At 38.9% G+C, this 144179-nt stretch overlaps 3 protein-coding genes across 3 annotated transcripts; 2 read left to right on the forward strand and 1 right to left on the reverse strand.

Annotated features, from left to right (window-relative positions):
* Positions 1–288: 288 nt before the first annotated feature.
* On the reverse strand, positions 289–14617 carry Dusp11 (dual specificity phosphatase 11). The gene is made up of 9 exons (XM_042699763.1): positions 14416–14617; positions 12580–12655; positions 11695–11826; positions 7972–8095; positions 6617–6677; positions 4895–4941; positions 4385–4460; positions 3967–4164; positions 289–583 (listed from the first exon to the last, which is right to left on the reverse strand). The coding sequence occupies exons 1-9, from the start codon at positions 14514–14516 to the stop codon at positions 388–390; spliced, it is 1011 nt and encodes a 336-aa protein (XP_042555697.1). The 5' UTR covers positions 14517–14617; the 3' UTR covers positions 289–387.
* LOC122125154 (uncharacterized protein C2orf78-like) lies at positions 14515–58093 on the forward strand. The gene is given in 9 exon segments (XM_042699721.1): positions 14515–14684; positions 36516–37423; positions 40626–40724; positions 49387–49413; positions 49416–49469; positions 54212–54961; positions 56215–56306; positions 56487–56574; positions 56721–58093. Coding segments are annotated over 9 exon segments (3561 nt in total).
* An 11218-nt stretch (positions 58094–69311) lies between these two features.
* On the forward strand, positions 69312–94901 carry LOC122125155 (uncharacterized protein C2orf78-like). Its single transcript, XM_042699722.1, is given in 11 exon segments — positions 69312–69386; positions 69660–69708; positions 70899–70964; positions 72305–72391; positions 85904–85960; positions 85963–86016; positions 90806–91552; positions 93026–93104; positions 93106–93213; positions 93215–93272; positions 93492–94901. Coding segments are annotated over 11 exon segments (2790 nt in total).
* The last annotated feature ends 49278 nt before the right edge of the window (positions 94902–144179 follow it).

Genomic DNA, 144179 nt, shown 5'->3' on the forward strand with positions numbered 1-144179 from the left:
GGAGATACCCTTAATGACTATGTCAGTAATAGAACATGACAAACATTAAACATTTCTGTATTTATATCACAAGTCTAGAAGAAAATACGGGGGGGGGGGGGGGTGGGAACAATTAAAAAAATGATTTGCAAAAGAAATGTTAAATTATTCAGCTCAAAAATATTTCTTTTAGAAAAATTTAAAGTTAGAATGACAAAATTTGTTTAAACTGCTGTTTTTGTATCTATCAGAAAAGAGGTAAATACTAATATTTGAGCACAGAAGAGTAATAGATTTTTAAAAGTTGGCGGGAGGGAAATCTCATTTGACCTGGTTTTATTAAAAGCTGCTCTCTAGCCATCTTCATCCAGCGCGGGTGTCCAAGTAGATTGCCAGCACAGCTTAGTATCATTCGGTCCATCCCCAATAGGTTGGGCAGGATAGTCTCTGGTAATTGCTGGAAAACCACTTCTTATTCTGGGCTGGTTGACTGCTATTTGGCTTTACATTCCAAAAGTATCTTCGTTGTGAACAATCTTCTCCAGCAGGCCCAGGAGGAGGCATACGGACTTTCTGGTAAATGTTTTGATTTTGTGAAAATTTTCTTAAACAAAAAATAACAAACCATTATTAAAATTAGCAAAATATATAATCACCTTTACAAAATACATTGCTATTCTGGTTCTACTGTTTCCTATGCTTATGACCATCACAGATAAGTTACTTAAGCTTTCCATCTCTTCTTTATAAAAAGACAGCTAACCATATCTTCTTTCTTTAAAGGCGCTTAACCAAGCCAATGCATAGTAAATCTACAATGCCTTGACACAAAAAGAAAGATCAGTAAATATATATAACCATACAAAAATTTGGAAATTTGATAAAAATAAAACTTAAAAACCCCTCAATCCCATTTAGTCTAATAAAAAAACTGTTGAATCAGTATTAATCTTTTGATTATCATAGTGATCTATCACTTTCAATGGCTGATAAAATATATGTATATGATTACTTAGCTATATTCTCTATTGTTAAAAATACAACCTATTACCAGTTTCTCCCTTACCACAAATACTTTTGGGATTAACATGTCAGAATATACACAATTATCAGCAGAGCATCTTGCTCACTTACTGAGTGGGACACAATAGGGAGTTTGAGAAATGTACTGAATATAATGAATGAGTACAACATTTTCTGTATTTCAAAGGGTTTCCTTAGCCTCAGCAAGAAAGTATCAAGTATTTTTCCTTTTGCTAGTCCTGGGACTTGAACTCAGGGACTGGGTGCTGTCCCTGAGCCTCTTTGTGCCCAAGACTAATACTCTACCATTTGAGCTACAGTGCCACTTATGGCTTTTTCACTTTCCTGCCGGGGCTGGCTTCTAACCGTGATCCTCGATCTCAGCCTGCTGAGTAGCTAGAATTACAGGTGTGAGCCACTGGTGCCTGGCTAAAGTACAAGTATTTTTATGGCTAGTAAAATTGTGTTTCAAAAGGGTTATTCAAATTTTCAGTATCACTAGTAACAGCATTTTTTTGAAATGTTCATGTCTTTTGAAAATGTTATTATTACTATTTTTGCCAGTCAGCCTGAGTGCTGTCCCTGAGCTCCTTTTTTTTTTTTTGGGGGGGGGGGGGGGGGTTCCAGTCGTGGGGCCTGAACTCTGGGCCTGGGAGCTGTTCCTCAGCTCTTCATCTCAAGGCTAGCACTCTACCACTTGAGCCACAGCGCCACTTCTGTTTTTTTTCTTTTTGCTTATGTGGTGCTGAGGAATCGAACCCAGGGCTTCATGCATGCAAGGCAAGCGCTCCACCACTGAGCCACCTTCCCAGCCCTTGAGCAACTTCTGCTCAAGGCTAGTGCTCTATCACAGCACTACTTCTGGCTTTCTGGTGGTTAATTGGAGATAAGAGTCTTACAGACTTTCTTGCCTGGGCTGGCCTCAAACCATAATCCTCGAATCTTAGTTCCTGAGTAAATGGGATTACAGGCATGAGCCACTGGTGCCTAGCTATTAACAAATTTTTAAGTGTTCTATGCAGTAATCAGCAAGAACCCCTATCCAACTGACCTATGGGGAAATGGAAATTTAGAGAGATGAAGAATCTCACTGAAGATCACATATTGGGTGAATGACAGTATCAGGATCCAAATCTAGGTCTAGCCTGATAACTCACTGAACTAAGAACCAAGAACTGCTACTACATTGGACTAAGGCCAGGTGCGGTGGCTCATGCCTGAAATCTTAGCTACTCAGCAGAAACACAGTTTGAAGCTAGCCCAGACAAAAAGTTCATGAGATCTCATCTCAACCAACAAAAAGCTGGGCATAGGGGCACACACTTGTCATCTCAGCTATACAGGAAGCATAAACAGGAGGATAAGGTCCAAGCCAGACAGCAAAAATGTCAGATCTTTGAAAAATAACTAAAGCAAATAATAGAGTGACTGCCTGGAAAATCTAAATTTAGAGTCAAAGAACTCTATTTTGGTATTGTGATGGTTCATTTTAGAATTTCTATCTTGGTATTTGTAATGGTTCATTGTAGGTATAACTTGACTGGAGTAAAAAGAGCTACTAAAGCATTATTTCTAGGTATGTCTGTTGAGTGTGTTGCTAAAAAAAACAATAGTGTGTTAAACTGGTGGATTGAGTGGGGAAGATATACCCTCAATGTGGGTAGGTACCAATCAGTTGGCCAGCATTCCAACAGAACAAAAAAATAAGAAAAGGATAATTTGCTCTCATTCATCTGGGATACCTTTTTCCTGTTCTTGTCCATTAGAACTCCAGGTCTTTGGACTCAAACTTGTACCAACAGTGCCCCCTTTAACTCTTGTCCCTCATCCTAAGGTCTTCGACTTTTGATCTCTGAACTGAGATTACCAGGTTTTCTAGGCCTGAAGTTTTCTCCTGTGGACTGAACTGCACAACAGGCACCTTTGGGTCTCTAACTGGCCTGCTGTAGTACTTCTCAGTATTTGTAATTACATAAGCCAATACTACCAATAACACCTAACCAGCTTCCTCCTGTTGGTCTGTCTCTCTGAAAAATTCCGTAAAATTATTTGAATCAAACCAAGATTTTTCCCATTTCCTAAGTGAAACACTTCTGCGATTGATCTATTCAAATCCTTTGCAAACTGAGCAACAGTGGCTGAGGCTGAGATCTGAAGATCTCAGTTTGAAGTCAGGCAGACAAATCTGAGGTTTTAATTTCTAATTAATCACAAAAATTCCAGAGTAGAACTGTGGCTCAATTGGTACAATGCCAGTCTTGACCAAAAAAGTGAAAGTGCAAAGCCCTGGTACTGACACCAAAAACAAACATTTTTTGCAAAAGTTACTTTGGAGATTTTATTATTTCAGTTAATTTTCATCAGATCTTTAAATAACTACCTAATTTAATCCAAAAAACTATACTACAATTAGTGGAGCCTAGGAATGTAATGTTCTTTTTCTTTGTGTGGTGGGGAGAGCAGTACTAAGGATCAAACTCAGGGCTTTGTTTGCTAGGCAAGAACTCTACTACTTGGACTTAAGCTATACCAGACTTTTTTTTGCTATTAGTTTCTTTTTCATATAGGGTCTTGTGCTTTTGCCTAGACCAGCCTCACACTGCAATCATCCTATCTCTGCCTCTTGAGTAGTTGTTAAGGCCTGCGGGGGCACAGATCAGCAGTTGTGTTTGCCTACTGCTGTTTCCCCAGCACAGAAAGAAAGACAAAGAACAATTCTTTCTAGTATCCACATCAAATCCTCTGCTTCAACTAAGCTTAAGATTACTGAACATTTCTAAGTCCTTTCTGAATTGACTCTGAAAAGTCATATTCTCCATCCTCTATTTCACTTTCTAAAATAAAGCAGGATGGTTCTTCCTGGTACCATCACAGTATCAGTTGGATCATCATCATAATGTATTTTCACTAATGTACCGGGGTAAATTTTACTTCAGTTAATAGAAAAAGGGAAAGCAGAGGTACCGGAATGACTGCTGCACATTTGGGGTCTGGACATGAAAACGCCGAGGAGGTGCTGGAGGTGCTGCTGGGTAGCCATGGGTCCGATGAAAGTTGTACCTAGGTCCTTGGTTAACAGGCTTGTTAATGGTGTGGACTGGTTCCATGATATGCGCTGACTCTTCAACACCAACTGACCTACATGCACCAGAATTCCAATTCCTCGAAGAGAATAATTCTATATAGTATTACTGGTTTCCAAATTCACTAGGCAATTTAGTGACTATATATATTTGGCCTATGAAGATATCAAGCACTACCCCATCCCCCAATTCCTATGTATTTAGGTTTCTCCACAAGTGAACAAGCAAGTGAAATATGCAATTTAAATCATATAAAATCTCATTAAACACAAACTCCACACATAAAAGATGAGACTTACTTCCTGATAGGCCCATTTTGAAGATCTTCAATGTAGTTTTGTCTTTCTATGCAATGTCCTCTGCACCTATTGAATACTGAGGAGTTGGGAGTAAATGAACTGTTAGAAATAATCACACAAAAATTAACCTTTCCCAGAGAAAGCAAATCAAACTTGAAACTCATTGACTATTTAAGCTGTTAGACATCACTTTTTCAAGGTACATTCCTTTATAAAGGTTTGGCAAAGGACTACCTAACATTGTTTTATTTCTTTTCTTTTGGTGGTGGGGATCAAATCCAGAAGCTTTACCACTGAGTTACATCCCCAGCCCCAAGTTTCTTTTCTTGTCATTTCCTTGTGTGTGTGTGTGTGTGTGTGTATGTATATATGTTGTATATGTGTGTGTTTATGTGGATATGTGTGTCATATTTTCAAACCAATCATATACTTATCAAAATGAGAAATTCCTCTACATTTTCACCACTAGGTTTATAAAAAGGGAAAAATAGTGACAACCCTCATACTTACATTCAATTGCATCATCTGGCCTCATGCCTTCTACATCAATCAAATATCTACCAAAACAACATAATTTGGGTCACTTATTATACAAAAAGAAAAAAAAGATTTTTCAAAAAAGGTCCAACTTCACTTACAAATGGAGACATAAAAATCCTAAGAAAATATCAACATATCTAATCCAACAATTATTTAAAAATGATATGCCATGACCACAAAAAAGCCTGAATCCCAAGAATAAAAAGATGATTCAACGTTAGAAAAAAATATATTAAAAGTCTTACATTAATATAATAATTTAACTAATTAAGAAAATAGATGACCAGACTGGCAGAGGTTTAAAAGGTATCTGAAAAAATTCAAAATCAGAATACTTTGCACACTAAAGACAGAAGACTTCCTTACTATGACAGAGATTTAGAAGTAACCAACAACACACAAAACACAAACTGAGAAAAACATCAACAAATGTAAAAAATACTGTGTAATCAACTGTCTGGGCCAGAAAAAGGAGTCACCATCACCATCAGCCATTTTTCCTTACTTGCATCTTCAGCCTACCACCAACTCTTAACAATGATATTACTTAAATCTCTCTATAATATGATGACATCTTTCCACGAAAATGACCACCACATCTTGGTCTAAGCTATCACTATTACCAACTCCTACAAAAACTTCCTAATTTGATCCCTTACTTCTACCCCTGCAATGTGTTTTCCGCTATATAGTAAAATGATAGGATGAACATGCAATATGGCTATGTTCCACACAATCAACCCTAACGCAAAATATTGTTCTTAAAATCAAGAAAGAAGAGAGAGAAAACTAGAGAGAGAAACTTAAACTTATCTCTGCCTGGTTTAGGTCCCCAAACTTCCAGTCCATTTTAATGGCATACTTCCCCATGGCCCACTTCCTCCAACACCATACATGCTATTCTATTATGGGGTCTGTGCTGTTCTTATGTTCACAATTCTTTCCTGTGTCCCTACCCGCTTAGTACCAATACAATCTCCAACTTTATTTGTTCAAATTTCTTTATAGAAACCTCTAGCTTCTTTGATAAGGTTAAATTGGTCCCATGATAGGCTCTCATGGTGCCCTATCTCTCTCCTCCTTAGCACTGATCAGCTATAACCCTGTATGTATTTTATGATTCTTTCCTATCTGTCCTTCAGAAATATAGGTTGTGTCTCTTTACTAGTATTTAGTACAGTGCCTACATTGCTAGGTGCCCAATAAATATTTTCTGAATGAATAAACAGGTACCGTGTAGCAATAGCCATAAAATTTGTAAGAATGTATACTATTTGGTTCAGTTTGAATAAAATTATCTCTAGGACAATAGCATATGGTATTCAAAGCTGTTCATACAGGAAAGCTCACTACTTTAATGTTTTATATGTCAAAAACTTCTGATTCTATGTTCATTTGTAGGCAAAGGAATACACATCCTTTCATAGTAAAGTAATGCTTGCCACATTGTTATAAATAAACTGAATGCCTAGTATACTACCAACTACATATTATATATATTATAAACATTATATATATGCTTTTTGAAGTTAAAAAAGATAAATACAAACTTATTAATTTCTGGTCAGAGACCAGACTTTTCAACATTATATATTTCTATACTGAATACATGTTTTTCAACACTCTTATATTACCATTGCAATCAGACAAAAACAACTTACAGGCAATCTGCCTTTGGGGTTGAAAACTTACCTGCAGATCAGATAGCCAGTTCTGTTTAAGCCATGGGTGCAGTGGACACCAACAAGTTTGCCTATTAAACAAGAAAGTGAAGTAACTGAAATAGACACATCAAAAATAAGTGATACAATCTTCTGAGGAATTACATTTTACAAGTTACAACAATATCACTATGCTGAAGAAGAATGGGTTTTTTAGGAAACATGATTATGAAACACCACCACCAGAAAGCTAATACTTGATGTGTCTAGGTTATTCTGTATATCTTCAATCACACTTAATGACGTAAAACTACAGAAGGTCTTGTCAGGTATTAACAACTAAAACTCATTTGTCTTAATAAAGAATGTCCCTATCAACAATTAATTTAATCATAGAAAAATATGTGAAAAAATTGTGAGAAAAAAAATTTGCTTCTGAATGAAACAAAGCCAACTTCAATTTTTTTTCTTTCTTCTTTTTGCAATGTTAGGGACTGAAATGGGGCATCATGCATGCTAGGCAAGTATTCTTCCAATGAGCTATAAGATAGTCAGGTATTCACTTTCAATAACAATCAACTGTGTCCAAACTAGAAAGACAGCAGGGATATCTTAAATATAATAACAAAGCAGAAAGATCTTACATATAATGACAAAGATGCAATTCCACTGGCCCACAAACATTGTATTTTTTTCCTAGGAGATTGCTTCACACCTTACTTTTTCTTGTCTCTTTTAACGCTGAGATCTGAATTTTTTCTGCGTTGTTTGTGTGTGTGTGTGTGTGTGTGTGTGTGTGTGTGTGTGTGTGTGAGAGAGAGAGAGAGAGAGAGAGAGAGAGAGAGAGAGAGAGAGAGAGAGAGGGGGAGAGAGAGAGAGAGAGTGTGAGTGTACTGAGGCTTCAACTCAGAGCCTGGGTGCTTTCCCTGAACTCTTTTGATCAAGGCTAAGCACTCTACCACTTGAGCTACAGCTCCACTTCTGGCTTTGTTTTATTTTTGGTGGTTTGTTGATGATTTCAGCCAACCGTGTAGCTAGGATTACAGGTGTGAGCTACTGGCATCCAGCAATCCTGAAGTATTTAATCACTTCTCAACTGTTAATGAATATGAGACAAACATTTTAATTTTATTACATCTTCCATTCATACTTTTAAGCAATGAATGAGCTAATTCAGGCCATTATTTCTCACTAAAATTACTTTTCTAAGGAAGTTGTTTGTATGTGGTCAACAAAAGGAAAAGCACCTTACTTTATTACCACTATCTGATATTTATATCTTAATAACATTGAAGGTAATTGGCCTAATGTCAGAACTATTAAAAAAAACCAAAATGTTCCAACACCATAAAATGGACACCAAAGTTCAGATAAAGAAAAACTTACCATTGTCTTTATTTTCTTTCAAAAAACCATTAACAGCACATTTAAATTTAAAAATAGTGTTATCATCAGGTATCTGATGCCCAACTGTAAAGATTTTAAAATATGAAACAGATTCTGGCAAATCCTATAAAACAAAACAAAACAAAAAAAGTATTATTTGATTTGTGGTTAGAGGAGCTAGAATATACACCAATAAATTAAACTTAGTATGTCAGCAATTCCTATAAAAGAGCCAATTTTTTCCAAAGCCCCTTCAAATGGAAGTACCATTTAGTTTTCATTAATACTACAGGATAGTCAATAAGTACATGAAACACACACACACAGCAATTTATCTATGTGAATGAGTGCATGTACAGATTTATTCTTAACATTTTGTGTTTCAAGGGTTAGTATCTACACAAAGCAGCTATGATTTAATCTGAAGAACTCATGGGGTGGACAAAAGTAGATGTGAGTAAGATACAAAGGTGTTAAGTAAAAATTCTGTAACATGAGCTAAAATGGAAAATATTAACATGAATTTATAATGTTATTTTACATTACAAAAAAATACATAGTTTCTAGCTCTGTCCCCAAGAAAAAAATCTAGAAATCATGTCAGCTCAGTAGCCTCTACTGCTTGAATAGTAATCTCTAAGTGTCTCACTAACACCAATCAAAGCACCTTGTTAAAATCACCGATTCTATTTGGAGGAGGAAATGTTCAAGATGACCCTGCAATTTTTTCCATACAAATAGCTAGAAGAGTGACCAAAACAGTACGATTGTGTCATAAGCTAAAATAAGAAAGTTCCAACTATCTAGAAAGGCTCTTGAATTGTGCCTTACTGAGAAAAACTGAAATGGAATTCATACTGCTGAAAAGAAAAATCAGTTAATTAAATAAAATCAAAATAACTATTAAAAGATATTAGGGAACCAATTATTATTTTGAAGACTTAAGAATCATGCCTGTATTCCTGGACAACCTAATGGGGTGAAACTTCTTTAATAAATGAAATAAAAATGATAAAATTCACCTTTTTAAATCTGGCATGGTGATGCACACCTGTAATCTCAGTACTTGGGAGGCCAAGGCAGGAGGAACTTGAATTCAAGGCCAGTCTGAGCTACACATCAAGACCCTGTCACAAAATAGGAAAAAAAAAAAAAAAGAAAAAAAGAAAAATAAAAAGAAAGAAAAAAGAAGAAAAATAAAGAAAAAAATCACTTTTTGGAAGTCATGAATGACTGCTAATATCACAGGAAGAGATATTATAAGCCCTCTGATGAACACATCATCACTTTTGAAATTGTATTGATTGCATGTATCAGCATACAGCCTCAGGATGCTAAGTCAGGAGAAACACATGGGCTTAGCAGTTTAAGACCAGCCTAACCAGCACTGAGAGAACACATCTCAAAATGTAAATATGCTAGGCATCTTGGTGCAAGGCTGCAATCCTAACTACTTGGGAGGCAGATAGGAAGATTTGGGTTTGAAGCTAGCTGGGGAAAAAAAAGTCCCTACTTTAAAAAATAAGCTGGGTTTGGGGATACATGCCTATAACCCTAGCTACTCAGGAGGCAGAGGTAGGAGGATCTCAGTCTGAGGTAAAATAAAAAAACTCCCACAAAAACATACAAAAAGTGGTAGAGCACTTGTTTAGCTACTTGAGTGTATCAAGTATGGAGACCTGAGTTCAAACCCCATTACTGACAAACATATGTATGCACACATACACATCCTGTAAGAAACGATAATTGAGCCTGAATCTAATCAAGCTAGCCCAACTACCAATCTGCAGAAGTAAAAGGACTGAAAAAATATATTCACACATGAAGATGCATTATTAAAATCTAGATAGTACAAACAGTACATGATTTCTTAAAAACATGAAATTTAAGGGAAGAAGAGACACAAAGGGGAACCTACAGATTAAAAGAGACTTAAAATTGACATTTTTTTGAGATATTTAAAAGACAAACTTTAAACTATTTTGTATTCTTATTATAAAGGTGATGTATAGGGGGTTACGGTTACCTAAGCCAGGTAAAGAGTCCATTTGTTTTTGGACAAGGTCAGTCCTTTCCTTGCTCTCTCCGTTTTTCCCTCTCATCCCCACTCACAAGTTGTGTAATTCATTTTCAACATATTGTCTAGTGAGTACCACTGAATTTTTGTGATATTTAAAAGACAATTGCAAATTGAGTACTGACTGGATACCTGATATTTAAAAAACTGGGGAAAAAAAAGGGGAATAAGTACTATATCTTAAATATACATAGCAAAGATGTAGAGATGAAATTATATGGTATCTGAGGTCTGCTTTAAAATAATACAGAATTAGTTGAAATAGGGATACAGACGAAACACAATAGCCATTAGGTGATATTAAAACTAAATGAATTAGTGTGCAGAAAGCACCTATAACATCATGTCAATTTCTGTATATATATATATATATATATATATATATATATATATATATATATATATAAGATTTATGATAATAACCTAAAAACAAGATGATAGAAATAGGAGTGTGTTATTTCTTGTAAGATTAAACAAAACATGGTAATATGGACACTGGAATATTGAGTCATAAGAAAGAGTAAGATTCTGATCATGCTACACAATGAACCTTGAGAAAACATGATTAATGAAATAAGCCAGGCAGAGAAGGAAAATATTACATGATCTACTTGTATAAGGCATCTAAAACAGGCATATTCAGTTAGAAAGTATAGTAGGAAGTTTCTATGAGTTAGGGGGTAGAGGAGGGAGTGAGTTATTGTTGATGGTTAGTTTTTGTTGAAGATGATGAGTACAGACAGTGGTAATGGTGACTAAACATCAAATATAGTTCAATTTTTGTCTTTAATCTCTGCTGTTTTTTATTCTTTTTCTTTTCTTTTTTTGAGGAGCTGAGGACCAAACTCAGGGCCTTGCACTTCACTGAGCTAAATCCCCAACCCCTAATTTTTTAAATGTGAAATATGACCTTACTAGACCAAACTGGCCTAAAAGTCATAATCTTCCTTTTCGGCCTTACTGAGTGCTAAGATTACAGGCATTCATCTTCATACACAGCCTCCAACAGTATCTGGGGACAATTACAACACATGCAACTGCTGGGTACCAGTGGCTCATGCTTGTAATTCTAGCTACTCAGGAGGCTGAGCTCTGAGGATCATGGTCCAAAGCCAGCCTAGGCAGGAAAGGCTGTGACACTTATTTCCAACTAACCAGCAAAAAGGTAGAAGTGCAGCTGTGGTTCAAATGGTAGAGTGCCAGCCTTGAGCAAAAAAGCTCAGGGGGGTCTGGGAAGATGGCTCAGTGGTAGAGCGCTTGCCTTGCATGCCTGAGGCCTTGGGTTAGATTCCTCAGCACCACATAAGCATAAAGAAAAGCCGGAAGTGGTGCTGTGGCTCAAGTGGTAGAGCGCTAGCCTTGAGTTGAAGAGCTGAGGGACAGCGCTCAGGCCCAGAGTTCAGGCCCCACGACCGGACCGCCCCCCCAAATAAAAAGCACAGGGACAGCATATAGGCCCCAAGCTCAAGCCCCAGGACCATCACAAAAACAAAACAACAAAAATACGTATATTTGTTTTCAAATTATCAATACCCATGAAAGAAGGTCAGGCTTTATTTACATCAGCACAAGATAAAAATGACTTAGTTACTGTGAATTATTTTAGTATCAAAATGAAGAAAATTCTTCATTAAAGGTTCTTTTACCTCTGGTTTATAATATCGCCGAGTATATGTTAAATCAATAATCAAGCCAAGCTCTTCATTTTGTTCCTGGATTTTGTTAAACAGATCCAAAGGGGAAAAGTATTCTTCTGGAGCAAGATTCACTTCAAACTTCTATCAGAAAATGAAATAAGAGAAGGTAAATGTGTGTTTAACATCCCCTATGATATTATGTATTTCTTTAAACCCAAGGCTGCTAACTGACTGAGATACAATGAGATTCAAAGTTAACTTCTCATTCTTCTGGAAGCTGTATTTCAAATTTCTTTGCCAGTAATCAAAATGAAGAGGAAAAGCTCACTTGATATATTCATTTCTGTGTCTGTGTCCCCCCCTCCCCCTCCTGATTTGGAAATGTCTTGGTCAACATTAATTTAGGGAAAAAAGTGTCCTATTTATCTAAACTTCAGAACCTACCTCTATTTCACAAATACAAACATAAAAGGGATTTGTTTTTGTTTTTATCTTTATTGAAAAGGTGATGGGGGTATGGTGTTACAGTTATATAAGTAATGAGCACATTTGTTTTTAAACACTGTCCCCCATCTGGGCTTTGTTTTTTTATGTATAATAACTTTTCCAGACAATAATCACTTTATAAACAAAGTGGAGAACATATTTCTTTGTCTTATAGCGTAGTCATAATCACACATTTCCATACTAAAATACTACTTTATTATATATTTATACTATATTGACTTTTCTTCTTTAAAATTATGTTCTGTTTATTTGTGAATTTCACTTTAGGAAGGCTGAGACATTACTAAGTATTTGGCACATAGAGGGAAATGGAGTAAGACAGGGTCAAGAATCAGTGTTCTACATGATGAATTCACATTTTTGAAACAATACTGAATTTTTTCTTACCTTTTGCAAAGGTACTTTGAAAGCAATAAAACGAGTCCCAGGCATCCGACATCCAACTGGTAAATAGTCTTTCCACCTATTATATACCATCATATTAGCCAAATAGCATGTTAATCATGACTCCTTCCACAGAACATAGACTCCTTGAAACTGTGAAACAACCCACACAATCCACCTTTGCATTTTTTCCACTCAGTCAACTCCTCCTAGTAATAACCTATTCTTTCTTTGTTCTTGTTTCCCTATTTGGAATACAAATATAATTCAACAAAACAGTGAAAAGGGCCTTACAAATCAGGGTATCTAAAATCAGGGGTTTTGAATGAAAACTTCTGTATCCCTGATTAAACCTAGCCCAGTATCTGATGTTAACGTGTAATCAATGCAGTATATTAAAATAGTTTAAACTCGTTCTCCCCTTTCCCCAGGTTTTTAGTCTTCATACAACTGATACTATCCGACTCAATCAGTAGAAAGCTTGAAGTTCATATATAAAGAGAGTTGAAATCTGACAGAAAGGGACTGTGGACTTCTCTAGATAATGCTAGGAGTTAAGGCGAAGAGTAGTTAGACTTTACTAAGGCCATTCCATGTATTTAAAGCATAGAAACTGTGGGCAACAGCCACAAAAGTTGAGGCTGGGGAAGAAGAGAGACTCCCAGACTATGGACACAGGCCATGAGAAGAAGCTTCTTTTCATTCTCAAAGCAATGTTTCACGGTAAAGTTCATAAGTCATCTTTTAATTCCAACCCAATTTTAATTTTAAATAATTACCAATATAAAAAAATTCTTGTGGGCTGGGAAGGTGGCTCAGTGGTAGAGCGCTTGCCTTGCATGCTCGAGGCTCTGGGTTCGATTCCTCAGCACCACATAAGCAAAAAGAAAAAAGCCGGAAGTGGCGCTGTGGCTCAAGTGGTAGAGCGCTAGCCTTGAGCTGAAGAGCTGAGGGACAGCATCTAGGCCCAGAGTTCAGGCCCCATGACCGGACCCCCCACCCCCCAAAAAAAACTTCTTGTGAGAAATGGATTCGAAAGGCAGAATATACATACATGACCACTGTTAGTATACAACTGCAACAGATCTGCATTAGGATGCTGCAGGAGAACCGAAAGAAGACTCAAAAGCGACTTAGAAGATAAAATGAAGAGGACTGAAGTATGAGAAGGGGGAGAGGATCGCTTCAGAAGTACAAGGATTCACTGTAAAGTCTCAAAAGCAAAGTCTCTTAAGTGACTCCTGGAAACAATGCCAAACCAACTTTCCATGGACTATCCCAGGCCGGAACTGGGAACTCATTTCAAACTTAAGACCGATGGCTCGCATTATCTGTGCCAAAATAACGTAAACTTGGAGAAAGGGGGCTGGGGGAGAGGGGCCACTTTGGTAATTAAGTAGTGTCCCTGTGCTAACAGTTCCGCCTCCAAGCAGTCCTTCTGCATTTTACCCACAGGACCAAGGGAAGAGCCTATCTTCCTTTAAGAGACGGAGACAGAGATCGCCTAACACCAAGGGCACTCTTGATCCCAGCTGCTGCGACAGGGCCGGCCGGAAAGCGGGGCGGCCGGGAGGGGCGCGCGGGGCCGGGAGGGGCGCGCGGGGCCGGGAGGGGCGCGCGGGGCCGGGAGGGGCGCGCGGGGCCGGGAGGGGCGCGCGGGGCCGGGAGGGGCGCGGGGCCGGGAGGGGGGCGCGGGGCCGGGAGGGGCGCGCGGGGCCGGCAGCGCCGCGGGGCCGGGAGGGGCGCGCGGGGCCGGCAGCGCCGTGGGGCCGGGCCGGGCCGGGCCCGGCCGGGGCGCAGACGCCGCTCCCAGCGCGGCCCGGCAGGAAAGCGCGTTACCTTTCCGGGACTTGGTTTCCGCCCTTCTTCTGGGCTGGGGGACGACCTGAAAAGTCGCGTCCCCGACCCCAGCCACCGCGGGCGTGATGACACGTGTTCATGTGGCCACCAAGCTGCCTCCCGCCCAGTGCCAAGCGGACCAAAGCCGTGCTGGCGGCGACCTCCGCGACACAACGAGAAGCTGGAGGTCGAGAAGCTGAATACAAAGAACCCGGAAAGCCGCTCCCGCTAGTGCGCATGCGCCGTCGCCCGGCGTATGACGACAGCAGGTCGGCTTCCGGAGACCCTAAATTTATAGGAAACTGGACTTTGGGAACTACTGCGCCCTCTTTAGCTAGAGGCCGGAAGTGCATGTCTAGGGCGTTTCGTTTTTGTTTTTGTTTTTGTATCTAGGAGTTTGTGCATGCACCTTTCACAACTCAGATTGCATGACAACGAACAAGTGCCACTGATCCCCGGCTCCTTGTTTTTCATTGCTCCCAAAATGTATATATCTAACATGTTACATATTATAATATATGCTATGTTATAGAAATAATATAGAAAACATTGGGCTGGGAAGGTGGCTCAGTGGTAGAGCGCTTGCCTTGCATGCATGAGGCCCTGGGGTTCGATTCCTCAGCACCACATAAGCAGAAGAAAAAAAAGCCGGAAGTGGCACTGGCTCAAGTGGTAGAGTGCTAGCCTTGAGCTGAAGAGCTGAGGGACAGCACCCAGGCCCAGAGTTCAGGTTCCACGACTGGACCCCCTCCCCCCCCCCAAGAAATAATATATAAAACATATACATGCTATATGATTGTATTTTTATATAATGTATATGTAATATATTGTATATGTAAATACATATATTTAATATTTACTTTTTTTGGTCTGGGGAGGGAAACGTTACTGGGCTTGAACTTAGAGTCTGAGGATGTCCCTCAGCTTCCCCCTTTAGCCCTGAGCTTTGGCTCAAGGCTGGTGCTCTATCACTTAAGCCACATATAGCTCCACTTATGGCCTTTTGCTGGCTAAATATTATCTCAGTAGTCCTGTCTGAGCTGTCCTGGATGCACGATCCTCAGGTCTCAACCTCCTGAACTAGGATTTACAGATATGAGCCACTGGCATCCGACTAAATATTTTCAATATATGTTTATCCAGTTTTAACACTAAAGCATCATATTCATACACTATTCTAGAATAATGATGTTTCTCAGTATAAATATATACTTATTTATATGAAGAGATGTAGATAAGGAGATAACATTCTATATAATGGCCACAGGGCATTCATTGATTATAAGTGACACAAGGAAAGTACCACAATTTATTCAACTAGTGCTATACTGTTTATCTAGCTGTTTTCAAGGTTCTTTTTTTTTTGCTTTGGTTTTGGTCTTTTCTAACATGCAGCGCTGGGTGTAAATATCTGTATGAATATATACAATAGTATCTAAGTTCCTGGAAGTGGAATTGGAGGAATGATATATGGGCTTAAAGTTTTTGAAAAAATACGAATTACTCCTTAAAAATGTATCATATCCACTCACATTTATAGTCCAAATCTTAGCAGGCTCCTATCATGTGACAGGTGATAGGGAAACGTGGACAACATGCATTTTTTGCATTAAAAATACTCCCCCAAATGAGAGAAATAAAAATGGAGCCCAAGCCCAAGATTTCCACAAGGTATTAGGTATAGTTTTCCATATATTAGGGAAACTGAATTCTGTTACAAGTGAAAGAGTAAAGGCTATCATGTCTGGAGATAGAAGAGTACATTAAATTAGAGCTAAAACTTGAGATAATGATGATAGTAAAATTCTTAAAGTAATTTTTGTTAGTTTTTAATTCTGTGTGTGTGCATGTGTGAGTAGGTGCACATACGTGTATGCGTGTGCTGGTTCTGGGGTTTGAGCTCAGAACCTCTTACTCTTGCTTGGCTTTATCACTCAAGGCTGGCTGGCACGCTACCATTTGAGCCACACCACCATTTGAGCCACACCCCCACTTCCGGATTTTTGCTGATTGATTAGAGGTCTCACAGACTTTTAGGCCTGGGTTGGCTTCAAACCACAATCCTCAGATCTCATGGTCCTGTGGCTAGATTCTATCTTCTGATTCTATCTTCTATCATGCTCATTGTGAGTAATCTTCACAAAAATTTTACAACTAGATAAACATAGAAAAATCAGAATTATTAAAGAAATTAATGAACAAATAGATAAAAAAAGACCAGTACCTTTAACATTTTAAAGACAATTATATTTCAACCAATCTTAAATCTATAGATATTTACAATTCTGAAAATTTTTCCTATAATTGAAAATAGGTCAATATTAGTAGATTGGTAATTAGAAAAAAAGATAAAGATAAAAAAAGATAACAGTTTCACAACTTACAATTAGGGACATTCAAAGCTTCACATTAAATTATTTCAAGAAATAATCTTTTGCAACTTGTGAAAGTATTTGGGTCTGGAATGTCCTTAAATGCGCCCATGTGTTAAAGGCTCAGTTTCTGGCTTGGTGTTATTGGGAGTGGTGGAATCTTCAGGAGGTGGAGCCTAGTTGGAGGTCTTCTGGTCATTGGTTGCATTTCCTTGTTAGGAACAAGGGAACCTAGCCCTTGCTCTTCCCTCTCTCTTCCTCTCTCTTTTGTGCAGCCCATGAGGTAAGTTGCTTGCTTCACCACACATTCCTTAACATGATGTACTTCCTTGTCACAGGCTCAAAGAAATGGATCCAACTAAATATGGACTGAAATTTCCAATACTATCAGCCAAAATAATTTTTTTTCTAATCCATACTGGTGGCTGCTGATATAGGATTTTGCTTCAAAGCCAGCCTGAGCAGACCAATCCCTAACACTGTTATCACCAATCAATCAGTCCAAAAGCCAGATGTGGAAATTTGGTTGGTGTTGTAGAGCTCTAGTCCTGATCAAAAAAGCTTATCAAGAGCAAGAGATCCTGAGTTCAAGCCTTAGTATTTGTTAAATAAATAATAAACATTTTCAATTATAAGTTGACTGTCTCTAGGGTTTGTACAGTAACAGATAGCTGACTCACAGCCTACACATCTTTGAATCTTACATTCTTTCCTTTAGTGATAGACTTCCATAGAACAACTAGGAATTCATCTGGTATTATTAACTTTGAATTACATATTATTATTATGTATGTACTCTCCCTGAAGTATGAAACTGAGCTAAAATGGAAATGGATGCTTGAAAAATTTGTGCATTTTAAGGCACATTTCTACATTGTTAAATTCTGTACAAACAAGCTTCTCAAACAAGCTTCACTCAGCCCAGAGTTATTTAAAGAATTCATATCTCAAAGTAATTGGAAGCAGTATTGGAAAAGACAAAGAATTTTATCTTTGAAAGGCATCCCTATGTTTTCTGTTGGTATTGTGTATGGTGAGTGAGTACACTAGCACTAAAACAGTTCTTAGCTAGATTTCTTACAGCAAGCCAGCCAAATACTCATTTAAGACATTAACAACTCAGCCTCTCTCACTTTTCTACATCCCCAAAGAAGTTACTGAGAACCAAGAAAAGAAGTCACAAAAGACTAACTGGAGGATGGAAAGAAAAGACAAACCAGATTGAGCTGGCTGGCTGGCTACAAAATGTGTTCCTTACCCTTGGGTGCACAGAATAACTTGCCTTTGTTTTCAACAAAACCTAAGTTTGATCACTGTGCTACAAAAAAACCACTCTAAGAAAAACATGCAATTGGAACCAGAGATGTTGCTCAAGTGGCAGAAGCCAACTCTGAGCAGAAAAGGCAAGGCAACAGCAAGAGGATCTGAGTTCAAGTCTCAATATTGAACCTCTCTCTAAATAGATTTGCCAGGTGCTGATGGCTCAGACTTATAATTCTAGCTAAGCAGAAGGCTAAGATCTCAGGATTGAAGTTCAAAGCCAGTCCAGCAGGAAAGTCTATGTCACTCCTATCTCCAATTAACAATCCCCCCGCCAAAAAAAAATTGGACAGGAAGCTTAGCCTTGAGCAAAAAAGCTAAGGAACAAGCCTTAATATTGGAAAACTTTGTAAAACATCTTAACTGGGTTGAAATTCTTGAAAATATGACAAGGAAAGCTGGGTAGATGAAAGAGAAACTTTGAAAGCAGTCTATAGTCTATAATTAATCAATAACATACATGAGACATTTGACATAAAACAAAATGAAAAATCATACTTATTTATTCTTAATTATCTTTAAGTTGTTGTACAAAGGAGTTACCATTCAATACTTCAGTTTATGAATACAATGCATCTTGATGTTACCCCTTTCAGCAGTCTTCCCCATCACTCCCAGCCTTACCCCTTCCCTTAATTTTCTAAATTTCATAGAATATGCATTAACTTATATTACTGTATTCTCCCCCACTACCTCTCTTCATTTGTCTATGCCCTCTTCTTTTTTCTTCTTTTGGACCATTTTAATTTATTAAGAAAAATGATTAATGAACAATAATTAAATGTCACTAAAATGAATCAGAGATGATTTTTCCGCAATCTTGGCAATATCAATTATACATATTTGAGGAAACTGAAATTCAAAAGCATTGTGGTTTGTCCAGGTAAACACAGTAGATAACAGAATTCTTTTCTTCTGGAGTGATCAAAAATACCCAATTTCTTGCTGTGCTAATAGTCATTAGTCCAAATATCTGACACCAATTCTGTTAGTGGTTCATTTCAATTCTGACACATGGAGTGCATAATTCCAAGTTAGCCTAGACCCCATAAATTAAGTGGTTTATCTTACAAGAATTCCATCATTGTATTACTAGTTTATGCCCTCTTCTTAACTCCACCCTCCACTTTTTGAGTACCTGACTCTTGGTATTCATTTTGTTGGACTCTGAGTTATCCTTTCTAAGGAATGGCACCATTTGAATTCTTGTCTGAAAATACCATATTTTGGTTAATATATTTGTATACAGTCCAAAGTGTATCTTAGTACATTTATAAATTTGTTCTAGCTTATGAGAGAAAACATTTGTCTCTTTGGGGCTGACTTCACTTACTATGATATTTTCCAACTCCATCCATTTCTTTGCAAATGATGTGATATCCTTCTTTCTAATGGATGAGTAAAGTTTCATTGTGTATATATACCACACTTTATAAATCCATTTGGTGTACAGTGCTATAATGAACATGGTTGTAGAGGTGGCTTTATTATATCTTAGTTTGGAATCTTTCGAGTAAATGCCCAAGATTGTTATTACTGGATTGTAGGATAGTTACATGTTTAGTTTCTTGAGGAATCTCCTACTGCTTTCCAGAGGGGTTGAGCAAGTTTCCAGTCCTACTAACAGTATAGTAGGTTATCTTTCCCCCATATCCATGACAGGATCTGTTATTATTTGTATTCTTGAAGATGACCATTCTAACTGGTATGAGATGTAACCTCAGTGTTGTTTTGATTTACATTTCCTTCACAGCCAGAGATGTTGAGCATTTCTTCATGGATCTATTAAGCATCTTTACTTCTTCTTCAGAGATGCCTTTACTTAGCTTATTTGCCCACTTATTAATTAGGTTGAGGTCAATGCAATACCCATAAGAATCCCAGTATTCTTCACTGAGATAGAGTACACAATACAAAAATTCATATGAAACCACTAAAAGCACCAAATTGCAAATGTAATCCTGAGCAGAAAAAGTAGTGCTGGAGGTATAACAATTCCAGATTTCAAACCTACAGTAATATAAACAACTTAGTATTGGCACAAAACAGGCCCAAAGACCAACGGAACAGAATAGAAGACATGGAAAGCCTAAAGCCAGGGAATATTTGATAAAGGGAGCCAAACCAGCCTCTTTAACAAATGGTGTAGGGAAACTGGATATCCACATGCTGAAAACTGAAACCGATTCCTATTTGATATATTGATGTCAAGTCCAAATGAAGAGCTCATCGTAAGACCTAAAATTATGAAACTATATAGGAAGGAATGGGAGGACTTCTCAACATAGGACAGGCAAAAACTTTCTGAGTAATGCTCCAGGGGCTCAACAAACAAAGAGAGAACTAGTAATGGGATCCCAGAAAACTAAGAGGTTTCTGAATATAAAAGGACATAGTTAACAAGTTAAAAAAGCCTACAAAATGAGAGAAGATATTTGCCAGATATATATCAGACAGTGGCTTAACAGACAGGACTTAAGAAAATACTTCGTTTTTAAGATTTTTTCCCTTTAGTATGCAGGGTTCATAGAAGTTTATTAACAAAAATATTGAATTATATGTGTTAATACAAAATAAGGCTAAACTATGTTGACTTCTTTTTTAAAAAAAAACAAAACACAAAAACAACACTTTCTGCATGAATCTTATCCCTATTTCCTCACTTTCCCTGTACTCCAAAAGTATGTACTTTCTCTATTTTGCTCTCCATTTTGCCTGACCTAGCACACAAGCATGGCAGACAGAGAACACAAGAGGCCCCAAATTCCATAACGGCTGTTTGAAAGGGGAAGGAAGCTATAGTAACTGCCACACTGATTTCATTTATAGAAGAGTGACAATATCCTCCATGTTTCTGGCACATGAAATAACCAGACAGTGGCCCAAGAAGCCAGGTGTAGCAAAAAATGGGCAAAAGAACTGTGTCCAAAGTCAGTAGGAAGTAGTCTGCAGCCAACTGGGCCTTCCAGCTCTCTGGTATTTGCTTTCAATGGGCAGAAAATATTTTCAAAGCATCACAGCAATGAAAAGAAGACCCATGCCTCTAGGAGTTGACATCCGGAATATAAGAATGCAAAATCTAGTTGGGTATCAGTGGCTCATGCCTGTAATCCTAGCTACTCAGGAGGCTGAGATCTGAGGATTGTGGTTCAAAGCCATCCCAGGAAGGAAAGTGGGTCACCTTCTTATCTTCAATTAACCACCAAAGAGTCAGAATTGGAGACAACAAAGTCAGTAGTAGAGATAACACCCAGGCCCTAAGTTCAAGGCCCAGGGCCAAAACAATAACAAAAACATTTTTCTTAATTCAAAATCATCTTCTACCTTTGTGCTGATTTTTTTGGCTAAAATGAAGTAGATAAAATTCATTTTTATAATATTGTGTGTATGATAACATAACTTCATTTATTAGTAAATATATTTGAGTGCATGACAGGTATCCCACTTTTTTAGTATCTTTACATTTTAGTTCTATATGTCTTATTTTAAATTTTGTCTAACTTTTCAGAACTTACTGTATCTTCCTCCATATCAGTCATCTATAATATGCCACTTTTTAGTCATTATCACAGTTATCAGTATTACTATTATTGTTTTTACTATATTAATGATGAGTAACTAGAAGCTCATAAGTTTTACAATTTTCTTGCAAAAAGAATTTCTTGAGAAACACTCAACCATTTTGACTTTGGATCAGAGGATAAATATTGTCCCTTTATTTAGCAACTGATCTGTTTTAAGTGAACTCTACAAAATGATGTATGAATGGAACAAGGTAAGATATCAACAATAACAATGAAAACAGCAGCATAGTTTTGTAACGAACAATAGGCCCACCTATATAAAGGTTCTATTGGTTTGGGTTTCTGTTCTTTGCTCAGAGCACAGAGTCTTGGAAAGGGAGTTAGGCTCTATAACCTGGTGCTAATACCAACATGAAGGAAGTACTTAAACTTATCAGGCTGAGCTTGGATTCTCAGTTTCCTCACTCCTGAAATGGTGATCTTATAAGTTCTCTAAGAATATTCTAGCCTAAAATGTTCCCATGCTAAGGCATAGTTATGAGTTAATACAATTACAAACTCAGGGAAAGAGAGAGTAGGAGGAACTAGACCATGTTGGTCTTTTGTTGCCCACGCTGAAAAAAAGCAGTTCATCCAGAAAACACAATGGTACTCCTGCTCGTACAATCATTCTAAACTGATTATTGTTATGCCTGTGACTATTGGTGTTAAACAATTCCTGATCATAGCAACCTTAAAACCATATTGTTTTACAAATAAAGTGAGTTTGTCAATCTCATCCATTTTTCTACCACCCTCTTGCTTCTTGCAGACAATTTCCAACATCCATCTTTACTTGGAGCTAGAAACTCACTGCAGCTCTCTCTTCCTGTGGTGAGTGATGCCACTTCTCTAATAGGAAATGTCTACAACTTTTCCAGAGCCTCAACTCCAGCTGACACTTTAGCATGGTCAGCCATCAATCTCTGGCACCTTTTTCCAGACACTCATGGGGAATAACTACATTTATCAACCTTCTAGCACACCCATGCTATCAGGGATTACTGGCCAGAACCACATGTCCACTTCCACTTCCTCCTGTCCCAGTGCTTTTGTATGGGATTATTTGGGGAAAAAAAAGAAAAGAAGTCATCTGGACCTGGAGATTTTACAGCGACTCTCATTGACCAGGGCATAGCAGTACCTTCAATGGCTGTGACATCTCGTTATGTGGATGCCAATGCCATAGTCACTCTGTATCTATCACTGTCTGCTGGTCTGGTTCAGGGGACACTATCTCAGATTTCAAATCAAGGACATAGCCTGTTACTTTCCTACTGTGAAAGAAACCAAGTCTATTACTATAGTTTAAGCACAGGAGCATTTGTTTTCTGGAGACCTTGGTCCCTGCTTGCTATCATATGTCTCTGTGTCATACACAAGGAGTAGTGCATCTCTGTGTCCCTCAGCCAGAAATAGTAATGATGTTCAAATGTTTTGCCACTGGTCTCTACCTCTGGAATCTACTACTCTACTACTCTGCTCAATCCATCACAGAAACTCATTTTCAAGGTAAATACAGAGTCGAAAAAAGAATGAGATTAACATCCCAAAGAAAGGTTAAATCATAGCCGAGTAGTGATGAGTTTATAGATAGGTAGAGTTTAAGTCCTGAATCTTAGTATGACCCTCCCTTTTCAGACTCTATATGAGGCAGACAGGGCTGAAGACATGGCTGAAGTGGTAGAGCACTGACATACTTTGACCTGAGTTCCAACCTCAGTACTGCTATAAATTAATTAAGGAAATATGAAACCATGTGATGGTCATCTGTTTTATACTTAAGTGACCTCCAAAGCACACTCATTGAGGCCATGCTTTTCAATGGTTCCAAATCCATCACACTGTAATTAACTCCTTTTTTATATGGTTTTGGTTTCTTTTTTGTGTGAATAATGGTTAAATTTGTGTGGGATTAATAGTACATTTTCCCCTAATTTTCTTGCATTGAGAGATACTGTTCAAAGGTAGCAGCCTTTGAGAGTGTTGATGGAGTTCATAAGGCCTAAAGTCCAGCGCCAGAAACAGAGTACCTTTGGAGGAAGAAATGAACACAGCCAAGCATTCTACCAGCAAACCTCCAAATGCTGCAACCAGCAGTCAGTAAAATCAAGGGCCATAGGCAGGAAAAAAATCAAAAAGATAAAAAAAACACCCCCAAGAAAGGTAAAGAAAAGAAGCTATCAGGGAACAAAGTCAATACAGAGAAGACAATCATTCCCAAAATGAAGCACAAGAGAAGTCAACCAGATCTCAGCGAAGACACCTTCAAAAGGCCTCAAACCAACCTTCGCATGCAGATGTTGGGAGTCAGTATAGCTTTTTCATGCGCTAGGAAGAAACACAAGATACCAACTTTTCCCCAGCTATGAAATCACATCTGGGTGGTATTCTATATGAGGGCAAAGGTTCTAAAAACATTCAAATCAAGGAAAGGGATAGGAGTGAAAACCAGTATATATCCCCATCCCAGGATGAGCTGCCTCCACCTGGGAAGGTCAAGTTGATTCCTTCACCTTTTCTAACCCCTGAGAAGCCTCACACTCGACTTGTTTCTCACAGGTCACAGTCTCTGACCTCCTGGAGGCCCACTATACCTTACCCTGGTTGACCTTATTCTAATGCAACTCAACCTGCTGCAGTCTGCCCACCTCAACCAGCTACTGCCAACACATTTCATGAGTTCTACTAAAACTTCTCAGCCAACTGCAGCCAATACAACCACACAGGGGTTGACCAAACCTCTTCAGCCTAGTGTGTCCCAGTCTGCTATTGCTAGTCCTGAACCCTACAAAACATCATATGTCACTCTTTCCAGCACAAGCCTGTGCCAACTGCTGGGACCAAGCTCCAGTTACTATCTAAGCTTTAGTATCTACTCCAAGATTTCAGCCACCAACCAATTCCATGGAGAAACCCCAATATTCCTGGGGCAGTAGTATAAAATCACATCACCTTGGAACAGAGGCCAAAGCATGAAGCCATGAAAAAGAGTTGTTTTGGGGTAGAGGTGGGGATCAAAGGCTATATTGGAAAGAAGATACTGAAAGCTGGGTGAGAGAACAGGGTAACAGGAGAAAATTAAGGACTTAGACAAGAATATGGCTCAGGAAGAAAAAGGACAAAAAGGAGAATTTATATAAGTTCATATGGGCTAAAAGGAGAAGTAAGATATGAAGTCTGAGTTTTGAGTTCAAAGAATAAAACTTTTAAAAATGTTAAAAAGAGCAGACTTGAATGACCTGAGAAATGTGAAAACATATCTCATAGAGAATAGAAACATGTCTCATAACCCACCTGATAAATAAATTTAGCAGTGGCTAATGTTTGTGATCCTAGCTACTAAGAGGCTGAGATATGAGGATCACAGTTCCATTGTAGGTTGAAAATAGCAAAAAATGATGCTATGGCTCAATTGTTAAGAGCACCAGCCTTGAGCAAAAAAGCTAACAGAGATCTTCCTGGCCATGAGCTCAAGCCCAAATACACACGCACGTGCACACACAGACATACACAGACACACAGACACACACAGACACACACACAAAACACACGCCTAGGAAGTAAGACTCAGTATACAATGCCAACATGTTTCAGTTATCTAAGATTAGAAACGGGAAGCAAAGCTGGGTGCTGGTGGCTCACACCTGTAATCCTAGCTACTCAGGAAGCTGAGACCTGAGGATCATGGTTCAAAGCCAGCCTGGGCAGGAAAGTCCATGAAACTCTTATCTCCAATAAACCACCAGAAAACCGGAAGTGGCGCTGTGGCTCAAGTGGTAGAGCGTTAGCCTTGAGCCTTGAGCTGAGGGACAGCACCCAGGCCCAGAGTTCAAGCCCCTCAACTGACCAAAAAAAAAAAAGAAGTGGGAAGTGAACATAATATGGGGGAACTCTACCACTGAAGAGACAGGGTGAGCATCACTCCAGGAACAGAAGTTAACCTGGGGCTTAGCCAAGTTAACTACAGCAGCATGAAGTCTTCCCACAACATGGCCTGACCATAAATGACCATTTATTCACCACACAATGCACAGACTGCAAGAAGTACTTCCTCAAACACACAAGGCCAGTATCATTGTTCAACTTGATTAGTGAGGTTCAGGTGGGTTCACATGCCAAAGGTTCAAGACCTCCATTGGAGGCCTGAGTATCTGAAGTGTGCAGAGACCACAAGTGCCCCTAGCTGTCCACTCTGGTTTCCTACCAGAGTAACCAGCGCTTCCAGGGCATGAGATCAAATATCTGAAGGACTAAATGAGCTATGTTCTTCCCCCTCATCCTGGTGCATGTTGCCTTCTTCAACCATCCCTAGCAAAGGAACTGCATGAGAAAAATCTGGTCCTCGTGACCATTCTTGGCCAGGAGAGTGGTATTCACACAAGTACAGTCACAGTGTAATCACCTTCCAAGCTTCAAGGGCCTGTGGCCAACTGCAGAGATGACTCAAGGCATAGCTGGAGGAAGAGTGGGTGGTAGGGACTTCGAGAGGACAGGAAAGAAGTATACAGTAGGAGAAGGAGATAGGATGGAGGATCATCAAGGGAAAATTCCTAAATTGCATTGAAAAATTATTTCTTGAGATCTAATTCATAAAATTCAACATTTCCAAGTGTACAACTGAGTGGCATAACAGTTCATTATCAAAAAGGAAACACTCCTACTCTATTTTTTTTTTTTTGTGCTTGTACTGGGGTTTGAACTCAGGACCTTGGTGCTGTACCTTAGCTTTTTTTACTCAATGCTAGCATACTTCCACTTAAACTACACCTCCACTCTTGACGTTTTGCCAGTTAATTGGAGATAAGAATCTCACAGGTTTGTCTGTGCAACCTAGCATGGAATGTTGATCCTCAGATCTCAGCCTTCTAAGGAGCTTGGATTACTGGCAAGAGCCACCAGCACTTGGCTAGTTTCTACCTCACATTCACTGTTAGCAATCGTCACAAAGATTTTACAACTGGATACAGTGATAAGGTCACAATTATTAAAGAAATGAAGAAAAGAATAAACGAATTGACAAAAAGGCACTAACTTTAACAATTTCAGAAAAGACATAATCCAACCAATCTTAAACCCACAAACATTTACACTTCTGAAAAATTTCCCCTAATAAAAAGGCCAATATTAGCAAATTGCTAAATAGAAAAAGAAAAAAACCAGTGTTAGCGTAATATATAAGTTTGATAACTTATCATTAGACATATTCAAAGCTTGACTTTACATTACAAATTAACATTTTGGAATATATGAAATATTTGATAGTCACATAACATTCCTAAAGGACAAAGGGTCTGAATGTTCATAGACATGATTGAAGCATAGGAAATGTGACATAAATCTATCAAAAATTAGAAAAGCTTTATTGGTCTTGCACTTAAAATTTGCTAAGAAGCCACAAACTTAGAGTGAGAACAAACTCATTTATGGTTGACATAAGGAAATCTAGTCCTAAGCAGAATCAAGTTTCTAAAAGGTATGGTAAAATGTAGGCCTTTGTATAGGAGCAACTCCAAAGAGAGGTAAAAGAATGCCTTCACTGTACATTGTACTGTACTGAATAGAAAATACAGGAGCAAGGGATGTTTGGAGCAACAAACATTTAACAAGTTTATACAAACAAAATATTTCCATCACTGGTAGAATACCCCATACCCTACAGGGATATAAGGACTTCCAGTCTTGAATTAAAACCACAAGGAATAAGGAAGGGCCTCTGGAGTAGATGATCTGTGTGTGGCTGAAAGTGGTAACGCACTATGCTTGAGCAGTGAAACTCAAGTACAGCGCTCATGCCCAGAGCTCCATCTCTGGCATCTGTGAATACACAATACACACACACACACACACACACACACACACACACACACACACACACACACAGAGTAATGTTAGTGGTTAAGATGATACTGAGACTGCAAGTTTGAATGAAGTGGCTGCAGCAACTATAGAGAGAAAAGACTTAACTTGGTGGTAGACCTTTATACTACAGAACAATTAGGTTCAAGCTATAGATTCAGATTCAAAATGCTGCTACAATATACCCTATAACCATTAAAGCCAAGCTAAGAGACAATTGGGTTGGGGTTAAGTAGCTTGTCACTCTGTGGTGGGGCCAGCTCTTCCTTGCTATGTTGGGAGACTCTGGACTTCTTAACTTTGTCAATTTGTATTCTGTTGCACTGTGCTCATGGCTTGTGGGCCAGGCAAGCTAAAGAAAATACCTTCAGATACTAGGGTTTGTCTAGCATGCCCCTTTGCCATCAGTTTTAGAAATCGCTCAAGGACCCTCATCCTGTTAGCCAACATCTATGGGATGCTTCAAGTCATCAGTTATTGCTGCCATGGCATCCAACAGAAAAGATGTCTTCAGTGCAGTCTTGCTCAATGGTGTAGACTGACTTTGACAAAGCCCTACTGGTCATTTATTTTCCTTTCAGTGCCGGTATCATTTCACTGCATTTCCCCCCATGGAACATTTGCTACTTTCAAGATAAAATGTTGCATGTACTTCTATTCTGTCATTCACCTCAAGTCACACATGAACATCTTAACTAAGTCAGGTTTGGTCCCTTGGATTCCTGGGGGCAGGAGAAGATGGTTGTTACTACAATTGTATGATTTTTCTCTGACCCTTTGTGCACGTGCCTTTACTGCTGCTATGGACTTGGCTTACAACTTGAACATATATAGCCTCCTTACTCAATATTAACCCCCTCAACAGCTTATCACAGAAGTCCAGGTGGAGGAGTAGACTCTGGTAAGTTTCAGCCTCATTGCATTGAGCCTTTTTTGTTTTAAACAGTCAAATCTATAGATTTAGCTAGACAGGAATAAAGTCATTTTAAAATATAACAACCATGACTGTTTAAAGGTAATGCTAATTGGTTTTCTCTGCATAGTTTGCCAGCAACTATAAATGTACAATACATTGGTTTGTGGAACTTAACAATAAGATCCTTGCTCCAGAAATGCTTGTCCTTTGATATTAAGATAAACCAGTTCCATTCAAGTAGAATGATGTCTTTTTCTATTCCAGTCTTCATATTTAATCCTCTCTTTTTGACACAAATTGTGGGAACTTAACTGGCCTTGTTGCCACAAGAACAATCTTCTGTCTGTATGTTCTCCAATAAATTTGCCCCTGATTAATCCTGAAAAACAAATAGAAAGAAAAGTTATAGAAACTGGGGACGGGGATAAGCTAAACAGCATATGCCTAACTAGAAGTGAATGTTGGAAGTGAACCCTTTAACATGTAAAAATTACAAAATTGTAAAAAGTCATCTGACCACATGCTATATTTGGATCTTGAATGTTCTCAAAGGCCCATGTGTCAAAGGTGTAATTCCTAGCTTGGTGTTATGCAGAGTTTGTGGCACCCCAGGAGGTGGAGTTTAGTGAGACATCTTCTGGTCATGGGTTGCATGTTATTGTTACTAATAATGGAACCCAGTCCCTTTTCCCTCTTTATCATTCTGCCCTTTATACAGGCCATTAGGGTAAGCAGCTTGCTCCACCACACATTTCCTTTCCATGATGTACTCCCTTGTCATAGCCCCAAAAGAAATAGAATCAAACAATATGGATTAAAATCTCTAAAAGGTCTTCAGCCCAGGTTGGTGGCTCATACCTGTAATACTAGCTACTCACAGGATCCTGAGCTACGTGGATTTCAGCTCAAAGTGAGCCTGAGCAGACAAATCCCTGAGAAGTTTATCTCCAATTAATCAGCAAAAAACCAGAAGTGGAGGTATGACTCAAGTTATAGAGCTCCAGTCATATATACATTTAAATATAATTAAATATAATATAGAGTAAACTAAAATATATTATTATCTTTAAGTAGCTGTACAAAGGAGTTGCCACTCAACAAAGCAGTTTATAAATACAATGGGTCTTGATCAATGTCAGCCCTTTCAACATTCTCACCACCCATCCCTCCCAACCCACCCCTTCTCTCACTTTTCTTAATTTTGTAGAATATTAGTTTTAATTGAAAAATCTTAGCAAGACCAAAAGGCTCTTATGTTGGGAACATCATCTCCCTATCTTTTACAAAAGTTCATTAATACATTTATTTATAATTTTCATATTCTAAAAGGTAGTATCATAATGACATAATTATATACTGTTAATATCTCTGGGGAAGAATATAAAGGATGTTAAGGTTTAATCAGAACAGTTGTTCTGAAACCATTTTAGTTGAACCAATTAGTGAACTCACTGGAACTTTCAAACTCCAAAAGAATTAAAGAGCTTTTGGTTATTTGGCTGAAGAGTAAAGTAAGGTGAAGCTCTTTTTTTGTAGAACGATGTAATCCAAGGCACATCTCTTCTAGTTTCTTCTCCTTGAATTCTTTAGACTGCAAGCCCTTACCTCTCCATAGCTCAACCATTCAGGAGCAGTAAGAGATTTCCATTCTGTACTGAATCCTGTTTTCTGGTTCAGAACCTGATCTTGCAATTGGCTTCTTCACACAGTTAAGCTGTCCTAATGTATGACACCATTTTTCCATCAAACCTATGACCACGTAGTAGAATCTTGGGGTTTCTATGGAGTTGTCCATAAATAAACTTGGATTATCACAAGTGACTAGTGACTAGTGGCAGCATCCAATGGGCTTCTATTAGACACATCCGACTCTGTAGCTTCCATTACTCATACATCGTCTAATGTCATCTCCTCATCTCTTGTTTTTCCAATGGATGTTACCTCTTCTCTCAGCATCTAAGAAGAGAAATGTCTTAAGATTTTTGCATTAGATTCCCCTGTTCCTAAATTTAGCAGTAGAATCAAAACAGTTTCAAGCAATGGGGACAAATATTGGATTAGAAATCTTGAGACTTAAAGTTCAGTTTTGGAGCTAGGTGCTAGTGGCTCAGCCCTGTAATCCTAGCTACTGAGGAGACTGAGATCCGAGGATCATGGTTTGAAGCTGGCCCAAGCAAGAAAGTCTATGAGACTCTTATCTTGAATTAATCACCAAAAAGTGAAGTGGAGCTGTGGTTCAAATGGTAGAGCAGTAGCCTTGAGCACAAAAGCTCAGGGAGAGTTCCCAGGCCCTGGATTCAAGCCCTACAACTGGTATACATGCATAGAAAAAGTATAGTTTTGGTTGTGATATTTACTAGGTATGTGACTTAGTCAGATGGTTAACTCTCTCACACAATCTGTTAATTCATCTGCTACATGAAGAAAACAGACAGTCCATCCTCCAATCTCTGTCTTTTCGAATACCTAGTCTTACAGGGTATGTGTATATGGAGAATGAAGCCACAGACTTCTTCTATGTGGATAGTAAACTATATACCAACCCAAATTCAATTCCAGCATTGGTAATCTACTGAAAAGCTGTCTCAAAAAGTTCTTAGCCTGTTGCTGGTGGCTCATACCTTTAATTCTAGATACTCAGGAGACTGAGATCTAAAGATCATGAAACAAAATGAGCAGGAAAGTTTGTGAGACCTTTGCCTACAGTTAACCACTAAAAAACCAGAAGTAGAGCTGTGGCTCAAGTGGTAGAGTGCTATCCTCAAGCGAAATGTTCAGGGACATAGATCAGGCCTTAAGTTCATGCAAGAACATGCAAGCACGCTCGCGTATACACACACACACACACACACACACACACACACACACACACACACACATTTTTACTTCAAAATCATCTTCATTTTTGTGCTTTTGTTTTTTTTGCTAAAATGAAGTAGATAATATTTTCATAATTTTGCATATGAGAACATAAGTACATTTATTAGTAAATATACATATGGATGCTTGACATGCACCCAAATATTCATTGTTACCTTTATATTTTTAGTTCTATATATCATACTTTTCATTTTTATCAATATTTTCAGAACTTACTATATCTTTTCCCATGTCATGTATAATATGCTACATTTATTCATTATGATTATGATTATTATCATCATTATTACTATTGTTATATATGCTATATTACTGATGAGTAGCTAGAGGTGCAGAAAGTTTAACATTCTTCTTCCAAAAAGCATTTCTTGAGAAATTAACATTTAGGTAGTCACCATTATTTTGGTGGTTTGATTTTACTTAACATTTGTGTGTGTTTTAAATGAACTCTAAAAACGGCCTGCGACTTGTACAAGACGAGACGACAAGCGTAACAATAAAAACATCATCACTCTTGTCTAGTGAACAACATCCACTGACAACAGAAAGTTCTCTTGCTCCCTGCTTCTGGTCATTGCTTAGCACATAGTCCTGAAGAAGGAGTCTAATATGAAGAAAGTACATGTACAAATCAGGCTGACCTCTGGACCTCAGTTTCATCACTCCTGAAATGGTATGTTACAAATTCTCCAAGGATATCTGAGTTCTAAAATGTTTCATGCTAGAACATAGTTATGCGTTTGTACAGGTACAGACTCAGGGAAAGATAGAGCAGGAAAGGAGCAGCCTGCTTCTACTCAAGGCAACAATGTTTGGTTTGGTTTGGTTTTGCCAGTCCTGGGGTTTAAACTGGGCTTGAGCACTGTTCCTAAGCTGCATTTGCTCAAGGATAGCACTTGAGCCACAGCTCCACTTCTGGCTTTTCTGTATATGTGGTACTGAGGAATCGAACCCAGGGCCTCATGCATTCTACGCAAGGACTCTACCACTTGAGCCACATTCCTAGTCCCCAAGGCAACAATGTAAGAACCAGACTGGTTGGAGCTCTCAGTTGCCCAACTTGGGAAGGTTCATCAGAATACTAAATGGCTCCAGCACTTATAACCCTTCTTATCTGCTTCTTGGTATGTTGGTAGTTATTGGTATTAAAGAGTTCCTGATCACAGCCATGTTAAAATATACTGTTATTCAAATAAAGTGAGAGTTTCTTAGTCACATTCATTTTTTCCATCACCTCTTGCTTCTTAGAGGTAATTACCATGGTTCATCTTTTCTTGGAGCTGCAAACTCACTACAGCTCTCTCTTCCTGTGGTGAGTGATGCCACTTCTCTAATAAGAAATGTCTACAGCTTCCCTAGTCTTGGCTCCAGCTGTCACTTCAGCATAGCCATTACCGTCTATCTCCGGTACCTCTTTCCAGTCATTTATGACTAGTGCCTATCTTTACCAATATTCTAGCACACTAAGGGTTTACTAGCTAGAGCGACATTTCCAGTTCAGCTTCTTTCTGTCCCAGTACTTTTGAACGAGAGTACACAGGAAATGACAAAAAAGAAGCCATCTACACTTAAAGACTTCACTGAGACTCTCATTGACCAGGGCACATCAGCGTCTTCAATGACAATGACATCCCAGTATTCTAAAACTGCAGATGCCAATGCCATGGTCCCTCTGTATTCATTGCTGTATGCCAGCCTGGTTCAGGGGATAACCATCTTAGATTCCAAATCAAGGACATAGACAATTACTAGCATACCAAGAAGGAAAACCAATTGGTTCTTTTCTTCAGTCTTATGTTTCTGTGTCCTACACAGGAAGTAGGGCCTCTGTCCTCAATCAGAAATAATGATAATGTCAAAAGAGGTTCAGCCTACAAATGTTCTACTATTGGACTCCACATCTGGAACCTGCTACTTTGTGTCTGCTCAACACATCACAGAAACTAATTTTCAAGGTAAGTACAAAAGGCAAAATGGAGTAGGATTAGTAGCATCCAAAAGGAGAGATGAGAGTGGTAAGTTCACATATAGGTACAGTTTAAGCCCTAAGCCTCAACAACTATCCTCACTCAGTGCTCGCCCTTTTCACTCTGCATAAGGCAGAGAGGGCTGAGGACATGCCTCAAGTGGTAGGACACTAACCTGAGTTCAAACTTCAATACTGCTATACATTGAAATAAATAAGTGAGGAAGTATGGAACTGATGGCTGACCGCTGTTCTGCACTTAGGTAACAAGCAAAGCACACTCAGGGAGGCCATGCTTTTTACTGTCCTCAAAATCCAACCCCTCTCATTAATCCTCTTCCTTGACCTGGTTCTTTGGTTCCTTTGGAAAATATTTCAAACATTGTTGGTGGTAGTGACACGTAAGTTTTTCTTAATTTGATTGTGTTTATAGAGATTCTGTCTAAAGGTAGAAGGATCAAAATATGTACTTTTTGTGTATTTCATGAATGGGAAGTCCCCTGTTGAGCTGGGCATCTGTGGCTTCTGTCTTTGGCCTTGCTACTCAAGAGGCTAAGATCTGAGAACTGAGGTTCAAAGCCAGCCTGAAAAAAAGCCTCACAGACTTTCCTGCCTGGGCTGGCTTTGAACCTTGATCCTCAGATCTCAGCTTCCTGAGTAGCTAGGATTACAGGTGTGAACCACCGGTGCCAGGCTAAGAAGTTACCATTTAACAAAGCAGTTATCAATACAATGTATCTTTATTAATATTACCCCTTTCAACCTTCTCACTCATCCCTCGCCTACCACTCATTTCCTTACTCTTTTTGTATCATATACATCAGATTCTTTTTTTTTTTTTTTTGCCAGTCCTGGGGCTTAAACTCTGGGCCTGGGCACTGCCCCTGAGCTTCTTTTGCTCAAGGCTAACACTCTACCACTTGAGCCACAGTGCCACTTCCGGCTTTTTCTGTGTATGTGGTACTGAGGAATCCAACCCAGGGCTTCATGTGTGAAAGGCAAGCATTCTACCACTAAGCCACATTCCCAGCCCTACATCAGATTCTTGACTGCACGTTCCCCCTTTTCTCTTTATTCATCTAGCTCTTTCCCCTGGAGCCTATCCTGCCTCTTTCCTGGTGTTTTATTTTGCTGAACTTTGATTTTGGTTTTCTAAGGAATTATACTATTTGAGATCTCCCTTAATATTTACATACTTGGATATCACTCCATTTATTTATTTGTGAGTTTGTAAAGTCAACACTAGCTTTTACATATAAGGGAAAATATGCATCTTTTGTCTCTCTGTGCCGACTGATTTCACTTAACATAATTTTTCCAAGCCTTTCCATTTCTTTACAAATGGTACAATATCATTCTTTCTAACAGATGAGTAAAATTCCATTCTGTATGTATAACCCACTTTCTTCATCCATTTGTCAACTGAGGGGCATTTGGCTGATCCCTTACCTTGGCTATAGTGAATAGTGCTGAAATAAATATGGCTGTGCTGGTTAGCCTCTTTTATTTTGCCAGTCTTGAGGCTATTTTTTTCTGCTGGATGCTCTCCTTGGGGTCTTTTTGCTCAAGGCTAGTGCTCTACCACTTGAGCCACAGCACCACTTCTGGCTTTTTCTGGGATTAATTTGAGAGAAGAGTTTCACCAACTTTCCTGCCTGGGCTGATTTCAACCACAGATCTAAACATCCTGAATAGCTAGGACTATAGGTATGAGCTACCAGCACCTGTCCAGCCTGAAATTATTTTGAGCAACTTAACTTCAGTTCACTAACATGGACACTAGAGGCCTAGCTGGAATGTTAATGTACCTGACCTGAGTGGAAAGGCTTTGAGTTTAAGCCTCAGAACCAGTAAGCAGGTGTGCACACAAACAGAAAGAAAATTACACAAAACACAAGACCTTCCCTTTTTCTTTCTCTAAGTTCTTGATGAAACATGATAAAATCACAGAAGTGTAGCAAGAATTGAGTTTTCTCTATAAGAATGTGAGGTTTTGGGGCTGGGAAGGTGGCTCAGTGGTAGAGCGCATGCTTTGCATGCCAGAGGTCCTGGGTTCGATTCCTCAGTACCACATAAGCAAAAAGAAAAAAGCCGGAAGTGGCGCTGTGGCTCAAGTGGTAGAGCGCTAGCCTTGGGCTGAAGAGCTGAGGGACAGCGCCCAGGCCCAGAGTTCAGGCCCCATGACTGGACCCAAAAAAACAAACAAACAAAAAGAATGTGAGGTTTTATAAACTTATTAGTTTTTTCTGTTGTTCATGGGTTTGAACATAGATCCAAGAGTATAGTATGTAAGTGATCTACCCCTGGGCCATTCCTGAAGTTCAAATCATTTTATATTTTTTGGTATCATTTTCATTTTTATTTCACTTACAAACATCTTATGAAATGAAAGAAAATAAGAAACAATGACCAAATTATCACCAGTTTAAACTAGAGCAGTCATCACAAATGTTCCATCCAACTCATGGTCCTGTCCGTGGACCTTAAGACCTTTTTCTAGAAACAACTTGCTCAGGGATGAAACATGCCTGCTTAATTGGTTGGTGTGTGGGTTGAGCATCTCACTTAGTAGTGACTAATTTCTTTGTAATGATGGAACCTTAGCCAGCTACGGATATTTCCCTAGAATTGCAACTTTCAAGCTAGACATTTTGTTTGTCAGAAATTCCAGAGAGCCCCAAGATCTACAATAGAATCAATGCTGAAATAATTGAGAATCCCATGCCACCAGAGCTTGAGGGACACTTAGGTTATATCGCCAATCGAAAATTCTCCTAACATCTTGGCCTCGCCTCCAGCTCCTAGCCAGGAATAAACAGAAAATAAGTATTTGGATGATTTTAGACAAACTTTGAAAGCCTCTGGTTGCCTTCTAGATAACCATGAAAGCCAGGACGCTTCACCATTCCTTTTAGAAGTACCTCGCCTTCACCAGTTTCAGACCTATGATAATCCTTAGGGCCCAGGTGAAAACTACACTTTTGGTAGGGTCTCTTTTGAAAAGTGGACCAAGGCACACTTGAAAAGGGAGCTGAATGTAGCAATAGACTTACAGCCCATTCACTTGCAGGACATCCACTTTAACCAATTTGCAACTCATTCACAGATTTCATCCAATCCAATGTTTCTATTACAACTGATATCAAAGATACAGAAACCATCAATGAGATTCTCCTGCAGGAAAACTCAATGGTCACTAAGTAGTCCACTGGTCAAATCCAAAGGAACAAGCATGAAGCCTTGGAAAGTGTGGATGGAACTCCTGAGGTCAAAGTCCAGTGCCAGCCCCCAGAGCTCCTGCTGGAGGAAGAGGTGACTGTGTGCACCATCCCATCCAGTGAGCAGGCTTCCGGGAACACAGACAAACATTCTGCCAGCAAATCTCCAAAAGCTGCATCCAGCAGGGTCAGCAAAACTAAGAGCCATGCACAGAAAGAGACCAAAAGGATCAGGGAGAACCACCCCAAGAAATGTGATGAAACCAAGCAGCCAGGGAACAAAATCAAAAAAGAAGAAAAGACAAGCATTCCCAAGACCAAGCACAAGAGAAGTCACCCTGAGCTTAGCCAAGAGACCTTCAAAAGGCCTCAAACCAACCTAGGCGTGCAGATGTGGGAGTCAGTGCAGGTTTTCCATGCACTAGGGAAGAAAAGTGAGAAGAAAAAGGAGCTGCCTTCTCCCAAGGCCTTGAGAAATGCCAGCAGCACACAAGAAACCAAGTCCACTCCAGCTGTGAAATGCTGGCTGGATATTCCCCATGAGGGCAAAGGCCCTAAAATTACTCAAGTCAAGAAAAGGGATAGGAGTGAAAGCCAGTGTCCATCACCAACCCAGGATGAGCTGCCTCCACCTGGGAAGGTCAAGCTGGTTCCTTTGCCTTTTCTAGCCCCAGAGAAGCCTCAAGCTCGACCTGTTTCTCGCAGGCCACAGTCTCTGGCCTCCCAGAGACCCACTGTACCTTACCACGCTCTCCCTTGTTCTAACACAGCTCAGCCTACTCCAGTCAGCCGATCTCAACCAGCTACTGCCAACAGATGCTTCATAGGTTCCACCAAAACATCACAGCCAATTGCAGCCAAAACAATCAAACAGGGATTGACCACCACTCCCCAGCCTACTGTGTTTGTCTGCTGTTGGTAGGCCTGAACTTTACAAAACATAAAATGGAATAAAAATGAAAAGATCTATATTTTCTCCCACCCCCTCACTTTCCAGTGTGTACTCTATTTTGCTCTCCATTTTAGCCTGACCTGGCACCAAGGAATGACAGAGAATGCAATTGCATAGTCTGTTTCTAAGAGGAAGGAATCTGGAGTAACTGTTCCCACTGGTTTCACTAATAGAAGAGAGAAAATACCATCAATGTGTTTGGCATATGAAAGAACCAGAGAATGGGTGTTTGCATGGTCCGAAAAGCCAGAAGAAGCAAAGTATGGGTAAAAGAATTGTGGGCCAAGTCAGAAAGAAGGAAAGTCTGCAGTCAACTTGGTCTTCTACCTCTCTAATGTTTGCTTCTATAGTGTTGAGGTGATTTTCAAAGCATCAGGTCACTGAAGACCTCTGATTCTGAAAGTTGACAGGAAGAAACATCCATGAGGTTAAGGATGTAAAATCAAGATTTCTCCATGAAAAAAATTCCTACAAAGAAGGGGACAAAAGTGAAGACCAGAAAGAGAGAGAGAGATGTAAGTCCAACCTGGTCCAGTCCAAGTTGGTCCAGAAAAGAGGGTTCAAAGAGAAGAAATGAAGAGAGAAGTGTCTTGTATGAAACATTCCCTAAAAGCTGCCCTCAATAAACTTCACCCTATCCTTCAACCAAGTAACAAAGAGCTGCTTAATTCATTTTTTTTGTGTTCAGAAGTTGTCTAATGGAATCAACTATAATGGTTTCATGAAAACTGTAAGTTTTCAACTTCAATGTTTCTTTACTTCTTTGGTCCACCCAATCCCATTTTCTGGGAATCTGATCCTGTGATTGGCTATTTGGTATCTTTAAATTGCCCTACTTTATGACATCATTCTCCCACCGAATGTATCCCCATCCCTTAAAAATCTTGACTTTTCCACAGAGTTGTCTAAACACACTTGGATCATCACAAGTGACCTGTAGAAAGCAAGCAGTGGTCAGTGAGCTTGCTATTGTATATACTCATTTTCTTTAGTGTCAGTTATCCACACATCCTCTAGTGTCATCTCCCATCCCCTGCATCTCTGTTATCTCCTCTCTTTTCATGTCAGGTAAACAAGAAACTTTTAAAGATTTTTCATTAGATTCCCCTGCCCCTAAATTTAGTAGTAGAATTAAGACAGCTCAAATAATAGGGGGAGGTGAATATTTGAACTAGAAATCTAGAGACCTACTTTCAGTATTGGCTGTGATATTTACTAGGTATGTGATTTAATCCAGTGGTTTATAAATCTCTAGCTTTATCTTCTACATGAGGATAATGGACTGCCCATCCTCTAATTCTTTCCTTTTCAAATACTGAATCTTAAAGGGCATGTGTGTATAGAGAACGAAACAACTGACTTCTTCAGAGTGTCACTTTTAACTACATTAATTGCGAACAAAATCTAGATGGTGTACAAAATTATATGCCAACGTACTTCATAAGTAACAGTCTCCTCCCAGTAATACTTGCATATTAGTCTTCCAAATTTAGGGCTGTTAAAAAAGTAGTACTCACATGTTTTGGAGTTTTCTGTGTAAATTAGGTGAAAAGAGAAATAGGGAGAGAAGAAAGATGATCTGACTAACAACAGGCAGTGATCTGACTAACAACGGGGATGAAGAAAAGATAAAGATGATATAAAGATGAAGAGCATGGAGATAATCTGAAGAAAAGAGAAGTGGTTTAGAATGGAATGTTGAAGGCGAGCAAAGAGTTTTAAACCAAGGCACAAAGAGCATAGAGTGCAATCTACTCAGAGCAAGGCAGAATTGTTTGTTTCAGCCAAAGCTTAGATAAACATAGTTGTGTTGGTAGTTTAGTATGGCCTTGTTTGTTATTCTTTGGGTAAATGCCAAAAAGTGGGAAATCTCCATACTGCTTTCCAAAGTGGTTGAACAAGTTTATATTCCCACCAACAGTGCAGCAGTGTTCCTTTTGGCCACATTCCCTCCAGCATCTCTTTTTATTAGATTTCTTCACAAGTGCTTGCTGTAATGCAGATTCTGGGCCCTTCTAGGGGACTGAAAGGTGTGGCTTTGAGACTGAAAGGCTGATTTCCAGGGCTGACTTGGGAACACACCCCAGTAATGGAAGCAGTGCTCTGTGCCAAACCCACTGCTGCAACTACTACATCCTTATAGTATGAGATGATTTATCTTTCCTCCAAAGACTTACAGCAGCATTTCCAGATAATCTAGCAAAGCAAGTGTAGCATGATTTCAGATAAGGAAATTATTTAGAATTTATGGTTTTTTGGCAAGGATGTCCATTTGTTACATGGGCATCTCTTGTTAAATTTAAGACCATTCGCTCTCCATGTATTTAAAATCCCAGATAAGGGAAGGATCCAGAAAGGCCTAACTGGGAACCAGACCTAATTGTCACAAGTCATAGTTACCAGGTCATTGCCAGCCATGTGACTGTGACTGGTTTCCTATAGTGGCTCAGATCTGTCATTCCCCTTACTTCCTCTGAGAGCCTCCCTCTTGCCCACCTCCTCTCCCCCACCCTCCACTCACTAGGGCATCCCCATCCCTATTCTAGCTGTTTCTGCCCAGCATAGATGCAGCCTTGGCAGGCCTCTCCAATGGTGTCTTAGGGTCACTGCCAGGTAGACAAGACGTTTAGCAAACAAGTGCACTGGGCTAGGAAAGGGGACTGAGTTTTACATTGGCCAGTAGCCAAGACAAAAAGATTATAAAAGAATAAGCAAAGTGATTACTATTTGAAGACTGTCCAGTGAGCACCCATCATAAACAGTGAGACCCAGCCAAGACACATCCAGAGCAGGAAGTTTTCACAAGGCCACAGAAGGAAGGTCACATGACAGTGAACAGCTTGGTTTATCCCGGTTGTTCCCAACCCTTGTTCTTGTCTGCTACAGTCTTCTCCTTTCATGGAGGATGTTAAGTGAACATCAACTAGGAATTCTAAATAATAAGACCTCTAGTGCAGTGCTTGACCTGTGCCGGACCTTTAACTAATTCAACTGCAACAGCAGCCCTGTGAGATTGAGTCCTCATTTTCCCTGTTACAGGGAAGGAAACTCAAGTGTGGTCCAGTGAGCTCACACAGCTTTGAGTAAGCTGAGCCCTGAACTCTGTACAGGCAGCACCTGCACCAGTGCCCTTACAACAAGCCTGGTGGTTCTCTTCCCCACAGACATCTCCAGTCTTGCACTTCTGGACCAGGCCCTTTTGGATTATTCAGGAAACTCCACTGAAGAAGCCTTCATCTCTGAGGCCGTGGTTCATGTTCAGGGTAAACCACATTGCTGAAAGCTCTGTGAATTTTGCTGTCCAGGGAAACAGATGCTTCATTGTTTGCCAAGAGACAGGCATGTTGTGAGAGATTCTAATATACATGTCCCCCTGGGACACAGCAAAGGCAGTACTCAACGCCAAGTTTATAGCTCTGAGTGCCTACATCAACAAATTGGGGGGATCTGAGACCAACAATTTAATGAGGCACCTAAAGCTCCTTGAAAAAGGGCAACAAGCTAAACCCCAATCCAGTGGATGGAAAAAAATAATTAAAATTAAATCAGAATTAAATGGATTAGAGTCAAATAACCATAGTATCAACAACATAAAGAGTTGGTTCTTCGAAAAATTAACAAAATTGACAGACCCCAAGCAAATCTTATCAGAAAAAAAGAGAACATACCCAAACAAACAAACTCAGAGATGAGAATGGACACATCACCACAGAAACAACCAAGATTCAGAACATAGTAAGGGGTAACTTCTCAAACCTTTATGCTAATAAGTTTGAGAATCTGGAAGAAATGGACAAATTTCTAGCAAATATTGACGTGCTCAAACTAAATCAATATGATTTAAACCAACTTAATAGACTCATATCAAGCATCGAAATAGAAACAGCAATAAGAAACCTCTCACCCCTCAAAAAAACCAGGACTGGAAGGATTTTCAGCTGAACTTTACAAGGCCTTCAAAGCAGAACTCACACCAATACTCCTCCAATTCTTCAATGAAATTGAAAGAGAAAGTTCACTACCAAACTCTTTCTATGATGCCATAATAACCCACATCCCCAAACCAGGCAGGGACTCAAGAGAACTAGATAAACATCTTGATAAACATCGACGCAAAACTTCTCAACAAAATTTTGGCCAATCGACGTCAACAACTCATCAAAAAAGTCATACGCTATGATCAAACAGGCTTCATTTCAGGGGTACAAAGCTGTTCAATATACAGAAATCAATTAATATAATTCATCACATCAACAAGAGTAAGGATAAGAACCACATGATTATCTAAACAGATGCAGAAAAAATATTTGACAAGATCGAGCAGCTCTTTATGTTGAAAGCTCTGGAGAAATTAGGAATCCATGGAACATTCCTCAATATAATAAAGGCTGTGTACGACAAACCTACAGCGAGCCTTATACTTAATGGTGAAAAACTAAAGCCATTTCCTCTAAATTCAGGAACAAGACCAGGATATCCACCCTCTTCACTACTCTTCAATTTAGTATTAGACTGCCTAGCTACAGCAATAAGACAAGATGCAAACATAAAGGGCATCCAAATAGGGAAAGATGGAGTAAAACTCACCTTCTTTGCAGATAACATGATCTTGTATTTAAAGAACCCCATGGAGTCCACTCCTAAGTTACTTGAGCTGATTCAAAACTTTGGGAAAGTGGCAGGGTATAAAATTAACCCTCAAAAATCAATGTCTTCCCTGTATGCCAAGACTGAAAGAGCAACCCCTTTTGTAATAGCCCCACAAAAACAAAATATCTAGGAGTTAAATTCAATAAAGTGATGTACCTCTATGATGAAAACTTTAAAAACCTGAAAAAGGAAATTAAAGCAGAACTAAGGAAGTAGAAAACTTCCCATGCTCCTGGATTGGGAGGATTAATATAATGAAAATGGAAATACTGCCAAAGGCTATCTACAAATTCAATGTGATACCTATCAATATCACAACCTCATTCTTCAAGGAAATAGAAGAAGCAAACCAAAAATTCATATGGAACAATAAAAGACCCTGATTAGCAAAAACAATCCTTAACAGAAAGAACAGTGCTGGAGGAATATCAATACAAACTTCAAACTCTACTACAAAGCCATAGTAATCAAAACAGCTTGGTACTGAAGCTTGGTACTGAAGAGCAATAGAATAGGACGGAAGACCCAGAAATGGACCCCTAGACTTATAGCCACCTAAACTTTGATAAGGGAGCTAGAAAAATAGAATGGAAGAAAGACAGTCTCTTCTGTAAATGGTGCTAGATCCCCATATATCACCCTGCAACAGAATCAACTCCAAATGGATCAAAGACCTTAAAGTCAAAACAGATACCCTGGAAACATTACAGGAAGGAATAGGAGAAACTCTAGGGCTCCTTGGCACAGGCTGAAATTTTCTTAATAAAGACCCAGAAACACAAAAAAAAAAATCAAAGAAAGGTTGGACAAATGGGATTGCATGAAACTGCAGAGCTTCTGCATGGCAAAGGCCATAGCTAGCAAGATCAATAGAAAGCTCATGGATTGGGAGAAGATCTTCACTAGCCATACAACAGACAAGGGTCTCATATCTAAAATATACTTAGAAGTCAAAAACTTAAATCCCCCAACAACAAATCCTCAAAGAAACTACTTCCTGATTAATAAGTGGGCTAAAGACTTAAAAGAGAAACTTCTCTGAGGAGGAAATAAGAATGGTCAATAGACACCTGAAGAAATGCCCAACTTCTCTAGCCATAAAAGAAATGCAAGTCAAAACAACATTGAGATTCCATCTAACCCCACTTAGAATGGCTATAACCAAAAATCTCGTAACAAGAGATGCTGGAGGGAATGCTGGAGGGTCCCAAAAGGGACCCTACTGCATTGTTGGTGGTAGTACACACTTGTTCAACAACTCTGGAAAACAGTGTGAGGGTCCTCAAAAGACTGCACATAGAGCTTCCCTATGACCAAGCAATCCCACTTTTTGGCATTTACCCAAAGGATAACAAACAAAGCCATACTAAAGCTACCAATACCACAACTCTGTTTATTGCAGCATTATTTACCATAGCTGAGATATGGAACCAACCTAGATGAATGGATCAAGAAAATGTGATACACACACAGACACACACACACACAGACACACACACACACAGACACACACACACACAGACACGCACACACACACACACACAATGGAATTCTATGCCTCCATCAGAAAGAATGACAACACCACATTTGTTAGGAAATGGAAAGATTTGGAAAAATTATAGTAAGTGAGTAAGCCAGGCCCAAAGAAACATAAGTCCCAGGGTTTCCCTTATCTGCAATAACTATTATATGTCTAAGACAAGCAGAAAAGGTCAAAAGCTATGTACATATGGCCATATAACCTGATGCTAAGCGAAATGAACCCCGAGACAGGGACACAAGAGGTTTTATCTTTGTTGCTGTTGTCTGAATGCAGCTACAATATACAATGTGATTTTTTGTTTCTTTTGCATGTATAACCTCTGATGTCACTGTATTTGATTCTGGTTTTCTACATATTGTATACACATTTTCCTAATTTGGGGAGGGGAAAGGAAATAACAAAATGCTGAAATAAGGATACAGGTTGAATCATAAAAATGGCAATACTTCCCAAGGCTATATAAAAATTCAATGCGATACCTATCAATATTCCAACCTCATTCTTCAAGGAAATAGAAGAGGCAATCAAAAATTCATATGGAACAATAAAAGACTCCGAATAGCAAAAACGATCCTCAACAGAGAGAACAGTGCTGGAGGAATATCAATACCAAATTTCGAACTCTACTATAAAGCCATAGTAATCAAAACAGCTTGGTACTGGCACAAGAACAGACCTCAGTACCAATGGAATAGAATTGAAAACCCAGAAATGAACCTACAGACCTATAGCCATCTAATCTTCGATAAGGGAGCTAAAAAAAAATAGAATGGAAGAAAGACAGCCTCTTCAGTAAATGGTGCTGGCAAAATTGTTTAAATACCTGTAGAAAACTAAAGCTAGATCCTTATATATCACCCTGCACCAGAATCAACTCCAAATGGATCAAAGACCTCGGAGTCAAAACAGACACTCTGAAAACATTACAGGATGGAATAGGAGAAACCCTAGGTCTCCTTGGCACAGGCCAAAATTTTCTTAATAGAGACCCAGAAACACAACAAATCAAAGAAAGGTTGGACAAATGGGATTGCATAAAATTGCAGAGCTTCTGCATGGCAAAGGACATAGCTAGTAAGATCAATAGAAAGCTTATGGATTGGGAGAAGAAAATGTGATATATATACACAATGGAATTCTATGCCTCCATCAGAAAGAATGACATTGTCCCATTTGTTAGGAAATGGAAAGGCTTGGAAAAAATTATATTAAGTGAAGTAAGCCAGGCCAAAAGAAACATAGGTCCCATTGTTTCCCTTATTTGCAATAACTAGTATATGTCTGAGTCAAGCAGAAAAGGTCAGATAAGTTGATGTTAGGTAAATGAACCCTAAGTTATGTATTCAAATGTTTTTTTTCTTTCATGCAATTGTTTCTAACACATTTATAAGATTATTTCTTTGTTGCTTTTTATGTCCCTCCCCCAAGGTATAACCACTGCTTTTCCTGTATTTGATGTTGGTATAATTTGTGGAGGGGAAGGGAAAAACAAATCGTTTAAATAGTGATACAGGTGGACCCATTGCAACCATGAGACGTACAAGTTGTTATGTCGAAAACGAACTTTACAACTTTGGTGGTGGGGCGGGGGAGGGTTGGGTGGGGGGTGGGGGAGGATGGGATGGGAAGGGGAAACAAAGGAGGAGGCTACAATGCTTGATAAGAAATGTACTCATTATCTTGCTCATGTAATTGTAACTCCTCTGTACAGTATTTTCACAATAAAAAAGGGATACAGGTTGACTCATTGTAACAATGAGATGTACAACACACTATGTTGAAAATGAACTTTACAACTTTGGGGTGACAACACACTATGTTGAAAATGAACTTTACAACTTTGGGGTGGGGAGGGAGGAATTGGGGAGGTGGGATGGGAAGGGATGGTAGGAGAAAAACAATGGAGCTGTAACAATGTAACAATGCTCGATAAGAAATATACCCATTACATTACTCATGTAACAGTAACCCCTCTGTACAGAATCTTTACAATAAAATATGTATTAAAAAATACTAGAGGGGCTGAGAAGGTGGCTCAGTGGTAGAGCGCTTGCCTTGCATGCCTGAGGCCCTGGGTTCGATTCCTCAGCACCACATAAGCAAAAAAGAAGAAAGCCGGAAGTGGCACTGTGGCTCAAGTGGTAGAGCGCTAGCCTTGAGCTGAAGAGCTGAGGGACAGTGCCCAGGCCCAGAGTTCAGGCCCCATGACCGGACCCAAAAAAAAAACAAAAAAAACTAGAAATCATGAAACTTTTATAGGAAAAGGTAGGAAAACACTAGGGACCCTGGGCATAAGTCAAAACTTTTCAAGTAAAAATCTAGAAACACAACATATCAAAGAAATAACTGATATATGGGATTACATCAAACTTAAAAGTTTCTGCACAGCAAAGGAAATAGCTAACAAGATAAACAGAAGAAAAATCACAAAATGGGAGAAGGTGTTTACCAGGGATACATCAGACAAGGGTCTAATATCCATAATATACTTTGAGGTTACAAAATTAAACTCTCAAAAAATAAACCCTCAGAGAAACAACAACTCAATAAATGTGCTAAAGCCCTAAACACTGACTTCTTAGAAGAGGTAAAATCGGCCAATAGACACATGAAGAAATGTTCCACATGTCTAGCCTTAAAGGAAATGCAAATCAAAATAACATTGAGATTCTACCTTACCCCAGGTAGAATAGCCATTATTAAGAAATCTAACAATAACACATGCTGGAGAAGATGTAGCCAAAAGCAAACTCTTATACAGTTGGTGGAAATGTAAGTTTGTCCAATCAGTTGGAAAGCAGTATGGAGGAAAGCTAAGCACAGAACTACCCTATGACCCACCAATTCCACTCTTGGGCATTTATTCAATAGAGGAGAAGCATGGATATACTACAGCTTCCAGCACAACCATATTCACGGCAGCATTATTAACCATAGCCAAGGTATGGACTCATCCCATATGCCCCTGAATGGATGCATGGATTAAGAAAATGTGGTATATATACACAATGGAATTCTACTCATCCATTAGAAAGAATGATATTGTAAAATTTGTAAGAAAGTAGAAAGACTTGGAAAAAATTACATTAAGTCAACTAAGCTAGGTCCAGAGAAATAAAGGTTGTATGGCCTCCCTCATTAGTGAGATCTAGAATGTACCTGTAAATCTATAAGTAAACACAATGGGTGGCATGCAGTTATAAGTGAATAATAGATGATATAAAGAATGCAAATAGTATAATTCTTCAGAAAGACTAAGTCAAAGCCCAACAAAGTAAGTAGCAAGAAATGGGTATTTGCTAGAGGGGAGAAGAGTAGAGGAATGAGCAGGGGAAAGCAGTAGAATAAAGGCAAGAATGCATTGTACATACCACAGAACTGAGATAAATAAGGGAAGGGGCGGGTCGAGGGGGTGAAGACGTTAAGGGATGATACAGATCAATATGCACTGGATTCATATTTAAAATTGCAAAAAACCAATACAAACCAAAAATTTAAGAAAATGAGGGAAGGCTTGGGAAGAGTGGAGAATGTGGAAAGGCATGACATTGATTAAGAGGCGCTACGTTCATCAATTGCCATGTTGAATGACAACTCCTTTCTACAACCATTTAAACATAATAAAAAAGTTTGTTCACTCTGCTTTAAAATAAACAATTGCCATGAAAAGACATGCAGTTGGAGGTGGAGCTGTGGCTAATATTGTAGAAACCAGGCTTGAGCAGGAAAATCAAACAACAGTGAGCAGATCTGAATTCAAGTCTCAGATAAAGACTTTGCCAGGTGCCTATGGTATGGGACAGCAACTCTAACTAGAGGATCACAGCTTAACGGCAGCCCAGCAGGAAAGTCTAAGACATGCTTATCAAATTTAATCACCATAAAAAAAGCTGGAAATATAGCTGTGGATCCATTTGTAGAGCACCAGTCATAAGCAAAACCTAAAGGATGTAGTCAAGCACTGAGTTCAAGCTTCAATATAGAAACCAACAAACAAAAGCAACACATCTTAATAGTGTTGGATTCCTTATAAAAAAGAAACAAACGAAGAAAATGAGTAGATAATTCAGAACTTTTGAAAGTCTCTGAGCATATTAAATCAGTGGCATAAATGAGATATTCAATACAAAACAAAAGGAAAACTATTAATATTTTACTTTTAAAGCCTTTTCTCTTCATTGTATAAAGTTCTGAGAAGTTTTTGAACAAAAATACTCAATTGTATGATCCTTAAATACAAAATGCGGCTAAATGGTGCTTATTTCATGAAACCAAACCAAACCGAAACCTGACCACATGAGTCTCATTTCTCAAATCTACACATTTTCAGGTGCTCTATCATTGTGTATTTTCTCTATTTGCTCTCCATTTTGCCTGACATTGCATCCAAGTGTGGCAGACAGAGAGGACAAGAGCCCCAGAATTCTATAGTGGTGGTTGATAAGGAGAGGGAAGCTACAGTAACTGCCACCCTCATTTCACTTATGGAAGAGAAAGGAAAAATCCTCCATGCTTCTGGCATAAGAATGAACGAGATAGTGCATGACTACATGGCCCAAAGAGCCAGGGGAAGCAAATTATAAGCAAAATAATTGTTTAAAGTCAGAAAAAGTAAACTCTGCATTCAACTGTATCTTTCATCTTTAATGTTTGCTTCTAACGTGCACACACCACATTTCAGAGTATCAGGGCAAAGAAAAGATCTCTGCTTCTAGGAGTAAACATCCATAGTATAAGAATGCAAACTCTAGTGTGACCAGGGCTCAGGCCTGTTATAACAGCTACTCAAGAGGCTGAGATGAGAGGATCACGGTTCTAAGCCAGTCCAGGCAGGAAAGTCTATGAGACTCTTATATCCAATTAATGACCAAGCAGTCAGATATGTAGCTATGGCTCAAGTGCTAGCTTTGATTTAAAAAGTAAAAGTTCTGGGACTACCCTTGCTCTGAGTTCAAATCACAGGACCTATATAAAATAACACATAGAAGAATCAAAATCAAGATTTATCCAAGAAAAAAGAAGAACAGAGGAGAGATGCAAGTGCTATCTGGCCTAGAACAACCCAGAACAAAGATGTCAAGGAGAAGACACTAGAAGGCAAGTGCCTTAGATTACAAAATTCCTTACAAGGCACCAACAATGTACTTCACCCTGCTCTTCAATCAGGTAACAAAAGAGCTCTTTCATTCTTCTTTGGGTATTTGAAAGTTCTAGTAAGTTCACTAATTGGGTCAACAAAATGATCTTAGAACAAGTGTAAGGCTTCAACCTCAAGGATCTTTCTTTGTCAAGCACATTAACTATATGCACAAAGTAATTATAATATTTTATGAGGTGAAATATAATGGACAAATTATAAATAGCTTTAATAATGAACATTGGTGAGAAACACTGAGATGATGTCTTCCATTTAAGAGCCTAGATGAAAGGGGATAGTATGTCTGATTTGTAGACTTCAGATCATCCAAGACCAACCATCAGGAGTTATTAAAGCTCTCCTGGCATTCTCTACCCAATCCCCTCTTCTGGTTCAGATTCTGATCTTGTGATTGGCTACTTCAGACCTTTCAACTGCCTAACTAATGACATCATTCTCCCACCAAACCTATCACCACCTAGTAGAATCTTGGGGTTACCATGGCATCCTTCGTATATTTGCATCATCGCAAGTGACCAGTGCCCAGTGAGCAGAATCCAGTGAGCTCCTTACTGGACACACTCGTGCTCTTTAGCTTCAGCTATCCACACATCCTCAAGTGTCATTCCTCATCCCTTGTATCTCCAGTTGATATTACCCCTTCTCTCAGCATGTCTGGTAAGGAGAAAAAGGGTTTTCTTGGTATGTAACTTAGCCACACAATTTACTCTGTGACAAAATCTGTTGCTTTGTCTGCTACATGAAGATAATAAATTGGCCAATCTGGGATCACTTTGATTTTTAACACTATGCTTAATTAAAGGATAATCATGGATGGAGATTGAAGCCATAGACTTCTTCAGAGTGTCAATTTTAAACCAATTAATGGAGAAGGAAACCTGCATGAGGTGAAAACTCTATCCAAGATACTTTATCTGTAACAGAGTTCTTCAACAGCTCGTTCCACTTTAGTATTTCAAATTTAATGTATTCAAAGAATAACATTTAAGTGTTTAAATATTTCTGCTCAAATGGGGCACAGAGAAAAACAGGAAGAGAGGAGGGATGATCACACTAGCACTAGACAGATGGTCTGGAAGGAAAAGTTCACCAGGAACTAGAGGGGTTAAGAAAAGATAAAGAGGAGGATGAGAAATAGGATAGAACCACAGCTATGAAGAGCATGAGGACATTCTCAAGAAAAGAGAGGTGGTTTAGAACGGAATGCTGAAGAAGATCAAACCTTTTAAAATCAACACACAGAAACAGAGTACAATCTAACCAAAGCAAGGCAAAGTGCAGTTAGTTTTAGTCAAAGTACACATTAGTGGACCACAAAGCAAACTAAGGGTAAAAGCAGTTTTTGAGAAGTCACCTTTAGATGGTTCCTGCTTTGTATTTCTTGTGATGTTTTTTCCAGTTGACTCTGAATACAGATGGTGCTTGATAGTGCCTTTTATCAACCTGTGAACTCAGGGCATAGCACTGGTGCCAGCCATGCCCCAGCCCTCTTTGTTTCTGTTATTTTCTCAGACAGGATTTGGAGTTCTACTTCAGGCCACCCTCAAAGCATGATCCTTCCAGCTATGACTCCCTTGTACCAGTGACCACAGTCATGATCCACTACAGGAGGTTATGTGATTGAGATGAAATTTCACTAACCTGCCTAGAAGGCTGTCAAGCCACCATCCTGGACTGTTTCCCGAGTAGTTAGGATCCGAGAACTGAGCTGCTGAGCCCTGTCTTGAAAGTTTCCAATGTGAACATTTTAGACATGTATTGTAGAAATGGTTCTTTATAACATATTTCTAGGAAGGATTCTTACAGAGGGTTGTGCAACATAAATTTCAGCATTACTTTTCATTCTGATTTTTAAATTTCATGGAGGTGTGTGTGTGTGTGTGTGTGTGTGTGTGTGTGAATACCGAGGTTTATGCTCCAAGTCTGGGTGCTGTCTCTAAGATTTTTAGCTCATAGCTAGTGGTCTACAACTTGAGCCACACCTCTACTTCCTGGTTTTGCTGCTTAAAAGGAAATAAGAGTCTCACAGGCTTTGTGGGGTGGAGCAGCTTGGAACCATGGCCCTCAAACCTCAGGTATCTGAGGAGCTAGGATAAGAGTCATAATGGCCAGGCATGCATATATATATATATATATATATATATATATATATATACACACACACACACCCACATATATATGTATATATATGTGTAAAATATACAATAAATATAAATATAAATATATATGAAATACTCTACTTTTCATCAGTAGTAGTTCAAATAAAAAATGCATTTTATCTTTCTGGCTAAAACAAAACATACTAAAAATCAGTCCATTGAGATCCAAAAATCAAAGAGAAAGACTTTTCAAAGAATAAAAAGCAAAAGTTAATCTCCATATCTTTACTTCCACATTCATTTAAAACAATTTTGAAAGTCCATTTTGGTTTTCTATAGTTAAAGAGTTGTTTGGGGATGGGAATATAGCTCAGTAGCACATATGACACTGATGTGCTACCTACTGCACTAGCAAGGCACTTTCAGTATCACATTACATAGATAAAATATAAAAGGCCTTAATTCTGCCTGGCATTGTAGCTCCTGTCTGTGATCCTAGCTACTTAGAGGGCTGAGATCTATGGATCACACTTCTAAGCCAGACTGAAAAAGTAAGTATCTTTGAAACTATTATCTTCAATTAAGCACCCCAAATGGTCTGAAGTACAGCTGAGGCTCCACTAGCAGAGCTGTTGCTTTGAATAGACACAGACACAGACACACAGACACACACACACACACACACACACAGATCTGAAAAATAACATTCAGGCCCAGAATTTAAGCTGCAGTAGCAATAGCACACAAAGGTCTTTGTTGCATTGCCAGTAAAGAAAATGATGATCATGGGGCTGGGAAGGTGGCTCAGTGGTAGAGCGCTCGCCTTCTTTGCATGAGGCTTTGGGTTTGATTCTTCAGCACCACATAAGCAAAAGGGAAAAAAGCCGGAAGTGACGCTATGGCTCAAGTGGTAGAGCACTAGCCTTGAGCTGAAGAGCTGAGGGACAGCGACCAGGCCCAGAGTTCAGGCCCCATGACCGGACCCCCCCCCCCAAAAAAAAGAAAATGATGATCATGATGATCATAATAGAATTCTAATAGTGATTACTTTTTATGGGTGGTCATATTTTTCTTATGTTGAAGATGATTTTTCTCATGATTGAATATGAAATTAGGTTTTCAGAATAAATATGAAAACTTCCAAAATCTTTCAAAGAATTTTTGGTGCTTCTGTTTTTACTATATTAATTAAAATATCTAGCTAGTACAATTAATATCTTTAAATTGGAGTGTAATATTTAGAGAAATAGGAATGGCTACAATAATAGGATTCTTTTACTTTTGGTGATTTGCTGTCCTTTATACCATTTTGGGTTTTGTTTCTTGCTCTAGTTTTTTCTTTTTTGCATTTGTGCTATGTTGCCCAAACTGATCTTAATGTCCTGACAAGAGTGATTCTTTAACCTCAGCATCCCACATGTTAGAAATACAGAGGTATTAGGCTTCCTATCCATTAAAAAAATACTGGTCTACATCAATTATGACTGCTTATATGACATGACTTGATGCAAAAAAATTCCAAAGAAGATAAGTTACCTTACTCCCAGGATGAAAGGTCAGATAATAACTAATCATTCTCAATAAACATTAGAAATTTGAATTAAAAGGACCATTTATACTATCAAAATTATGAGATACTTAGAATAATTACAAAAGATATGTGTAGGATGTGTATGCTGAAAACTACAAAGCTTTGGTGAAAGAAATCAAAGCAACAGTCAAGTAAATGAAGTTATCCATGTTCATGGAGAGGATGACTTACTATTGTCAATTGAGGCAGGATGAGAAAAGAGAGATGTGTCAATGAGAGATAGGAGGTAGAGGTGGTGTACCTTTAAGTGAAGAAACATATGTACTGACTTGAATTGCATGCAAAAATGAGCTAAGTGTGGTATCTTATATTCCAAGCTACTTGGAATTCTAGGCACTTAAAAAGTTGAGGTTGAAAGTTTGCTGTCAGTCTTATCAATTAACTGACAAACTGTCTCAAAAAAAAAAGTTCTGAGCCAGGTGCCAGCAATTAATGCCTATAATCCTAGCTACTCAGGAGGATATTCTGTGAACATGGCAGTTCAAAGATATTAGGATCCTTGTCTACAGTTAACCACGAAAAGTCTGAAGTAGAACTGTGGCTAACGCGGTACAATGCTAGCCTTGAGCAAAAAAACCTAGGCAAATTGCTCAGGCCATGAGTGCAAGTCTCTAAATAGGGACACACACACACACACACACACACACACACACACACACACACACACATTCTTAATTCAAAACCAACTTTCACATCTGTGCTAGATTTTGGCTAAAATGAAGGACAAATGTCCATTTGCTTAATATTACACATATAATAACATCACTTCATTTACTGGTAAATATACTAAACAAGATTGATAATATCCAAATTATCTTTAATATCGTTGTATATTTAATTATATATCATATTTTTACTTTGTCTAACTTTTCAGAACTGACTATATCTAGCTCCATATCAATCATGTATGAGACTTTTGTTCATTACTTATTATTATGACTATTTGCATATATAATATGTCATTGATGAATAAGTAGAAGCTCAGAAAGTTTCACAGTTTTCTTGCAAAAAGCATTTCTTGAGGAAGTTATCTCTGTGGTAGGCATTGTGACTTCAGGTCAGAAGGCAGACCTGAAGACCTGAAGAGGTCTAACTTGGCTTATCTTATTGTCTGTGTTTTAAATGAACTCTATAAGTGTCCTGCAACTTATAAAAGGTGTCACAACAACAAGAACAATGAAAACAGGATCACTGTTTTCTCATAACCAACATCAACTGGTTCATAAAAATTCTCTTTCTCTTGATTGTGGTGCATTTTTCATCTGCTCATCCTTTGTAACATGGTGCTCATAGCAATACGAAGGAAGTACTCAAACCAATCAGGCTGACCTCTGACCATCAGTTTCCTTACTCCTGAAATAATCTAAAAAGTGCTCTAAAGATATCTGAGATCTAAAATGGTTCCATGCTAGGACATAGTTAGGAGCAAATACAAGTGCAGACTAAGGGAAAGACAGAGAAGCAAAGGAGAAGCCTGTTTCTACCCAGAAAACAACACAGGAACCACTTGGTGTCTTCTGTTGCACAGCTTGGGAAAGTTCATCAGAAGAATACCAAATGGCTTTGACTTATAAACTGATCATTGATAAGTCAGTGATTGTTGGTATTAGAGGGCTTCTGATCATAGCCAGCTTCAAATATACTGCTCCTCAAGTAAAGTGGAGTTTGTCAGTCTCATTCATTTTTTACCATCCTTTTGCTTTTTGCAGACAATTTCCAACATCCATCTTTACTTGGAACTGCAAACTCACCACAGCTCTCTGTTCCTGTGGTGAGCGATGCCACTTCTCTAGCAGGACATGTCTACAACCTCTCCAGAGCCTCAACTCCAGCCTTCACTTCAACATGGCCACTACCATCAACCTCTGGCATCTCTTTCCAGCCACTCACGGGTACTGCCTATCTTTACCAACATTCTAGCACACCCATGCTGACAGGAGTTACTGGCCAGAACCACAGCTGCACTTCAGCTTCCTCCTATCCCAGTACTTTTGAAAGGAAGTACACAGGACACACTAAAAAGAAGTCATCTGAACTTAGAGACTTCACCGTGACTCTCAACCAGGGCACAGCAGTCCCTTCAATGGCTGTGACACCACGATATGTGGATGCCAATGCCATAGTCCCTCTGTATCCATCACTGTCTGCCAGCCTGGTTCAGGGGACATTATCTCAGATTCCACATCAAGAGAGTAGCATATTACTTCCCTACCAACAAAGAAACCAGGTTTACTACTATAATCAAAACACTATGGGCCCTCTGTTATTTGGAGAGCCTGGTCCCTGCCTGCAATCATATGGCTCTGTGTCCTACACAGGGAGTGGGTTCTTTGCTCCTCAGCCTGAAATAGTGATGACACTCCAAGAGGTCCAGCCCACAGATGTCCTACCAACAGTCTCCACTTCTGGAATCTACTACTCTGTGTCTGCTCAACCTAACACAGAAACCAATTTCCAAGGTAAGCCCAGACAGCAAAGAGGAATAGGATTAGCAGGGTACAAAAGGAGGGGACAATCTGCATCTGAATAGCAGAGAGTTCACAAATGTAGTCCTGAGTCTCAACAACCACACTCAAAAAGTGACCTCCATTTTCAGGCATAAAGCAGATGGCTAAGGGTATGGTTCAAATGGAGGAGCACTTGAGCTGTGCCTCAAACGGTAGAATGCTACCCTTGAGCCAAAAAATTTCAGAGTGCACAGCCCCTGAGTACAGTATACAAACAGGGATACACACACACAATCACACATTCACATACTCAGAGATGCTGCCCAAAGGCAACAGGCCATAAGACATACATTCTCTGTATTTTGCAGGCAGGAAGACCACTTTTGATCTGAGCACCAGTGCCTCATGCTGTGGCCTATTTACTCAGGAGACAGATCTTTTTCAGCATCTTCAATTCACAAACAAATGTCAACCCTAGTGGTCCATATGAAATGTTAATGTACCAGCCCTAAGAAAAATATTGAAAGAAGCAAAAAGGCTCTGAAATCAAGCCCCAGAACCATTGAGCTCATACATACATACTCACTCACTGTCTCTCTTACACACACTCCCCTACACCCCACCACACAGAAACTCACAAATCAAACTCACACAAAATCTTTCCTTTCTCATTCTCCCCCCACCCTCCATGATGAGATATAAGATGTTATATGTTCAGGAGATTGACAAAAATTGTTACTTGTATAAAAATTTGAGGAATCATAAATTTACTTTTTCTCATGGGATTGATCTGAGTGCTAATAGCTTTCATTTTTATTTCACTTACAACAAACTTATAAAGGAAAAAGAAAGGGGCTGGGAAGGTGGTTCAGTGGTAGAGTGCTTGCCTTGCATGCATGAGGCTCTGGGTTCGATTCCTCAGCACCACATAAGCAAAAAGAAAAAAAGCCAGAAGTGGCTCTGTGGCTCAAGTGGTAGAGCTTTAGTCTTGAGCTGAAGTGCTGAGGGACAGTGCCCAGGCCCAGAGTTCAGGCCACACGACCAGACCCCCCAAAAAAAGAAATAAAAAAGAAATAATGACTTCTAATTAGCACCAGTTTTAATTAGAGTAGCTATAACCCATATACTGATTCAGAGTTTTGTCCATGGATCATAAGACCATCTCCTAGGGACACCTTTTCTGGGGATCAAAAATGCCTATTTAATTTGTTGGGTGGAACATCTCACTTTACCAGGAACTGATTTCAGCAGTGATTACTTTGGGCTGATGGAAACTAACCCGGGAATGGAAACTTTCATAGAATTGCAACTTCAAAGTCAGAAACATTATCAGCCAGAAATTGCAGAGAGTCTCAAGGTAAATGCTGAAGTAATTGAGAAAAACATGTGTCACCTGACCTTGGAGACATTTCAATAAGAGGTCCAGTATTAAATTCTAGTACCTAGGCCTTGCCTCAAGCAAATCCAGACACAAACAGAGAAGAAGCATTAGGATGAAATTTAAACGAAGCTTTGAAAGCTTCTGGTTACCTTCCAGAAAACTACAGAAAGCCAAAATAACCCACTACTCTCTTTAGAAATCCCTGACATTTGGCAGCTGCAGCCAAACATAACCTTAAAGACTAGTGAGTAGTCTACATATGATAGGGCCAATTGGGAAAATTTTTGTCTTGAGGACAAATGGAATGAACTGGAACAATAGGTGGGCTTAGAGACAGTGCTGTGATGGTGAAAGACATTCATTTTAACCAGATTTTCAATGCATTCACAGATCTCAAACCGTCTAATGTTTCTACTACAACTGACATCAAAAGTACAGAAACCATCAATGAGATTCTCCTGCAGGAAAACTCAATGGTCACTAAGCATTCCACTGGTCAAGTCCAAAGGAACAAGCATGAAGCCTTGGAAAGTGTGGATAGAACTCCTGAGGTCAAAGTCGAATGCCAGCCCCCAGAGCTCCTGCTGGAGGAAGAGGTGACTGTGTGCAACATCCCATCCAGTGAGCAGGCTTCCGTGAACACAGACAAGCATTCTGACAGCAAATCTCCAAAAGCTGCATCCAGCAAGGTCAGCAAAACTAAGAGCCATGCACAGAAAGAGACCAAAAGGATCAGGGAGAACCACCCCAAGAAATGTGATGAAACCAAGCAGCCAGGGAACAAAATCAAAAAAGAAGAAAAGACAAGCATTCCCAAGACCAAGCACAAGAGAAGTCACCCTGAGCTTAGCCAAGAGACCTTCAAAAGGCCTCGAACCAACCTAGGCGTGCAGATGTGGGAGTCAGTGCAGGTTTTCCATGCACTAGGGAAGAAAAGTGAGAAGAAAAAGGAGTTGCCTTCTCCCAAGGCCTTGAGAAATGCCAGCAGCACACAAGAAATCAAGTCCACTCCAGCTGTGAAATGCTGGCTGGATATTCCCCATGAGGGCAAAGGCCCTAAAATTACTCAAGTCAAGAAAAGGGATAGGAGTGAAAGCCAGTGTCCATCACCAACCCAGGATGAGCTGCCTCCACCTGGGAAGGTCAAGCTGGTTCCTTTGCCTTTTCTAGCCCCGGAGAAGCCTCAAGCTCGACCTGTTTCTCGCAGGCCACAGTCTCTGGCCTCCCGGAGACCCACTGTACCTTACCGTGCTCTCCCTTGTTCTAACACAGCTCAGCCTACTCCAGTCAGCCGATTTCAACCAGCTACAGCCAACACATGCTTCATAGGTTCCACCAAAACATCGCAGCCAACTACAGCCAAAACAATCAAACAGGGATTGACCACCACTCCCCAGCCTAGTGTGTATCAATCTACTGTTGCTAGGCCTAAACCCTACAAAACATCATCTTCCACTTCTGTGCAGCAGAAACCTGTGTCAACTTCTGGGACCAAGTTCCAGTCACCACCTAAACCTCAAAGCCAGTATCTACTCCAAGACTTCAGCCGCCAACCAATTCCATGGAGGAAACCTGATATTCCTGGGCCAGTAGTATCAAATCCCATCACCAAGGAGCAGAGGCCAGAGCGTGAAGCCATGAAAAGGCGGGCCCAGAAAGAGCGTGAAATTGCTGCCCAATACACTGCTTTGGGGAAACTGCAGTTTTTTGCTCAGAGGCAAAGAGATATGGAAGTTTCTCAATATTACGGCTATGTAATGTAAGAGCTGCTGCGATTGTGGGATCCATATTGAATACCAGCTATTTTCCCGTATATATTTATATACAAAGATATAAACACTGATATAGACATATGACATATAGATATATTGATATACATAGTTTTTGATAGAATAAAATTATTTTAATGTACTTAAACTCAATAAAATTGAACAATTAAATGTAATGGAATTGAGTATAAGATTAATGAAGAAGCCATTTGAGTTCTATGATATTTCCAAAGTTTTGCATGATTTTGGATAGAGGTTGGAATCAAAGGTTGCACTGGAAAGAAGGAACTGAATTGTGTGGGTCACAGGGGAGGGTAAGGAAAAGGTTTAAGGACAGGATAACTAACACAGTCCAGGAGTAGGAAGGAAAAAGAGATTATATAGGCTCTTAGAAGAAACATGGATCAACAATGTGTTAGAAGACATAAATTATGAGGTTGGTTTCAAAAATCCAACTTAGAAAATGTTAACAAGTAGAGAAGAAGGGTCTAGAAGAACCTCAGAAATGTAGACCTTTATGTCTTATAATCACCTAGGGGAAAAAGTGAGCAAGCACTTCGAAGTTAGGGCGTGATGGCTCTTGCTTGTAATCCTGGCTACTCAAGAGACTGAGATATGAAGATGGAGATTATAAGGTAGCAATGGCAGACAAATAAGACATACTGTCATGCAAATTGAGCAGCAAAGAGCAGAGAGGGGAGCTGGGAGCTCAAGCTCATGTGGTAATGCAGTAGTACTGAATGAAAAAGCTAACTGAAAATACATTGGCCCTAACTTTTACCTCAGTAGTGTCACACAACAAAAATATTATTACAACTCCAACAGTCATGAGTTATCTAAGATTAGAAGAGGGAAAGGCAAATACACCATATGGGAGAATATACCACAGAAGAGCCAAGGGCTCCTTGTTATCCTGGGTACATTGGCTAGCCTGGGGCCTAGCCAACTGAATTACAGAAGCATAAAGCCCACCCAGAATATGGCCTCACCATTTATGACCATGCATTTATTCAATCCCCATGGACAGGGCAGGAAGATGTGCTACTTCAGTTAACACCAGACACACAAGGCCAGTATCACTGTTCCACTTGATCAGTGAGGTTCAGCAATGGGCTGGGATCACGTTAAATGCAAAAGTCAAGGCCTCCAGTAGAGGCTTGAGACTGAATTCCTGAGATTTCAAGCACTCTGGGGCTTCCAATCTGGCTTCCCTACTGAAATTCCGTAGGTTATGGGTAGACAAGATCAAACATATGAAGTGGATTAAACACTAAAGGTAGGGCCATGTCCTACACAGCTCTTTCTTGCAGGTGCTGCTTTCCTAAGCCATTCCCAGGAAGTGGCACTGTGGCTCAAGTGGTAGAGTGCTTGCCTTGAGCTGAAGAGCTGAGGGACAGCGCCCAAGCCCCGAGTTCAAGCCCCACGACTGACCAAAAAGAAACCAAAAAAAAAAAACTAAAAACGTACTAAACCATTCCCAGGAAAGGAAGAGCACAAGCAATCTCTTCTGGAGTCCATTCCAGCAGAATCCCAGGGAGACAGGCATTTGTGCATGCACAGTCACTGCACTCAGGCTGTAGGGGCCTGTGTTCAACTTCTGTGCTCACAAGCGGCAGAGCTGGAGAGAGTGGGTGATGCGGATTGAGAGAGGACAGGAAAGGAGAATAGGAGAGGGACATAGTGTGGAGGACCATTGTAGGAAAACACTAAACTGTGTTAGAAACCATTTCTTGAGCTAGATGTCATTGGCTCATGCCTGTAATCCTAGCTACCCTAGAGGCTGAGAACTGAGAATTTCTCTTCAAGACAGCCTGTGCAGGAATTGTCTGGGAGACACTTACTTCCAATTAACCTGCAAAAAGCCAAAAGAGGAGCTGTGGCTGAAGTGGCTGAGACCTAGCCTTGAGCAAAAGCTCAGAGTGCCCAGGTTCTGAGTTCAAGCCCTAGAACCATAAAAAAAATCACTTCTTGTGATATAACTCATCACACTCACCATAATAGTGCATATGCAGAAAGAAACCAAATGTTCTTTTAATTTTATTGTTTTGTACCAGCTCTTGGATTGAAGTAAAGCCTGCGGACTCTTCCTTAGCTTTTTCTTTCAAAGCCAGCCCCCAACCACTTGAGCCACATCTACTTCCACCATGATCCTCAGGTCTCAGCCCCTTTAAGATGACAGACAAACATGGCCCACCAGCAACTCCCTACTTTTACACTTATGGATGTACATTATTTTTCCTAGTAGTCATCTTTACAAAGATTTTACAACTGAATAAATTGATTTTTAAAAAGTCAGTTGAAATTTGGAGAAAATAGTGGATACATAAGGGAGAACTAATTAAGCTCTCTGAAGAAGCAGACTTTTAGGCTCCCATCCAGCATTTCAGATCTAGACAGTCATACCAATAATATATAATGATTAAGAGATACATACCAATGAAACAAATTATAAACTTCCTGGTTAAGCAGACAGACTGAAGCACCCACCAGTGGTGGTTGTGGCAGTGGTTCCAGCAGCCACAGCAGTCACGGCAGTAGTAGTGGTGGTGGCTGAGCCCTCAAGGCTCCCACGTAGCTCCAGCAGGAACTTAAAGACCTGGAAAGGGAGCCCTAGTTCACTTGGCCATACTGGGATACAGGGAAAACTCATCACATGCTGGACAGGCTGAAACACCAAGGGAAAGTATGAGTACCCCTCCCAAGACCTGCCTCTTCCCAGAGAACAGCATCTGGAAGGGAACGGCTACTCCTAGCCCCAAATAATGCCATTTCTGAAATTGGCAACTATCCTGCCAGTGGACCACCTGGCCTGAACCACTTGCTAAAGAAATGGTTGCATTTTTGAAAAGGGCAAAGGACTGTGATTCCCTTGCACAACTCCTTTTTGGTGAAAACAAAAGGCCCACCCTGGGGGAGGCAGCCTTGCCCCTCAGAAGTGAGCAAGGACAAGCTTAGCATTCCAGACATATTGCAGCCTGGCTTCAGGCCAGCTGAGCACCATGGAATTACCAAACTGAAAGCTTCAGCCTGACAGCAGTGGCTCCTACCTGTAATCCTAGCTACTTAGGAAGCTGAGATATGAGGATTGCTGTTCAAAGCCAGCTGAGCAGGAAAGTCCGTGCAATGCTTAATGCCAAATAATCACCAGAAAACCAGAAGTGGGGCTGTGGCTCAAGGGGTAAAGTGCTAGTTTGAGCTAAAAAGATCAGGAACAGTACCCAGGCTCAGACTTCAAGACCAATGAAAGACAAAAAAACCCCAAAAAACAAAAAACAAAATACACACCGGAAAGCCTCTAAAATCTCACTGGCCTAAAAACAAAACAAAACAAACAAAAACACCAAGCTGGACAGGTTGTTTAAGTTGAGGGTGATTTTAGCCTGGGCTAACTAGTGAGGAAGCTAGCACCTCTCTACAGGAGCTAATACCCCACCTCCAAGGAAGGCTACTAATTCCAAATATACCATAGACACACCCACATCCAAGCAAGCTGCAAAGATTCTATGCAGCTGAGAACAGCCACTCTTATCTATTTTAAGTTCACAAAGCAAATCCCTCTCCTTCTGTATGCTGTGAGGAGACTGCAAGGCTCCAAATTTGTAAGGCAGAACTTTTTTGGTATTCTGGCCATCCAAACAAACAGATTAGAGAATTCATCCGTTCACTTTGACTTATAAGTGGGAAAGTCTAGGTAACAGCCATATCTCCATACCAAGAAGGGCACTGAATCCAACCATGCCCCAACCTCGTACACATAAGCAGTATGAATCTCAACCGACAAATCCCAAAGATGTCTCCTACCTGTGAAATGAAGAACCTCACCCCCCACCCTGGGGTGCTGCCCAGACCTTGGGCACAAAGAAAGCTGATCATAGCATGGAAAGAAAGGCTCCATTAAGAGACTCCATTAAGTGGACATTGGGAAACACAAGGGTCCCCAAACAAATTGGGGAACCATTTTTTTTTATTGTTCTTACTTTTTTTTCTCTTTGCTGTTCTATTTAGTCTTAGATATATAGTCTATGGTGATTAGTTGTGTGCGTACTTAATTCTGAATGTATTTTTGATTGCTCAATTTTCTATTTTTAATTTTTAAATTTTTTAAAATATATCATTAAAATTTTATTTTAGATCTCAGTTTTACTTCTTCTGTTCTTCTTTTTTCTTTATTCTTCCATTCTTAGTTGTTCCTATCTTTATTTTTCATTATATATCTATTTTTTAATTTCACTTTAACTTGTTTTTCTTTATTTCTAGTTCTTCTCTCCTTCCTTTTCTTTAGTCTGTTGATCCCTAATTGTTTGTGACTTAGGCTGTATTTGTTTTCATTTGGACTTTATTTGACTCATCCTGTTATCTTTTTGGTTTGAATTGATTTCTCTCAAATAATAAATTTGCTCCCTAGCTGCAACTATATACAATCTCCTTTCCTGAACCACAATACCCCTCCTCAAAGAAAAACAAAGGAATATTTAGGTAGAAGAACACCTATGTATTTAAGCCTCTAATTTAAAGTCTGTGCAATTATAGAGCTTTGGGTTTTTTGTTTTTTTTGTTTTGTTTTTTTTTACTCCAAATTGTGTTCTGTTATGGTTTTGGATTTGCTTTTGTTTCCAAATGGGCATAACCCTAGAAACACAAGAAAAATGGCAAGTCAAGGAACCTCAACTCCCATTCAAAATAATTCAGTGAATGAAAGATCTAGAAGCTAGTTCTAAAAAATGCTTTTAAAAAACAGTGCTGAGGGGCCTGGGAGTTTAGCCCAGCGGAAGGGCACCTGCCTGGGGCGTGCAAGGCCCTGGGTTCGGTCCTCAGCCCTAAAAAAAAAAAGCTACAAAAAAACAGTGCTGATAAATATGTTGACTGGAAAGATAGAAAGACTATATGTGAGTGCGATGAGACCAACCAAAGATTACTAGAGGAATTAATGGAATCCACAAACAAAGCTAAATCAATTCCAAAGGAAGGAAAGAGGTTCCAATGAAAAAACATCCACTCAGCTAAGTTCAAATCAAGGAAGTTCAAATCAAGGAAGAAGTCCATAGAAGACCTAAAACAAAGTTTCCATAAAAGATTAAAGCCATCAGAAATGATCAATTACGAGGCAGGGAAATAAAAACAAAGTAGAAAGTTTTGACAGCAGATTAGACAATATAGAAGACAGAATCTCTGGAATCAGAGATTAGGCATTAGAGAGAAAGAAGAGATAATTACTCAAAACAAATCCAACAAACAGGAAATGCCCTGACAGGAACTTCAGGCTAAATCAGAAGACCTAATTTGAGTATAATTAGGAAGGTATAATTTGAGTATAATTGAGGAAGTTCAAGAGAATGAAGCTAAAGAAATAGGGACTGTTGGGTGCTGTGGGCTCACACCTGTAATCATAGCTACTCAGGAAGCTAAGATCTGAGGATCATGGTTCAAAACCAGCCCAGGAAGGAAAATCTGTGAGACTCATACCTCCAATAAACCAGTAGAAAACTGGAAGTGGAGCTGTGCCTCAAGTGGTAGAGTGCTCACCTTGAGCTGAAGTGCTGAGGGATAGCACCCAAGATAGAGTTCAAAACCCACAACCGACAAAAAACAAACAAAAGAAATAGGAACTATATTTAACAGAATCCTAGCTGAGAACTTCCCAAACATTCATAATGATACAAGAATCCTTTAGAACCCCAAACCAGACCAGACCAGACCAGAACATCCCACTGCCACATTGTAATCCACAGGATCACTAGAGACCTAAGAAAGGATCCTTAAAACTGTCAGGGAAAAAAAGAGAATTACCTATAAGGAAAACCAATCAGAATAACTACAGATTTCTTAGCAGAGAACATGAAAGCAAGGAGAACCTAGCATGATGTATGCTATACCTTAAAGGAAAACAACTACCAAGAAAGGTCTCTTTCATAACCAAGGGACAAATAAAAACCTGCACAAGGAAAACTGAAAGAATTCATCTTCACCAAATCAGCATTACAGAGATAGTTAAAGAAGTACTACATATAGAAAACCAAGAAGAACATGATACTGGCAGAGAAATGGCCCTTTAGAAGATCCAGATACATTTAGTAAGAAATAATGAGTCACAGCCCATAAGAAGGTGGACAACATGGCAGGAACTACCAAACACTTCTCAGTCCTAATTCTTAATATTAATGGGCTTTAACTCTCCAATTAAGTCACATAGGTTGACTAGTTGGATAAAAAAAGGAAGATCCATCTACTTGCTGTCTCCAAAAAGACACATCTTGACCAAAGAATCAAACATATTCTGAAAGTGAAAGGCAGGAATAAAACCTATCAAGAAAACAGACCCATAAACATGCTGGAGTACCAAGACTAATATCAGATAAAATAGACTTCAAATTAAAATTAGTGAGAAGAGAAAAAGAAGGATACTATATAAAAATAAAAGTATTTCTCCTATAGGAGGATAAAGCAATTCTAAATATCTATACATCACATGCTGGAGCATCCAACTTCATCAACAAATACTACTTACTTTAAAAACACACATAGATCCAAACACATTGATTGTTGATGAATTTAACACATCACTGTTGCCTCTGGATAGAACAACCTGGCAAAAACTCAGAAACCTCAGAACTAAATAACCTTGACCTATTACTTTAAAGATACCTACAGTATATTCAATCCAGCCGCGTCAGAATATATCTTTTTCAGCAGTACATGGAAAATATTCCAGTTTTAGGCCACAAAGAAAATCTGTGCAAAATCAGAAAAACTGAAATTATTTCCTGCATTCTGTCACAATGTAATAATTGAATAAAATTAAAGCTCAACACCAAAAGTAATCATGGAAATTCTCTAATCCATGGAACCTGAACAACACATTTTGGAATGACTAGTGGATCACTCAAGAGATCAGAATGGAATCTCAAACATTTATGGAATTTAACAAAAATGAACACACAAAATACCAACTCCTCTGGGACACAGGAAAGGCAGTACTCAGAGGAAAACTAATAGCCCTGAATGCCTACATCAACAAGTTGGAGAAATCTCAAATTAGCAAGATAATGAGGTATGTTAAGCACCTTGAGAAAGTTGAACAAACCAAACCCCAAACCAGGATACAGAACAAAAGAAATTAAATTGGAAAGAAATGAAGTAGAAAATAGGGATTATACAGTGGGGGAGGGACATACAAAGCAACAAAGAAATCATCTTATAAATATGTTAGAAACAAAGTTTTCACTGTATTTGATGTTGGTATAATTTGGGGAGGGGAAAGGAAAAAACAAATAGATTAAATAGGGATACAGGTGGACCCATTGCAACAATGAGATGTATAAGATATGTTGAAAAACAAACTTTACAGCTTTGGTGGGGGCAGGCTGTGTGGAGCTGGGAGGACAGGGATGGTAAGGGGAAACAAAGGAGGAGGCAACAATGCTTGATAAGAAATGTACTCATTACCTTGCTCTTGTAATTGTAACCCCTCTGTATGGTATTTTCACAATAAAAAAAATTACTAATAAAAAAATGAAGTAGAGACCAAAAAAAACCATAGAAAAAAATCAATGTCACAAAGAGTTGGTTCTTTATAAAAATTAATAAAATTGACAAATCCTTACAGATCTGCCCAAAAAAAGAAACCACATCCTCCCCCCAAACATTAAAATGAGAATAGGTACACTATGACAGAGACAAACAAGATCATGAACTTTACAGGGTAAAACTTTGTAAACCTTTATGCTAACAAAGAGGAGAATCGGGAAGAAATAGAAAAATTCCTAGCAAATATTGATACAACAAAACTAAACTAAGAAGATTGAAACCAACTAAATAGGCTCATAAAAGTAATGAAATAGAAATGGCCTCCCAACCAAAAATAAAAGCCTAGGAACAGATGGATTCACAGTCAAATTCTATCAGGCCTTCAAAGGAGAACTCACTCCAATACTCTTCAAACTCTTCAATGAAATTGAAAGGGAAATATCACCACCAAACACATTGTAACCCTCATCCCAAAACCATATAGGGACCCATCCAAGAAAGAGAACTAGAGTTTATCTTTGTGATGAACATTGATGCAAACTTATCAATAAAATTCTGGCCCAACAAATCCAACAACAAATAAAAAAACCAGAAACTACTTCAACAACTCATAAAAAAAAAATCACACTATGAACAAATATGATTTATTTCAGGGATGCCAAACTGGATCAATGTACACAAATCAATGAATATAATTCATCACATCAACAGAGCAAGGATAAGAACCACATGATTCTATCGAGATGCAGAAAGAGCATTTGGCAAGATCCAACATCCCTTTATGATGAAAGTTTTGGAGAAAGTAGGAATCCATGGAACATTCCAAAATACAATAAAGGATGTGAATGACAAAGTAGCAGGGTCTAAAATTAACTGACAAAAATTATAGATTATCTCTGTGTGAACATTTAGAAGAGCAAGGCTGAAATCATTATAATACCCTCAAAAAAAACCCCAAACAACCTAGGAATTAACCAAAGATGTAAAGGATCTCTATGATGAAAACTTTAAAGCCTGAAAAAAGAAATTAAAGTGAACTTAAGGAAGTGGAAAAACCTTCCATGCTCATGGATTGGAAGGATTAACATACTGAAAAGGGTAATACTGCCCAAAATCTATCTACAAATATATGTAGATACGCAATACCCATCAGAATTCCAACAACATTCTTCAATGATATAGAAGAAGCATTCTAAAAATTTATATGGAATAATAGAAGACCCCTAATAGCAAAAACAATACATAGCAGGAAAAACAGTGCTGAGAAATATCAATAACAAGCTTCAAACTCCCTTTAAAAGCCATAGTAATAAAAGCAGCTTGGTACAGGCACAGGAATAGGCCTGAGAATCAATGGAATAGAATAGAACACCCAGAAATGAACCCACAGACATATAGCCACCTAATATTTGACCAGAGAATCAAAAATACAGCATGAAAGAACAACAAATGTGCTGGCAGAATTGGCTATACACATGCAGAAAAGTAAGTTAGAGCCTTATATATCACCCTGCAGGTGATGTGTAGTATCGTCTACCACAGCCAAGATAGGGAATCACCCCGATGTCCCTCAGTGGATGAATGTAGTAAATATACACAATAGAATCCTGTGCTTCCATTAGAAAGAATGATATTGCCATATTCATAAGGAAAGAGTTGCAAAAAAGTATACTAAGTGAAATAAGCCAGACTCAAAGAAACAGACTGTATGTTTTCCCTAATTTGTAATAATTGGAATGTGCTTATAAATCTATAAGTAAACCAAATGAGTAAACCAAATGGACACGATTGATTAAACAGCAATCCAAACAATCACACACTGAGAACAAAGGAGTATATTCTTAGGAGAGGATCACAATGACTCAATAGCTATGTGCATATGATCTTATAAAATTATGGTTATCGAACTCCAAGAAATGGAAGTAAGAAGTTTATTGTACTGTTTGCAGTTCTTTTTTCTTTTCTTTTCTCTTTGGTTTATTCTCTTCTGTCAATTTTTTTAATATTTCTGTACCCTTTGTCTTGTATATAAATTTCACTGATTTGGGGCGGAGAAGGGGAAACACAGAAATCATAAGACAAAGGGTGAACCAATTCAGCAGTCAAACACAGTAGACACTATGTTGGAAATGAACTGTACAACTTGTGGGGGGAACTTGGAAGGCAACAAATTAGGAGAGAATGAGATAGAGGGTGACACTGTTAAAAAAGAAATGTACTCATTATCTGACTTACTTAACTCTAATCCCTCTGTATATCACCTTTACAATAAAAATTTTAAAATAAAAAGAAAAAAAGAGTTTAAAAGAAGTAGACAAATGAATATATAAAGGCACAAGAAGACTGACCACTACCTTTGACATTCTCAAGGCAGCCATATTCCAATCCAAGTAAATCAACAAACATTTACAATTCTGAAAAACTTCTCTGATTATACAAGGTCAATATGAAAATGAAAAGATTTCCCTAAGATGACATATTTTACAGGTTATAATGGGATACATTCACACCTCACATTAAATGATATTATAATCTTTTCAGCCAACCAACTGAAAAGATTTCTGTTTATACTTCCTGTAAGTCATGAGGTTGAGATCAGAGAACTGCAGTTGGAAACCACCTTGGGTGTGAAAGCCCATGGGACTCTTACCTCCAATTAATCACTGAGTAGAGTTGTGGTTTCACTAGAGGCCTAGCCTTGAACAAAAAAAGCTCATGAACAAAGCCCAGGCCCTGATTTCAAGCCCCATAACTGATACAAACAAATGCACAAACAAAGGCTGCAGAGCAGATTAAGATAAACTGCATTTACCTAAGAAGAATTGTATGGTGAAACTCAACATTTGAATATATGATAGTTGTGTGGCTATAAAAAATAATGTTACCACAGTATATAAACGGGTTTATAATAACCCCAAAGGTCCATATGTCAAAGGCTTAATTCCTAGCATGCCGGAGTTGGGAGTTTGGGAATCTTTAGGAGGTGAAGACTAATGGGAGGTCTTCTAGTTATTGATTGCCTGCCCTTGTTACGACAGAATCGAGACTCTTTGTTCCTCTCTCTCCCTCACTTTATGTCTCCCTCTCTTTCCCCCTCTATCTCTACCTCCCTCCCTCTCTCTCTTCCTGTCTTTCTCTCCCTCTCCCCCTTTCTCGGTCTCTTTCCTTCTCTCCTCCCTCTTTTCTCTCCCTTACCCTTGTGAAGCCCATGAGGTAAGCAGCTTACTCTACCACACATCCCTTACCATGTGTCTCCCTTGTCAAAGACTCAAAAGCAATGGAGCTAAAGTGGAAGCAGACAGGCTAATGTGGAGACAGCCTTCAGTGGGAAATAGCTGAGCAATACTTCAAGGATCTGAGGTCAAGCCCCAGTACCTAACCTAGCTTCCCAAAAAAGAGTTTGCCTGGTGCCAGTGGCTCATTACTATAATTGGCAGGCTGATATCTGAGTATTGTAGTTAGAATCCATTGGACAGGAAAGTCCATGAGAATCCTCCTTCCTATTAACCACCAAAACATAGCAGAAAATGGAGTTGTGGTTCTAATGGTAGAGCAGTAGCTTTCAGTGAAAAAGCTAAGGAACAGGTCCCAAGCCCTGAGTTCAAACCCTACTAAAGGCATGGGGGAAGAAAGCATTTAATAGTGTCCAATAGCGTTTAATAGTGTTAGATTCCAAAAAAATATGACAATGAAGAATGAGTCAACAGAAACTTTGAAAGCAATCTATAGTCTAAAACAGAGTAAAGAAACACACAAATGTGAGGTATGATATGAAAGAGAATAAAGAATCTTAAATATATATTTTAAATAAATTTTTGCTTCAGTGTACAGAATTCAGAGAAGTGTCTCTACTAAATATACTGAATCACTAGAATGTTATTACGAAATAATGCTAGATTGTGTTGACTTCTTTCAGAAAAAAAATCACTAATGAAAACATCCACATGAATTTCGTTCTCTGATTCCCCCACTTGCCTGTGCTCCACTAGTGTGCATTCTCTTTATTTTGCTCACCATTTTTTTCCTGACCTTGCAGCTAGGCATAGCAGACAGAGAACGCAATTCCACAATAGCCATTTCTCAGGGTAAGGAAGCTACAACTTTGGACTAGTTTCACTTATAGTAGAAGGGAGCAAATACCATCAATGCATATGACATATGGATGAACCAGAGAATAGGTGTCTGCATGGCACAAAAGTCTAGGGGGAGCAGAGTATGGGCAAAAGAATTGAGTCCAAAGTCAAGAAGAGGGAAAGTTTGCAGTTACTTGGGTCTTCTACCTCTTTGGTGTTTGCTCCTAAGGTGTAGAGGGCATTTTCAAGGCATCAAGGCACTGAAAAGACCTCTGATTCTGAAAGCTGATAGGAAGAAACATCCATGAGTATAAGAACACAAAACCTAGGTTTCTCCAAGAAAAAACTTCCTTCAACGAAGAGGAGAAAACTTGAAGACCAGAAGAGATATGCAAGTCCAAGCTAGCCTGGTCCAAGCCAGCCTAAGAAAGAGGGTTCAAAGAGAAGAAACTAAGAGAGAAGTGCCTTGTACAAAGTGTTCCCTGCAACCTGCAAATTATAATTAATATCCTCACATTTTTAGTTCTATATGATAGCTTTGGGTTTTTTTTTTCCAGTCATAGGAACTTAATTCAAGGCCGGTGTGCTATCCCTGAGCTCTTTTGCTCAAGGCTAGTGCTCTACTACTTTGAGCCACAGTGCTACTGGTTTTTAAGTGTTTTGATTGTTTTGTTTTTGTTTTGTCAGTCCTGGGGCTTGAACTCAGGGCCTGGGCACTGTTCCTGAGCTTTTTTTTGCTCAAGGCCAGCACTCTACCACTTGAGCCACAGTATCACTTCTAGCCTTTTCTGTGTATGTGGTACTGAGGAATCAAAGCCACGGTTTCATGCATGCTAGGCAAGCACTCTACCACTAAGCCACAGTCCTTTTGAGTGGTTTGGTGGCAAGAGTCTCACAGGGACTTTTCTGCCCATGTTGGCTTTGAATTGTGATCCTCAGATCTCAACCTTCTGAGTAGCTAGGAATACAGGCAGGAAGCACTGATGTTGGCTATCTGATAGGTTTTGTATTTGTTTAATATGGTAGAATTTGCTATATCTTCTCATGTATAATTTATAACGTGACATTTGGATGACTCATTATTTTTATTATTATGGTTATTATTATTATTATAACAATAACCAGAACTTCGGGGAGTTTACAATTTTCCTTCCACAAAGACTTCTTGAGAAACTAACACCAGGTAGTCATTGTGATTTCAGGTCTGATGTCAGACCAGAAGAAGTTAAAAAAATATCCCTTTCTACAGCAACTGATCTTTGTTATAAGTGCGTTCCGAAGACTGTTTTCTTTAAGCTCACTTTGAGTGCTGGTTTGGGCTTCAATGAAGTAGATATTGTTGATTTTTATCTTACATATCTAATAACATCATTTGATTTATTAGTAAATATACCATATTTAAAATCTTGACATGTCCAAATTTTCATTTTTATCTTTATAGTTTTACTTCTATAAATTATATTTTTATATTTTGTCTACCTTTTTTATAACATTATACCTTATTTGATTTCAGTCATGTACAGTATGCCACTTTGTTATCACTCTTATTATTATCATTATTACTTTTATAACACTTAGTATGTCAGTGATGAGTAATTAGAAGCTCAGAAAGCTAACATTTTTCTTCCAAAAAGCATTTAAGAATCTCTCAGCCAGACACTGGTGGCTCATGCTTCTAATCCTAGCTACTCAGCAGGCTGAATCTGAGGATTAGAGTTCAAAGCCAGCCTGAGCAGGAAAGTCCATGAGAGTCTTATCTCCAATTAGTCACCAGAAATCCAAAGTGGTCTTGATGCTCACATGGGAGAGAGCTCGCCTCAAGCTGAAGAGCTCAGGAACAGCGCCCAGGCCCACAGTCATAGACACATGACTAACAAAAAATAAAAAGGAAAGAAGCTATCTCTCAGGAAAGCATTGGGATTTTGGATCCAAAGTTAATCCTGAAAAGGGTATCTTAAGCATCTTGTCTGTATTTTAAGTGAACTTATGAAATGGCATGTGACTTACACAAAGTGACATAATAATATAGCAACAATGAAAACAGCAACATGTTTTCCCTTGAGCATCAAGTGTCCTCTATGTTAAATCCAAATTCTCCCAGTTCTGGTGTTTTCTCAGAGCATAGAGTTCTAGAATGGGAGTCAGGCCCAGTAACTTGGTGCTGATACTGAGGTGATACAAGTACTTGAACCAATCAAGAAGACAGGAGACCCTCAGTTTCCTCACTCACAAAATGGTGATGTGACAAGTTCTCTAAAGATATCTGAGTTCTAAAATATTTCCATGCTAGAACGTAGTTATGAGTTTGTACAAGTGCAGGCTCAGGGGAAGATAGGGCAGGAAAGGAGCAGCCTGCTTCCAGCCAAGGCAACAACATAGAAACCAGATGAATCAGTGTCTTCAGTTGCCCAGCTTGAAAAAGTTCATCAGAAGAATACCAAGTGGCTCCAGCACTTATAACCCTTCTAAACTGATGGTTAGTATGGTTCTGGTTATTAGTAATAGAAGAGATTCCTGCTCACAGCCAACTTTAAATGTGCTGTTCTTCTAACATAGTGAGAGTTTGTCAATCTCATCCATTTTCCTACCACCCTCTTGCCTCTTGTAGACAAGAACCACACTCCATCTTTACTTGGGACTGCAAATTCTCTGCAGCTTTCTCCACCTGTTTTACATGATGCCACTGCTTTAACAGGTAATGCCCACAATTTCTCTACAGTCGTGGCTCCAGCCATCACTTCAGCATGGCGGCTGCTATTCATCTCAGGTACCTCTTTCCAGCAACTTACGGTAGTGCTTAGCTCAACCCACATTCTAGCACAGCATTTACTGTCAGAGTTTACTGACTTTACTGGCAAGAGTCACATTTGCACTTCAGTTGCCTCTTATACCTGTTTTTTTAATGGAACACCACAAGTGGTAGAGTGCTGGTGTGGTAAGCACAAGGTTCTGGATTCAAACTGCAATACTGCCATTAATTAGTTAATTAATTAAATGAGAAGAAATGGAATAATAACATAGCCATTTGACCTGTGCTACCCATAGAACATCACCAGAAGCATCTTAAGTGAGGATGTGATTACTGTTGTTGTTGTTGCATTTAATTAGTTGTATGCAAAGGAGTTGCCATTCAACAAAGCATTTTATGAATACCGTAAGTCTTGGTCAATGTAACCCCTTTGAACATTCTCACCACTACTTCCCAACCCTCACCTCCCTTACTTTTGTTAATTTTATATGCTATGTACTGAAATTTTTACCATGTCCCCCTCATTTCTTTTCTTCATTTGTCTAACTACCTCCCCTTAACTGCACCTCATCCCTTTTCTGTACTAGTTTCCTGGTGATTTTCATTGTTGTTGTTGTTGACTTTTGATTTAAGCCTTTCAAAGGAAGACATGCTTTCGATTCTTTGGGAAGTACTTCAAAACTTTTGTGGAATAGAGACAGTTAAATTTCCCCTGGTTTTCTGTTTAGAGATTCCATCACAAACAAAGATGCTTGGGACATGCCATTTTTGTCTACTTGTTGAAGAAGCACTCTTCTCTTGAGCTGGAGGCTAGTGCTAATACGTGTGATCCTAACTTTTCAGGAGGCTGAGATCTGAGGGTTGATGTTTGAAGCCAATCTGGGCAAATATATCATTGTGACTCTTGTGCCAGGTAACCAAGACCTAAAGGTAGAGGCATGGCTCAAGTGTAGAGAGCCAGCAATTAAGGAATAAAAACAACAAGAAGCAAGAGCACAAGGCTCTGAGGTCAAGCCTTATCACTAGGTTCATAGGCAAATTTACTTACACACACACAAACAATCACACACACACACACACACACACACACACACACAGAAATACACACAGCAAGAACTAAAAACATAAATACTATTTTAAGTGCATAGTGAGACACAAGAGATGTTATCCTCACTGGACAGTGGAAATAATTGAGTATGCTCTATGAAAATGATAGACTCTAAGAAACTTTTTTCCTTCTTTAATTTTCTATGGGGTTCTTGGGTTTAAATCCAGAGCCTGGAGAATAGTAAAGAGCGTTCAACCATTGAGTCATATTCTAAGTCTAAAATCTTTTTAATTTTTCAAGTCACTTTCATTTTTATTTTACTAAAACGATTGCTTGAAATGCAAAGACATAAACAATGGCATCAGATGATCACTAGTAACAACTAGTGTACTCATTACCCAACTGATGATAGTAGGTTTTCTCCAAGATCCTAAACCCATTTGAAACTATGGGGTTCGGGCCATGATCCTAAGAATTACAGAAACTCCTTGCCCAGTGTTTGCAGATGGCTGTTTAATTTGAACATGAGGAGGTGGAGCATCTCAATTATCCTGGACTGATTTTTTCCTTTATTTCTTTCTAGTGATGGCAACTTTACTCAAGATGGACACTTCCCTAAGATCGCAATCTCCTAGCCAAACATTTCGCATCCCTAAAATTCCAGAGAGCTCTAAGCCCTGAAAGCATAAATGCTGAGAGCAACAATCCACCGTAGTTATTTCTCAAAGGTCACAGTCTCTGGCCAACCAGAGGCTCACCATTGCTTGCCCTGCCCGACATCATTCTAATGCAGCTCAGCCTACTATAGTCAGCCTATCTCAACCAGCTACTGCCAAGACATATTTTGTGAGTTCTACAAAAGCATCTCAGCCAATTGTAGGCAATATAACCAAGACCAGCCCTTCCCAGCCCAGTGTGTCTAGCCTCCCGTTGCTAGGCCTGAACCTTACGTTATCTTCTACTTCTCTCCAGCACAAGCCTGTTTCAACTGCTGGGACTAAGCTCTAGTCACTGCCTAAGCCTCAAACCCAGCATCAATTCCAAGATTTCAGCTGCAAAACAATTCTATGAAGGAAACCTAATATTCCTGGGCCAGTAGTATCAAATCCCATCACCAAAGAACCAAGATCAGAGCATGAAGCCATGAAAAGGCAGGCCCAGCAAGAGCGTGAGAATTCAGCCAATACACTGCTTTGGGGAAATTGCAGTGTTTTGTTTAGAGACAAAAAAGATATGGAAGTTTCTTGATACCACGGCTATGCAATGTAAGAGCTGCTAGGATTGAGGGTACCAATTCAGTACCAGATATTTTCCAGCTTACATATAAAGATAGATAATGACATTAATAGGACCATATAAAGATATATTGATGATTCATTTAGATAGATAATTACTGAAAAATTCTCTTCTCAAAATTTTAAAAACAAACAACAATTTATTGTAATGGAATTGAGTAAGTCCTCATTAATAAAGATGTAGTTTGTGTTTTGATATATGGCTACAGTTCAGCTGTATAGATTTAACTTGGCAGGAATAAAGTCATCTTAAGCTTTAAACATCATGATTGTTCAAAGGCACCCTTTTCCTGCATCATTTCTCAATAAACTAATTAGACAAAACCAACAGACTAGGATGTTGAATTTGACAATAGATTACTTGCTCCAGAATATGACTGATACTTGGGTATTAATACAAAACAGTTACTTTCAACTAGAATGACACACTTTTGGTCCTACACATGCTTCTCATTCTGACCCACATTGTGGAGACTTAACGTGTTCTTGCCACATGAACAATTTTCTGACTGTTCATTCCCCAAAAAGGTTTTCTGTAGGTCAATTTTGAAAAGTAAAATGAAAGAAAAAAGTTACACAAACTGAAGACTAGGACAAGATAAATTGCATTTGCCAAATAGAACTGGATTTTGAATTTCAGTGTTTGAAGATGTAAATTACATGGCTAAAATAGAAAATCTTACCACATATGCTATTAGGATCTTGAATGTCCTCAAAAGCCCCTATGTCAAAGGCTTATTTCCCACCATGGTGTGATTGGGACACCCTCAGGAGGTGGAGCCTAGTGGGGCTTTTTCTGGTCATTCTTTGCTTGCCTTTGTTAGGAATAATGAAATGCTCTTCTTTCTCTCACATTCTCTCCTTTGTGCAGGCCAGGAGGTATGCAATTGCTCATCACACATTCTTTACTGGGATATACTCCCTTGCATAGGCTCCAAAAGCAAAGGGGCCAACTGAACATGGGCTGAAATCCCCAGCATTGTCAGCCAAACTAAACCTTTCCTTTGAGAAGATGATTGTCTCAGTTGTTTATTACAATAACAAATAGTTGTCTAATAGCACTTTCCTTCCAATCTTCTACCCCATACGGAGATAGCTGTGCATGCCCTTGAATCTATATAGGAACACAAAGAAAAGAGAGACTAGTCTGGCTTGCATGTATTTAGTGTGTGTCATTAGTCTTGAATTATATACCAGTATTATGGAAGCAGCCTTTCTTAAGTATGAAACTGTGCTAAAAGGAAAATAAATCCTTGAGAGCTTTGTAAGTTTTAAGCCACATCACTGTATCTCTTGATTAATGAGCTAGACCACATTATATGCCAAGGTTCAAGGCCTCCATGGGAAGCTCATGCTCCTAGCTGCCCAACCTGACTTTCAGAGCAAAACATCCAGAGGATATTGGTTTGAAGGTCAAATATCTAAAGGGGACTAAATAGTAAATGAAGTTCTGCATCTTCCTCCACAAATCCTGCTGTATGTTGCCTTTTCTAACCATTGACATTAACTGAAGAGCATGAGAAAAATGAACTTCAAGGATTCATTCCCAGGCTGGGCATTTACACACATGCAACGAGTCACTTTCTTAACTTCCTGTTGACCCAGACATAGGATGAGGGGATGGTGGTACTAGGGAAGGATAGGAACAGAATTGGTTAGGGAAAGGGGAGAAAGTGGGGAATGGCCACCAATGAAAAATTAGTTAACAGCATTTAAGATACTTCTTGAGATAAATCATTAAGTTCACCATTCCAGATTATACAATTCACTGGCATAATACTAGAAACCCAAAAAAGAAACACCACTCATCTTTTTTTTTTTTTTTTTTTTTTTCTGGTTGTAGACCTGAACTCTGGGCCTGGGCGCTGTGCCTCAGCTCTTTAGCTCAAGGCTAGCACTCTACCACTTGTGACATCACGCCACGTCTGGCTTTTTCTGCTTATGTGCTGCTGAGGAATCGAAGCCAGGGCCTCATGCCTGCAAGACAAGCATTCTACCACTGAACCACCTTCCCAACCCCAACATCACTAATCTTGTTCCTTGCTTTTTAAAGCTGGTACTGGGCCATGAACTCTGGGCCTGTGTACTGTCTTTAACTTCTTGCTCAAGACCCTTTAGTGATGGTCTTGGTAAATAAAATAAGATCAGAAGGGCTGGGTAATATGATCGGAGTCAGCAATTATCTCTTTGTCCTTTCAATATCAATGGATTTAATGCACGAATTAAAGACACAGAGTGGATGTTTGGATCCAAAAGGAAATCCCATTCATCTGCTGCTTACAAAAGACTCATTTCATTCCCAAAACAAGAGTCTACTCAAGGTGAAAGGCCGGAATAAGGTCTTTCAAGCAAATGGTCCTCATAAACAATCCAGAGGAGCAATAATAATATCACATAAAATAGATTTCAAATTAAAATTAGCAGAGCCAGAGAAGGACCTTTCATAATAATAAAGGGAAGTCTCCAACAGAGGCACATCATGATCTTAAACACGTATGCACCAAATATAGATGCTCCTAATTTCATCACAAACGTTAAATGACCTCAAATCACAACAGACCCAAACACATTGATTGTTGGTGACTTCAACACACTCTTATCACCTCTCTATAGATCATCCAGGCAAAAACTCGGTAGAGAAACCTCAGCTAAATAGCTACACTGACCACCTAGACCTAACAGACATCAACAGAATGTCTTACATAGCAGCATCACAATATACATTGTTGTCAGCAGCACACCAGACATTCTCGAAAACAGACCATATCCTAGGTCACAAAGCAAACCTCTGCAAAGTTGAAAAACATTGAAGTCACTCCCTGTATCCTGTCAGACCACAATGCAATAAAATTAGAGCTCAACAGCAAAAATCAGCCCAGAAAACTCATGACAACTGAAATATTCATTGATAAATAATCATGGGTCATCAGAAAGATAAGGGGAAATTTACTTGTTTTTGGGATTCAATGTAAATGAAGACACAAAATACCAACTTCTTTGGGGCACAGCAAAGACAGTACTCAGAGGAAAGTTCATAGTCATAAGTAGTTACACAAACCCAAAATCAATAGATGGAGAGAAAAAAATTAAAAATTATGGCAGAATAAGTGAATTCAGAGATTAAAAAACTGTACTGGGAATCAACAACAACTGGTTCTTTGAAAAAAAATATCAAAATTGATAGAGCCTCTAGCAAACTGAAGTAAGAAAATAAGAGATCTTTGATCCATTGGAATTGGTTCTGGTACAGAGTGATATATAGGGATCTGATTTTAGTTTTCTAAATTGGTGTTTAACCAATTTTGCCAGCACCTTTTGTTGAAGAGGCTGTCTTTCTTCCATCCTATTTTTGGGTCCCTTATTGAAGATTAGGTAGCCATAGTTCTGCAGGTTCTGCAGGTTCAATTCTGGGTCTTCAGTTCTTGTGCCAGTACCAAACTGTTTTTATTATTATAGCTTTATAATAGAGTTTGAAGTTTGGTATTGATATTCTTCCAGTGCTGTTCTTTCTGCTAAGGATTCTTTTTTGCTGATCAGGTTCTTTTTTTTTTGGGGGGGGGTCCGGTTGTGGGGCCTGAACTCTGGGCCTGGGCGCTGTCCCTCAGCTTTTCAGCTCAAGGCTAGCGCTCTACCACTTGAGCCACAGCGCCACTTCTGGCTTTTTTCTTTTTGCTTATGTGGTGCTGAGAAAGCGAACCCAGGGCCTCAGGCATGGAAGGCAAGCGCTCTACCACTGAGCCACCCTCCCAGCCCAGCTAATCAGGTTCTTTAATTAGTTCATATGAATTTTTGGATTGCTTCTTCTGTTTCATTAAAGAATGATGTTGGGATATTAAAGTGTATGATACTGAATTTGTAGATGCATTAAACTGCAGATCTTCTGCATGGCAAAAAACATAGCTAGCAAGATAAGTAGAAAGTCTATAGATTGGAAGATCTTCACTAGCCATACAAAAGACAAGAGCCTCATATCTAAAATATACTTAGAATTCAAAAAATTAAATCCCCCAAAAACAAATCCTCAAAGAAACAACCACCCCATGAATAAGTAGGCTAAAGACTTACAGAGAGACTTCTCTGAAAAGGAAATAAGAATAGCCAATAGACACATGGAGAAATGCTCAACATCTCTGGCCACAAAAGAAATGCATTCTAACTGGGGTGAGGTGGAATCTCAATGTTCTTTTGATTTGCATTTCTTTTATAGCTAGACAAGTTGAGCATTTATTCATGTATATATTACCATTCTTATTTTCTCTTCAGAGAAGTCTCTCTTTAATTCTTTTTTTAAAAAATCAGTAGTGAGCCTGGGCACTGTCCCTGTGCTGAATCTTCAGCTCAAGGTGAGCACTCTACCTCTTGAGCTATAGCGTCCCTTCTGGTTTTCTAGTGGTTTGTATTGGATCAGAGTCTCATGGACTTTTCTGCTGGGGCTGGCTTTGAACCGTGATACTCAGATCTCAGTCTCCTGAGTAGCTAGGATTACAGGTGTAAGCCACCGGTGCCCGGCTCTCTTTAGTTCTTTAGCCCACTTATTAATCAGGTGGTGGTTTCTTTGAGGATTTGTTGTTGGAGGAATTAATTTTTTGAGTTCTGAGTATATTTTAGCTATAAGGCCCTTGTTGGTTGTATGGCTAGTGAAGATCTCTCAATCAGTGGGCTTTTTATTGATCCTTCTTGCTATGTCCTTTGCCATGCGGGAGCTCTGCAGTTTCATACAATCCCATTTGTCCAACCTTTCTTTGATTTGTTGTGTTTCTGGGTCTTTATTTAGAAATTTTCCACCTGTGCCAAGGAGTCCTAGAGTTTCTCCTATTCCTTCCTGTAATGTTTTATCTGATTTGACTTTGTGGTCATTCATCCATATGGAGTTGATTCTAGTGCAGGGTGATGAATCCCACTTTTGGGCATTTACTGAAATGATCACAAATAAGGTTATACTAAAGTTACTAGGACAATTATGATTTTAGCAGCACTATTCACCATAGCTATGATATGGAACCAACCCAGATACCCCTCAGTAGATGAATGGATCAAGAAAATGTGGTATATATACACAATGGAATTCTATGCCTCCATCAGAAAAAATGACACAACCCCATTTGTTAGGAAATGGAAAGACTTGGGGAAAATTGTATTAAGTAAAGTAAGCCAGACCCAAAGAAATATAGGTTCCATGGTTTCCCTTATTTGCGATAACTAATATGCATCTAGGACAAGCAGAAAAGGTCAAAAGCTCTGTACAGATGACCATATAAGATGATGCTAGGGGAAATAAACCCCAAGAAAAGGATACAAGGGATTTTATCTTTGTTGTGGTTGTTTTTAATGTACTTACAATGTACTATGTAATTTTTTTGTTTCTTTTCTATGTTCTTCCCCCATGGTATAATCCCTGTTTTCACTGTATTTGATTGCAGTACCCTGCATCTTGTATATATATTTTTCTAATTTGGGGAGAGGAAGGGAAATAAAATGCTGAAATAAGTATATAGGTTGACCCATTGTAACAATGAGATGTACAAGACACTATGTTTAAAATAAACTTTACAACTTTGTAAGGGAGGAAGGAGTTGGGGAGGTGGGGATGGAAGGGATAGTAGGGAAAAACAAAGGAGGGGGTAACAATGCTCAATAGGAAATGTACTCATTACCTTAATTCATGTAATTGTAACCCCACTGTACAGTATATACAATAAAAATATAAAAGAAATCTAATAAAAACAGATTCTAGAGGGGATGTAGTAAAAAAAAAAAGAATGCTACTACGATGTTGGTGGGAGTGTAAACTTGTTCAAACAATTTAGAAAGCAGTGTGGAGGTTCCTCAAAAGGCTAAACATAGAGCTCTCCTATGACCCAGCAATCCCACTTCTGGGCATTTACACAAATAACCACAAAAAAGGCCCTAATAAAGCTACCAGAAAACAATGTTCATTGCAGCATTATTTACCATAGCTAAGATATGGAACCAAAACAAATGCCCCTCAGAAGATGAATGGATCAAGAAAATGGAATTCTATGCTTCCATCAGAAAGCATGACACTGCCCCATTTGTCTGGAAATGGAAAGACTTGGAAAAAATCATGTTAAGTGAAGTAAGCCAGACCCAAAGAAATATACATCCCATGGTGTTTATGGTATATCCCATGGTATCCCATGGTAGTTATCAAGGATACAAATCTGGTTAAACATACTTAAGTTAATAAGTATAAGATATCAGGAAAAGCAAGCACAAGTACCAAATGATCATCTGAGAGATACAGAAAAAGCCTTTTACAAGATCCAACACACCTTGAGGATAAAAGTTCTAGAGAAGCTAAGAATATATGGAATATTCCTAATGTAATAAAGGTGTATATGGTTAATCTATAGCCAGCATTGTACTTAAAGGTTAAGAACTAAAGCCATTGCCTTAAAATCAGGAATGAGACAGGGATGTCCACTCCCTCTACTATATTCTTGAATATACTGCTGGAATTTCTAGCAAGAGCAATAAGACAAGAGAAAAACATTAAAGGAAGCCAGCTGCTGGTGGCTGATGCCTATGATTCTGGCTACTCAGGAGGCTGAGACCTGAGGATCAGAGTTTAAAGCCAGCCTAATCAGAAAAGTCTGTGAGACTCTTATCTTCAATAAACTACTTAGAAAGAGCCAGAAAGGCCCAGTGACTCAAGTGGTAGAGGCCAGCTCTGAGCACAAAGAGGCTCAGGGATAGTGGGAGCCCCTGAATTCAAGCCCCATGACCAGCAAAAACAAAAAACAAAACATAAACATAAAAGGCATCCAAATAGGGAAGAAAGAAGTAAAACTACTTCTTTTTTCAGATGACATGATCCTGTATTAATAGGACTCTAAAATCTCCTTTCCCATGCAGATCCAAAACTTTAACAAAATAGCAGAGTATATCATAACCTACAAAAATCAGTAGTTTTTCTGCTTTTCTGTAGGCCAACAACAAGAAGATCGAGAGTGAAATTAGGAAAGCAATCCCAGTTGAATTTCCTCAAGAAAAAACCCTAAGAAATAACCAAAAGTACGAAGAACATCTCTAGTAAAATCTATAAAAATGTGAAAAAAGGAAACTGAAAATTTAGGCAGATAGAAAGACCTTCCATGCTCCTGGATAGGAAGAATTAACATAATGAAATGGAACTAATTCCCCAAGCAATTTGAAAATTCAATGCAATACCCTCAAAATCCCAAAAATATTCTTGAATGAGATAGAGAAAGCAATTCAAAAATCTGTATGGAATAACAAAAGACTCTTCAAGGTCTTAGCAAGAGCAATCCTTAGCAGGAAGAACAGTGGTGGAGAATAACAAAACCAAACTTCAAACTCTAGTACAAAGCCATAGTAATAAAAACATCTTGGTACTGGTACAAAACTAAGCCTGAGTACCAATGGAACAAAAGATTCAGAAATGAACCCATAGACCTATAGCCACTAATATTCAATAAGGAAGCCAAAAATGTAGGCTGGAAGAAAACCTCTTCAACCAAAGCTGACAGCAAAACTGGAAATCCATAGGAGGAAACTGAACCAGACCCCATATATCACCTTGAACCAGCCTCAATTCAAAATGGATCCAAGACTTCAAAATAAGACTGGAAACCATGACACTTTTACAGGAATGGTAGGGGAAACACTAGGGACCCTGGGCATAGGTCAAACTGTCTAAGTAAATATCTAGATACAAAACAAATCAAAGAAATAACTGATATATATCAGATTATATCAAACTTAAAAAAATTTCTGCACAGCAAAGGAAATAGCTAACAAGATAAACAGAAGAAAAATCACAAAATGGGAGGTTTTTACCAGCTATATATCAGACAAGGGTGTAATATCCATAATACACTCTGAGGTTAAAAAATTAAACCCTCAAAAAATAAACCCTCAGAGAAACAACTCAATAAATGTGCTAAAGCCCTAAATACTGACTTCTCAGAAGAAGTAAAAATGGCCAATATACATATGAAGAAATGTTCCACGTATCTAGCCTTAAAGGAAATGCAAATCAAAACAACATTGAGATTCCACCTTACCCCAGGTAGAATAGCCATTATCAAGAAATCTAACAATAACACATGCTGGAGAAGATGTGGCCAAAAGCAAACTCTCTTATATGGTTGGTGGAAATGTAAGTTTGTTCAATCAGTTGGAAAGCAGTATGGAGGAAAGCTAAGCACAGAACTACCCTATGACCCACCAATTCCACTCCTGGGCATTTATCCAATAGAGGAGAAGCATGGATATACTACAGCTTCCAGCACAATCATATTCACGGCAGCATTATTAACCATAGCCAAGGTATGGACTCATCCCATATGTCCCTGAATGGATGCATGGATCAAGAAAATGTGGTATATATACACAATGGAATTCTACTCATCCATTAGAAAGAATGATATTGTAAAATTTGTAAGAAAGTAGAAAGACTTGGAAAAAATTACATTAAGTCAACTAAGCTAGGTCCAGAGAAATAAAGGTTGTATGGCCTCCCTCATTAGTGGGATCTAGAATGTGCTTGTAAATCTATAAGTAAACACAATGGGTGGCATGCAGTTATAAGTGAATTAAATGAAGTATAACAGGCTGTATAAAGAGTGCAAATAGTATAATTCTTCAGAAAGACTGAGTCGAAGCCAACAAAATAAGTAATAGGAAATAGATTGCTGCAGGGGAGGGGGAGAAGAGTAGAGGAATGATCAAGGGAAAGCAGTAGAATGAAGGCAAGAATGCATTGTACATACCACAGAACTGAGAAAAATAAGGGAAGGGCGAGTCAAGGGGGTTAAGATTCTGAAGGGATGATACAGATCGATTTGCACTGTATACATAAATTGTTTATTAATTTGCAAAAATAATCAATATATAACCGAAAATTTAAGAAAAATGAGGAAAGTGTTGGAAGAGTGTGCAAGAATGTGGAAAGGTGTGACATTGATTAAGAGGCACTATGTTCACTAATTGCTATGTTGAATGCCAACTCCTTTCTGCAACTATTTAAACATAATAAGAAGTGTGTTTACTCTGCTTCAAAACAAATAATTGCCATGAAAAGGCATACAGTCAGAAGTGGGGCTGTGGTTCAAGTTGTAGAAGCCAGCCTTGAGCAGGAGTTCAGGCCTCAAATAGTTTGCCAGGGGGCTATGGTATGGGACAGTAACTCTAGCTACATAGGAGCCTAAGATCTGAGGATCACAGTTTAAAGGCATCCCTGCAGGAAAGTCTAAGATATCCTTACCAAAATTAACTGCCATAAAAAAAGCTGGAAATATAGCTGTGGCTCCAGTTGTAGAGCACCAGTTTTAAGGAGAACCTGAGGGAAGTAGCCAACCTCTGAGTTCCAGCTTCAAGGTAGAAACCAACAAACAAAAGCAACACATCTTAACAGTGTTGGATTCCCTATAAAAGAGAAACAAACCAAGAAAATGAGTAGATAATGCAGAACTTTAGAACGTCTCTAGACATACTAAATCAGTGGCATAAATGAGATGTTTTACACAAAAGAAAAGGAAAACTATTAATATTTTACTTTTAATGTCTTTCCCCTTAGTGTATAAATTCTGAGAAATTCTGGAACAAAAATACTCAATTTTATGATCATTTAATACAAAAGTTCGTTAAATTGTGCTTATTTCATAAAAACAAAACAAACCAAAACCTACCACACGAATCTCATTTCTCCCATCTGTACTTTTTCCTGTGCTCTATCATGGTGTACTTTCTCTATTTGGCTCTTCATTTTGCCTGATGTTGCATCCTCGCATGACAGACAGAGAACACAAGAGCCCCAGGATTCCATAGTGGTGGTTTGTAAGAAGAAGGAAGCTACAGTAACTGCCACCCTCATTTCACTAATAGAAGAGAGAAAAAAAATCCTCCATGCTTCTGGCATGAGAATGAACGAGATAGTGCATGACTACATGGCCCAAAGAGCCGGGGGAGCAAATTATAAGCAAAATAATTGTTTAAAGTCAGAAAAAATGAAGTCTGCATCATCTGTATCTTCCACCTTTAATGTTTGCTACTAATGTGCACACACCACATTTCAAAGTTTCAGGGCAAAGCAAAGATCTCTGCTTATAGCAGTAAAAATCCATGGTATAAGAATGCAAACTCTAGTGTGCACCAGGGGCTCATGCCTGTTATAGCTTCTCAGAAGGCAGAGATGAGAGGATCACGGTTCTAAGCCAGTCCAGGCAGGAAAGTTTGTGAGACTCATATCCAATTAACGACCAAGAAGCCATATGCAGCTATGACTCAAGTGGCAGAGTGCTAGCCTTGATTTAAAAAGTAAAAGTTCTGGGACTAAGCCCTTGCCCTGAGTTCAAATCACAGGACCTATAATAAAATAAAACATAAAAGAATGTAAAATCAAGATTTCTCCAAGAAATAATTCCTAAAATAAAGAAGAGAAAAATGAAGAACAGAGGAGAGATGCAAGTCCAATCTGGTCTAGAACAATCCAGAACAACGATGTCAAAGAGAAAGCACTAGAAGGCAAGTACCTTGGCTTACAAAATTCCTTACAAGGTGCCAACAATGTACTTCACCCTGCTCTTCAATCAGGTAACAAAAGAGCTCTTTCATCCTTCTTTGGGTATTTGAAAGTTCTAGTAAGTTTACTAATTGGGTCAACAAAATGATCTTAGAACAAGTGTAAGGCTTCAACCTCAAGGATTTTTCTTTGTCAAGCACATTAACTATATGCACAAAGTAATTATAATATTTTATGAGGTGAAATATAATGGACAAATTATAAATAGCTTTAATAATGAACATTGGTGAGAAACACTGAGATGATGTCTTCCATTCAAGAGCCTAGAGGAAAGGGGATAGTATGTCTGATTTGTAGACTTCAGGTCTTCCAAGACCAAGCAGTCAGGAGTTATTAAAGCTCTCCTGCCATTCTCTACCCAATCCCTTCTTCTGGTTCAGATTCTGATCTTGTGATTGGCTACTTCAGACCTTTCAACTGCCTAACTAATGACATCATTCTCCCACCAAACCTATCACCACCTAGTAGAATCCTGGGGTTACCATGGCATCCTTCGTATATTTGCATCATCGCAAGTGCCCAGTGCCCAGTGAGCAGTATCCAGTGAGCTCCTTACTGGACACACTTGTGCTCTTTAGCTTCAGCTATCCACACATCCTCAAGTGTCATTCCTCATCCCTTGTATCTCCAGTTGATATTACCCCTTCTCTCAGCATGTCAGGTAAGGAGAAAAAGGGTTTTCTTGGTATGTGACTTAGCCACACAATTTACTCTGTGACAAAATCTGTTGCTTTGTCTGCTACATGAAGATAATAAATTGACCAACCTGGGATCACTTTGATTTCAAACACTGTGTTTACTTAAAGGGTATTTGTGGATGGAGATTGAAGCCATAGACTTCTTCAGAGTGTCAATTTTAAACCAATTAATGGAGAAGGAAATTTGGGTGCAGTGAAAACTCTATCCAAGATACTTCATCTGTAACAGAGTCCTTCAACAGCTCGTTCCAATTTAGTATTTCAAATTTAGTGTATTCAAAGAACAATATTTAAGTCTTTCAATATTTCTGCTCAACTGAGGTACAGAGAAAAACAGGAAGAGAGGAGGGATGATCACACTAGCACCAGACCAATGGTCTGGAAGGAAAAGTTCACCAGGAACCAGAGGGGTTAAGAAGAGATAAAGAGGAGGATGAGAAATAGGATAGAACCACAGCTATGAAGAGCATGGGGACATTCTCAAGAAAAGAGAGGTGGTTTAGAACGGAATGCTGAAGAAGATCAAACCTTTTAAAATCAACACACAGAAACAGAGTACAATCTAACCACAGCAAGGCAAAGTGCAGTTAGTTTTAGTCAAAGTATACATTAATGGACCACAAAGCAAATTAAGGGTAAAACAGAATAATTAGAAACAGTTTTTGAGAAGTCACTTTTAGATGGTTCTTGTTTTGTATTGCTTGTGATGTTTTATTCCAGTTGACTCTGAATACAGATGATGCTTGGAAGTGCCTTTTTCAACCTGTGAACTCATAGCACTGGCATAGCACCGGCGCCAGCCATGCCCCAGCCCTCTTTGTTTCTGTTATTTTCTAGACAGGATTTGGAGTTCTACTAGAGGCCACCTTCAAACCATGATCCTTCCAGCTATGACTCCCTTGTACCAGTGACCACAGTCATGATCCATTACAAGGGATTATGTGATTGAGATGAAATTTCACTAACCTGCCTAGAAGGCTGTGAAGCCACCATCCTGGACTGTTTCCTGAGTAGTTAGGATCCGAGAAGTGAGCTGCTGAGCCCTGCCTTGACAGTTTCTAATGTGAACATTTTAGACATGTATTGTAGAAATGGTTCTTTATAACATATTTCTAGGAAGGGTTCTTACAGAGGGTTGTGCAACATAAATTTCAGCATTACTTTTCATTCTGATTTTTAAACTTCATGGAGGTGTGTGTGTGTGTGTGTGTGTGTGTGTGTGTGTGTGTGTATTAATATCAAAGCTTATACTCTAAGTCTGGGTGCTGTCTTTAAGCTTTTTAGCTCATAGCCAGTGGTCTACAACTTGAGCCACAGCTCTACTTCCTTGTTTTGCTGCTACTTAATAGGAAATAAGAATCTCATATGGTGAGGACCAGTTTGGTACCATACCCTCAATCTTCATGTTCCTGAGTAGTTAGGATAACAGTCATAAGTGCCAGGAATGTGTATATATGAGTATATATGTATATATATATATATGTGAATATATGTATTTATATGTATATATATATTCTAACTTTCATCAGTAGTAGTTCAAATCAAAGCTGTATTTTATCCTTATAATCACTTTCTGGTTAAAACACAACAAACATAACTAGAATCAGTCCTTTGAGATCAAAAAATCATAAAGAAATATTTTTCTAAGAATAAAAAGCAAAATTTAATCTCCATGTCTTTATTTCCACATTCATTTAAACTAATTTTGAAGTCCATTTTGGTTTTTTGTATTTAAAAGAGCTGTTTGGGTATTGGAATCAGTAGCACATATGACACTGATGTGCTATCTACTGCACTAGCAAGGCATCTTCAGTATCACATTACATAAATAAAAATATAAAAGGCCTTACTTCTGTCTGGAATTGTAGCTCCTGTCTGTGATCCTAGCTACTTAGAGGGCTGAGATCTATGGATCACAGTTCTAAGGCATACTGCAAGAGTAAGAGTCTTTGAAACTATTATCTTCAATTAACCACCCAAAATGATATGGAGTATAGCTGAGGCTAAACTAGCAGTGCTGGTTGCTTTGAACAGACACACAGACCCACAGACATACACACAAACACAGACTCAGACACACAGACACACAAACACAGACCCAAACACACACAGATACACACATACACACACTAAAGGATAGCACTCAGGCCCAGAATTTAAGCGCCAGTAGCAATACCACTCAAAGAAGGTCTTTGTTGTGTTGCCAGTAAAGTAAATGATGATGATGATGATGAAGATGATGATAACAGAAAGGTAATAGTCATTTCTTTTCATGGGTGTTGATATTTGTTACGTTGAGGATGATTTTTTCTCATAATTAAACATGAAGCTAGGTTTTTAGAATAAATACGAAAACTTCCAAAACTTTTCAAAAGACTTTTTGGTGTTTCTATTTTTACTATATTAATTAAAATATCCAACTAGAACAATTAATATCTTTAAATTGGAGTGTAATATTTAGAGAAATAGGAATGGTTACAATAATAGGATTCTTTTACTTTTGGTGATTTGCTGTCCTCTGTTCCATTTTGGGCTTGTTTCTTTGCTCTAATTTTTTTTTTTTGCATTTGTGCTATGTTGCCCAAACTGGCCTTAATCTCCTGAACAAGAGTGATTCTTTAACCTCACCATCGCACATTCTAGAAATACAGAGGTGTTAGGCTTCCTACTCATTAAAAAATACTAGTGTACATCAATTATGACTGCTTATTTGGCATTACTGTTGATGTAAAAAAATTCCAAAGAGGATGAGTTACCTAACTCCCAGGATAAAAGATCAGAAAATAACTAATCATTCCCAATAAACATTAGAAATTTGAATTAAATGTACCATTTATACTATCAAAATTATGGGATAGTTAGAATAATTACAAAAGTCATGTACAGGGGGTGTATGCTGGAAATTCCAAAGCTTTGATGAAAGAAATCAAAGCAACAGTCAAGTAAATTTAGAGTTATCCATGTTTATAGAGAGGAAGACTCACTATTGTCGATTGAGGCAGGATGAATGAAGGGGAGCTATGTCAATGAGAGATAGGAGGTAGGGGTGGTGTACCTTTAAGTGGAGAAACCATATGTACTGACTTGAATTGCTTGCAAAAATGAGCTAAGTGTGGTATCTTATAGTCCATGCTATTTGGAATTCCATTCACTTGAGAAGTTGAGGTTGAAGATTACAAGTTTGCTGTCAGTCTTCTCAATTAACTGACAAACTGTCCCCAAAAAAGTTCTTAGCCAGGTGCCAGTGTTTAATACCTACAATCCTAGCTACTCAAAGGGATGGATGTGAACATGGCAGTTCAAAGGCATCCCGGTCAAGAAAGTCCTTAGGATTCTTGTCTACAGTTAACCACTAAAAGGCAGAAGTAGAACTGTGTCTAACATGGTACAATGTTAGCCTTGAGCAAAAAAATCTATGCAAATGCTATCTCTCTCTCTCTCTCTCTCTCTCTCTCTCTCTCTCTCTCTCTCTCTCACACACACACACACACACACACACATACCACAATTCAAAACCAACTTTCACTTCTGTGCTAGATTTTGGCTAAAATGAAGGAAAAATATCCTTTTGCTTAATATTGCACATACAATAACATCACTTCATTTACTGGTAAATATACTAAATGAGATTATTTGGTAATATCCAAATTATCTTTAATATCTTTGTATATTCAATTATATATCATATTTTTACATTTTGTCTAACTTTTCAGAACTGACTATATTTAGCTCTGTATCAATCATGTATGTCCCTTTTATTCATTACTCATTATTATGACTATTTGCTATTGATGGCTATTTGCCAATCGTATATTATACCATTGATGAATAAGAAGAAGCTCAGAAAGTTTCACAGTTTTCTTGCAAAAAACATTTCTTGAGAAAGTTATCTCTGTGATAGGCATTGTGACTTCAAGTCAGAAGGTAGACCTGAAGAGGTCTGACTTGACTTACCTTCTTATCTGTGTTTTAAATGAACTCTACAAGTGTCTTGCAACTTATACAAGGTGGCACAACTAAAACAACAATGAAAATAGGATCACTGTTTTCTCATGACCTACATCAACTAGCTCATAAAAAATTCTGTTTCAGCCTGGGAAGAGGGCTCGGTGGTAGAGTTCTTGCCTTGCATGCATAAGGCCCTGGGTTCGATTCCTTACCACCACATAAGCAGAAAAATCCGGAAGTGGCACTGTCCCTTAACTGGTAGAGCTCTAGCCTTGAGCTGAAGAGTTCAGGAACAGAGCCCAGGACCAGAGTTCAGGCCCCACGATGGACGAAAAAAAAAAAAATTCTAGTTTTGTTGATTGTGGTGTATTGTTCACCAGCTCAACCTTTATAGAATGGTGCTCTCATAGCAATATGAAGTAAGTACTCAAACCAATCAGGTTGACTTTTGACCCTCATTTCCTTACTCCAGAAATGGTGATCTAACAAGTGCTGTAAGGATATCTGAGATCTGAAATGCTTCTATGCTAGGAAATAAGAGCAGACTAAGGGAAAGACAGGGATGCAAAGAAGAAGCCTATTTCTACCCAGAAAACAACACAGGAACCACTTGCTCTTTTCTGTTGCACAGCTTGATCGGAAGAATAACAAATGGCTCTGACTTATAAACTGATCATAGATATATCAATGATTGTTGGTATTAGAGGACTTCTGATCATAGCCAGCTTCAAATATTCACCTCCTCAAAAAAAGTAGGCGTTGGTCAGTCTCATTCATTTTTTACCACCCTCTTGTTTCTTGCAGACAATTTCCAACATCCATCTTTACTTGGAACTGCAAACTCACCACAGCTCTCTGTTCCTGTGGTGAGCGATGCCACTTCTCTAGCAGGAAATGTCGGCAACTTCTCCAGAGCCTCAACTCCAGCCTTCACTTCAACATGGCTACTGCCATCAACCTCTGGCATCTCTTTCCAGCCACTCATGGGTACTGCCTATCTTTACCAACATTCTAGCACACCCATGCTGTCAGGAGTTACTGGCCAGAACATCTGCACTTCAGCCTCCTCTTGTCCCAGTACTTTTGAAAGGGAGTACACAGGACACACTAAAAAGAAGTCATCTGAACTTAGAGACTTCACCGTGACTCTCAACCAGGGCACAGCAGTCCCTTCAATGGCTGTGACACCACGATATGTGGATGCCAATGCCATAGTCCCTCTGTATCCATCACTGTCTGCCAGCCTGGTTCAGGGGACATTATCTCAGATTCCACATCAAGAGAGTAGCATATTACTTCCCTACCAACAAGGAAACCAGATTTACTACTACAATCAAAACACTATGGGCCCTCTGTTGTTTGGAGAGCCTGGTCCCTGCCTGCAATCATATGGCTCTGTGTCCTACACAGGGAGTGGGTTCTTTGCTCCTCAGCCTGAAATAGTGATGACACTCCAAGAGGTCCAGCCCACAGATGTCCCACCACCAGTCTCCACTTCTGGAATCTACTACTCTGTGTCTGCTCAACCTAACACAGAAACCAGTTTCCAAGGTAAGCACAGATGGCAAAAGGGAACAAGATTAGCATCATAGAAAAGAAGGGATGAATTTGCATCTGAATAGTGGAGAGCCCACAAATACAGTTTTAAGTCCTGAGCCTCTACCACCTCACTCACAAAGTGACCTCTATTTTTAGGCATAAGCCAGAGAGGGCTGCGAGTATGGCTCAAATGATGGAGCTCTGAACTCACTTCAAACCTCAGTACTGCCATTAATTTTGTTGAATAATTAAACAAATACATAAGAATTTATGGAAAAGTGTGAAGGACAGCTGTGCTGCCCTTAGTGTCACCAAAAGCACACTCAGTGAGGCCATGCTGTTCATTGTCCTTGAAATCCACTCCCTCTAATTAATCCCCTTCTTTATTTAGTTCTTTGGTTTCATTGGAAAATATATCAAAAAGTAATTGTGGTAGTAACACATGAATTTCCTTTACTTGCATTTATTCCTTCCCAAAGGAAGCAGGTCAGAAGATGTATCTTTTGTGTATTTTGTAGGCAGGAAGTCCACTCGAGTTGAGCACCAGTGGCTCATGTATGTGGCCTAGCTACTGAGGAGACTGATCTGAGGCCTGAATTCCAAAGACATCTTGAAAAGTTTTTCAACATCTTATTTTCAGGTCACAAACCAATGCAGACAATAGACACCAAAATGAAGTAATAATGCAGCAGCCCTAAGAAAAAGTCAAGCAGCAAAAGAAGAAAGGCTGAAGTTAAGCTGCAGAATCATTGAGAAATGCACACACAGAAATGCACTCAAAATACACTAAAGGTTCCCCCCCATGCCCGTTCTCTCACTTTAGGGTTAGAATCAACACATAAAATTGAGTAACCAGTATAAAAATATGAGGCTTTATAAAGTTGTTTTTTTGTTGCTCATGGGCTTGACCGCAGAGTCAAGAACATAGTAAGCAACCACTCTATCTCTGATCTGACAAGAAGTACAATCATTTCCTATTATTTTTTTGTCAGTCATGGAGCTTGAACTCTGGTCCTGGGCACTGTTCCTCAGCTCTTCAGCTCACGGCAAGTGCTGTGCCACTTGAACCACAGCAACACTTGTGATTTTCAGATGGTTAACTGGAGATAAGCGTCTCATGGATTTTCCTGCCTGGGCTAGCTTTGAATCATGATCCTCAGATCTCAGCCTCCTGAGTATCTAGGAATACAGATGTGAGCAACCGGTGCCAGGCTTCATTTCCTATTTCTAAAGCTTCTTTTTTTATTTCACTTACAACAAACCTATAAAGGAAAAAGAAGAGAAATAATGCCATCTAATTAGCATGTTTTATATAGAGTAGTTATTATATATCTTCTTAGAGTCCTGTCCATGATCCTTAAGACCAGATCCTAGAAACACCTTGCCCAGTGATGAAAAAATGCCATTAAATTATTGGTGTGTGAATGGAAGATCTACCGGGACTGATTTCTGTCCAGATTCCTTTGTACTGCTAGAAACTGCTAGAAACTTCCACATTCCTAAAATTACAATTTCCAAGTAAGAAATTTTGTCAGCCAGACATTCCAGACAGCCCAAAGGCCTATAAGCATAAATACTGAAGTCATGGAGAAAAACGTGTCACCTGAACTTGGAGACATTTCAATAAGAGATCTAATATTAAACACTTCTAATATCTTGGCTGTGCCTCCAGCAAAGCCAGACATAAACAGAAAATAAACATTCAAACAAAAATAAAGAAAAATTTTCAAAGGCTCTGGTTGCCTTCTAGAAAACCATAGAAAGCTGGGATGTTTGACTATTCTCTTCAGAAATCCCTGACATTTAATGTAGGTGCAGGTCAACATTAACCTTAGGGAAAAGAGAGAAGTCTATATATGATAGAGCCAATTTGGACATTTTGAGTCTTGAGGACAAATGGAATTGACTGTAACAATGGGTGGGCTTATAGACAGTGCTGTGATGGTTAAAGACATTCATTTTAACCAGATATTTCAATTCATTCACAGATCTCAAACAATCCAATGTTTCTACTACAACTGACATCAAAGGCACAGAAACCATCGATGAGATTCTCCTGCAGGAAAACTCAATGGCCACTAAGCATTCCACTGGTCAAGTCCAAAGGAACAAGCATGAAGCCTTGGAAAGTATGGATGGAACTCCTGAGGTCAAAGTCGAATGCCAGCCCCCAGAGCTCCTGCTGGAGGAAGAGGTGACTGTGTGCACCATCCCATCCAGTGAGCAGGCTTCCGTGAACACAGACAAGCATTCTGACAGCAAATCTCCAAAAGCTGCATCCAGCAAGGTCAGCAAAACTAAGAGCCATGCACAGAAAGAGACCAAAAGGATCAGGGAGAACCACCCCAAGAAATGTGATGAAACCAAGCAGCCAGGGAACAAAATCAAAAAAGAAGAAAAGACAAGCATTCCCAAGACCAAGCACAAGAGAAGTCACCCTGAGCTTAGCCAAGAGACCTTCAAAAGGCCTCGAACCAACCTAGGCGTGCAGATGTGGGAGTCAGTGCAGGTTTTCCATGCACTAGGGAAGAAAAGTGAGAAGAAAAAGGAGTTGCCTTCTCCCAAGGCCTTGAGAAATGCCAGCAGCACACAAGAAACCAAGTCCACTCCAGCTGTGAAATGCTGGCTGGATATTCCCCATGAGGGCAAAGGCCCTAAAATTACTCAAGTCAAGAAAAGGGATAGGAGTGAAAGCCAGTGTCCATCACCAACCCAGGATGAGCTGCCTCCACCTGGGAAGGTCAAGCTGGTTCCTTTGCCTTTTCTAGCCCCAGAGAAGCCTCAAGCTCGACCTGTTTCTCGCAGGCCACAGTCTCTGGCCTCCCGGAGACCCACTGTACCTTACCATGCTCTCCCTTGTTCTAACACAGCTCAGCCTACTCCAGTCAGCCGATTTCAACCAGCTACAGCCAACACATGCTTCATAGGTTCCACCAAAACATCACAACCAATTGCAGCCAAAACAGTCAAACAGGGATTGACCACCACTCCCCAGCCTAGTGTGTATCAATCTACCATTGCTAGACCTAAACCCTATGAAACATCATCTTCCACTTCTTGGCAGCAGAAGCCTGTGTCCACTTCTGGGACCAGGTTCCAGTCACCACCTAACCCTCAAAGCCAGTATCTACTCCAAGACTTCAGCCGCCAACCAATTCCATGGAGGAAACCTGATATTCCTGGGCCAGTAGTATCAAATCCCATCACCAAGGAGCAGAGGCCAGAGCGTGAAGCCATGAAAAGGCGGGCCCAGAAAGAGCGTGAAATTGCTGCCCAATACACTGCTTTGGGGAAACTGCAGTTTTTTGCTCAGAGGCAAAGAGATATGGAAGTTTCTCAATATTACGGCTATGTAATGTAAGAGCTGCTGCGATTGTGGGATCCATATTGAATACCAGCTATTTTCCCGTATATATTTATATTCAAAGATATAAACACTGATATAGACATATGATATATAGATATATTGATATACATAGTTTTTGATAGAATAAAATTATTTTAATGTACTTAAACTCAATAAAATTGAACAATTAAATGTAATGGAATTGAATATAAGATTAACGAAGAAGCCATTTGAGTTCTATGATATTTCCAAAGTTTTGCATGATTTTGGATAGAGGTTGGAATCAAAGGTTGCATTGGAAAGAAGCAACTGAATTGTGTGGGTCACAGGGGAGGGTAAGGAAAAGGTTTAAGCACAGCAGAACTAACACAGTCCACGAGTAGGACAGAAAAAGATATTATATAGGCTCTTAGCATAATCATAGATCAACAATGTGTTAGAAGACAAAATTTGAAAATTTAACAAAATTTTAAAAAGTTTAAAAAATACAAGTTAGAAAATATTAAAAAGTGGCAGAAGAGTTTAGGAGAACTAAGAAATGTAGACCTTTATGTCTTATAGCCGCATATGGGGAAAAATCCACTTTGAAGCTAGGATGTCATGACTCTTGCTTGTAATCCCACATCAAAAGACTGAATATAAAGATGGAGATTCTAAGGCAGCAATGGCAGACAAGTCACAGTCTCTTGCAAACTGAGCAGCAAAGAGAGAAAAGAGGAGCTCAGGCTCATCTGGTAATGCAGTAGTACTGAATGAAAAAGCTAACTGAAAACACACTGGCCCTAAATTCTATCATCAGCAGTGGCACACAACACACACACACACACACACACACACACACACACACACACACACACACACACACACACACTTTAGTACAACATCAACAGTCATGACTTATCTAAGATTAGAAAAGGAAAGGCAAATACATCATATAGGAGAATATACCAGAGACAACCAAGGGCTTATTGTTATCCTGGGTACATTGGCTAACCTGGGGCCTCGCCAAGTGAATTACAGAAGCATAAAGCCCACCCAGAATATTGAAGTAAGGCCAGGTCTGGCTGGCACCATATTGGCCACATGGTGGAGGGTAGGGTCTGGCATCTTGTCTTCATGCTGGGGGAAGGAAACGCCCCCCCCCTCCCCCGCATTACCTGCCTCCCTGGTAATGGGCATGTCCGGACCCCTGGAGGCAGGGGCAGGTACTTGGTGGATAGGTTACTGAATCTGTCAGTCCAGTGCCTGGGACTGGGAATTTCCTGAGGATCTGCCCCCTGCGCAGACCTATTTAGGCCTCACCAGCCTAGCTTGCCAGGGCTCCATGCCCCGTGTGTCTCCTTGATTGTGTCCTGTGTCCTGTCTCTTGGCTCATCTCCAGTCATGATGGAGTTCCAATTCAGCTCTCCATTGGAGCTGAATTGGCTTGTTGGTATTGTTCTTGTTATTTCTTTCCTCTACTACTTCAATTAACCACCAAACACACAAGGCCAGTATCACTGTTCCACTTGATCAGTGAGGTTTAGCAATGGGCTGAGATCATATTAAATGCAAAAGTCAAGGCCTCCAATGGAGACCTCAGGCTCTGAATTCCTGAGATTTCAAGAGCGCTGGGGCTTCCAATCTGGCTTTCCTACTGAAATTCTGGAGGTTATGGGTAGACAAGATCAAACATATGAAGTGGATTAAATACTAAATGAGGGGCCAAGTCCTACACTGCTCATTCTTGCAGGTGTTGCTTTCCTATACCATTCCCAGCAAAGGAAGAGCACCAGCAATCTCTTCTCCTGGAGCCCATTCCAGGAGAACCCAGGGGAACAGACCACCAAGAAGCCGATTCCAAGGCAAGTACATGAGAGTCATTTATTGCAAGCTTGAACCTGGACTCACAACCGTCCCCCACGCAGCGGGGCAGAGTTGGGAGCCCTGACCCTTCCTCTAGCAGGGTTTTTATAGTGCTTTTAGGCTCTCCTATGCATCATTGCAACACAACAAATCATATCACACCATGGGAAAAATCATAAAATAATTCTAAAAGATGATTAGTGTAACCAGTGGCGGGAACTGACCAGGATTGGCTGGTTCATGGGGTTGATGCTCCTTGAAATGACTGGCTAAAGCAGATGGTCTGAGCCGCAGACCTAGTGGTCTTTAACATCTGGAACTTTCGGTTTTTCCTGTTATCTGCTGATTAGCTGTAGTTAGTAGAATTTGCTGTAAAGGAGGTTGTTCCTGGAATTTGGGCTCAAGGGGATCCAGGGGAGTTGCTGACACATTTCCTGAATGAAATGGAATCCAAACCTAAAATTGCTATATTTTGTTCAGACTTCACACATGCACAGTTACTGCACTCAAGCAGCAGGGGCCTGTGTTCAAATTCTGTGCCCATGAGAGGCACATCTGGAGGGAGAGTGGGTAATGGGGCCTGAGAGAGAACAGGAAAGGAGAGTAGAGTAGGAGAAGGACATAATATGGAGGATCATCATGGTAAAATCACTGAACTGTGATTAAAAACATTTCTTGAGCTAGATGTCATTGACTCATGCCTGTAATCCTAGCTACCCCAGATGCTGAGGCCTGAGAATTCCTCTTCAAAGACAGCCTGTGCAGGAATTGTCTGGGAGACACTTACTTCCAATTAACCTGCAAAAAGCCAAAAGAGGAGCTGTGGCTGAAGTGGCTGAGACCTAGCCTTGAGCAAAAGCTCAGAGTGCCCAGGTTCTGAGTTTAAGCCCCAGAACCATATAAAAAAAATCACTTCTTGTGATATTACTCATCACACTCACCATTTTTAAATGGACCCTGAGATGGAGCCCAAGCTGGTAAGATTCCATTTTGAGCTTTGCCTTTGTTTTAGGGATTTAGACTCGATGAGCCTAGTTCCTGGAATGAAAAAAAAAATGCATCTGTTTTTCTTCATAGAGGTCCTTCACTTCTTCGGTTAAGTTAATTCCTAGGTATTTTATTTTTTGTGGGGCTATTACGAATGGAGTTGCTTTCCTAATTTCAGCCACACTTTTCTCATTGTTGGCATACAGAAAAGCCATTGATTTTTGAGGGTTAATTTTATACCCTGCTACTTTGCCAAAGTTTTGAATCAGCTTGAGTAATTTGGGAGTGGAGTCTATGGGATTCTTTAAATACAAGATCATGTCATCTGCAAGAGGGAGAGTTTTACTTCATCTTTCCCTATTTGGATCCCCTTTATGTTTGCATCTTGTCTTATTGCTGTAGCTAGGCATTCTAATACTAGATTGAAGAGAAGTGGAAAGAGTGGACATCCTTGTCTCGTTCTTGAGTTAAGAGGAAATGACTTTAGTTTTTCACCATTACGTATAAGACTGGCTGTAGATTTGTCATATACAGCCTTTATTGTATTGAGGAATGTTCCCTGGATTCCTAATTTTTCCAGAACCTTCATCATAAAGGAGTGTTGGATCTTGTCAAATGCTTTTTCTGCATCTATTGAGATAACCATGTGGTTCTTATCCTTGCTCTTTTTGATGTGATGAATTATATTAATTGATTTGCGTATATTGAACCAGTTTTGCATCCCTGAAATAAATCCTGTTTGATCGTGGTGTATGATTTTTTGGATGAATTGTTGAAGTCAATTGGCCAAAATTTTGTTGAGAAGTTTTGCATCGATGTTCATCAAAGAAATGGGTCTAAAGTTCTCTTTCCTTGATGAGTCCCTGCCTGGTTTTGGGATGAGGGTTACGATGGCTTCATATAAAGAGTTCGGTAGCGAACTTTCTCTTTCAATTTCATTGAAGAGTTGGAGGAGTATTGGTGTGAGCTCTGCTTTGAAGGCCTTGTAGAATTCTGCTGTAAATCCATCTGGTCCTGGGCTTTTCTTAGATGGGAGGTCTCCTATTGCTGTTTCTATTTCAATACTTGATATGGGCCTGTTAAGATGGTTTAACTCATCTTGCTTTAGTTTTGGCATGTCGATATTTGCTAGGAAAAAGTCCATTTCTGCCAAGTTCTCAAACTTATTAGGTTTGAGAAGTAATCCCTTATAATGTTCTGAATCTTGGTTGTTTCTGTGGTGATGTTTCCATTCTCATCTCTGAGTATTTATTTGGGTGTGCTCTCTTTCTGATAAGATTTGCTAAGAGTCTGTCAATTTTGTTAATTTTTTTGAAGAACCAACTCTTTGTTTTGTTGATTCTTTCTATGTTTTTTGAGGTTCTAATTCATTTATTTCTGATTTAATTTTAATTATTTCTTTCTGTCTACTGGATTGGGGTTTATCTCGCTGCTCTTTTTCAAGGAGATTCAGATGTCTCATTAAATTGTTGGTTTCAAATCTCTCCAATTTGTTGATGCAGGAACTCAGAGCTATAAACTTGCCTCTGAGTACTGCCTTAGCTGTGTCCCAGAGGAGCTGGTAATTTGTGTGTTCATTTTTGTTGAATATCATGAACATTTGAATTTCCTTTCTAATCTCTTCCATGACCCACTGGTGATTCAACAGTGTGTTGTTCAGCCTCCATGTGTTACAGGACTTTCTTTGGTGGCTTTTGGTGTTGAGTTCTAATTTTATTCCCTTGTGGTCTGAGAGAATGCAAGGTATAACTTCAATGTTTCTGAATTTGGACAAGTTTGCTTTGTGACCTAAAATGTGGTCTATTTTGGAAAATGTTCCATGTGCTGCTGAGAAAAAGTGTATTCTGATGCTGCTGGGTGAAATATTCGGTAGATGTATGTTAAATCTACTTGTTCTATGCAGTTGTTTAGATCTGTGGTTTCTCTGTTGAGTTTTTGCCTAGTTGATCTATCTAGTGGGGATAGTGGTGTGTTAAAGTCCTCAACAATTAATGACTTTGGATCTATGTGAGATTTGAGAGAAAATTGTGTTTCTTGGAAAATGTGGGTGCTCCGTTGTTTGGCGAATGGATATTTAGAATTGTAATATCCTCCTGAAGGAGAGATCCCTTGATTAGTATGTAGCGACCTTCTTTATCTATTCTCACTAATTTTAATTTGAAGTCTATTTCATCTGATATTAGGATTGCAATTTCTGCCTATTTAAGGGGACCATTTGCTTGGTAGATTTTGTTCCAGCTTTTCACTTTCAAAATGTGTTTGTTTTTATGGGAAAGATGTGACTCCTGAAGGCAGCAGATAGAAGGATCTTGCTTTTTAATCCAACTAGACAGTCTATGTTGCTTAACTGGAGAGTTAAGTCCGTTAATGTTGAGAGATAGGACTGAGAGGTATTTGGGAGTTCCTGCCATTTTATCCACCTTCTTGGGGGTTGCGGCAACTGGGTTCTTTCTATGGTTCTTGGATTCTCAGTTTGGGTGTGATTTCTTGGCCTTTACTGTGGTCTTGTTGGTTTTCTATATGTAGGACATATTTAAGTATCTTTTGTAGGCCTGGTTTGGTGGAGATGTATTGTTTCAGTTTTTCTTTGCTATGGAAGGTTTTTATTTGACCTTTGGTTATGAAGGAGAGTTTGGCTGGGTACAATATTCTTGGTTGAGAGTTGTTTGTCTTTAGGATATGGCATATATCATCCCAGGCTCTTCTTGCTTTAATTGTCTCTGCTGAGAAATCTGACGTGATTCTAAATGGTTTCCCTTTATAGGCGATTGATCTTTTCTCCTTGACAATTTTAAGGATCTTTTCCTTGGTCTGAATTGATCCTGTGTGGATTATAATATGACTGTGGGACGTCCTGTTCTGGTCTGGTCTATTTGGGGTTCTAAAAGCTTCTTGTATCTGAATAGGCATATCTTTTTGCATGTTTGAGAAGTTCTCTGCTAGGATCCTGTTAAACAAATTTCCTAGACCATTAACTTTTGTCTCTAAGTGCTCCTCTAAACCCATTATCTTCAGATTAGCCTTCTGATGGTGTCTTCCAAATGTTGAATAGATCTATCATATTTCTTGGATTTGTCTTGGATGGTTGTTATGTTCTTTCTCTATAATATCTAGGCTGTCTTCAATCCCTGAGACTCGATCTTCTGTATGGTCTAACCTACTGTCAAGACTTTCTACTTTTTTAAATTTCTTTTCCTTCTAATTGGTCGGCTTTGATGGCTTCAAATTCTTTATTGAAGCTTTGTTTTAGATCTTGTATGAACTTCCTTACTTCCTTAATTTGGTGTTCAGTATTTATTCTCAAATCATTTAGTTGATTAGTTATGGTTTCCTTGGACTCCCATTCCTTCTGTTGGGCTCCATTCAGCATTCCCTTTGTGGTCTCCTTGACTTCTTTCAGCTGTCTGTTTATGGATTCCATGAATGCCTCTATTGATCTTTGTCTATTCTCATCCTGCTCTTGCAATTCCTGTATTACTCTTTGATAGCTTCCTCATGTTCACACAATTCCTATAGTTCTCTTTGACTGTTCTCAGACTGCTCATGGAATTCCTTCCCTTGATTGTTGAGTTAAAGACTGACCCATAAATCAGATAGGCTGTAATCTGGCTCAAAATGGCAAACCACTTGCTTAAGGTAAACCCTGCCTTTTGCACATGCTTATGGTAAACTCTACCTTTTGCCCACCAAAAGGTAGACCTTGCCTTACCCAGTAAATTTGGGTGCTATTTTAAGCCAAGGTGATAGGCTGGTTTAAATAGCCATTACAAACTGTAACCTCATTGGCCACCTGTGTGTGGTCAGAATGACTGTACAATCCTTTGTGTGTTTTATGATCCTATTGGTCACCTGTGCTGACTGGGCTCAACCTCTTGGATTTTGCCTTTAAAAACCAAAGAATGGGGGCTGCTGGGGGTTGCAGTATCAGCTCCCCAGCCTGTGCTGCGACCGTGGCCAGTCAGTGTTGGAACCTTCTCAATAAAGTTGCTTCTTTGTTAACAACTTTGTTGCGGTGGGCTCTGTTACTCCAGACAACAAGGTGGGCTTTCCTGCCTGAGTAGGGGTCTTCCTACTGCAATTTCAATGTACATAATTCAGAGGCATAATAGTACATATGCAGAAAGAAACCAAATGTACCCTTTATTTTGTTGTTTTATACCAGTTCTTAGATTGAAGTAAGGCCTGGGGACTCTGCCTTAACTTTTTCTCTCAAGGCCAGCCCCCAACCACTTGAGCCACATCTACTTCCACCATGATCCTCAGGTCTCAGCCTCTTTCAGATGACAAACATGACCCACCAGCACCTCCCTACTTTCATATTTGTGAATGTACCTCATTTTCCCTAGTAGTCATCTTTACAAAGATTTTACAACTGAGTAAATTGATAGAAAAAAAGTCAGAGTTGAAATTAGGAGAAGATAGTGGATACATAACAGAGAACTAATTAAGCTCTCTGAAGAAGCAGACTTTTAGGCTCCCATCCAGCTTTTCAGATCTAGACAGTCACACCAAATAAAGTCTAATGATTCAGAGATGTATACCAATGAAACAAATTATAAACTTCCTGGTTAAGCAGACAGACTGAAGCACCCACCAGTGGTGGTTGTGGCAGTGGTGCCAGCAGCCACAACAGTCACGGCAGTAGTAGTGGTGGTGGCTGAGCCCTCAAGGCTCCCACGTACCTCCAGCAGGAACTTAAAGACCTGGAAAGGGAGCCCCAGTTCACTTGGCCATACTGGGTCACGGGGGAAACTCATCACATGCTGGACAGGCTGAAACACCAAGGGAAAGTATGAGTACCCCTCACAAGACCTGCCTCTTCCCAGAGAACAGCTATCCCTAGCCCCAAAGCATGCTGTTTCTCAAACTGGCAACCAACCAGCCAGCCCACCACCTGGCCTGAGCCACTTGCCAGAGAAATGGTTTCATTTTTGAAAAGGGCAAAGGACTGTGATCCCCTTGCACAACTCCTTTTTGGTGAAAACAAAAGGCCCACTCTGGGGGAGGCAGGCCTGCCCCTCAGAAGTGAGCAAGGACAAGCTTAGCATTCCAGACATATTGCAGCCTGTATTCAGGCCAGCTGAGCACCATGGAATTACCAAACTGAAAGCCTCAGCCCAATGTCTGTGGCTCCAAACTATAATCCTCACTACTCAGAAAGCTAAAATCTGAGAGTGCTATTCAAAGCCACCCAAGGCAGGAATGACTGTGAGACACTTATCTCCAATTAAACACCAGAAACCCAGAAGTGTCACTGTGGCTCAAGGGGTAGTGTGCTAGCTTTGAGCTGAAGAGCTCAAGGACAGTGCCCAGACTCAGAGTTCAAGATCCACCATTGACAGAAAACAAAACAAAAACAAACAAACAAACAAAAGCCCTGAAAGCCTCTAAAATCTCACTGGCCAAAAATCAAAACAAAACAACCACCAAAAAACCCAACCTACCTAGAAATGAACCTACAGACCTATAGCCATCTAATCTTCGATAAGGGAGCTAAAAAAAATAGAATGGAAGAAAGACAGCCTCTTCAGTAAATGGTGCTGGCAAAATTGGTTAACTACTTGTAGAAAACTAAAGCTAGATCCTTATATATCACCCTGCACCAGAATCAACTCCAAATGGATCAAAGACCTTGGAGTCAAAGCAGACACTCTGAAAACATTACAGGATGGAATAGGAGAAACCCTAGGTCTCGTTGGCACAGGCCGAAATTTTCTTAATAGAGACCCAGAAACACAACAAATCAAAGAAAGGTTGGACAAATGGGATTGCATAAAATTGCAGAGCTTCTGCATGGCAAAGGACAGAAAGCCCACAGATTGGGAGAGGATCTTCACTAGCCATACAACGGACAAGGATCTCATATCTAAAATATACCTGGAACTCAAAAAATTAAATCCACCAACAACAAAGAAACAATTGCCCAATAAATAAGTGGGCTAAAGACTTAAAGAGAAACTTCTCTGAAGAGGAAAGAAGAATGGCCAATAGACACATGAAGAAATGCTCAACCTCCCTAGCCATAAAAGAAATGCAAATCAAAACAACATTGAGATACCACCTCACACCAGTTAGAATGGCTAAAATCAAGAAGTCTAATAACAACAGATGCTGGAGGGGATGTGGACAGAAGATAACCTTACTTCATTGTTGGTGGGAGTGTAAACTTGTTCAACCATTTTGGAAAGCAGTATGGAGGTTCCTCAAAAGACTTCACATAGAGCTCCCCCATGACCCAGCAATCCCACTATTGGGCATTTACCCAAATGTTCACAAACAAGACCACACCAAAGCTACCAGCACGACTATGTTTGTTGCAGCATTATTTACTATAGCTAAGATATGGAACCAACCCAGATGCCCCTCAGTAGATGAATAGATCAAGAAAATGTAGTATACATACAAAATGGAATTCTATGCTTTCATCAGAAAGAATGACATTGCCCCATTTGTTAGGAAATGGAAAGGCCTGGAAAAAATTTATATTAAGTGAAGTAAGCCAGGCCCAAAGAAACATAGGACCCATGGTTTCCCTTATTTGCAATATCTAGTATGTGTCTGAGTCAAGCAGAAAAGCTCAGATAAGTTGATGTTAGGGAAATGAACCCTAAGATATATACTCAAATTTTTTTTTCTTTCATGCAATTGTTTCTAACACATTTACATGATGATTTCTTTGTTGCTTTGTATGTCCCTCCCCCACAGTATAACCCCTGCTTTCACTGTATTTGATGTCGGTATAATTTGTGGAGAGGAAGGGGAAAAACAAATTGTTTAAATAGGGATACAGGTGGGACCCATTGCAACAATGAGATGTACAAGTCGTTATGTCGAAAACGAACTTTACAACTTTGTTGCGGGGGGGGGGGGGCGGTCGGAGGATTTGGTGGGGGGGGGGTGGGAGGAGGATGGGAAGGGATGGGAAGGGGAAATAAAGGAGAACGCTACAATGCTTGATAATAAATGTACTCATTATCTTGCTCATGTAATTGTAACCCCACCGTACAGTATTTTCACAATAAAAAAAGAAACAAGAAAAAAAAACCCAACCTAGATGGGTTATAAAAGTTGAGGGGGATAACAATGAGAGCAGATAAGAGTGGCCAATAGACACATGAAGAAATGCTCAACTTCTTTGGCCATAAAAGAAATGCAAATCAAAACAGTCTTGAGATTCCAATACACCCAAGTCAGAATGGCTATAATCAAGAAATCTAACAACAGCTGCTGAAGTGGATGTGGCCAAAAGGGAACCCTACTGCATTGTTGGTGGGAGTGTAAACTTGTTCAAGCACTTTGGAAAGCAGCATGGAGGTTCCTCAAAAGACTCCACATAGAGCTCCACTATGACCCAGCAATCCCACTTTTGGGCATTTACCTGAATGATCACAAACAAGACCATAGTAAAGCTACCAGCACAACTATGTTTATTGTAGCATTATTTGCCATAGCTAAGATAAGGAACCAACCCAGATGCCCCTCAGTAGATGAATGGATCACGAAAATGTGGTATATATACACAATGGAATTTTATGCCTCCATCAGAAAGAATGACATTGCCCCATTTGTTAGGAAATGGAAAGACATGGAAAAATTATATTATGCGAAGTAAACCAGGCCCAAAGAAACATAGGTCCCATGGTTTCCCTTATTTGCAGTAACTAGTATATGTCTGAGACAAGCAGAAATGGTCAGATAAGTTGATGTGAGGCAAAATAAACCCCAAGATAAGGACCCAAATTGTCTTTCTTTCTTGCTATTGCTTCTAACGTATTTATAAGATGATTTCTTTGTTGCTTTGTATGTCCCTCCCCCACAGTATAACCCCTATTTTCACTGTATTTGATGTTGGTATACTTTGTGGTGTGGAAGGGAAAAAACAAATTGTTTAAATTGGGATACAGGTGAACCCATTGCAACAATGAGATGAACAAAATGTTATGTCAAAAAGCAAACTTTACACCTTACTTAGGATGGGGGGGGGAGGAAGGACAGCGGTTGTGGGGGGGGGGGTGGAAATGGGAGGGCAGGGATAGGAGGGGGAAAAAGGCGGAGGCAACAATGCTTGATAAGAAATGTACTCATTTCCTATAACCCTTCTGTATGGTATTTTCACAATAAAAAACTTATTAATAATAATTTTAAAAAAACAATCTAGATTGGTTATAAAAGTTGAGGGTGATTTCAGCCTGGGCTAACTAGTGAGGAAGCTAGCACCTCTCTACAGGAGCTAATACCCCACCCCAAGGAAGGTTACTGATTCCAAATATACCATAGTCACACATCCAAGCATCCTGCAGAGATTCTAGGCTGCAGATAACAGCCACTGTTGTGTGTTTTAGCTCACAAAGCAACTTCCTCTCCTACTGCAGCCTACTCTATGCTGTCAGCAGGCCTGCAAAGACTCCGAATTTGTAAGGCAGAACTTTATTCTGGTATTCTGGCCATCCAAACAAACAAATTAGAGGATTCATCTGTTCACTTTGAGTTGTAAGTGGGGAAGTCTAGGTAACAACTATAAACTCATATCAAGAAGGTTTCTGAATCCAACTATGCCCCAACCCAGGACACATAAGCAGTATGTATCCCAACTTACAAACCACTCAGATGTCTCCTACCTGTGAAACAAAGAACTCCAACCCCAACCCTGGGGTGCTGCCCAGACCTTGTCAACAAGAAAACTGATTACAACAGGGAAACTAGACTCCACTAAGAGACTGCATAGTGGACATTGGGAGACACAAGGGTCCCCAAACTAATTGGAGAACCTGTATTTTTTTTAATTTAATTTAATTTTATTTGTGAACATACTGTACAGAGGAGTTACAGTTACATGGGCAGGATAATGCGTACATTTCTTACCAAGCATTATTCTTCTTATGTTTTTTTTTTTTCCTTTGGTGTTCTGCTTAGTCTTAGATATACAGTCTATGGTGATTACCAGTCCTCTTTCTTAGTTGTGTGTATACTTAAGTCTGGCTATATTTTTGATTGCTCAATTTTCTATTTTTCACTTAAAAAATGTTTATTATTTATATACAATTAAAAATTTTATTTTAGATGTTAGTTTTATTTCTTCTGTACATTTTTTTATTCCTCCCTTTTTACTTGCTCCTATTTTATTTTTCATTATATCTCTTTCTGTTTCTTTTTAACTGATTTTCCTTTCTTTCAAGTCCTTCTCTCCTTCTTCCTTTTATTTAGTCTGTTGATCCCTAATTGTCTGTGACTTAGACTGATTTGTTTCCATTTTGACGCTATATGGCTCATCTTGTTATCTTTTTGGTTTGAATTGATTTATCTTTCATGGAAAAGAATCTCATATCTAAAATATACTTAGAACTCAAAAAATTAAATCCCCCAACAATATATCCTCAAAGAAATAACTGCCTGATTAATAACTGGGCTAAAGACTTGAAGAGAGACTCCTCTGAAAAGGAAATACAAATGGCCAATAGACACATAAAGAAATGCTTAACTTCTCTAGCCATAAAAGAAATGCAAATCAAAACAACATTGAGATTCTACCTCACCTCACTTAGAATGGCTATAATCAAGAAATCTAATAACAACAGATGCTGGAGGGGATGTGGCCAAAAGGGAACCATACTAAATTGTTGGTGGGAGTATATATTTGTTCAACCACTTTGGAAAGCAGTGTGGAGTTTCCTCAAAAGACAACACATTTAGCTCCCATACCACTTTTGGGTATTTCCTGAAATGGTCACAAACAAGGCAATACTCAAGCTACCATTACAACTATGTTTATTGCAACATTACTCACCATAGCTAAGCTATGGAACAAATACATATGCCCCTCAGTAGATGAATGGATCAAGAAAATATGATATATAGAGAAAATGGAATTCTATGCCTCCATCAAAAAGAATGATACTGCTCCATTTTTTAGAAAGTGCAAAGACTTGGAAAAATTATATTAAGTGAAGTAAGGCAGACCCAAAGAAACATAGGTACCATGGTTTCCCATATTTTTAATAACTAGTATACATCTAGGATAATCTGACAAGAGAAGCAGAAAAGGTAAAAAAAAACCCAAAAAACAAACTATGTACATATGATCATATACGATGATGCTAAGCGAAATGAACCCCAAGATAGAGACACAAGAGGTTTTTTCTTTGTCACCATTGTTTTTAACGTACTATGTGATTTTTTTTTGTTGTTTCTTTTGTATGTTCGTCTCCCATGGTATGACTCCTGATGTCACTGTATTTAATTGCGGTGCTCTGAATCTTATGCGGTGCCCTGCATTTTCTAATTTGGGGAAAGGAAGGGAGTTAGGGAGGTGGAGAGGGAAGGGATGGTAGGGAAAATACATGGAGAGGATAACAATGCTCAATAGGAAATGTACTCATTACCTTACTCATGTGACTGTAACCCTTCTGTACAGTAGCTTTACAATAATAAATTTAAACATATCAGAGACTCTAATCAAATGGGATTCATTCCAGGGATGCAAAGCTCGCCAATTAATGTAACTTGACACATCAACAGGAGGAAGGATAAGAACCACAGATCCAGTAAAAGCATGTGACAGGATTCAGCATCCCTTTACGATAAAAGCCTGGAAAATCTAGGAATCAATGGAAAATTCCTCAGTATAATAAAGACTGCACATACAAGCCAACAGCCAGCATTATATTGAATGGTGAAAAGTTAAAACAATTTCCTTTGAAATCAGAAACAAGAGAAGGACGTTCACTCTCTCCACTGAAATTCCTAGCTAGAGCAATAAGGCAAGAAACAAACATAAAAGGAACCAAATAGGGAAAAAAGAAGTAAAACTCACCCTCTGCAGATGACATCATCCTGTATTTAAAGAATACCAATTATTCCTCTCCCAAGTTACTTGACTTGATCCAAAATTTTGGCAAAGTAGCAGGATCTAAAATTAACCAAAAAAATATATAACTTTTCTGTGTGTGAACAATGAGAACACCAAAGCTGAAATCAGGAAAACAACTCCATTATAATACCCTAAAAAAACCCCAAATAACCTAGGAATTAACTTAACTAAGGAAGTAAAGGATCTCTATGATGAAAACTTTATAACCTTAAAAAGGAATTAAAGTGAACTTAAGGAAGTGGAAAAACCTTCCATGCTCATGGATTGGAAGGATTAACATAGTGAAAATGGCAATACTTCCCAAATCTATCTTCAAATTCAATGCAATACCTATCAAAATTCCAACAACATTCTTCAATGATATAGAAGAAGAATTCAAAAAATTTATATGGAATAATAGAAGACCCCTAATAGCAAAAACAATACATAGCAGGAAAAACAGTGCTGAGAAATAACAACAGTAAATTTCAAACTCCATTAAAAAGCCATAGTAATAAAAACAGCTTGGTACAGGCTCAGGAGTAGGCCTGAGAATGAATGGAATAGAATAGAACGCCCAGAAATGAACCCACAGACATATAGCCACCTAATATTTGATCGGAGAATCAAAAATACAGCATGAAAGAACAACAAATGTGCGGGCAGAATTGGCTATACACATGCAGAAAAGTAAGTTAGATCCTTATATATCACCCTGCACCAGAATCAATTTCAAATGGATCAATGTAAGACCAGGGACCCTGAAAATATTATAAGAAGGGATAAGGAAAAGTCTAAGACTCCTTGGCGTAGGTCAAAACTTCCTAAGATTCAGAATCACAACAAATCAAAGGAACACCATATAAATGGGATTGCATCAAACTGAAGTTTCTGCATGACAAAGGATATACCTAGCAAGATAAATAGAAAGCCCACAAAACAGAACAGGGGAATATGTTTACTAGCTATGCATCAAACAAGGTCCTTGTTTCTGAAATATATTCAGAGCTCAAAAATTAAACCTCCCCCAAACAAATCCTCAACAAAATAACAACCCAATTAGTAAATGGGCCAAAGACTTAAATAGAGACTTCTCAAAAAAAAAAAAAAAGAGTGGCCAATGAACACATAAAGAGATCTTCAACATCTCTTGCCATAAAAGAAATGCAAATCAAAACAATATTGAAATTCCATTTCACCCCAGTTAGAATGGCCATTATCTAAAGAACTAACGATAACAGATGCTGATGGGGATATGGCTAAAAGGGAATGCTACTACGCTGTTGGTGGGAAAGTAAACTGGTACAACCACTCTGGAAAGCAGTATGGAGGGTCCTCAAAAGACTAAATATAGAGCTTCCCTATGAACCAACAATCCCATTCCTGGGAATCTATCCAATTGACCACAAACCAGGTTACATTAAAGCCATCAGAGACCCATTGTACCAATGAGATATAACAGACACTATGTTGAAAATGAACTTTACAACTTGGGGTGGGGGGTAGAGGGAGGGTGGAGTGGGGAGGTGGGGATGAGAGAGATGATAGGGGAAAAACAAAGGGGAGGGTATATATATATACATACATATGCATGTATATATATACATGTGTATATATACATATGTATGTATATGTGTGTGTGTGTGTGTGTGTGTGTGTGTGTATATATATATATATATATATATATATATATATATAGCCACAAGAACAACCATTGCAGTATTGTCTACCACAGTTAAGATGTGGAATCACCCAGATGTCCCTCAGTGGATGAATGTAGTAAATATACACAATGAAATCCTGTGCTTCCATCAGAAAGAATGATATTGCCCCATTCATAAGAAAAGGAAAAACTTGAAAAGCAAATTATACTAAGTAAAGTAAGCCAGCCTCATAGAAACATAGACTGTATGGTTTCCCTCATTTGTAATAATTTGAATGTGCCTATAAATCTATAAATAAACTCAATGGATAGTAAAAGACAAATAATTACACTTGGACATGATTAACTAAACAGCAGTTTAAGCAATCACACCCTGAGAACAAAGGAGAATATTCTTAGGAGAGGATCACAGGCTCAATAACTATGTGCATAGGATGATATCAAATTATGCTTATTGAAATGAACTCCAAGAAATGGAAGCAAGAGGTTTATTGTAATCTTTGCAGTTTTTTTCTTTTCTTTTTCTTTAGATTATTCTCTATCAATTTTTTAAAATTTCTGTGCCCTTTGTCTTGTATATAAATTTCACTGATTTGGGGAGGAGAAGGGAAAACACAGAAATGGTAAGACAATGGGTGAACCAATTCAGCAGTCAAACCCATTAGACACTATATTGGAAATGAACTGTACAACTTGAGGGGGGAGTTGGTAGGGGACAAACTGGGAGAAAATGAGAGAGCAGGTGACACTGTTTAAAAAGAAATGTACTCATTACCTGACTTATTAAACTCTAACCCCTCTGTGTATCACCTTTACTATAAAAATTTAAAAATAAAAAGAGTTTAAAAGAAGTAGGCAAATGAATAAATAAAGGTACAAGAAGACTGACTACTACCTTTGACATTCTCAAGGCAGCCATATTCCAACCCAAGTCAATCAACAAACATTTACAATTCTGAAAAACTTACATGATTATAAAAGATCAATATAAAAATGAAAAGAATTCCCTAAGATGACATAACTTTACAGTTTACAATGGGACACATTCACATTAAATTATAAAATAATATTTTCAACCTACCAGCTGAAAAGACTTCCATTTATAATTCCTGCAAGTCATGAGGCTGAGATTGGAGGATTTCATTTGGAAACCAGCTTGGGCATGAAAGCCCATGGGACTCTTATCTCCAATTAATCACTGAGTAGAGTTGTGGTTTCACTAAAGTCCTAGCCTTGAACAAAAAAGCTCATGGACAAAGCCCAGGCCCTGATTTCAAGTCCCAGAACTGGTACAAACAAATGCACAAACAAATTCTGCAGAACAGAGTAAGATAAACTGCAATTGCCTAAGTGGAATTGTATGGTGAAACTCAACATTTGAATATATGATAGCTGAATGGCAATAAAAAATGTTGCCACAGTGTATAAATGGGTTTATAATAACCTCAATAGTCCATATGTCAAAGGCTTAATTCCTAGTATGCTGGGATTTGGAGTTTGGGAACCTTCAGGAGGTGAAGACTAGTGGGAGGTCTTCTAGTTATTGATTGCCTGACCTTGTTAGGACAGAAAGCAGACCTTGTTCCTCTCTCCCCCCTCCCTCTCTCTCTGTCTCTCTTTCCATCCCCCTCACTCCCTGTGTTTCTCCCCCCCTTCTCTTTGTCTTTCTCTGTATTTCTCACTCTCTCCTCCCCCTTCTCTCTCTTACCTTTGTGCAGCCCATGAGGTAAGCAGCTTAATCTACCACACATCCCTCACCAGGTGTGCTCACTTGTCATAGACTGAAAAGCAATGGGGCTTAAAGTGGAAGCATACAGGTGGAGACAACCTTCAGTGGAAAATAGATGAGCAATACTTCAGGGATCTGAGGTCAAGCCCCAGTACCCACCCTAGCTTCCCAAAAAAGAGTTTGCCTGTGGCCAGTGGTTCATTAACCTAATTGGCAGGCTGATATCTGAGTATTGTAGTTAGATGCCACCGGAACAGGAAAGTCCATGAGAATCCTCCTTCCTATTAACCACCCAAACATAGCCCGAAATGGAGTTGTGGTTCTAATGGTAGAGGAGTAGCTTTTGGTGAAAAAGCTAAGGAACAGGTCCCAAGCCCTGAGTTCAAACCCTACTAAAGGCATGGGGGAAGAAAGCCCAATAGCCTTTAATAATGTTAGATTCCATAAAAATATGACAAGGAAGAATGAGTCAACAGAAACTTAAAAGCAATCTATAGTCTAAAACATAGTAAAGAAACACACAAATGTGGCGTACAATATGAAACAAAATAAAGAATCGTAAATATTTATTTCAAATACTTTTTGCTTCAGTGACAGAATTCAGAAAAGTTTCTCTACTAAATATACTGAATTATTAGAATCTTATTACAAAATAATGCTAGATTGTGTTGACTTCTCTCAGAAAAAAAACACTAATGAAAACATCCACATGAATTTCTTTCTCTGATCCCCTCACTTGCCTGTGCTCCACCAGTGTGCGTTCTCTTTATTTTGCTCCATTTTTGCCTGACTTTGTGCCCAGGCATAGCAGACAGAGCATGCAATTCCACAAAGGCCATTTCTCAAATTTCTACTGGTTTCACTATAGTAGAAGGGAGCAAATACCATCAATGCATATGACATATGAATGAACCAGACAATGGGTGTCTGCGTGGCTCAAGAGACCAAGGGTAGCAGAGTATGGGCAAAAGAATTGAGTCCAAAGTCAAGAAGAAGGAAAGTCTGCAGTTACTTAGGTCTTCTACATATCAGACAATGGACTAATATCCAGAATATACAAAGAACTTAAAAAATTAAACCCTCCCAATTCCCAAAACTAATAAAGAGGCTAATGAGCTAAAGACAGTCTTCTCAGAAGAAGAAATAAAAATGGTCAATAGACACATGAAGAAATGTTCAACATCTCTGGCCATAAAGAAAATGCAAAAAACAAAACAAACAGCATTGACATTCTACATCAACCTAGTTAGAATGTCCATTATCAAGAAAAAAATACAATAAGAAATGCTAGTTGGGGTATGGCCAAAAGGGAATCAAAAAATGCACTTCTGGTGGAAATGTAAGCCTGTTCAACCACTCTGGAAAGCAGTATCAAGGGTCCTCAAAAAAGTAAATATGGAACCACCTGGTGATCCAGCAATTCTACTCCTGGGCATTTACCTAAAAGATTACAAACCAGGATAGAGTAAAGCCACCAGGATAATCATGTTTATTACAGCACTATTTACTATAGCCAAGATATGGAATCAACACAAGTGTCTTACAATGAATGAGAAAATGTGACACACACACACACACACACACACACACACACACACACACACACACACTGGAATTTTACTTACCCATTAGAAAAAGAGATATTGTACCAGTTGTAAAGAAATGGAAAGATTAAGAAAAAATATATTAAGTAAAATCAGGCCCAAAGAGATAAAGATCCATGTTTTACCTTATGTGTGGAAGCAAGATTTAGCTTACAAGGCCATAAGTAAATATATTGGGTGGTATATAAGTATGTACAACTGTATTAATTGAAATATAGCCAAGGGATATCTCTAATAGTGTAATTTCATAGAAAGCCAGAATCAAAGTTCAGCAAAATAAAATACCAGGAAGTAGGTACTACCATCAGGGGAAAAGGGGTAGATGAATGAAGAGGAGAAGAGAATAGAAATGCAGACAAAACTCCAGTGACTATCCTATGAAATTAAGGAGAGCAAAAGAAGCGATGGGAAGAGAAGGGACAGTGAGAGAGTGGCATTGATCAAGATATATATGTTGGGCTAGGAAGGTGGCTCAGTGGTAGAGCACTTGCCTTGCATGCATGAGGCCCTGGGTTCAATTCCTTAGCACCACATAAGCAGAAAAAGCTGGAAGTGGTGCTGTGGTTCAAGTGGTAGAGCACTAACCTTGAGCTGAAGAGCTGAGGGACAGCGCCCAGGCCCAGAGTTCAGGCACCATGACTGGCAAAAAAAAAAAAAAAAAAAAGATATATTGTAGTCATAAATTTCTTTGTTATATGGCAACTCCTTTGTAGAATTAAAGATAATTACTTAAAAAAAAAAACTAAACAGCCGGGCGCTGGTGGCTCACGCCTGTAATCCTAGCTACTCAGGAGGCTGAGATCTGAGGATCGCGGTTCAAAGCCAGCCCTGGCAGGAGAGACCGTGAGACTCCTATCTCCAATAAACCACCAGAAAACTGGAAGTGGCGCTGTAGCTCAAGTGGTAGAGCGCTCGCCTTGAGCTGAAGAGCTGAAGGACAGCGCCCACGCCCAGAGTTCAAGCTCCACGACCGACAAAAAAAAAAACAAAAACTAAACTAAACAAAAAAAGAGAAATGAATCTTCCCATGAACATACTAAAGAAAATGGTTTTGCACAGAGCTAAGTAACAACATTTTTAACATTCTATTTCATTCTGATTTTTAAAATACAGAGATTTTTTTTCAGAAGTAGATGTCAAGAAAGAGCTGCTTGGGGCTAGGAAGGTGGCTCAGTGGTAGAGCGCTTGCCTTGCATGCATGAGGTCTTGGGTTCGATTCCTCAGCACCACATAAACAAAAAGAAAAAAGCTGGAAGTGGTGCTGTGGCTCAAGTGGTAGAGCACTAGCCTTGAGCTGAAGAGCTGAGGGACAGCGCCCAGGCCCAGAGTTCAGGCCCTATAACCGCCCCCCCCCAAAAAAAAAGAAAGAGCTGCTTTTTGTCTTTCCAATGATTTTCTGGCTAAATTTCTATATTTACTAAAGTCACTAACCTCATTTTCAAACAAGAATTAACAAGAATCATATTTCTATGAATAAAATGAAAAACTACCGTTCACGTCTGTACTTCCATATTCATCTCTCACCAATTGTTTGAAGTCTATTGGGGGTTTCTATAATTAATTTTGGGGGCTGGGCATACAGCTTAGTGTCATACACAAGGCCCAAATTGAATCTCTAGCACAACTAATAGTAATACTCCTACTAATTATTATTGTTACTATAGTTGTTATTAATATTTTATTGCATTGTGACAGCCATTATTTTTGAGACATTTAGGGCAGCATTTTCCTATGTTAAAGTTTATAAGCTTGTTTTTGAGGATAAATATGACAAATTTCACAATCTTATTAAAATCTCTTTTACTTCACTTGTTTATGGCTGTCTTAATCAAAATACCTAAGTAATAGATTAATCTCTATCACTTGATATGCAATATTCAGAAAAACATCAATGAACACAATATGGGTATATTCCTTTATTACTATCCTGTGCACTAGACTCTTTTAAATTTTTGGTTGTTTACTTTGGGATTTTTGTTTTTATGCTATGTTGCCCAAGCTGACCACAAATATCTAAATTCCTAAGCATCTCAAGTGCTAGGAGTATAGATGTACCAATATTTTTTCATGTGTTTTGTGTGCGTGTGTGTGTGTGTGTGTATGTGTGTGCTGGGGTTTGAACTCAGGCCTGGGCAATATCCCTGATCTCTTGTTCAGGGTAGCTCTCTACCCTGAAGTGGAACCACAGCTCTACTTCCAGATTTTGCATGATTAATTGGAGGTAAGATTCCCATGGACTTTCCTGCCCTGGCTGGCTACTGAGATCCTGGGAGTTCAGCCTTCTGGGTAGCTCAGATTATAGATATAACCACCAATGCTGGGCTAAGATGTCCACATTTTAATCGCAATATTGGTTTACATAAATTTTGACTGCTTAAATGTTAATATGCACTGCATTTTACCAAGATTTTTTTTTAAAGTATAATTTTATCAGGTTTTCTTGTCCTGAGAAACTAGTTAGAAAGTCATACAAAAACTAGCCTAATCGTGTGGTGCATGAATGTAATCTCAGCTACTAAGAAGTCTGGGATAGAAGAATTATATATTTGATGGAAGCTTGGGCAACTTCCCGAGAATCTGTCTCAAAATTAGTTTTTCTTTTTTAAAAAAAATTGTTGTCAAGGTGATGTGCAGAGGGGTTCCAGTTATACAGTCAGATAATAAGTACGTTTATTTTTGAACAGTGTCATCCCTTCCCTTGCTTTCTGCTAGATTTTCTCTTCTGACCATGCCCCCCTCAAGTTGAATGATTCATTTTCAACCTAGTATCTAGTGAGTATCACTGCTGTATTTGTTTACCCTTTGTCCCACCATTCATGTGCTCCCTCCTTACCCTTCCCAAATAGAGAAACTTACATACAAGACAAAAGGTACAGAAAGCCAAAACAATGATAAAGGTGAAAACAACACTCTTGTTTCCATTTCTTGGAGGTCATTTTGTTAAATATCATTTTATATGATCATATACACTTAGCTATTGAGCCTTTGTGAACCTCTCCTAAGAATATCATCCTATGGTCTCACTATGTGAATGTCTGGAGTCTTGTAAATTTTATCATTTCCAGGTGTGTGTGTTTTTTTTTTGTCTTTTACCATAGTGTGTTTTACTATCTATGTATCAGACAAGGGCCTTATATCTACAAAATACTTAGAGCTCAAAAATTAATCCCTTCAAAAATAAGCCCTCTAAAATAAATAAAAAAAAAAAAACCTCAAAGGGGGCTGGGAAGGTGGTTCAGTGGTAGAGCACTTGCCTTGCATGCATGAGGCCCTGGGTTCGATTCCTCAGCACCACATAAGCAAAAAGAAAAAAGATGGAAGTGGCGCTGTGGCTCAAGTGGTAGAGCGCTAGCCTTGAGCTGATGAGCTGAGGGGACAGCGCCCAGGCCCAGAGTTCAGGCCCCACGACTGGACCCCCCCCCCAAAAAAAAAACCTCTCAAAGATATAACTATCTAATCAACAAATGGGCTAAAGATTTAAATGGGCTAAAGACTTAAAGAGAGATTTCTCAGAAGTGAGAATGGCCAAGGGGTTGGGAAGTTGGCTCAGTGGTAGAGCGCTTGCCTTGCATGCCTGAGGCCCTGGGTTCAATTCCTCAGCACCACATAAGCAAAAAGAAAAAAGCCAGATGTGAAGCTGTGGCTCAAGTGGTAGGGCACTAGCCTTGAGCTGAAGAGCTGAGGGACAGTGCTCAGGCCCAGAGTTCAGGCCTCACAACCGGACCAAAAAAAAAAAAAAAAGAGAATGGCCAATAGACTCTTGTAGAAATTCAACATCTCTGGACATAAAAGAAAGGCAAATAAAAAAAAACATTGAGATTCTACCTCAACCCTGTTAGAATGGCCATTATCAAAAAAACTAACAATAACAGATGCTGGTGGGAATATGGTTAAAAGGGAATGCTACTACACTCTTGGTGGGAATATAAACTGGTTCAACCACTATGGAAAGCAGTAAAAAGGTTCCTCAAAAGACTACACATAGAGCTTCCCTATGAGCTAGCAATTCTATTCCTGGGCATTTATCCAATAGACTCAAACAAGGTCACATTAAAGCAACCAGCACAAGCATGTTCATTGCATCATTGTTTATCATAGCCAAGATATGGAATCAACCCAGATGTTTCTCAATGGATGAATGGATCAAGAGAGGAAGGGAAAAAAACAAAATGTTTAAATAAGGATACAGGTTGACCCATTGTAATGAGATGTACAAGACACTATGTTGATAAATGAACTTTACAATTTAGGGGGGGGTTGGAGGGAGGATAGTTGTGGAGGTGGGAGGGAAGGGATGGTAGGGGGAAAATAAAGGAGGAAACAATGCTTGATAAGAAATGTACTATCGCCTTACTCATGTAACTGTAATCCCTCTGTACAGTATTTTCACAATTAAAAACACTTATTTTTTTAAAAAAAGAAAATGTCATGTATATACGGAATGGAATTCTGCACTTCAATCAGAAAGAATGACATTGTCTCATTCATAAGGCAATGTAAAACTTGGAAAAAAGTATATTAAGCAAAGTAAGCCAGACCCAAAGAAAGTTGCATGGTGTCCTTCATTTGTAGTAACTAGAATGTGTCTGTCTCTTGTTTTTTTTAAATTTCCAATCACTTGTTTATATTCTGTACTTTGGTTATTAGTATTTACCAAAATTAACTATATACTGTTCAATTACATAATATTGCATGTATGAATACAGAACTTTATTAGTAAATTTAGTACAATTTCATGACTCATACAAGTACAAACTATTATTAATATCTTTACATTTTTAGTGAAATATGATAGTTTTGGGGTATTTTTCTTCAGTCACAGGGACTGAACTCAGGGCCTGTGTGCTGTCCCTGAGCTCTTTTGCTCAAGACTAGTGCTCCAGTACTTTGAGTTACTTCTGGTTTTTGAGTGTTTTATTTTTGTTTTGTTTCGTCAGTCCTGGGGCTTGAACTCAGGGCCTGGGCACTGTCCTGAGCTTCTTTTGCTCAAGGCCAGCACTCTACCACTTGAGCCACAGTACCACTTCTGGCTTTTTCTATATATATGGTACTGAGGAATCAAAGCCACTGCTTCAAGCATATTAGGCAAGCACTCTACCACTAAGCCACACTCCCAGCACTTTGAGTGGTTTTGAGGTAAGAGTCTCAGAGAGACTTTTCTGCCCAAGCTGGTTTTGAATTGTGATCCTCAGATCTCAGACTTCTGATTAGCTAGGATTATAGGCATGAACCACTGATGCCTGGCTATATGATAGGTTTTATTTTTGTTTAATATGGTAGAATTTGCTATATCTTCTCATGTATAAATCACTTACAACATGACATCTGGATGACTTATAATTTATTATTACTATTATTGTTATTATTATAATTATTATATTTTAATAATCAGAAGTTCAGGGAGTTTCCAATTTTCCTTCCAAACAGACTTCTTAAGAAACTAACACTCAGGTAGTCATTGTGACTTCAGGTCCAAAATCAGACCAGAAGAAGGTTAACAATATCCCTTTCTACAGCAACTGATCTTTGTTATAAGTGCATTCTGAAAATTAGCACCTGGGCTACAATGAAGTAGATAATGCTGATTTTTATAATATTACAGTCTGATAACATAATTTATTAGCAAATGTACTATATTTAAAAATGGGACACACCCAAATTTCATTTATATTTTATACTATTACTTCTATAGATTATATATTTATATTTTGTCTACCTTTTTAGAACATACTGTATCTTTTTCCATTTCAGTCATATATAATATGCCACTTTGTTATCACTGTTATTATTATCATTACTATTTTATAATACTTAGTGTGTTAGTGATGAGTAACTAGAAGGTCAGAAAGCTAACATTTTTCTTCCAAAAAGCATTTAAGAAATTCTCAGCCAAGCACTGGTGGCTCATGCCTGTAATCCTAGCTCTCATTACACATCTGACAATACTAGGTTTCTCCAAAATCCTAAACTCATTTGAAAATACAAGGTTCTGTCTATGATCCTAAGAATAACAGAAATACCTTGTCCAGTGTTTGCAGATGGCTGTTTAATTTGAAAATGATGAGGTGGAGCATCTCTCTTATCCTGGACTGATATTTTCTTTATTTCTTTTTAGTGATGGCAACTTTACTCAAGATGGACACTTTCCTAGGATCACAATCTCCAAACCAAACATTTTGTATCCCAAAAATTCCAGAGAACTCCAAGCCCTGCAAGCATAAATGCTGAATCAACTGAGAGCAAGAATCCACCTATTTCTATTTCTCGAAGGTCAATCTCTGGCGAACCAGAGGCTCACCATTGCCTGCTCTGCCCGTCATCATTCTAATGAAGCTCAGCCTACTATAGTCAGCCTATCTCAACTAGCTACTGCCAAGACATATTTTGTGAGTTCTACAAAAGCATCTCAGTCAATTATAGGCAATATAACCAAGACCAGCCCTTCCCAGCCCAGTGTGTCTAGCCTCCTGTTGCTAGGCCTGAAACTTACATTATTTTCTTCTCTCAAGCACAACTCTGTTTCCATTGCTGGGACTAAGCTCTAGTCACTGCCTAAGCCTCGAAACCAGCATCAGTTCCAAGATTTCAGCTGCCAACCAATTCCATGGAGGAAACCTGATATTCCTGGGCCAGTAGTATCAAATCCCATCACCAAAGAACCAAGATCAGAGCGTGAAGCCATGAAAAGGTGGGCCCAGCAAGAGCGTGAGAATGTGGCCAATACACTGCTTTGGGGAAGTTGCAGTGTTTTGTTTAGAGACAAAAAAGATATGGAAGTTTCTTGATACTACTGTTATGCAATGTAAGAGCTATATGACTGTGGGTACCACCTGAGTACCAGATTTTTTCCAACTTACATAAAAGTTATTAATAGGACCATATAAAGATATATTGATGATTCATTTAGATGGAAAACTAGAGAAAAATTCTCTATTCTCATTTCTTTCAAAACAAACTGAACAATTGAATGTAATGGAATTGAGCAAATTCTCATTAAGAAAGATGCCATTTGTGTTTTGATATATGGCTACAGTTATAGATTTAGCTTGACAGGAATAAAGTCATCTTAAACTATAAACATGATTGTTCAAAGGCACCCTTTTCCTGCATAGTTTCTCAATAAACTAATTAGATAAAATAACAGACTTGAATTTTAAATTTTACAACACTTGCTTCAGAATATGATTTATACTTGGGTATTAATACAAAACAGTTACTTTCAACTAGAATGACAAACTTTTTGTCATACATACACATCTCATTCTGACCCACATTGTGGAGACTTAATGTGTTCCTGACACATGAACAGTCTTCTGTCTGTGCATTCCCCAAAAAGGTTCTGTAGGTCAATTCTGAAAATAAATAGACAGAAAAGAGTTGTGCAAACTGATGACTGGGACAAGGTAAATTGCATTTGCCAAAAAGAATTGAATTCTGAATCTCAATGTTTGAAGATGTAAATTACATGTCTATAATAGTAAATCTTATCACATATGATATTAGGATCTTGAATGTCCTCAAAAGCCCATATGTCAAAGACTTATATCCCACCCTCAGGAAGAGGAGCCTAGTGGGCCTTTTTCTGGTCATTGTTTGCTTGCCTTTGTTAGGAATAATGAAATGCTCTTCTTTCTCTCACATTCTCTCCTTTGTGCAGACCATGAAGTGTGCAATTGCTCATCACACATTCTTAACCGGGATGTACTCCCTTGTCATAGACTCCATATCTCAAAATAATTTGAATAAGCATTAAATGAAAATGAGGAAATTTATCTTCCAATGAATACTTCTCTTCTTATCTCCCTTAACTAAAAATGTATTCAGCTAGAATGGGCTAAGCATCCCTAAAAGCTTACACCCAAGGAAATAGTTTCTATCCACAGATTTCCTCAAAATAGGCAGCTCACAAATTAATAGTAATTCAGCCTCACGCACTACATCATAGTCTAAGGCAAAGGCGAACTAAGAAGAAAAACCAGAAAAGAACAAACCAGAGACTGGAAAACAAAAGCAATCTTTGTACAACTAGGCTGGCTGGAAACCTTTCTTCCTCATGCCTCTGTGCACAGAGTAAGTCACCACAATGCTTTTTATTTTGCTTTTTAAAAATATTTTAACAAAATCCATCAGGTCAGGTTAGTTCTTGATGCTTCAAAATAATCACCATAAGAAAAACATGCAAGGGCTGGGAAGGTGGCTCAGTGGTAGAGTGCTTGCCTTGCATGCATGCGGACCTGGGTTCGATTTCTCAGCACCACATAAGCAGAAAAAGCAGGAAGTGGCGCTGTGGCTCAAGTGGTAGAGTGCTTGCCTTCAGCTGAAGAGCTGAGGGACATATACTAGTTGTTGCAAATATTGGAAATAATGGGACCTATGTTTCTTTGGGCCTGGCTTACTTCACTTAATATAATTTTTTCCAAGTCTTTCCATTTCCTAACAAATGGGGCAATGTAACTAGTATATGTCTGAGACAAGCAGAAACAGTCAGATAAGTGGATGTTAGACGAAATGAACCCCAAGATAAGGATTCAAATGTTTTTTTCTTTTTGTGATTGTTTCTAACATATTTATAAGATGATTTCTTTGTCGCTTTTTATGTCCCTTCCCCACGGTATAACCCCTGCTTTCACTGTATTTGATGTTGGTATACTTTGTGGAAGGGAAGGGAAAAAAACAAATTGTTTAAATAGGGATACAGGTGGACCCATTGCAACAATGAGATGTACAAGACATTATGTCAAAAAACGAACTTTACAACTTTGGCGGTGGGGGGAGGGAGGATGGGAAGGGATGGGAAGGGGAAACAAAGGAGGAGGCAACAATGCTTGTAAGAAATGTACTCATTACCTTGCCCATGTAATTGTAACCCTCTGTACAGTATTTTCACAATATTAAAAAAAGAAAGTGGCCAAATAACAAAAAAAAACAAAAAAGAGCTGAGGGACAGTGCCCAGGCCCAGAGTTCAGGCCCCATGACAGACAAAAACAAAACAAAACAAACAACAACAACAAAAAAAAAACCTCATGCAATTGAAAGTAAAGCTGTGGCTTTATTGTGGCCAGCATTCAGTAGAAAAAAGCCAAACAACAGTGTGTGGCCTTGAGTGTCAACCCCATTCTCCCCTGCCCCCAGAACAAAGTTTCCTGTGTGCTGATGGTTCATGATCCTAGTCCTGGTGGATAGCATTAGATTGCAGTGTAAAGTCAGCCTGGCAAAAAACTCCATGAGACTCTTATCTCAAATTAACTAGAAAGTACCAGGAAATGGAGCTGTGGCTCAAGTGGTTCACTGTCAGCCTTAAGCAAAAATGATAAGGAATACTGTGTAAGCCCTGAGTTCAAATCTCACAACAGACACAAAAGAATGTAGCATGTCTTCCCATGCTAGATTCCATAAAAATATGACAAAGAAAAGTGGTTGCACAAAACGTTGGAAAGCAATCCATACTCTAAAACCATACAAATGAAGAATCACCTAAGTGTAACATATAACAAAATGAAAAATATTGAATATTTATTAAGATATTTTTCCCTTCAGGGTACAAAATTAATAGAAGTTTCTGGACTTAAAATACTCAAATATTTGAATTGTTAACACAAAATAGAGCCAAATTGTGTTGAATTGTTTCTCATGAAACAAAACAAAAAAGAACCCATGGGATCTCTTTCTTTCCAGTCACCCACTTTTCATGTGCTCCACTAGCGTCTACTTGCCCTTATGTTGCTTTCTAGTTTCTGTGACATTGCAGCCAGCATAGCAGACAGAGAATGCAAGAGGCCCAGGATTTTGTAATAGTTATTTGTAAGGGAGAAGGAGCTACAACAACAGACAAATGGGTTTCTTGCCGATGAAAAACCCAGAGGTTGGGAATACCACATGGCTTAAGGAACCAGGGTAGCAAACTATGGGCAGAATAATTGTGTCAGAAGAATGAATATCTAATGTTAACAAATCTTCTTAGTATAAAACCTGCTGAGAATGTGCGTGGGTACCACTTTGAGAACCAGATGTATTTCTACATGTAGAAAAAATAGATATAGACACTCATATTGCCATATAAAGATATACAGATTTGTCTAGGTACAAAAATAATGATAGAAAAAAATTCTCTATTCTGTTAGATTTTAAAACTTGATAAAAGTGAACAAACAATTGATTAATTGATGATTAATAAAGAAGTCATTTGAATTTTAAAAGGTCACTAAAGTTTACATTGTTTTTGCACAGAGGTGGGGATCAAAGACTGAATTGGAAAGAAGAAACTTCAACTTGGGTGGGAGAACTGGGTAAAGAAAGGAAAATTAAAGACAGAGAAAGAATGTGGTCCAGAAGTAGGAAGACAAAAAGAACAGATTATATAGGTTTATTAGAAGAATCATGAAAGGGCAAAACGGCAGAAGTAAGATAAAGGTTCAAATGCAAAGGACAGTACTTAGGAAATGTTAAAAATAGCAGAAGATGGATGTAGTTGGACTTGAGAAATACAGAGCTATTTCTCAAGGCTATTCTCCATGAGAGAATGTTTCATGATGCACCAGATTAAAAACACTTTAGGAGCCAGACACTGATGGCTCAAGTCTGTAATCCTAGCTACTCAAGAAGCTGAAAATTGTGGATTCTTTTTCAATGCCAGGTTAAACAGACTTGAGACACTTATGTCAAATTAACCAGCCAAAACCTGGAAGAAGAACTATGGCTCAAGCAGTAGAGCACCAGCCTTGAGGGAAAAGTTAAGTGACAGATCACTAGACCTGAGTTCTAGCTCCAGTACTACAATATAGGAAAGAAAAGATTCAATACAGACTTCAACAGAAATGATTTATCAAAGACTAAAAGTGGGACAGTCGCATACATAGTATGGGGGAAATCTACCACAGAAGGGAAAAGGGGTCATGGTTAACCTGAGGGAAGCAGCTAACTTGGGGCTTAGCCAAGACAACTGAAGCAGCATAAAGTCCATCCAGAACACTGCCTCACAATCAATGACCATTATCTATTTAATGCCCAAGCCTAAGGCAGCAAAATGTGTTACTTCTATTAACCTTCAAACACACAAGGCAAATATCACCATTCCACTTGACTAGTGAGGTTGTGCAGTAGGCTGGGATCACATCCTGTGCAAAGGTTCAAGGCTTCCCTTGGAGGTTTGAGTCTCTGTAGTCTTCAGAGATTGCAAGTGTTCCCAGAGGTTCAACATGGCTTTCTGATCAGAAAATCTGGAATGTAGGGATGTACAAAATTAAACATGTGAAGTGGAGTAAATACAAAACCGAGGGCCCATGTCCTGCACTACTTATTCTGGTGGGTGCTGCCATAAGTAACTAGTCCCAGGAAAGGAATAGCATGCAAATAATTTGCTCCCAATATCAAATCCCAGCTGAGATGGCCAGCATTTGTGCATGCGCAGGGAGGCACCTTCTAAGCCACGGCAACCTGTGCCCAATTGTAGAGTTGACTCAAAGGGCAATTGGAGGAAGAGTGGTTAGTGTGTTCTGAGAGAAGACAGAAAAGGAGTACAAAGTACCAGAAAGAGGGTGAAGGGTCACAAAGAGAAAATTACTAAATCGCAATCTTAAATGTACAACGTAGTGATAGAATAGTGCTTCCTCCAAAAGAAAACTCCTCTGCTCTTGATATTTTGTGTTTATATGGTGCTTGAACAGGAGGCCTGAGCAGTCCTTTAGCTTTTGTACTCAAGGACAGCACTAACTGGCATTTTTGGTTAATTGGAGATAAGAGTCTCACAGATTTTTCTGTGCAACTTGTATGGAATGATGATCCTTAGATCTCAGCCTCCTGAGTGGCTAGGACTGAGCTATGAGCCACCACCTCCTGTCTAGTTTCTATTTCTAAATGTACCTCATATTCTTTTATAGTAATCTTCACAATTTTTACAATTGGATACACTGATAGAAAAGTCAGAGTTATAACAGAAACAAACAAAGCAATAAATGAATGGGCAAAAGAGAGATTACTAGCTTTAACAAAGACAGTCATTTTCAAACCAACCTTAAATACAATTCTAAAAAATGTGCCCTAATTCAAAATGGCCAATCAGTAATAGTAAATTGCTAGTTTGGAAAAGAAAAAGTAGAGTTAGGATAACATCGTTTGACAACTTATTATTAAGCACACTCAATGCTTGACTTGATATTATCAATGAATCTTTTTGTAATATATGAAAATAGTTGATAGTCACATTGTGGTCCAAAAGAACAAAGGGTATGAATATTTATAAACCTGACTAAAGCAACAAATGGTGACATAAATATTTCAGAGAAGAGAAACGTTAAATTGGTCTCAAATTTGCTTGGTTACGGTTGACATAAAAAAATTCAGACCTAAGCAGAAGCAAGTTTCTAAAGGTAAAGAGTAGCATTTTATATGGGAACAACTCCAAGGAGCAGTAAAAGAATGCCTTTCCAATACATATTACAGTGCCAAATAGAAAATATGGGAATAAGGGATATTTGGAGCAGTAAGCAGTTCAACAGCTTGCACTAACACTGGTAGAGTGCCCCAGACCATATAGGAGTGTGAGGGTTTCAAGTCTTGAATTAAAACTGAAAAGAATAAGGAAGGGGCTCTGGAATAGATGGTTTGGGTGTGTTGCACATACTGGTTGTCCTGATGGATACAAAATACAGATGTACATTCCTAGGAAGTGGAGGTGTGGCTGAAGTGGTAGAGCACTAGCCTTGACCAGTAATGCTCAAGAACAGCATCCATCCCATGCTTCAGGTTCAATCTCCAGTGCTAGCACACACAGAAACAGAGACACATGAATGGATCAAGAAAATGTGGTGTACACACACACACACACACACACACACACACACACACACACACAATGGAATTCTATGCCTCTACCAGAAAGAATGACAACACCCCATTTGTTAGGAAATGGAAAGACTTGGAAAAATTATATTAAGTGAAGTAAGCCAGGCCCAAAGAAACATAGGTCCTATGGTTTCCCTTATTTGCAATAACTAGTATATGTCTGTGACAAGCAGAAAAGGTCAAAAGCTATGTACATATGACCAGATAAGATGTTGTTAAGCAAAATGAACCCCAAGATAGGGACACAGTGTTTTTTTTTCTTTCTTGCTATTGTTCCTAACATATTTATAATGTACCATGTAATTTTTTTTGTTTCTTTGTATGTTCCTCCCCCACAGTATAACACATGTTTTCACTGTATTTGAAGTGTGCCCTGCATCTTTTATATACACTTCTCTATCTTGGGGATGGGAAGGGAAAAAACAAAATGTTTAAATAGGGATACTGTTGACCCATTGTAACAATGAGATGTACAAGACACTATGTTGAAAACCGAACTTTACAATTTAAGCAGGGAGGGAGGGAGGGGGAGGAGTGTAGTTGTGGTGGAGGGAGAGAAGGGATGGTAGGGGAAAAACAAAGGAGGAGGTAACAATGCTTGACAGGAAATGCACTCATTACCTTGCTCATGTAACTGTAACCCCTCTGTACAATATTTTTACAATAAAAAACGTATTAAAAAAAGAAACACAGGCACAAACACAAAGATGAATGTTAGTGGTTAGGATGATGCTGAGAATGCAGGCTAGAATTAAGTGACTGCAACTAGAGAGAAAAGGGAATTACCAAGGTCCAGGCTATGCCCTCTGATTCAATATGCTCAAGTACACAGAGAGTTCTGCTGTCACTGTGAAATCCAAGGTAAAGCACAATTTAGTGTCACTCTGGGAATGAGTCCATTGTTTCTTAGTGTATTAGGAGACTCTGGCCTTCCTAACTTGGTCACTTTGGATTCTGTTGTTCTGTGCCCCTGTGATCATGGCTTGTGACCCAAATAAGCTAATGAAAATACTTTGTGGTATCAGAGTTGGCCTCCTGTCTTGAAGAGCCGTCTGCATCAGGTTGAGAAAACCCTCATAAACACCCATCCTTTTGATCAGATATTGTAGCCATGGCGTCTAACAGAGCAGATTTATCATTACAGCCTTGGATTGACCTTGATTAGTCCCTACCAACCATACATTTTCTCATCCATTTTCACAGCATATCACTGTCCCTACCCTCGTGAGACATTTTCTCTTTTCAAGACAAAACATGGAATATTGATATGTCACACACCTCATGTCACACATGAGCATCCAAACTCAGGCCTGTATCTCCTTTTAATATACAAGCACTAAGCCATTGGTTTGGCTTCTTGGACTTTGGATAGGAAACAGAGGATTGTTACTGCCTTTGTACAATTACTTAAAGATAATACAACTATACCCAAAGAATATAAAAATAAAAACAAAGATTGTTTCTACTATACCTGTTTCTTTTGTGTATAGGCCTGTACTGTGGCTATGGTGCTGCTAATTTGAACAGATGGCCTCCTGCTTTGCTGTTTACCCAATACATAAACCATACACAGATGCAGGGAATATTGCAGAAGTTGGGCCCAAGGGGTAAGCTCATGAGGTTGAGCCTCATGAAGTTGAGCCTGTTATTAACAAGGACAATACCGACTTACATAGACAGGAATAAAGTCATCTTTACATAGAAATAATCACCATAAAGACAATGCTAGTTGGTTTTCCTGTATTGTTTCTCAGCAACTACAAGTAGACAAACCAATAGACTGGTATGTGGAACTCACATATTCTGGATCCTTGCTCCAGAATATGCTTGATAGTTTCATGTTAAGATCAACCAGTTAACTTCAATAAGAATGATATTTGTTTTGTCCTAGACTCCATATTTATTCCTTTTCTTATGACACAATTGTGGGGACTTAACTGATCTTGCTGCCACAGGAACAATCTTCTGTCTATATGTCCTCCAAGACATTCTCCTCTGGTCCATCTTCAAAGAAATAAAAAGAAAGAAAAGAGTTGCAGAAACTGGGGACCAGGACAATCTAAGCCACATATGTCTATATAGAATTGAAATTTGGGAGTCCAGGGACTGTCTTTAGGGTTTGTTCAATAAGAGATTGCTGAATAACGTACCAGATTCCTCTGAATCTCACATTCCTTCCAGTGGTAGCTAGAGAGTTCCTTGATTTCCAATAGATACTGATCTGGCTTGATGATATTAAGTATATGTTATTAGCTTTGAATTACGTACTAATATTATGGAATTAGTCTATTTGAAGTATGAAACTGAGCTTAGGAGAAAACAAAACCTTTAAAACTTTATATATTTTAAGGCCACATCTCTAGATTGTCAAGTCCTCCAGTTTCTTCTCCAACAAGCTTCATCCAACACAGAATCGTTCAAAGACTTCATATCTCAAAATAATTGAAAGCAACATTGGAAGAGATGAAGAAATTTATCTGTGAAGGCCCACCTAAGTGCTTGTCTATTCACATACTCTTTATATAGTATATAGTGAGTGAGTGCCCTAGCATTGAGCACATGGTAGCACTAAGCTGGAATGGTGTAAGCATCTCTTAAAGCTAACCACAAAGGAAAATGATTCAGCCATAGATTTCCTATGCTGAGTCAGCTCTCACTCTTGTGAGAAACTCAGCCTCACTCAGTTTATCACAGCCTAAGGGAAATTAGTGAGGAGTAAGAAGTTAAGTCATGAGACAAAGCACTAACTGGGCAATGGGAAGCAAAGACAAACCAGATCAAGCTGGCTATCTTTCTACAAAATGTGCTCCATATTCTTGTTTGCACAGCACAACTTATAACAGTGCCTTTTCTCCAACCTTTGTTTTCAACAAAATCCAAGTTTGTTTACTCAGCTTCAAAATAAATAATTGCATTGAGAAAAACATGCAATTGGAGGTGGAGCTGTGGCTCAAGTTGTAGAAGTCAGTCTTGGGCTGGAAAAACAAGCAACAGTGAGTGGATCAGAGTTCAAAGCCTCAAATAAAGAGTTTGCCAGGTACCTATAGCTTAAGACAGTAATTCTAGCTACATAAGAAACTAAGATTTGAGGATCACAGTTCAAATACTATCAAGAAATACTATCAGCCTATCAGGAAAGCCCAGCACACTGTTATAAAAAAATCTATCCCCATTAAAAAATAAAAGAAAATGTAGCTGTGGCTCCAGTGGTAGAACACCAGGCTTAAGCAAAAATGCTAAGGGATGTAGCCATCCTCTGTGTTTAAGCCTCAATATAGAAACAAATATACAACCAAACAAAAGCAATAGGTCTTAACTGTATTGGATTCCTTATATAAAACAAGAAGATATAATATGTAAAGTGGAACTTTTGAGAATATGCAAAGTCTCTAACATAGCATAAATGAGTTATTTGACATAAGACACACAAGGAAAAAACTATATTTATCTTCCTAAATACTTCGCTTAAATATTTCCCTTCTGAATATCACCTTTATCATAATGATTTAAAAATTGTTTAAATATATTCCCCTTAATTGTACAGACTTCTGATTCATTTCTGAACAAAAGTACTAACTCATTTCAAGAAAACAAAAACAAAAATAAACCTGGCCACATGACCCTCTTTTCTCCCGTATGCATACTTTCCCTGTGCTCTTCGTTATGCTCTCCATTTTGCTTGACTGCAGCTAGGCATGGCAGACAGAGAATACAAGAGCCTCAGGATTCCATAGTAGTTGTTGGTAAGGAGAAGGAAGCTACAGTAACTGCCACCCTCATTTCATTTATAGAAGAGACAAAATAGCCTCCCTCCATGCTTCTGGCATATGAAAGAACCAGACAGTGGGAATCTGCATGGATATCCAAGGAAGTAAGGGGCGACAAATTATGAGCTAAAGAATCTTGTTTAAAGTCAAACATGTATAGGCATATTCTAATTACTACAAATGAGGGAAGGCATGCAGCCCACATTAGATAGTAAAAGACAAGTAATTACACTCGAACACGATTGATTAACAGTACTCTAAACATTCACACAGTGAGAGCTACGGAGGATATTCTTAGTAGAGGATCCACAATGGCTCAATAGCTATGCACATAGGACCATGTAAAATGATAGGTATCAGAATGAACTCCAAGAAATGGAAGCAAGAGGGTTTTTTGTACTATTTGCTGTTCTTTTGTTTCTTTCCCTTTTTCTTTTGTTTCTTCCCCTTTGTCACTGTTTTTGATTCCTTTGTCTTGTATGTTTATCTGATTGGGGAGAGGAAGGCAAAGCACAGAAATGGTGGGATAAAGGGTGAACCAATTCAGCAGTGATACTTACTAGACACTATGTTGGAAAAGAACTATGCAACTTGGAGTGGGGAGAGGGGGAAAACTGGGAGAGAATGAAGGAGAGTTGACACCATTCAAAAGGAAATGTACTCATTACCTGACTTAAGTAATGCCTCTGTACATTACCTTTACAATAATTTTTTTTTTAAGTCAGAAAGGAGTAAAGTCTGCATTCATCTGGGTCTTCCATTCTCTAGTATTTGCTTTTAATGGGCAGAAACTAGTTTTCAAAGTATCAAGGGTATGCAAAAAAGACCTCTTCCTCTAGGAGTTGACATCTATTAGCATGAGAATGCAAAATCTAGTGGTACACTAGCAGCCCATGTCTGTAATCATAGCTACTCAGGAGGATCATGGTTCAAAGTCATTCTAGGTAGGAAAGTCTGTGAAAAGACTCATATACAATTAAGCAACAAGAATCAGAAGTGGACCTATGGCTCAAGTAGTAGAACACCAGCCTTGATAAAAAAAAACCTCAGGCCACATGATCCAGAAAAAAAAATATATATGAATTGCTGGGAAAAGATCTTTACCAGCAATATATCAGACAAAGGCCTTATATCCAATAGATACAATGAGCTAAGACCCTAACCCCTCCAAAACCTAATAAATCAATCACTAAATGGGGAAGGGAGCTAAGCAGAGATTTCTCAGAAGAGGAGGCAAGAATGGCAACACACACACACACACACACACACACACACACACACACACACACGAGGAAATGCAAATTAAAACAAACTCTGAGATTCCCATTTCACCCAAGTAAGATTGGCCAACATTGTGAATTTGAACAATGAATGTTGGCAGGGATGTGGGGAAAAAGGAACTCTATTGTACTGTTAGTGGGAATATAAACTAGTACAACTACTCTGGACAGCAGTCTGGAGGTTCCTCAAAAAACTAAACATAGATATTCCATATGACCCAGCCATACCACTCCTGGGAATCTACCCAGAACATCATGAGCCAGGGTATGATAAGGATTCCAGCACATCCATGTTCATTGCTGCATTATTCATAATAGGCAGGATATGGAAACAGCCCAGAAGCCCCACAATAGATGAGTGGATGCAAAAAGTATGGTACCTATACACAATGGAATTTTACACAACCACCTGAAAGAATAAAATAATGTCATTTGCAGAGAAATGGATGGACCTAGGATAAATCATGTTAAGTGAGACAAACTGCACATGTTCTCTCTGGTGTGCAGAAATTAGATATAAAATGCACTGGGATACAATAAATTATACAAGATTCTAGATATTCACACACAGTGAAACCAAAAGAGGATACTCTAAGGAGAGAAACACAAGAGTGCAACGCATAAGTGCTTCTTCATATTTATATAAAATAATATTTATACTGAAACAACTCCAAAATATGGAGACAAGAGCCCTCTTTTCCCTTCCTTCCTCCTTCCTCCCTCCCTCCTTCCTTTCTTCCTTCCTTCCTTCCTTCCTTCCTTCCTTCCTTCCATCCTTCCTTCCTCCTTTCCTCCCTTCCTCCCTTCCTTCCTCCCTTCCTTCCTTCCTTTTTAGTTTTTAGTTCTTCATTATTCTGTCTTCTTTAGCTTATGTATAGTGTATTCGAGTGTACCTCTTTGGAAGGCTTGGGGAAGTGTACAGAATTCAAGGGGAAAAGGGTGAAAAAGTACAGCAGTGAAGCCCACTGGACACTGATGAAAGTGAGCTATACAACTGGTGGGTGGAGATGGGAGGGACAGTCTGGGAGAGAGTGAGGGAACAGAAGACACTTTATGAAAGGAAATGTACTCATTACCTGACTCATTCAATTGTAATCCCTCTGTACATCACCTCTATAATAACAATAATTTAATTTAAAAATAAGATAAAATAAAAAAGAATGCAAAATCAAGGTTTTGCCAAGAACCCATTCCTAAAATGAATGAGAGAAATATGCAGAAGAAGGATTCAAGTCCAATATGGCCTAGAACAACCCATAATAGAGAGTTCAAGAAAAAGAAAGTAGAAAACGAGTGCCTTAGATCATATCGTTCTCTACAAGGCACTCTCAATGAACTCTACCCTTCAAGAAGATAAAGTTCTTTCATTCTTCTAGTGTTTGAAAGTTCCAGTAAGTTCACTAGTTGGTTCAACTAAAATGGTTTCAGAACAACTAAAATTTTCAACGTCAAAGTCTCTTTCCTTTTTCTTCAAGCATGTGGACTGTATATGTAATATGTAATTATAGTATTAACTGCTAGAAAGTACAATATAATAGGCAAATTAAAAATAATTTTATTGCTGGTGGAGCATGCCTACAATTCTAGTACTCAGGAGGCTGAGATCTGAGGATCATAGTTCAAAGCTAGCCTAGGCAGGAAAATCAGTGAGCCTCTTTTCTCCAGTTAAACATCTAAAAACCAGAAGTGGCACTGTGGCTCAAGTGGTAGAGTGCTAGCCTTGAGCTGAAGAGCTCAGGGGCAGCTTCCAGACTTAGAGTTCAAGCCCCACCACAGACAATAAATAAATAAATAGCTTTATTAATTAACATTGGTGAGAAACACTGAGATGATTCCTCAACCTAAGAGCCTAGAAGAAAAGGGATATCATGTCTGTCTTGCAGGACCTCAGGGATTCAGGGATCAAACATTCAGGAGTTATTAGAGCTCTTTTGCCATTCTCTATCCAATCCTCTCCTTTGGTTCAGATTCTGATCTTGTGATTGGCTACTTCAGACCTTTCAACTGCCTAACTAATGACATCATTCTCCCACCAAACCTATCACCACCTAGTAGAATCCTGGGGTTACCATGGCATCCTTCATATATTTGCATCATCGCAAGTGCCCAGTGCCCAGTGAGCAGTATCCAGTGAGCTCCTTACTGGACACACTCGTGCTCTTTAGCTTCAGCTATCCACACATCCTCAAGTGTCATTCCTCATCCCTTGTATCTCCAGTTGATATTACCCCTTCTCTCAGCATGTCTGGTAAGGAGAAAAAGGGTTTTAGATTTTTCATTAGATTCCCTGCTCCCTAAATTTAATAGTAGAATCAAAACAGCTTTAAGGAATAGGTGCAAGTATTGAATTAGAAATGTAAAGACTTCAGTTCTGTTTTGGCTGTAATATCTACTAGGTATATGACTTAACCACACAATTTACTCTCTGACAAAATCTGTTGCTTTGTCTGCTACATGAAGATAATAAATTGGCCAATCTGGGATCACTTTGATTTCTAACACTGTGCTTACTTAAAGGGTATTCATGGAAGGAGAATGAAACCATAGACTTCTTCAGAGTGTCAATTTTAAACCAATTAATGGAGAAGGAAATTTGGGTGCAGTGAAAACTCTATCCAAGATACTTCATCTGTAACAGAGTCCTTCAACAGCTCGTTCCAATTTAGTATTTCAAATTTAGTGTATTCAAAGAACAATATTTAAGTCTTTCAATATTTCTGCTCAAATGAGGTACAGAGAAAAACAGGAAGAGAGGAGGGATGATCACACTAGCACTAGACAGATGGTCTGGAAGGAAAAGTTCACCAGGAACCGGAGGGGTTAAGAAAAGATAAAGAGGAGGATGAGAAATAGGATAGAACCACAGCTATGAAGAACATGAGGACATTCTTAAGAAAAGAGATGTGGTTTAGAACGGAATGCTGAAGATGATCAAACCTGTTAAAATCAACACACAGAAACAGAGTACAATCTAACCACAGCAAGGCAAAGTGCAGTTAGTTTTAGTCAAAGCACACATTAGTGAACCACAAAGCAAACTAAGGGTAAAACAGAATCATTAAAAGCAGTTTCTGAGAAGTCACTTTTAGATGGTTCCTGCTTTGTATTTCTTGCAATGTTTTTTTCCAGTTGACTCTGAATACAGATGATGCTTGATAGTGCCTTTTTTCAACCTGTGAACTCAGGGCATAGCACTGGTGCCAGCCATGCCCCAGCCCTCTTTGTTTCAGTTATTTTCTCAGATAGGATTTGGAGTTCTACTTCAGGCCACCCTCAAAGCATGATCCTTCCAGCTATGACTCCCTTGTACCAGTGACCACAGCCATGATCCACTACAGAAGGTTATGTGATTGAGATGAAATTTCACTAACCTGCCTAGAAGGCTGTCAAGCCACCATCTTGGACTGTTTCCCGAGTAGTTAGGATCAGAGAAGTGAGCTGCTGAGCCCTGCCTTGACAGTTTCCAATGTGAACATTTTAGACATGTATTGTAGAAATGGTTCTTTATAACATATTTCTAGGAAGGGTTCTTACAGAGGGTTGCATAACATAAATTTCAGCATTACTTTTCATCTGATTTTTAAACTTCATGGAGGGGTGTGTGTGTGTGTGTGTGTGTGTGTGTGTGTGTGTGTGTGTGTGTGTGTGTGGGTGTGTGTGTGTGTACACCAAGATTTAATTCCAAGCTGGCACTGTCTCTAACCTGTTCAGCTTATAGGTAGAACACCACAACTTGAACCACAACTCCACTTTCAGGTTCTGCTATTTAATAGGAAATAAGAGTCTTACAGACTTTATTGCAAGGACTGGCTTGGAATCGCAATTCACAAAACTCAAGCTTCTGAGTAGCTAGGATTATAGCCTTGAGTCATGTGGGCCAAGCATGTACTTTTTTAACTAGGTGTTCTAACTTGTATCAAAAGGCTTCAACTAAAAGCTGCAAATAATAATGATGAAGATGATGATGATAATAAAAATAATAATAGAATACTAATAGTGATGGGCCATTAGTAGTGATATTTTTCTCAGCTAGGTTTTCAGAATATGAAAATTTTCAAACTTTTAAAAGATTTTTTTGGTGCTTCGGTTTATACTATATTAATTAAAATACCTAAATAGAACAATTAATATCTTTAAATTGTAGTGTAATATTTAGAAATATAGAAATGGCTACAATAACAGGATCCTTTTGTTTTGGTGACATGCTGTCCTCTATTCCATTTTGGTTTTTGTTTCTTTGCTCTGATTATTTTCTTTTTTATATTTGTGCTATGTTGCCCAAACTGTTCTTACTGTCCTGGCAGAAATGATTCTTTAGCCTCAGTAGCCCCCATACTAGAAATACAGAAGTTATAGGCTTCCTACTCATTTTTAAAAATACTGGTCTACATCAATTATGACTGCTTATATGGCATGACTATTGATACAAAAATCCCAAAGATGATGACTTACCTAACTCCCAGGATGAAAGGTCAGATAATAACTAATCATTCTCAACAAACATTAGAAATTTGAATTAAAAGTACCAGTTATACTATCAAAATTATAACACACAGAATAATTACAAAAGACTTGTGCAAGGTGTATATGCTGAAAACTACTAAGCTGTGGTGAAATAACCAAAGCAACAGTCAAATAAATGAAGTTATCCATGTTCATGGAGAGAAGACACACTGTTGTCAATTGAGGCAAGATGAGAAAAAAGAGATGTGTTGAGGAGAACAGAGATAGAAAGGAGAAAGAAGGCCTTAGCCAAGATAATCCAGCAGCTTCTACAAGCTGAAAAAGGCCAGGAAATGGAATTTCTCAACCTCTCAGATATGATACCTTTTACCTTGTAAAGGTTAAAAACACTTACATAGCACATACTACGCCCAGGGTTTGTCCCACCATAGCCATCTCCAGGATTTTAGCTTGAAAACATCATTTCAAACACTTGATTTGCAAAACTATAAGAATAAAATCAGTGTTAAAAATATATGACTTCGAACGTTACAACTTTGGGGGGGGAAGCAGGGAGGATTGGGTGGGGGGGCAGGGGGAGGATGGGAAGGTATGGGAAGGGGAAACAAAGGAGGAGCTACAATGCTTGATAAAAAATGTACTCATTATCTTGCCCATGTAATTGTAACCCCTTATACTGGTCTATATCAATTTTCATAATAAAAAAATAAATCTGGGTTGGAATAGAAAAAAAATATATGACTTCTTGGGTCTGGGAAGGTGGTTCAGTGGTAGAGTGCTTCCATGTATGCATGAGGCCCTGGGTTTGATTTCTCAATACCACCTATGCACAAAAAGCCAGAAGTGGTGCTATGGCGCAAGGGGTAGAGTGCTAGCATTGAGCTGAAGAGCTGAGTGACAGTGTCCAGGCCCAGAGTTCAGGCTCCACAACCAACCAATATATAATATATATATATATATATATATATATATTATATATATAATATATATATATAATATATATATATAATATATATATATTATATATAATATATATATTATATATAACTGCTGAATATTTGCATTTAATGCATTTTGCTGTTTTAAAATACTTTACAGACCTTTCCTGGTTTTATTACTGGCTTAAATTGCATTCAAAAACAAGCTACATGATGGTGGCTTGTATTCCAAGTACTTGGAATGTCTGCACTCAAGAAGGTGGAAAGTTACAAGTTTGACTCCAGCCTGAGCAACTTATTGGGAAACTGTCTCAAAGCTCATAGACAAGGGCCAGTGGCTAACATTGGTAGTCCTAGCAATTCAGAGGGATGTAGATGTCAACATGGCAGTTCAAAGCTATCTTGGACAGAAAAATCTATCTGCAATTAAGCACAAAAAGCCAGAAGTAGAGCTGTGGCTCAGATGGCAGAATACCAGTTTCAAGCAGAAATCCGAGGGAGACCAAGATGCTCAGGCCCTGAGTTCAAGTCCCAGAACAGGGGCACACACACACACATACACACACACACACACACACACACACAACGCAATATAATTTTTCACTTCTGTGTTGGATTTTGGCTTAAACAAATGAGAATTATTCATTTGCATAGTATTAGATATATGATAACACCACTTACTTCATTTATTGGTAAATATGCTATAGTTGAATGTTTGATGCATATCCAAATTATATATATAATATATATAATATCTTTGTAATTTAATTATGTATCATAATTTTAAATGCTGTCGATCTTTTCAGAACTGACATCTTGTTCATATCAGTCATATATGTCACTTTTATTCATTACTCACTATTATTACTATTAGCATGTATACAATGTCATTCATAAGAAATTCATAAAGGTTCAGGTTTCTGGCAAAAAGGTTCTTGAGAAAATAACTCTGACTTCAGCTTAGAAGGCAAACCTGAAAAGTTCTGACTTTAGATGGCTTCTCATCTGTGTTTTAAGTAAATTCTTCAAAATGGCTTGTGAATTGTACAAGGTGACACAAAAAGAACAACAATAAAAACAGCATCACTGTTTTCTCATGACCAACAAAAACTGGCACATAAAAAGTTTGATTTCTGTGTATTGTTCACCTGCTCACATTTTATAACATGGTGTTCATAGCAATATGAAGGAAATACTCAAATGAATCAGGCTGACCTCTAACTCTCAGTATCCTTACTCCTGAAATCTAAAAAGTTCTCTAAGGATATCTGAAACCTAAAATGGTTCCATGCTAGGACACAGTTAGGAGCAAATACAAGTGCAGACTAAGGGAAAGACAGAGAAGCAAAAGAAAAGCCTGTTTCTACCCAGAAAACAACACAGGAACCACTTGCTGTCTTCTGTTGCACAGAAGTTCATCAGAATACCAAATGGCTTTGACTTATAAACTGATCATAGATATGTCAATGATTGTTGGTATTAGAGGGCTTCTGATCATAGCCAGCCTCAAATATACTCTTCCTCAAATAAAGTGGGAGTTGGTCAATCTCATTCATTTTTTACCACCCTCTTGTTTCTTGCAGACAATTTCCAACATCCATCTTTACTTGGAACTGCAAACTCACCACAGCTCTCTGTTCCTGTGGTGAGTGATGCCACTTCTCTAGCAGGACATGTCTACAACTTCTCCAGAGCCTCAACTCCAGCCTTCACTTCAACATGGCCACTACCATCAACCGCTGGCATCTCTTTCCAGCCACTCACGGGTACTGCCTATCTTTACCAACACTCTGGCATACCCATGCTGACAGGCGTTACTGGCCAGAACCACAGCTGCACTTCAGCCTCCTCCTGTCCCAGTACTTTTGAAAGGGAGTACACAGGACACACTAAAAAGAAGTCATCTGAACTTAGAGACTTCACCGTGACTCTCAACCAGGGCACAGCAGTTCCTTCAATGGCTGTGACACCACGATATGTGGATGCCAATGCCATAGTCCCTCTGTATCCATCACTGTCTGCCAGCCTGGTTCAGGGGACATTATCTCAGATTCCACATCAAGAGAGTAGCATATTACTTCCCTACCAACAAGGAAACCAGGTTTACTACTATAATCAAAACACTATGGGCCCTCTGTTGTTTGGAGAGCCTGGTCCCTGCCTGCAATCATATGGCTCTGTGTCCTACACAGGGAGTGGGTTCTTTGCTCCTCAGCCTGAAATAGTGTTGACACTCCAAGAGGTCCAGCCCACAGATGTCCCACCACCAGACTCCACTTCTGGAATCCACTACTCTGTGTCTGCTCAACCTAACACAGAAACCAATTTCCAAGGTAAGCACAGACAGCAAAAAGGAATAGGATTAGCACCATACAAAGAAGGGGCCAATCTGCATCTGAGTAGTGCAGAGCTCACAAATATAGTTTTTATTTTTTAATTGTAAAGCTACTATACAGAGGGTTACAGTTACATGAGTGAGGTAATGAGTACACTTCCTCTTGAACATTGTTACCCCCTCCATTGTTTTCCCCCTACCATCCCCTCCCTCCCTCCCTTCCACGAGGTTCTTTTTTTTTTTTTTTTGATTGTGATTAAATGATTACATAATTTCAAAGTCACAAGTTCATTCTAACTTCCCTGGAGCAAATTGTCTACCACAGTCTGTAATATATAACAGTGTTCACATGTTATATACCATATTTGTGATCAGCAGCATGGGGATATTTAGTAGTGGTTCAACCAGATGAGCGGGAGTTCTTTGTTTCTTAAGTCCTGTTAGTTTTGTCGTATCACCTAACCTTTTGGATTTAGCATCCACTTATCAGGGAGACCATGTACCGTTTGTCTCTTCGTTCTTGGCTTACCTCGCTCAACATGATTCCTTCTAGCTCCATCCATTTCCCTGCAAATGCCATTATTTTGTCATTTCTAATGGCTGCATAATATTCTATTGTGTATAGATACCACAATTTTTGGATCCATTCATCTGTGGTGGGGCATCTAGGTTGTTTCCATATCCTAGCTATTGCGAACAGTGCTGCAATAAACATGGAGGTGCACGTGTCCTTGTATATTGGTTCCTGTTGTTCAGGGTAGATGCCTAGAAGTGGTATGACTGGGTCGTAAGGGAGGTCAATCTTTAGCTTTCTAAGGACCCTCCAGACTGCTTTCCAAAGTGGTTGTATAAGTGTACATTCCCACCAGCAGTGTAATAGGGTTCCTCTTTCTCCACATCCCCTCCAGCATTTGTCGTTGGCTGATTTGTGGATGTGGGACATTCTGACTGGGGTAAGGTGGTATCTCAGGGTTGTCTTTATTTGCATTTCCTTCACCACCAGGGATGATGAACATTTCCTCATGTGTTTCTTTGCCATTTTTATTTCTTCATTTGAGAAGTCCCTCTTTAGTTCCCTTGCCCATTTAGTAATTGGTTTGTTAGGTTTGGGAGGGATTAGTTTCTTGAGTTCCCTGTATATACAGGATGATAACTCCTTGTCTGATATATTGCTGGTAAATATTTTTTCCCAATTAGTTGGTTGTCTTTCTAGCTTAGTTGCGATAGATTTAGCTGTGCAGAAGCTTTTTATTTTAAGGTAGTCCCATTTGTCGAGTCTCTCTCCAACTTGTTGTGACCCTGGGACTCTGTTCAGGAAGTTCCTTCCTGTGCCTATTAGTTCAAGTGTCTCTCCTACTCTGTCCTGCAGTAGTTTCAGAGATTCAGGTTTAATGTTAAGGTCTTTAATCCATTTTGAGTTGATGTTGGTGCATGGTGATAGGCTGGGGTCCACTTTTAGTTTTCTGCATGTGGCTGCCCAGTTTTCCCAGCACCAGCGGTTGAAGAGGCTGTGTTTCTTCCACTGTATGTCTTTGGCTCCTTTGTCGAATATCAGCTGGCTGTAGGCCTGTGGATTTATATCTGGATCTTCTATTCTGTTCCATTGGTCTTCGGGTCTGTTTTTGTGCCAGTACCATGCTGTCTTTGTTATTATAGCTCTGTAGTAGAGTTTGAAGTTCGGCATGGATAGCCCTCCCATATTGTCTTTATCCCCTAGAATTGTTTTGGCTATTCTAGGTCTTTTGTTGTTCCATATAAATTTTTGGACTGTTTTCTGTATTTCAGTGATGTACGTCATTGGGATTTTAATAGGAATTGCATTGAATTTGTATATTAGTTTTGGAAGTATCACCATCTTTACTATATTAAGTCGGCCTATCCAGGAGCATGGGAGGTCTTTCCATTTCCTAGTGTCTTCTGCAATTTCTTTCTTTAACTTTTTATAGTTCTCATTAAATAGTTCTCTTACATCTTTGGTTAGGTTAATTCCTAAATATTTTATTTTTTGGGAGGTTATTGTGAATGGGGTTGCTCCCTTTATTTCCCTCTCTTCCTGTACGTTATCAGTGTATAGTAAGGCAACTGATTTTTGTGGGTTTATTTTGTATCCTGCTATTTTGCCGAAGTGACTTATGATTTCTAAAAGTTTGGGGATGCAGTTTTTGGGATCGTGGAGGTATAGTATCCTGTCGTCTGCAAAAAGGGAGAGTTTAACTTCTTCTTTCCCTATGCGGATCCCTTTAATGTCTTTTTCTTGCGTTATTGCCCTGGCTAAGGGTTCTAGGATTATGTTGAATAGGAGTGGAGACAGTGGGCATCCTTGCCTTGTTCCTGTTTTTAGGAGGATTGGTTGTAGCTTTTCCCCATTAAGTATAATATTGGCTATTGGTCTGTCATAAATGGCTTTTATTGTTTTTAGAAATGTTCCTTCTATCCCTATTTTCTCCAGAGCTTTTAGCATGAATGAATGTTGAATTTTATCAAAGGCCTTTTCTGCATCTGTGGCGATAATCATGTGATTCTTGATCTTGGCTCTGTTGATATGTTGGATTACATTTATTGACTTACGTATGTTAAACCATCCCTGTGTCTCTGGGATGAAGCCTACCTGGTCATAGTGTATAATTTTTTTTATGTGTTTCTGGATTCTGTTAGCTAGAATCTTGTTAAGGATCTTTGCATCTGTGTTCATCAAGGAAATTGGTCTGTAATTCTCCTTTTTGGTTGGGTCTTTGCCTGGTTTGGGGATGAGTGTGATATTGGCTTCGTAGAATGAGTTTGGGATAGCTCCCTCCTTCTCTGTTTATCTGAAGCACTTGAGGAGTATGGGTATTAGTTCTTGTTTTAAGGTCTTATAGAATTCTGCTGTGAATCCATCTGGTCCTGGGCTTTTTTTGTTGGAAGACTTTTGATAGCTTCCTGTATCTCATTATAGGATATTGGCTTATTTAATTGGTTAACTACTTCTTTGCTCAGTTTGGGTAACTTGTATTTCTCTAAAAATGCATCCATTTCTGCAAGATTTTCTTCCTTTAGAGAGTATAGCTTTTGAAAGTAGTCTGTTAGAATTGTTTGGATATCTTGGGTACGTGTTGTGATGTTTCCTGTGGCATCCCTAATCCTATTAATATGGGTTTCCTCTCTTCTTTTTTTAATTGATCTTGCCAACGGCCCATCAATTTTGTTTATTTTTTCAAAGAACCAGCTTTTTGTTTGGTTTATTTTGGTTATGGTTTTCTGATTTTCTAATTGGTTAATCTCTGCTCTCAATTTGGTTATCTGGCTTCGTCTAGTAGCTTTAGGTCCCATTTTTTCTTGTTTTTCTAGCTGTTTTAGTTGCAACATGAGATTATTTACTTGGTCTGTCTCCATTCTCTTGATGTGGGCACTGAGGGCAATAAATTTTCCCCTCAGGACTGCTTTTGCTGTGTCCCACAAGTTTCTTTGTGAGGTGTTTTCATTTTCATTAGTTGTAGGAAATTCTTTATTTCTTCTCTGATCTCTTCTGTTACCCAGGCCTTGTTAAGGAGTGTGCTGTTCAATTTCCATGTATTAGAGAAATTTCTGCGGTATGCTTTGTTATTGAGAGCTAGCTTGATTCCACTGTGGTCAGATAGGATACTGGGGATTATGTCGATCCCTTTGTATTTGCTTAAGTTCCTTGCCTGAACTATGATATGGTCTATTTTGGAGAAAGTTCCATGAGCTGCTGAGAAGAATGTGTACTGTGTTGTTTTAGGGTGAAATACTCGGTAGATGTCAGTTAATTCCGCTTGAAGTATGGCCTCACTTAATTCGGTAGCTTCTTTGCCAATCCTCTGGTTGGTAGACCTGTCCTTTGGTGAGAGTGGTGTGTTAAAGTCTCCTAGTATTATCGTATTGGGATCTATTTTATTCTGTAAGTTTGAGAGCATTTGTTTAACATATCTGGGTGCACCGATATTTGGGGCATATAAGTTGATGGTTATATCCTCCTCTTGGATTGTTCCCTTTATTAATATGTAGTGTCCGTCCTTGTCTTTCTATACTGATTTTAATGAAAAGTTTATTTTGTCAGATATCAGGATAGCTACACCTGCTTTCTTATTGGGGGAATTTGATTGGTAGATCCTTTTCCACCCTTTCACTCTGAGTTTGTTTGTATGTTTGGCTGAGAGGTGGGTCTCCTGAAGGCAACAGATGGATGGGTCTTGTTTTCTGATCCAGTCCTCAGTTCGTTTTCTTTTAATTGGCGAATTCAGCCCATTTATCTTAAGAGAAAGTATAGAGAGATGCATTGTTGTCCCTGCCATTCCGTTTTCCTAAGTTTTTCTTCTTTCCTTTCCTCCTGTGCTTGCTCAGTTAGACTTTGAGTAATGCCTGTTTGGGGCAGGTCCCAGTTCCTGGTTGCTTTCTTCAGGTTGTGTCCCCCCTCTTAGAATTCTTTGTAATGCTGGCTTAATGTTTATGTATTCATTTAGTGTTTCTTTGCTATTAAAAGTTTTCAGTTCTCCATCGAATGTGAATGCTAGCTTTGCCGGGTATATCAGTCTAGGTTGGTAGTTATTGGCTCTCAGGGCTCGTATGGTGCTTTCCCAGGCTTTTCTTGCATTCATTGTTTGTGTGGAGAGATCTGCAGTGATTCTAATTTTTTTCCCGTTGTAGTATAGCTCCTTCTTCATTTTTGCTGCATGCAGGATTGTTTCCTTATTATTCAGATCCATCATTTTTACTATAATGTGTCTAGAAGTGTTTCTCCTGGGATCTTGCTTGTTGGGTGTTCGATAAGCTTTTGTGATGTAGTTAAGATGGTCGTTTTTGAGGTGGGGAAAATTTTCATTGACTATCTTGTTAAATAGGTGTTGCATTCCCTTGCTCTGGAATTCCTCACCTTCGTCCACTCCGATTATGCGAAGGTTAATTTTTTTAGCATTATCTGCTTGCTCTTGAATTTCCCTTTGGTTTAATTTGAGTGATTTTTCCATATCTGTCACTTTTTGGTCCAGTTGGTGTAT

Source organism: Dipodomys spectabilis, unplaced genomic scaffold, assembly GCF_019054845.1.
Source record: "Dipodomys spectabilis isolate Male_0828 unplaced genomic scaffold, ASM1905484v1 ptg000262l, whole genome shotgun sequence".
Taxonomy (NCBI): Eukaryota; Metazoa; Chordata; class Mammalia; order Rodentia; family Heteromyidae; genus Dipodomys; species Dipodomys spectabilis.

What these genes read in the sequence shown, in the direction of transcription:
- Dusp11 (XM_042699763.1), bottom strand. Translation starts at nt 14,516, where the DNA reads ATGAACACGTGTCATCACGCCCGCGGTGGCTGGGGTCGGGGACGCGAC. An exon ending in GGAAACCAAGTCCCGGAAAG is followed by an intron (nt 12,656 to 14,415) that starts GTAACGCGCTTT and finishes GGTATATAATAG; the next exon opens with GTGGAAAGACTATTTACCAG. An exon ending in GGCGATATTATAAACCAGAG is followed by an intron (nt 8,096 to 11,694) that starts GTAAAAGAACCT and finishes TTTGTTTTATAG; the next exon opens with GATTTGCCAGAATCTGTTTC.